General features: G+C 38.2%; 12 protein-coding genes across 16 annotated transcripts; 7 read left to right on the top strand and 5 right to left on the bottom strand.

The window, feature by feature from the left end:
* Positions 1–11700: 11700 nt before the first annotated feature.
* Positions 11701–25513, top strand: LOC306759882 (desmoglein-2.1-like; the record flags this gene model as incomplete). The annotated part of the gene is made up of 14 exons (XM_079245628.1): positions 11701–11778; positions 12506–12661; positions 12769–12907; positions 15171–15340; positions 15722–15856; positions 16797–16982; positions 17144–17796; positions 18929–19071; positions 19811–20032; positions 20752–20991; positions 21140–21273; positions 22035–22319; positions 22417–23419; positions 25494–25513. 14 exons carry the CDS (start codon positions 11701–11703, stop codon positions 25511–25513), a joined length of 3564 nt encoding a protein of 1187 aa, XP_079101754.1.
* A 1441-nt stretch (positions 25514–26954) lies between these two features.
* slc5a9 (solute carrier family 5 member 9) lies at positions 26955–37746 on the bottom strand (the record flags this gene model as incomplete). Its single annotated transcript, XM_079244848.1, has 13 exons — positions 37678–37746; positions 36247–36318; positions 35177–35281; positions 33812–33976; positions 33593–33698; positions 32494–32574; positions 31666–31871; positions 30797–30932; positions 30225–30332; positions 29182–29332; positions 28820–28988; positions 28100–28315; positions 26955–27257 (listed from the first exon to the last, which is right to left on the bottom strand). The coding sequence occupies exons 1-13, from the start codon at positions 37693–37695 to the stop codon at positions 26955–26957; spliced, it is 1836 nt and encodes a 611-aa protein (XP_079100974.1). The 5' UTR covers positions 37696–37746.
* A 4764-nt stretch (positions 37747–42510) lies between these two features.
* trappc8 (trafficking protein particle complex subunit 8) lies at positions 42511–63501 on the top strand. 3 transcript variants are annotated; one of them, XM_079245084.1, is made up of 29 exons: positions 42511–43016; positions 43795–44004; positions 44583–44672; positions 44918–45023; positions 45368–45521; positions 46167–46242; positions 46622–46890; positions 47032–47147; positions 47242–47392; positions 47825–47925; positions 48939–49044; positions 49129–49260; positions 50047–50271; positions 51090–51195; positions 52182–52376; positions 52490–52647; positions 52735–52809; positions 53592–53697; positions 53903–54090; positions 55030–55463; positions 56031–56187; positions 56300–56396; positions 58651–58719; positions 58798–58856; positions 59715–59903; positions 60505–60606; positions 60880–61019; positions 61485–61574; positions 62157–63501. In XM_079245084.1, the coding sequence occupies exons 1-29, from the start codon at positions 42860–42862 to the stop codon at positions 62389–62391; spliced, it is 4293 nt and encodes a 1430-aa protein (XP_079101210.1). In that variant the 5' UTR covers positions 42511–42859; the 3' UTR covers positions 62392–63501. The 3 variants fall into 3 exon arrangements, with proteins under 3 accessions (XP_079101210.1, XP_079101208.1, XP_079101209.1); XM_079245082.1 differs by having other exon boundaries at positions 44918–45092; positions 62157–63500; XM_079245083.1 differs by having other exon boundaries at positions 44918–45092; positions 53936–54090; positions 62157–63499.
* A 136-nt stretch (positions 63502–63637) lies between these two features.
* ctns (cystinosin, lysosomal cystine transporter) lies at positions 63638–72146 on the bottom strand. Of its 3 annotated transcripts, XM_079245085.1 has the most exons (12): positions 72031–72078; positions 70232–70367; positions 68771–68850; positions 68063–68141; positions 67806–67896; positions 67164–67267; positions 66867–67004; positions 66458–66557; positions 65968–66087; positions 65648–65818; positions 65049–65166; positions 63639–64495 (listed from the first exon to the last, which is right to left on the bottom strand). In XM_079245085.1, the coding sequence occupies exons 3-12, from the start codon at positions 68829–68831 to the stop codon at positions 64347–64349; spliced, it is 1131 nt and encodes a 376-aa protein (XP_079101211.1). In that variant the 5' UTR covers positions 68832–68850; positions 70232–70367; positions 72031–72078; the 3' UTR covers positions 63639–64346. The 3 variants fall into 3 exon arrangements, with proteins under 3 accessions (XP_079101213.1, XP_079101211.1, XP_079101212.1); XM_079245087.1 differs by lacking the exon at positions 70232–70367 and having other exon boundaries at positions 63638–64495; positions 72009–72123; XM_079245086.1 differs by lacking the exon at positions 70232–70367 and having other exon boundaries at positions 72031–72146.
* Positions 71010–73905, top strand: mrpl55 (mitochondrial ribosomal protein L55). Its single transcript, XM_079245088.1, has 3 exons — positions 71010–71788; positions 72019–72223; positions 73426–73905. Exons 1-3 carry the CDS (start codon positions 71736–71738, stop codon positions 73570–73572), a joined length of 405 nt encoding a protein of 134 aa, XP_079101214.1. The 5' UTR covers positions 71010–71735; the 3' UTR covers positions 73573–73905.
* A 506-nt stretch (positions 73906–74411) lies between these two features.
* Positions 74412–77383, top strand: ndufa11 (NADH:ubiquinone oxidoreductase subunit A11). The gene is made up of 4 exons (XM_079245557.1): positions 74412–74528; positions 75565–75657; positions 75844–75966; positions 77204–77383. The coding sequence occupies exons 1-4, from the start codon at positions 74450–74452 to the stop codon at positions 77314–77316; spliced, it is 408 nt and encodes a 135-aa protein (XP_079101683.1). The 5' UTR covers positions 74412–74449; the 3' UTR covers positions 77317–77383.
* Positions 77384–77751: 368 nt separating this feature from the next.
* commd2 (COMM domain containing 2) lies at positions 77752–80339 on the bottom strand. Its single transcript, XM_079245412.1, has 6 exons — positions 80213–80339; positions 79459–79536; positions 79207–79289; positions 78575–78649; positions 78395–78493; positions 77752–78121 (listed from the first exon to the last, which is right to left on the bottom strand). Exons 1-6 carry the CDS (start codon positions 80280–80282, stop codon positions 77927–77929), a joined length of 600 nt encoding a protein of 199 aa, XP_079101538.1. The 5' UTR covers positions 80283–80339; the 3' UTR covers positions 77752–77926.
* A 1017-nt stretch (positions 80340–81356) lies between these two features.
* On the bottom strand, positions 81357–91269 carry lmnb2 (lamin B2). The gene is made up of 13 exons (XM_079245485.1): positions 90870–91269; positions 88193–88329; positions 87893–88049; positions 87484–87609; positions 87278–87376; positions 86882–86953; positions 86681–86806; positions 86352–86572; positions 85630–85864; positions 84637–84744; positions 84425–84544; positions 84246–84320; positions 81357–83963 (listed from the first exon to the last, which is right to left on the bottom strand). Exons 1-13 carry the CDS (start codon positions 91086–91088, stop codon positions 83928–83930), a joined length of 1731 nt encoding a protein of 576 aa, XP_079101611.1. The 5' UTR covers positions 91089–91269; the 3' UTR covers positions 81357–83927.
* Positions 91270–95206: 3937 nt separating this feature from the next.
* Positions 95207–98322, top strand: rpl36 (ribosomal protein L36). The gene is made up of 4 exons (XM_079245221.1): positions 95207–95253; positions 96199–96293; positions 96504–96638; positions 98197–98322. Exons 2-4 carry the CDS (start codon positions 96201–96203, stop codon positions 98284–98286), a joined length of 318 nt encoding a protein of 105 aa, XP_079101347.1. The 5' UTR covers positions 95207–95253; positions 96199–96200; the 3' UTR covers positions 98287–98322.
* A 2758-nt stretch (positions 98323–101080) lies between these two features.
* pde6d (phosphodiesterase 6D, cGMP-specific, rod, delta) lies at positions 101081–112634 on the top strand. The gene is made up of 5 exons (XM_079245552.1): positions 101081–101296; positions 106211–106299; positions 107866–107991; positions 109768–109873; positions 110959–112634. The coding sequence occupies exons 1-5, from the start codon at positions 101247–101249 to the stop codon at positions 111038–111040; spliced, it is 453 nt and encodes a 150-aa protein (XP_079101678.1). The 5' UTR covers positions 101081–101246; the 3' UTR covers positions 111041–112634.
* Positions 112635–113804: 1170 nt separating this feature from the next.
* On the top strand, positions 113805–120897 carry LOC306759388 (prohibitin-2-like). The gene is made up of 10 exons (XM_079245023.1): positions 113805–113899; positions 115172–115304; positions 117039–117123; positions 117821–117900; positions 118193–118377; positions 118580–118709; positions 119040–119143; positions 119381–119458; positions 119614–119693; positions 119972–120897. Exons 1-10 carry the CDS (start codon positions 113879–113881, stop codon positions 119994–119996), a joined length of 921 nt encoding a protein of 306 aa, XP_079101149.1. The 5' UTR covers positions 113805–113878; the 3' UTR covers positions 119997–120897.
* Positions 120898–121098: 201 nt separating this feature from the next.
* On the bottom strand, positions 121099–139316 carry lrrc40 (leucine rich repeat containing 40). Its single transcript, XM_079245457.1, has 15 exons — positions 139151–139316; positions 136814–136995; positions 136179–136252; positions 134245–134374; positions 133111–133234; positions 128591–128730; positions 128260–128432; positions 127680–127770; positions 126826–126871; positions 126014–126116; positions 125695–125802; positions 125512–125622; positions 123150–123227; positions 122397–122582; positions 121099–122256 (listed from the first exon to the last, which is right to left on the bottom strand). The coding sequence occupies exons 1-15, from the start codon at positions 139293–139295 to the stop codon at positions 122151–122153; spliced, it is 1797 nt and encodes a 598-aa protein (XP_079101583.1). The 5' UTR covers positions 139296–139316; the 3' UTR covers positions 121099–122150.
* Positions 139317–141505: the final 2189 nt, after the last annotated feature.

Genomic DNA, 141505 nt, shown 5'->3' with positions numbered 1-141505 from the left:
TTGTTTATTTATATGTTTGTTTATTGTGCGTTTTTTTAAGGTGAGGTGTTTCTGTCTGAACAGCTCTTAAATCTGTTGTTTGTTAAGTAACTACTTCTTATTTAACTACTGTTGTGATGGTACAATGGTTAACCCATAACTAAAGATAAGACGAAGGTACCAAAATTTTGACTTTACTGCTTATGATATGGACACTTAATGATGATATAACTACCTTACAATGTGTGTAGTTTACATGATATGATTATCTCTGATTTTTGCACAAATATGGCGATAAGCATTTTAATGCTATAAGGCCACATAATTTACATATCAACATTGGCAAAAAATATCTTTGTTATTCTGGTACCATTTCTATTTAGTAATTCATTCATAATAAACTGGATAGCTCAACTGGTTGAGCTCCTCATGACAGCAGGCCCAGGCTTAGGTCATCTAGGAATGGCTTAGGGCCCGTGGGTCCATGGAGCATATTGTAATGATACAGAGCCAAATGGTTTTTGACCAGATCCAATCAGACGTCAAGACATGGCCAACTTGAAGAAGATATTTGTTTTCACTGAAAATGACTAGATGTTTAAAGTCTAGGACCTCTCCGCTCTGCCTGCACATTGAAGGACAGGAACCTGTTATATCATCACAGTCAATGCTGTCAATAAAGTTGCCAACTTATCACGCTGAAGAGGATTTTCTTGGACACAGTACAGTGCATGTAGGTGCAGCCTTTTCTTTCTCAAGGGACTGGAGGGAAGAAACATTTTCTTTTTTATCTGAGAAATTTATTCTATGGATGTGACTGGTTGTCTAGCAGGTAGATGGCACAATAACAGCAGTCCCATTTAGGAAGAGCACAGAGTTTCCATTTAAATCACCTCAAAGCAGCTGCACACAGAAGGTGGCGCACTCTAAGAAATTATGTTCAAACACAATGTGTGGATACAAGCCTTAGCCTGATTAGCCTGAATGGCAATTCTGGCAAGGTTGTAATAAAGCACACTAATGACAATAAGGATATATTCAGTGATAATGAGAAGAAAAAGCATCTATTTCAGTCATGAAGAGAGGGCCTGGATTTTGAGTAAAACTCAACAAAATGGGGCAAGTAAGCAAATAATCTAAAAAACTACATCAATCCGAGTAGAGTCTGATTTTGAATCTTGTCTCTCTTCCTTTAATTTCCTTGCCAAATAATGTTATCTTAGGTTTCTTTACTCAAACAGCCATGATGCATGTTTAAAGCAGCCAGTGTGTTTATATCCAGTTGCTGGAAAACAGAAGAAGCAAAACATGCTGAGTAGTGAACACAGCTGTCGTGTGTTGCTCTGAACTGGAGCACAATGTTGCAGAGTTCAGCCTCGGGACGCTGCAGGGCAATGATTGGTTTGTGATTTTACATAACAAATGTACTTAGCCATTAAAATGTACTCAGAGGAAACTAAAGAGTTTTAGGTTGAGAAATGCACTCTTGTTTTAAGACACAGTGGTAACCTGAACCCAGTCAAATGTAGTGCAGGGGAACAAAATCTCTGATTCTCAGAGGAAACATGCATCAGTTTTGCTACAGTATTTGCCACAACAGGACATGCAGTGTGTGGGAAATTTTCCACTTACTAGGTGTGTCTGTATGAGTCATGGTAATATTAAAAGAAGATCTCTTTGATGCCAGTAAGATTCTTTGAACTGTTGATGCCGCTGGCGGTTTCATGAAGAGGTTAGGCAGGGTAAAAAAATTTTTATATCCATGACGCTGGACAACACACTCAAAAATAGAGGTACCAGTTTGTACCTAAAAAGGTACAAATGCTTGTCGCTGGGGGTGTACTCTTTTGAGAGACATTTCTGTACCCTTCAGTTCTGGTCTATTTTTGTACCTTATCAAGTTATGTTTTTTATGTTTTTCACAGCATTAGGCCTGGTCCATTCCACTTAGCAATATTTTCTTATCTTTAATCTAGAAATAATCTTCAAAAACTCAAACTACTGACCAGACATATACTTAGTTTGCAGCATCTGACCTTCTTTGTCTAGTGTAGTAAATGACTGTTAAGTAGTACTACTGTCATCACTCAACTCTGCTCTAGTTTGTAACATTACAGCCATTAACATTACATTTTTCAATGCTGCAGGTACCCTTATGGTCAAAATGGTACAAATTTGTACTTTATGTCACTTTGAACCCTTTTTCGTACTCTGAAGGTGTGCTTCTGGTCTCTTAAAGACCAGTATTGTACTTTTGAGAGAACATTTCTTTAAAATCTATAGGTACAGAAATGTCCTTATCTTGTACCTCTATTTTTGAGAGTGAAGAATGAAATCACGAAGAAATAAACACAGAGACGAAAGAAAAATAACAGTCGAGACCAAATGTTATGACAGTCGAAACAACGTAAGACAGTTCATCCTGTCTGGGAAGTGTCTTGTTTAGAGATGAGGTTTCCATATGTGTTATCTTTTGGCAAAACCCTATGTTTTGAATCCTATAGAAAGTTCATTTCAGTTTACAAAACAAACAAATATTAACATTGGTTTTTGCTGGGGAATGTAAAATAAAGTTTAATGGCAACGACAAATCTTAGAAAGTTGGGATGGGGCAACAAAATGCTGGAAAATAAAATGGTGGTAAATAATATGGTAAGAGCCATGATGCAGCTAATCAGATTAATCAACAACAGATCAGGGGTATGATTGGGTGGAAACAAAGCACCTGATTGCCAAAGCATATTGCTCCTGAGCTACAAAAAAAAAAACAAAAAAAAAAAAACATCCATCTATTTTCTGCCGCTTATCTGGGGTCGGGTCGCGGGGGCAGCAGCCTAAGCAAGGAAGCCCAGACTTCCCTCTCCCCAGCCACATTTGCCAACTCTTCAGGATTGGATACCAAGGTGTTCCCAGGCCAACAGAGGGATATAATCCTCCAACATGTCCCAGGTCTTTCCCAGGGTCTCCTCTTGCAGTGACGTGCCTGAAACACCTCACCACAGAGGCGTCCAGGAGACATCCTAACCAGATGCCACCTCAACTGGCTCCTGTCGATGTGAAAGAACAGCGGCTCTAGTCCGAGTCCCTCTCGGATGATCGAGCTTCTCACCCTATCTCAAAAGGGAGAGCCTGGCCACCCTACAGAGGAAACTCATTTCAGCCGCCTGTATACGTGATCTCGTTCTTTCGGTCACAACCCACAGCTCATCACAGTAGGTGAGGGTAAGCGCATAGATCGACTGGTAAATCGAAAGCTTTGCCTTCTGGCTCAGCTCCTTCTTTAGTACAACAGACTGACACACAGGCCGCATCACTGCTAACGCATCACTGCTAACAATGATCAGCCTGCCGATCTCACTCTCCATATTTCCCTCAATAATGAACAACACCCCAATAATTGAACTCCTCCCTTTGGGACAGGATCTCTCTCCCGACTCGGAGAGGGCAGTCCACTCTATTCCAGCTGAGGACAATAGTCTCAAATTTGGAGGTGCTGATTCTCATCCAAGCCGCTTCACACTCGGCTGTGAAAAGAGCTGGAGATCACGGCCAGATGAAGCCAACATGACCACGTCATACACAAAAAGCAGAGACCAAATCCTAATGTCACCAAACCGGATTTCCTCAACACCTCAGCTGCACCTAGAAATTCTGTTCATGAAAGTTATGATAAAAAATAAATAATTAATTAATTTTTTTTTTTTTAAAAATAAAACATAAATTTTAATGCAAAATGTTAATTGTTAGAAGAGGAAATTCTTCATCTTTGAATGTTGTATTTTAATGTTTTAACATAATTTTTGTCTCACTATATTAATGTCTCACTAACATTTTATATTTAAAAAAAAGTTTTTCTTATTGATTGACTTGTTATAGTGTGATGATATACAGTATAATTAAAACTTGAAATATTTTATGTGATTGTAAGGTTTTGTAATGTGAAACATAAGACGGTAATGTGATTGTCACTGAATAATCAAGGCGTCTGAGGAAAGACGAACAAAGGAAGTGATTGATTCTAACATCTATTTTAGAATCAATAATCACAGTCATATGTATGGATATCACTGCGTGGGCCCAGGTACACTTCCCAGTATTGGTTTCTGTTCTCAGTGCTATTGACAAATGCAAGTTAAACCCTATCATGCAAATGAGAAAGTCACATGGCAAATCATCCTGCCTAATAACAGCTGTACATACTCTGCATTTCAACCTCGCACATTGACACTAAAGCCTGTTACATACTCCACGAGAAGCGAGAACTTTTTTCTTGTTCTCGAGGCTCCGAGAAGAAAATGACGTCATTTTGTTCTCGCGGACGCGTTTGAGGACAGTTCTTGACACACCGGGCTGGCAGAACTTTTTTCTTGCGGGGCTTGTTTTGATAAAACAGCTGATCGAGGTGGTGAGAAAGTACAAACATTTTTACATGTAGCATTAAAACACTCGGACCCAGCCGCGTGCACAACCCGCCCTGCCGCGGACGAAGCTGCTCGTTAAATTTGAAACTAGAAACTCGGAGAGCAGAAACCTCCACCAAGCACAATGTTTAAGAATCCTTTTTAAACATTCCTGGATCCAAACGGTGATCCTGATCACCACCAGAATTTAATCAGTTCTTCATTTTTACATTTGCAACAACTCTTGAAATATTTATAAAATCCCTCCGTAACCTTTTAAGTTATCTTAAGCAAAAAGACGCCGGGGAAAACAACCTCCTCGGCGGAGGTAACAACCGGGTTCATTGCACATAAAGCAGACATCTGCCCCCAGCAGCGATCCCTCCCCGCTGCAGACATGCTTCTCGTGGAGTATGTATGGACCTGCCGAACAAGACGTTTTTTCTTGTTCTTGCAGCCTCGAGAACAAGAACTCAATTCTTGCTTCTCGTGGAGTATGTAACAGGCATTAGATTCAGGGAAAGAAGGATAGATGAGAAGCTATCCAGGGTTTGTGTCACGTTCAAGTTTCACTCACATTCCTTGTGTTTGGAGGAGCAAACAGCTAAAAACCTCACAGGGTTTCAACACTGCATAGTTTGCCCAAAGTTGTATTACTCTGTATGAGCAGGTTCCATGCATTGTGTTGTCATATGAATGGTTGCCAGTGTTCTCTAAATAACTTACAAACTTCTAAACAACAATTGTATTCCAAGCCCGGAAATGTTTTGAGTTTCTTCTGTTCAGACAGCTGTATCTTTGTAGTCCTCTGATTCTAGTTGCAGATCTTTACTACAAACAATTTAACCTTTTACAACTGTGCACTTGTGAAAAGCTGAAGGTTGTCAGCTTTAAACGGGATTATTAAAAACTTGATATGATAAAGAGTTTTACTGCTCTTTATTTTTTTAAAATATTTTAACACTAAAGACAATGCCCTGCAGACTTTATGTCACATCAAAAACATCAGTCCTCTAGAAATAGTTCTAAAGAAGTTATTCATTTCTTTCAACTAATAAAGTATTTTAGACATTTACCTGAGATGCATTTAGACTCAGACTTCCGTGAAAGCTCTGACAGACATGAAAAAAATAAATAAACAAGCAAGCATAAACACATAACCATTGATTCTCCATAACAAGAGATAAACTAGGAAACTAAGTTAGGTGGAGACAGTGGAGTTAAACAAGGTGAATTCCTGAATAGACAAGAAACTAAATTTATTTCAAAGTTTCAGTTTTAACTTAAATATAGTTACAAACTCAGAGCAGCAAGACTGATGACTTGGAGGTGAATAGAAAGCAGAATAGGGCTCATAACTTTCACAGCACTCACAGACATGCAGAGACAAAAAGGAACCAAGAGGGGAAAAAAATGGGAAAATACTGACAGTAAAAGAAAACTATATGTTTTGCTTCCAAGAAATCGGGATTGTGCAATTAATTTGCTTGACCAAATAATTTTGCTTATTTGGCAGCAGAAACCAGTTCCCCTGGACCACACTCAGTGCAACCTACCAAGGCAGAAAACAACTGGAAATAAAACAATTGAACAATATTTTATTTGGCTTAACTATTTTGTACTTATTATTTTTTTACTTAATACAAAATATTTGTTCTCAATAAAAACTTAATATGCAAGCTTAGGAGAACAGAGACTGAGAGAAAAAGAAATATTCTCATCACCTTTTTTTTTTTAGATCTTTCTTTTTTAATGTAAACAGGTCTCTTTCTTTTTGTAATAATTTTCTGCAACAAGAGTGAGTTAAGCTGAACCATTGCTTTTTAAAAACATCTGGCACACTTAAGTGACATTGTCAACATGTCTTGTGGAATTATGTCTCATTTTCCATGTCTCACTTTTACCTTTAAAAATAACAACTGTCACCATTGCTTTACCTTTTATAGCATGTTTCATGTCTCACATTGAGAACAATATGGGTGTGTCACAAGCTCCTGTGTTACTCTTACAGCCAAAGTTGCTTGGGAATACAGTACACCTGTCAGTAAGTAAGTAAGTAAGTAAATCTTTCAAGTAAATTGCCCAATAAGATAAAAATCACAAAGCGCTTCACAATAAAACACAAAAACTTTGAAACAACATAAAACATTAATTAAAAAAACTAAATAATAAACAAATAAAACTAAGTCTTTATGTTTTGTTGTGAAGCACTTTTTGATTTTTATCTTAAATGGCAATTTACTTGAAAGATTTACTTATTTACTTACTTATTTACTTACTTACTGAGGTAAGTAAGTAAATACACACACACACATATATATATATATATATATATATACATATATATATATATATATATATATGTTTCTCCAGGTATCTGTTGGAGCCACGACTCCAGCGTGGGGGACATGGCCTCCAATTCTCTGACGACTATGGGTCCTATACTGTTATTGTCAGTGTAGACCACAGGTGTCAAACTCCAGTCCTGGAGGGCCGCTATCCTGCAGGTTTTTGTTGTCTCCATGCTTCGATCCACCTGACTGAAACTCAAAAATTGGTTGACAAGAAGCTGCTGGATCTATTTGATTTGAATCAGCTGTGTTGGTAAAGGGAAACAACAAAAACCTGCCGGATACCGGCCCTCCAGGACTGGAGTTTGACACCCCTTGTGTAGACCAGTGTTTCTCAATTCCAGTCCTCAGGGCCCCCCTGCCCTGCATGTTTTATAGGCGACCCTACCTTAACACACCTGGATGAAATAAAGGGCTCGTTAACAGGCTGCAAAAAACTTGATAAGGATGTTCAATAATCTGCCTCAGGTGCTTTGGAGGAGGAACGTGTCTAAAACATGCAGGGCAAGGAGGCCTGAGGATTGGATTTGAAAAACACTGGTGTAGACTGCAGGTTTCAAAATATCCATATCTAGCTCCGCTTACTTGGGTTACTAGCAAAGTAGCATTCCAACAGTGCCTTGTTCACATCTCAGTGCTGTAGAGTTTGTATCCCAGTAGCTCATTGGCGGTCACAGTACAATGTGACAGATGCTGTTTGACCAGGCAACATCTATATAGGTGGTAGCACCAAAGGGTCTTGCCCAACAGTCTATGGTCTTTCCCAAGGGCCCAACTGGAAGGTGTTGTTTGTGCTCGGAGGGTGTCTGACTGGTCTCTCACACAGTTAAGTGATAACCTAGTAATGTCACCGTGGTATAATGTTTGACATATATATTATTGGAGCTATGCAAATAATTGAACCATTGCACCTGCAGGATCCAAATTCGTTTTTCCCACAAGGGAAACAGGAACCATGTGTATATATGTATAAGGTGCTTTTTTTCAGCATGGAACAATAGTGTATCAACTTCCCTCACTGCAGAGGGACTGCCTTGCATGCTTACTCTGTAAACAACAATGCTGAGTGCAGGCCAGCCTCAACGTATGTCTAATAACAGTTCTAAAGAGGTGGAGCTTTAAGACCCTCTTCAATCAATAAAAGTTCATTTTTGGGATGATTTGGCTCACACACATGACATCACCGGGGCTTTCTCCACCGTTTTCGGGGTACAAGACAATGGTTTAAGTCAGGGGTTTCAAGCTACAGTCCTCAAGGCAGAACTTCATTCCCCTAATCGACATGCACCCAATCACAATCACACGAACACACACACACACACACACACACATAAGTATTTATCATGTGCCTTTTTCACAAACACACACAAAAAAACACGAAAACTAGTAGACATGGTTAAAATTTGTGAGATACTTTTCTCTACTCAGTTTGCCCTCATCTAGAGGACCAGTAAAGCAAGAGAAAAAAGAAGGTTATCATAAAGCACTATATCCCCTGTATGGACATATGACATCAAGAAGTCTTCAGATTGTATGTACAGTAATTAAACAGACATGAGAGGAACATAACAGCGAGGTCTGTAACAACAAGCCAGTAGCTGATGACACTGATGTCATTAAAAGTTGTTGAGCTTGAGGACTTGCGTATGGTTCGTTTTTCATTTTACACTCTAAAGAACATTTTTAGGACCTATACTTTTTCACTTTTACTTTAGTGAGAAAATTGAGACTGTTATTATTATCAATATATTTACAATATTAAATATTCTCTACTAGAATCAGCATAAACTTTTGCTGTTCCTTCAAAAATCATAGATCTTTCTTCCAAGCTACTATTACAGCCTGTCTGTCCTGCCGAGCTCCAGAAAACCCACATATGTTGCAAAAAGATAGAATAAATTCTTTATGAAAGTAGAATTTTCTCATAAAGTTTGAGTTTTTTTTATGTTGTGAGTTTTGTTTCACTGCCATTTTAAGCCTTGATGATTTTTCAAAACTTAGGCTTTTTGTAAAATTTTCATATGGCAAATCAGCCACACCTGTTACAAACACGCAGGTATGTGATAGCTGAAGCTGAAGCAAAGGGAGGAGGGGAGAGGGGGTTTCCACCTCCACAGTTACCTGTATAGAGAGGTGGGGGGAGCAACAGAGCAACAGAAGTGACACATGCTTTAGAAAAGGCTCATCAGAATCAATGTGAGAAGTTTCCACCTCAAGAAATCACAAGCTGGAATACACTGCATATGGTTATGGCTCGGTCTTTCTTTGCAGAAATTTTCCTGCTTCTCATGTTGGTGCTTTTCTTGGTGAGTACTGCTCTTTAAGCTACACATATTATTAAGCTTGACACATGAGGATTTACTGCAGTCCCTGAAAGAACATGTTACAGACAAAATTTGTTTTGTCTGTAACATAGGATTTTATCAAATGCAATTGAACATAGGAAACACCGTCTAGATTACTCTATGAAGATTAAAGATTGTCTGGTGATGGTTGCACAAAGCCACACAGTGCGTAAAATTCAAAACGAGGGTTTTAATGTTTTGAGGTGTTAAATTTGGGATTTGTTCGTAAAACGTGGCATAAGTGCTGTTTTGCTTTTGATTTTGCTTTGGGTTAAACTGATAAGTATTATAGTTTATTTAAGCTGTACACATTAAACAGTATCAATGTTTTTTATTGTTTTGGTTTTTTTTTTGTTTCGTTTGTTTTGTGTACACTCTGTTTCTGCCTGGACCAGCTTAACACGCCACTGGGATCATGCTGGAAAAAAGCAAGCAGGTTGATTGTGTGTAATGGCTCCTCCATAGGCCTTGTTTCTGGCACATTCTTCACCTACCCTGTGATAACCTCTGTCCAGTTTATCAGCTTCTTTTTTCATTTGATTCACACTGTTCATGCAAATTAGTGGTACAGTCCCACCCAAGTAGGCAGGACTGGTTTGGACTTGTTCCTCTACATATTTTGCACAGAGCAGACAGAGGGATTTTGCTTCTTTGAAACTTTCAGAGGCCAGATTGAAAGCAGAAATCGAGATCCATAGCATGGTTCATTTTGTGTCTAACAACAGATATGACACATCATATGACCTGTTGAAAAGGTTGAAAAGTTTCTTTTTAGCAAATCAGGCTTCAAACAACATTTAAGGTCAAAATTTCAAAGTACCAAATCTGGAAAGTTAAATCATGTAAAAATCACAGACAGATTAAGCAGTATCATCTTATTCATTTAAATTGTTTCCAGTGACTCAGCAGTTTGTTTAATTTCTTATTATTCTTATTATTCGATGTGAATAAAGAGATTTGCGCAAATGCATAGAGCTGTCACCCAGATAATAAAGAGGGACATTGTCACATTCAAATGTGATTAGTTTTATTATAAGAAGTAGAAACTTGTAGTACTGTGTGCAGATCTTGTTGCGACCTAGAAATATTGGAGCAAAATATGTTTAATGGAAATCATTCTCGTCCAGCAGAAACATTTCAGTTCGTTTTGTCACGGATTAATTGTTCTACTCTGATTTATTGTTGTACACACAGGAATGTGGGACAGTTACAAGCAACACACGTCACCTGCCTGCACACAGTGAGATGGTGTGTGTGTGTGTGTCTGGGTGTGTGTTGTTTTTGGTTAACATGTACCAGTAGTAATGCCTATGACCTTGCTGTCTCCTGAAAACGAAAATCAAAATTGACACTTCTGATGTACTGCATGCACAGTTTTCTCATTCAAAGACGAACATGGTTTATATGCCACATTTTTATCACAAAATGTATCATGTTGTAACATAATAAGTTTTAACTTTTTACAATGAGTGATATGTTTAATACTTTTACTATAAAACTATTACGTTATTATGTAGTAGGTTCCATTTTTTATTTGAGTGACATCTCTGCAACTTTGTAGAAATGACCTTCCAGCTTTGGGGAAATATTGATATCTGATGTGGTTTATAGAGGAATTTTGTTGGTGGTGGTGGTGGGCCCAGAAAACAGTTGAGGGGGTAGTCAGACTGAGACCATTACTCCCTTTGGGATGATACTGCAAGCTGAGCTTGCAGCAGAGGTTTTCTCTGTGACGTAGCTGTAAGATGTATACTTTATGTTTGTTCATTTATCCTTTTTTTGCCAGATTTGTTTCTTGAATATGCCAATATATTTTGTTTTAGTTTGACCTTTTTAAATTTTTATTTATTGTTGATTTTTTTTATTATTATTATTATTATTATTATTATTATTATTATTATTATTATTATTGATAATATTAATATTGATATTGTTGTTGTTGCTGCTTTTGTTGAGGTTTTTTTTTAATCCATTTAATTTTATCGTATGGTCTTTTCTATAGTTTCTCCAGAGTTAATGTATTTTCAAATTAATGACTGGTTTATGTGTTTATTTTATCTCTGTGTCACCTGTGTTTCTTATTTTAATCATGTTTAGCATATAATTTAGAATTTTGAAAATGAATCATTCAGAAAATTTTGGATTACTGGGTACTATTTCTTACAAAATAATACAAAATATTTAATAATCAGACACAGTAATAATGTATAGGCAAACTTTACTTATTGTTTCTGAGTACTGACTCATAGATAAAAATGTTAGTTTCATTATCCCCACTTTCATATCCTGTGTTGCTTTGTATCCATTAGTATTAAATAAAAAAAAGAAAAGTCGAACCAATAATATACTATTAAAAGGCAACAGAAATGAGTTTGGGCTCATTTCCATTCATAAATATAAACAAACAGACATTGAATGTTTTTTCTATAGCAGCCAGTCAACAAGGTGCCCATCATGGGCCACTGAAAGGTTCTACTTGTGGATGGACTGAAAACTGAGCCACAGATAATCATGGTTTGATGTGCATTCTGGTACTTGAGCCACTGCCTCTCACAATGGTGTCCTTCATTGTTTCAGATGAATAGTGCTGAGGCTGCTAAGAAGAGGACAAAAAATGTGAGGAGAATGAAAAGAGAGTGGATCCTACCCCCGACAAAGCTGAAGGAGAACACCGATTACAGCCATTTGGAATTTATTGCCAAGGTTTTTTGGTTTGATTTAAAAATATTTTTACCTTACATAAAAAATCATCCAAGTGTAAAAGTGACCTTTAAAACTTTATTTAAAAAAATTTTTTTTATGAAAAGCCAACTGGCTGGTCTCCCATTAACCTACAGTGAACAGACCTGTTTCAGCTCGAAACAGATTGTTGTCAGTTGAATTAGTCACACGGAGAATTTGTCCCCAGGCTCCAGATTGACACACACATCCAACCACATTTAGTTTTGAACGTTGTGTCTTTTTTCAACTACAAAAATCCATCTGATCTAAATAAGTCTCTGTACTCGGTACATATTGCATTACAGTTTAAAATCAGCATGAAAAGAAACTACTGTACCAATAACTCCACATAAGTCATGACAGAAAACTTGAGAACAAGAAAAAAAATAATGACAAAAATAATGAAGCAGTTATATTTGTGTTGTATTTATGAATATGTTGTGAAAACAGCTCCGTTTAGGTGTAAATATAAGGGCAATAAACAAAAAGGACATATAGAATTACATCAAACAAGGGCCACGGTAGCAAATAACTATGGCTTTTGCCTTAAAATCATCATACAATCAAATTTGTTATTGTGGATTAATAATTATTGTTATAACAACATTTTGTTTTTTTATTGTTAGAAATGTAAAACCTCATTTATGAGAAAGTGGGGGAACAAAATAATGACAAAGAATATTTTGTCAAACACCATTTTTTTAAACAGATTCGCTCTGATAAGGACAAAGAACAAAAGGTAGAGTATTACCTCACAGGACCAGGTGCTGACAGACCACCCTACAACCTTTTTGTGGTAGATCATAACACTGGATTTGTACGACTCACAGGCAAGCTAGACCGGGAAACACATCCCTCCTTCACTGTAAGCCATTTTTAAAATAGAGCTTTTTTCTTTGTTATTTTCTTTAAAATGTCAGTTGGTGTGATTTGTGATCTAACCATATTCTGTGTCCTCATGTAATCTTGCAGCTAATAGGCCTAGCTAAATACAAAAATGGATCCACAGCAGAGGAAGCAATTCCACTGACAATCACTGTCCTGGATGAGAATGACAACTCCCCTTACTTTGAAATGCACAGTGGGAACGTCACAGAGTCAAGCAAAAAAGGTAAGTTTAAACTCAGTTTAGAGTCAGACCTCTTTTAGACTCAGGTAAAGAAAATATGCCATAGTTTCTGCAAGCCAAAAAATGTTTAGTATAATTGCATCAAAAGGTAATGAGATTTGTGGCTTTTGTTATTGTTGTTTGTTTTCTTGTGTTTTACCAAACTTAGTTTAGTCACATATTGTATCACAACTTTGTTGTTGTAAAATCTTAATCACTTGATATCACGAAACATAAAGGTAAATAAAAATAGAATATTTATAAGAAGGTGCTTTATTAACATGAAACATTGTGAAAATATTTACATTTGAATTGCTGCAATTCAAACACCCAAATCAACAGAGTAACATAAGCTCACATTTATTTGTAAGCTGATGTTGACAGACAAAACATAACACATCAATCAGCAGCTATGAGAAAGGATGATCTCTGTCAAATAAGCATGCAGGATCAACTCTAAAGTAAATCTGGAATTTTGTCTGCTGAGTAACATGTTGAGACCTTATAAATAAGAGATTAAACTGAATAATTATCTAACACCAGCTCTCCTAGAGAGTCCTTTAACAGAACCTTTGACTTAATCAGATTGTTCTTCCTTTCCTGACACACTTTGTTAAATAACTGGGCCTTTAGCTGGTTACACCCCTCCCAGAATGTGTCTCTGCTGTGGAAAGTGTTCCTTCAATTCTTAGTTTGCAGCCCTACTCACTGACCACTGTGCATGGACAGTTATACACTGAAGTCTACACTTTTAGCTCACACACTTTTTCATCACAAAATGCAATTGCTCCTTTGCAGTTCCTTGTGTGGTTTGGTAAAAAGTCAGACAATATTTTCTGAACCTCGATCTGTTTTAGAGCAAATAATCGGAGGCTTTTCGGGCTAAAACCAGGAATAACACAAGCAGCTTTACCTTTATAGCACTTTATTGATATTTACTTTTAAAAATAGATATTAAATCAGACAGCTGGGGCTAAACATACTTGGCTTAACTTTTGTAATAGCTATATCTTAATCTTTCAATAGTACCAGTGGCAGTCCTTGTTGCTTCATGTCAGAAGTGGACTGACCATCTGGGCATCATGATTCAGCAAGCAATATGTTGACCATAAGCCTACGCTTTTATTATAACGCAGACCTTTAATGATCACTCACAACATCAGATTACAGTCTCTGGATCTGCACATGGCGTGTGATGTACATTGATGACTTCAGTCCAATATCTTATTTTTCTTCAATGACATCAGGACTAGATAATGATACTGGATAAGATATGTCCCAGTTAGTCAGTGCTGGGAAACGGATCTGATAATGAATCACTGGTAAGCCTTAGTAGCTGTGGCCAAAACTGTATTCAAACATAAACAAAACACACACAAAACACTGAGAGAACTACCACCTGCTGCAATTGATGCCCTTTCATAAACTTACAATTTTTTTTTTTTTTTTAAACCTGTCCTGTCCAACGTCACAGCATACAGTACAGCAATCTGTGTGCCATACTTTTGCCAGACAGATTTGCTCTGTCACAGGAGACATGTCATGAATACGGCTGCCCTTGATATTCTGAATACTTTTATAATTATTTTTATTGAAATCTTCTTTGGTTGTAATATGGCAGTGCTGGACCTGACAGGGGAAATGAAAAAGAGAAAAAAAGAAAAGAAAATTAAAGGAAAGAGAAAAGAAAAAGAGAGAAAAGAAAAGTGTGTCTAAGCTGCTAAAAACACAGTATTCGCAAAAACAATATAAACTACTACAGTATTACACTACAACAAAATATATAAAGTGGAGTAATAATTATGCAAAAGAAACTGAGAAAGAAAAATTACATTAGATAGGAAAAAAATTAATTTAAAAAAAAAACGCACATACACAACCGTTATCAAACATACCTGCAGAGAGACTTAAAAGAAACATCAGCAACCTTTAGTTGGAAGAAGGTGGAAAGATTAACACTTTTGTGGGCACGCACATAAACATACAATTAAAAAGACAGCATTTTTTCTTTATATATATTTCCTTTATATTACATATTTAATTTTAAAATCCACGTCTCACCAATGTAACAACTTCCTTGTGTTGTTCTTTGTTCAGTGTGAACTGAGTTGTTTTAAACCCAGAATATTGCAAAGAACAGACATTAATGCAACTCTCCTTTTCTTCTTTTCCATTTTTTTCCATTTGCACAATTTGAAATCATTCCCCCCCCCCCCCCCCCCCCCCCCCCCCCCCTCTACTGAGATCTTATCTTTTTGTGTTGCAGGAACCTATGTTATGCAGATTGAGGCTAAAGATGATGATGAGAATGGCACGATTAATGCAGAAATCTCCTACTCCATCATCAGTCAGGTGCCAGCAGGCACAGGTCACATGTTCAGGATTGATTCAAAGACTGGGAAACTATACGTTAAAGAGCCTACACTGGACAGAGAGGTAATGGCTTCTGCACACTCACTATGACATCATGCACACATGCTTCAGCCCTTTACTACAAAATTAGATGGAAAGATTTATAATGGTATACAAATGAATACAATTTTTAATTCACCCAGTTATTCAGTTTCATGGGGAACAGTCTTCTACAAAGTTTGAAGTGGTCTCATTAAAAAAAATATAAAAAGCTGACTAATTATTTATGGGGTGAAATTTTTAAAGACTAGCCACATTTTTTTTTTTACCCCTGCTTTCAGCCACATTTTCACACTGAGAAAATGACAGTTGAATTTGATTGACATTTAATCTTTTCATATTTTCTCACAAGAATTGGAATGAGGATGTGTTTTGATGCCTTTTTATCTACTGGTGTCCTAACAGACACATGAGAGCTACAAACTGGTTGTAAGGGGAACTGATATGGGAGGGGCACCAGGGGGACAAGCAGGGACAGGAACTGTAGAGATCAAGGTTCTGGACATCAATGACAACATCCCCACACTGGAAAAATCTGAGGTAAGATGTTTAACCAATAATTTTTGTATTTATCCACACAGTCCTACTTAGTAAATAAATTCAGTAGAAGTTGATGTTGGTGGATTGTCATACCAAAATAAAAAAAAGTAAAAAATAGTCCCTGATTAAATACACAATGTCAAACTTTATTGTCATGTCAACTATATATACAGGGAACAGTGAAATGAAACAGGATCAATATGCAACACACACACATTCACACAAAAAACAAACACACAATTCACAGACTACCACACACACTATGCAGGGTGCACAAGAAAAAAGTTCAAGTCTTGAAATGGACAACAATGCAACAGCGCACAACAACAACAGGAAATGTGACAGGTCGGTGTAGTTAACTAACTATACTAACTGTAAGCACAGTGGTAATATTAGGGTAGGAGGGTGGGGTAGTAAGGTGGAGTGCAAAAATGAAAAGTAGTACAAAAGATGCAGAGGTGTGCAAGAACAGTAGGGGGGAGTAGCAGTAGGCCAAAGTACATTAATAGAATAAAACGAATAAATCTCTGTAGGGTTTTTTCTTGGGATTGACAGACACAGGTGAGAGACAGTCCATAGAACGGTACAACCATGTGAAAAACACAGTCCAGTTCAGTTCACCTGTTAACCTGACACACGTTTTTGCACTGTCAGAGGAAGCTGAGGAACCTGAAAAAACGGACACATGTATGGGAAGACAAAGCAAATTCCAAATGACATAACCAATTCAAGCCTTTTTTGGAAAAAGACACGGCTGGCCAGCACACCACCCTGCAGCCTCAGAATAATTCATGTAAAATCATTCTTCACAATTAAATTAGTTTCTTTTAAGTTCATAATTCACATCACACATGAAAACAGATATGGAGATGGAGGTAAATTATATTCTGCATGATTTGGGATAATGTCAGACATAGATGTTTCTGTTTTATTTTTGCAGTATTCTGGCTCAGTGGATGAAAATGTTGCTGATGTAATCGTAATGAAAATTAAAGCTCTGGACAAAGACCTTACACACACGGACAACTGGCTTACAGTCTTTACAATTGCCAAAGGAAATGAAGATAATCTGTTTTCCATTGAGACAGACAAAAATACCAATGAGGGCATCTTAAAGCTGATCAAGGTAATCATTTCACATGAACATATGATAACAAACATTTATTTTGTTGAGCTTTTTGATAATTATTGTTGCTGTTGCTGCTGCTGCTTGAGTCTCATAGGTTTTAATCTTATACTTTAATGATTTCTGTTCATTTCCCTCTGTCGCCCATCTGGACCAAACAGCCGGTGGACTTTGAAGAATTACAGAACCTTGAACTTGGCCTGCTCATTGAGAATGTGGCACCTTTTGTAGAGGGGGAAGCTATAGCTATGGATGTGGATGTGAAGGTTGGGGAGGGTGGTGGTGGTGGTGGTGGTGGTGGTGGTGGTGGAGGTGGAGGTGGAGGTGGTGGTCTTGGGGTTGGTGTTGGAGCTGGTGTGGATGCTGGTGTGGATGCGGGAGTGGACTTGGGAGTAGATTTAGGTCTGGATGCAGGGCTGGATGCAGGGCTGGATGCTGATCTGGAAGGAGATGTTGATTTGGGGTTGAATGCAGGCCTTAAACCAGCAGGAGGGCTTAAACCGGCAGGAGGGCTTGGTCCTGGAATTGGGCTCAATCCTGGTGCTGGGCCTGGAGTGGGTGCTGGACTTCAGCCAGGCGTTAAACCAGGACCAGGACCACAGCTTAAGCCAAAGCCAAAACCAAAACCAAAGAAAAAACCAAAAAGCTATCCTATTAAGATAGCAGTAAACAATGTGCCAGAGGGTCCATCATTTGTGCCCAATACCAAGGATGTTCCTGTTTCTGAGGACCCATCTGAAATGCCTAAAGATGGCATTGTAGCTGTGTTCAACGCAATTGATCCAGATACAGGAAAACCAGCTGATGATGTCAGGTTAGTTAAGTTATAGTACAAGTATTGTATATTGCACTAGCAATTCTTGATGTTTGACATATTGTCATTTGTAATGTTCACCACATTCACCTTTTAGGCTTAACACACGGTCTTGCTAACATTTGTGAAAATTAAAGGACACCTGAGATCAATGGAAATGTCATTAATTGGTGAACATATAATATGTTACACCATCAATATGGTTTACAATATAAATTATGTCCCCCATCCCTATAGAAACAGTCTTTGGAAAAAGTTAGCACACCCCATGACAGCTGATGACTTCTTCAGTCCTTTAAACAGGCAAACAATCAAAGAAGTAGACTTTTAATGCAATAGCTTGCTCAACCGAGAATTCAACAGCTGTATAGTGAAAGCATAAAAAGTTTCTGTCACTATAAATCATTTATATCAGGATCAGTTCTAAATGTGTCCATCACAAGATTACTTAAGTGTGTCAAGAGATGATCCCACCAAGGGCACAGTGCACTTATTTAGTGCTAAGTTTAGATGGAAAATGATAAAAAATTATACAATCTGATATCAATTGCAGGCTCCTGACATTAACTGTATCAGAACTGTTTCATTGCAGAATTTGTGATTGTTAATCATTTAACTGACATTATTGCATTGTATCAAACTTGTAATTGAGAGCTTTTAGTAATTTCCTGTCAGGGCATGTGCAGCATTTCATCAAGTACAAATATCACCTAAAAAAGATGTACTAAGCCAAATGTAAATGTACATTTAAGCCCTTTATGTAATGAAATGGTTGTGCTTCAATGTGACCCAGAGAAAACATGGTAGGAGAAAACAGCTTAACTGAGTTTTATTAAAACCTTCAAACATTTGATGAAAGTGGGTACATGGTTTAAATATTCACTTGTTGTGAAAACACCGCCTTACTGTATTGTGAAAATATAATTGCAACCAAATCTTTCAACTAAATCAAAAACAAAGATCATGTCTCATATGGGATGAATAATTTCTGAGACCTGTTGCTAGCTTGGCTTTTTTAAATCAATTCTATTCTTAGTTTGATTCTTGCCTGGTGGGTAGCTTTTGCACTAAAATATTTTTTTTATATCAGCTAAACACAATGATATGGTGTTGACTGTTTTTATACCTTCAGTTATGCCAAGGCCTATGATCCAGACAACTGGTTTACTATTGATGAAGAAACAGCGGAGATTAAACTCAACAAGCAGCCAGACAGAGAGTCACCATTCCTAAAGAACGGGGTGTACTATGCTAAAATTCTGGCTATCACGAAAGGTAAATAACACTGTGAGCAATTCTGCTTCTTCTGTGTAGTATTCTCATGAGAGCCGGCCTGTGTCTTCTCCTCTGATGAGTTATGACCTGTCAGCTTATGAGTTGGATGAGGAATTCAGCAGAATACTTTGTAAAGAAACTTTATGACATGAAGCTCATAAATCATGACAGAACTTGTCAAACGTCTCTGTTATTCAAGCTTTATCAGCCCTTATGATGAGCTGATGCCCGGCGGCAAAACATTTGATATTATTTTCCCGTTTCAACAAATCTCTGTATGAGAAAAACAAGACTTTAGAATAATTATAATACAGTTAATAGCTGTTTTGGAATAAAAAAATAAATAAAAAATGCCAACTCTTTACTGTGATAATTTTAGCTTCGAGAGGTGCTGAGTCATTTGCATTAAGAATAAAATATTATTCAACATTTTAAGGTTCTTATTAAAATAACTTTTTTTTCATTTCTTAGGGACAATATGAAAGTGATTTTTATATGAAATTGTGAGACTGCACTTTTTAGATTAATAATAAAAACTTGAACTTATCATTACCTAAGATTCAATATAATACCTGAAAAGGTTTTTTTTTCAAATTTTAAAGAATGGCAGGTGATTAAATCTGTTCAGTAGGAAACAAAAGTTCAATACAAAATAAACCTCTGTGGTAAAAACAAGATCTTTTTTTTATGTGTTAATACTAAAGTTTGTAATGCCCTAACTGAGCTGTCATCCCCTCAGACGTGCCATTCAAGACCGCCACAGGAACAATAGCCATTCAAGTCACTGACTCCAATGACCACTGTCCAACTCTGACCACCAAGCACACCAGTCAGTGCTCCAATCAAAAAACTGTGTATATCACCGGCTTTGATGAAGATTCCAGTCCCAACGCAGAACCATACTCATTCAGAATCCTACCTGATGCTACACGAGGCAAATGGGATGTCGAGCTCATCAACGGTAAGAAAAATCAGTTTGAGGTCAGAAAATATACTTGAGAAATACTTTTCTTTTTACGTTATAAAACTCTTTGACTTTCCTCAATTTAGAGGCTGATGGGTCATTGGTACCAGCATTTCCAATTAAGTAAATATTATGAAGACCCAAAATAACGATAACATTTTATCTTGATATAGTGATGGTGACAAAGTTAGCTTTTTATCTCAGTTAATTTCTGTATCAACAGAACCAGGAAGCTGCTCTTTGAACATACTAACCAGTGATTTTTTATTAAGTCCTTGTTTGTCATATTTAAAAGCATTCAGTAAGATACTATCAGATACATATCTGCTTTTTAATGGGTTGAACAGCATTTGGTGCAAATTCAAAAGGTACTTACAAACCTCAGAGAGCTCAACCATGATAGAAAAGCACAGAATACCTTTAGTCAAATATGAGCATGACGATTATTGAGCCTTTAAATTAATTCCTTTTAAATGAATATGAATAGCTGCTTTATTTGTTCAAAGATTATCTACTGACAAGCATTAAACCACAATGAAGAGGACTTAATAGTGTTATATGAGAGGCTTGGCAATTTTTAGGCTTGCTGTAAACAAAAGTGAATCGAATTAATAGTAATTTTATCAGTAATATAACTGTTGAACTCATAAGACATCTAAAAAGGCAGCTAATTTTGACACAGTGTGTGTTTTACATCTATGTTTTGATGTCTCCAGATACTACTGCTGCTCTTCATTCGCATGAAGAACTGTGGCCTGGCTCGTATGAGCTGCATGTGGAGGTTTCTGATGCTCAGGGTCTGTCCTGCCCGTCCCATGAGGTTTTTACTGTGGATGTATGTACCTGTGAGGAAGCAGAGTCCTGCAGCTTAAGGACATCCAAACTTCTGACCACATCGTCTGACTTGTCAATGACACTCATTGGCCCAATCATAACGGCTATGTGTTTACTGCTGCGTGAGTTCATCATAATAATATAAAACAGTACAGTCAGCCTGACATTAATTAAGTGATTATTTATGAGTCATAAACCATCTCTTGCCGTAGTGTTTTAGGATTCAAAAGAAACTTTGGATTGAGGAGAATGCTTTCCTTCTCTTTGCAGTCATCCCTCTTCTCCTGCTAGTCTGCCAATGTGGAGGAGCTAACACTATTTTCCCCGACCAGTTCACTGATCTGCCGTTTGACGCCAAAGAACATCTGATGTCTTATCACACTGAAGGCATCGGTGAAGATAAGGTGGGTTGGCTTTTTTTCCTCTTATGGAAAGAAAATAGCAGTTCATGGTTGTTATTTTGGCACAATACATTAAATTGTAATCATGAATGAACCACTGTGCAGAACTTTATACGCTGTTGGTTCTATTAAGACGAACACAAATTGAGAACAGGTTCAACTTATTTGTTGCATTCATTTTTTATTCAACACTACCAGTCGAAGACACACAAGTGTGTCCAAATTTGACTGGTACTGTACTTTTTTTTTATTTTATTTGAACATTTTACCTCTCCTTTATATTTTCAATTTAGTGTACGTTAGTTATGCTTTAACAATACATTGTACTGGTATTTCCACATTTTAAAGCTTTTCTTTGTATATAATTCATTCGTTTTATGACATCTTCATCTCTGAATCAGTAACTTTCACTTCAAGTCTGTAACTTGCACTACTAAGATACAGAATATTCTTAACATGTCATTAAGCTTTTCCAGCACTTGGCCAAATTTTACACTGTTTAAACAAGTTCAGTCAAGATCATTCAACCAAGACTGCTGTTTTACAAAACAACATTCTGTAGTATACATGTCAGTGAGTTATTTACAATAACTTTTCTAATAAATCAAAACCATGCAAAATACTGTATGCATAATGCATATTTTCTCTCTCTCTCTCTTTCTTTTTCCCTCTCTCTCTCTCTCTCTCTTTCTCTATCTACCTATCTGTCTATCTATCTATCCATCTCTCAGGATGTTTTACTCCTAAGTCCTTCCATTATACAGGGTATCAAGTATAAACTGCAGACTGCAGCAGGATCACATTTTAACAGCATTTCCTCAGCCATCACAGAAACCAATCAGACCCAATTTTTTAATGAATCACAGCAGATGTTTCAGGACACCAACCAAAAATCAGTGACTGACGGCACCTACAGGTTTTCAGGGGAGTCATACAACGGTATTGATATGATGTCAGTGAGCAGGCACATGCAAAGTCTTGAACAAACAAACGCTCTTTATGAGAATATTGCTCTTCCGGATGCTTTCCTCAGTGATTACTACTCACAGGTAACATATTTGCAGGCACACTGTGCACATACGCATAATGAATTCTGTTAAGAAAATTTTCATTTTATTCTTACTTCTCTTTCTTTGCCCCAAACAGAAAGCAGCATTTGCTTTGCCAGCAGCAGATAGTCTGTTGGTATATGATTATGAGGGCCAGGGCTCATCTGCTGGCTCAGTGGACCTCTCCTACCTTCCGGAGTTTGACCATGACCTGGACTTCCTCAATGACCTTCAGCTAAAATTCAGGACTCTTGCTGAGGTCTGTTTGCCTTCACCACCAGTGGAAATCAAACCCCCCCAGATACCCAAACCAACAGAGGTTATCAAAGCTACAACTGATGTTGTTGAAACAGTTTTGAAGCCCAAGGTTCAGCAAGTTGTTGAGACAAAGCATACTGACGTGAAGACAGAGAAAGTTGTATCATCTTCTAACATATATTCATCATCATCATCATCATCTGTCAGTACAGTAAGCCCGACCTCACCACCCATGACTCTTCCTCAGTCCAGGTTCACCAATATTAGTCGTTCAACTAACATTAGTGATTCTGCTAAACTGACTTATCCAGCTCAGACAGTTGTATTACAACCACAGCCGATTTATTACACCACCACCCCTGTCCTGCAACCCCAGCACTATGTAGTTGCACCACATCTCCAGAGCACAGTTCTGGTAGAGGGTGGATCCCATGGAACCAGTTTTCCAGGCCTGTTTCTTATCAATGGTACCCAGGGTTCATCTGGACTCGTAATTAATGGAACCCAAAGCTCTCTTTCAGGGCTAGTTATCCAGGACACTGAAGCCTCTAAAGGTCTCAAAAGTCCTGTTAGCCCCACAAGTCCAGTCAGATCTACTGTGCTACTACCTAGTAGCCCAACTCTGGCGCAGGGCTCTGCCGCTATGGCAAGCTGGAACATAATGGGACCAAATCCCAATAGTAACTGTATGTTACTCATGGATAAGAGTGTTCTAGGTGAGGCAGAAGAGTCTAAAGCAGGTTCATCTCAAGGCATTTTGCTTAGAGATGGTATCCTGGTAAAGGGGGCTGCTCCCCCTCAGGGGGTAATAGGTTTGGCAGCCCAAGGGACTGTGTACACTAGTTTGTCCTGTCATGCTTTTGCTAAGCATGGGGGAATAGTTATATGGAAAATTCATTTAGAGAAGATAGTGCAAATAAGTTTAAAATCAATAACTGATTTGAAATTTCTTATAAGACAACCTGGTGTGTGGATGTCATCTGTGGCTATAGTGAGCTCGGAATGCAGACAGGCTAACATTTGGTCTGTTTGGATAAGTAAAGCTCATGCCGTGCAGGTTAGCATGAACTTCTTCCAAGAAAATTATTCATTACAGCAAAGTGACACTAGTTATACTCAAAAGGCATGGAAGCAAGACTTTCAAAAAGACCACAAGGTAGTTAAAACTTTAATAAAAAATAGAGATAAGAAAATATCTAAACCAAGAAACATTAAGATAAAATCTCTCTATTTAAGCTGGTATATCATAAAAAGCTTGTTAATAAGGTCCAAACATTGTGAAAAGTGCAAAGGGGGGTTTTGTACCACATTAAATATAGACATTTTTAACTTAATGGAGTGTTTTGGTTTAAAGATGTATCATTTTTCAACTTGTTTTAAAAGAACATTTTCCATTAATAGTAAAGAGCACCCATCCCCTGTTTTTTATTATCAACATTACTTCTTAACTATAATTCCAGTCTTTTTTAAATCAGAAATTTGTCAGCACCCCTAGTGTTTTGTTTTGTTTTTGCTTTTCAACACAATTTATCATTTTATTTTAATAAGTATGTTCTGTAATTTTGTGTGATGAGCCAAATTAAATCTGCTTTGGCCAGTTATGTACAGAAGATCCATAAATAGTTTACTGTTAAAGCTAAGAATATTGTATTCTCATTGCACCTATACCTTTTACAAAAGGCCAAAAAGTCTGCATTCTTGTAGAGTGTGCAGTATAAATAAAATCAAGGAGCCCGATCAATATGTCACGGAAAAGTGCAGATTTGGTGTTGGGCTATCAAAACTGTCAAAAACCCCTTAGTGTACCAAAAACCCATCAAATATGGTGACACAACACAGTTGCAGAGAAAAGGAAGACCACTGAAAAAGGTGGGTCTTTATTACAGCTTTAACTAAAGACCACAAATCACCTTGTACTAGATGAACTCTAGAAGGAACTCCACAATAATGACTAGAGTCTGTCCATAAGACCACTTTAAGACACAAAGTCTACATCAATATTGTCTGTGAAAAATGGCCTTTGCTTGAGGAAGAAGGCAAAAAAAAGTCTGTTTGGAGTTCACCAAAAGCTACTAGCCTCTGCAAACATGTGACACTGCTTTAAAAAAATCCCCATGTAGCACAAATCCATTGCCAGCTAAAAGGTGAAGGCTGAAGTTAGTTACATCATTCTGTGAGAATCTTTATCACTAGCTGAGACTAAAAAAAAGAAAATTGGTCAAAACTGAAAGAATGCTGTCTGGTCTAGTTGGACAGAATTATGTCATAATTCCATCAAGATGTATTGTTAAAGTGCCCTGAAAGTACTTTTATTTAATATCAGTACTGGATACCCTGTGATGGATTGATCCAGGGTGTACCCTGCTTCTCACCAGATGAATGCTGAGATAGGCTTCAGCTCCGGCTCTGTGCAACCCTCAACTGGACCAAGCGTTTAGGAAAATAGATAGATAGATAGATAGATAGATAGATAGATAGATAGATAGATAGATAGATAGACAGACAGACAGACAGACAGACAGACAGACAGACAGATAGATAGATAGATAGATAGATAGATAGATAGATAGATAGATAGATAGATAGATAGATAGATAGATAGATAGATAGATAGATAGATAGATAGATAGATAGATAGATAGATAGATTTGTTTGCTGAAAACTAAATTGAACACATTTATGGTAATGTGGCTAAAACTAAGCCACAGAAACTGTTGGAATTCATGAGTCTGGAGGCTGAATAAAAAATAATTAAGTAGTATAATGTCAGTTTAATGTTCTCAATATGGTTATAAAGCGGTAAGGGTTGGTTCCTATCATTTAACTATCATTCAGGAATGGCTTAGACAGGACTCCACCCACTCCACCCCCCCATAACCTACCATATATTCTCATGTACTCCTAATGTCTCATCAGGTTTAAGGGGTCAGGGCTGAAATCTCTACTTTTATCTAGCATTTTTTCTTTTTCTTTTTTTTTTTACAAAGCTGACATGAGGGAGTGGTAAGTGTAGAAGTAGATCTGAGGTTTTTCATGTGTCAATAAACTGTTTTACTTTCATTTTTACTCAGTTGCTTGTTTTTTTTATTAATTAGACACTCATTTTTTATGTAGCTTCATAGTCAGAGCCAAAAACATCATGTCTGCAGTGTGGAGCTTGTGTAAAAGGTAGGAAAGAAGCCATAAGACCTATATTTTTCGTTATTTGGAGTATCATTAACATCTGTTTCAAACTTTTAAATGAACTTGTATTTGTTGAACAATGAAATAATGCCAAACTGAACATTACTTATTTTTCTTTTGCACCTTTATTTCATTGTGAACATTTGTTCTTCTTCACTTTCTGGAGGGAAAAGTTTGTATATTGTCTCCTTATTATACAAAAAATTCAATAAAAACCTTTGAGTTTTGTGATTATTATTGTAAGAATTTCCCTGGGTTTGAATGCTTGTCTCTTGTCAACCATTAAATAACCAATAAAGGATCTATTAAATTGATCCCAGGTGCAGGGAGAGAACTTCTCTTCAGCGTACCTAAAGAGATGAGCGTATTATTTGTTGTTTTATGCAAACTCAGTAAACAAAGGAGGAGAGTTTTAGTTTGTCTATATCATTTACAAGGTGAGATCATAATTATTAACATCTCAGGCCATTAAGGCTAGTGGAGGAAATACCCAAAAAACTGCCTGCAGGATAGTTACAAAGGCTAATCAGACCCCCATATCACCACAAAGGACCTTGTGGAAGTTTTAGCTGACTGTAGTGGCCCACTATAAAGCGCACTTGTGCAAGAGCATTTAAACTTTAAGAAAGAATTTACTAATAAAAATCTTTCCTATGTCTTCACTTTAAGTTCTTAATTTATTAAATGTCATGAAAAAATTTCTTCCTCTTCAGTCTATTGGGGTAAGACTACAGCATTTTTGGTGTTTGGCAAAGATGTGTTCATTTTAATGGGTCGTGTAAACTTCATGGTGCCTTTCGAACAAATGAAATGTTCAAAATATTAAAGTAGACTTTTTGGGGGGGAGACAGGTGACACAGAATGTCTCACTTTTATCAAAGGAACAGAGTTGACAGGGTTTACATTATTAATGTGAAGAATAAGTTAAAAACATCTTGGCAATTTTTAAAAGCTAAATTTCCATTTGGTTTTCTAAAAAGAAATAGATCACATTAACTGAGAAATAATTTCTTATCATACATTTCTAAATCATATTTAAATAATTACTTATTTAAATAGGTACTTAAATGATATCTGATTATCATGTTTTTTACCACTTCTATTTTTTTCCCAAATAACTTAAAATTATTCTATCTGTCATATTCTGGCCGAAAGATAAAAATAACTTTTGAAAGTTTTCAAGAAATATCTACATTATGCAAAATATCCCCAAAGAAACACATTCACAGTCAGAAGTAACAGGGCGTTTACGTTGCAGATTTTTCTCCAAATGGGCTTCTCCTCCAGAAAGTTCATATTATTGTTCTCAGCCACTGGAGGTGCAGATTGAGTGGTCATCCCACTCAGACCACAAAGCCACAAAACAGCTCTCTTCCACCTGGGCTGTGACAAACTGTCAGTGTAAGAACCTAATGAGTTCACAGGCGGCATTTGGGAATCTGTGAGATCAATCCGTGGTTCAAGACTGTATCTGGACCACCAGGTCAGCCTGTACAGCTATACAAGGGAGATGGAAGAAACAGGAAAAGAAGTAAGTGCCATGGTTATCTTCTGATCAAGGGCACTGCACAGGTTTGAATTCTATTATTCTACACATTCAAGACTTTCATGCTATTGCTACTGATAGGGACTTCTCCAACAGATTATCTTAGACATTATTTAAACAAAGATGGGAATACAGTCCAATTTATTTAATGTGCTATTTCCCAAAGAATTTCAGTAAAGCAATAGAAAGCATAATTGTGTCCACTGATTGCCTATCAAACTGCACTTTTATCTGTCTTGTTGTTTTTTGTTTGTGTTTTCTGTAATATTTTGACAAACTATTTTCCAAATTTGATTTGTTTTGAAAATGGAAATGAATGATCACAATTAACCCTTTAACTTTCACACTTGCAAAAAGGCCAGAGAAAAATGTTTTCCATTTTTTTTCCTTTTGTTTTGGACAAGAATAAACAGAATAAATGTTTTTTTAGAAAATGATAGACCAGGACATTAAAGGGTTAATGTCATGTAATGGTATGTTTCTAAGAACATCACATACTGAATCGTGGAGCTATAATTAAAGGATGCTGTCAAATCTGATATCTTAACAGCATAGATTGGCATGCTGAAAACTTGTGGTGTTCGCAGTTTGTGTTGTGCTCAGATTATTGATGCATTTCTGAACACTAACTGAAGAAGAAGTTTCCTCTTTGCTTATGCATTACTTTGTAGGGTGGAGATACTGTAGCAGCCTCCAAATTCAGTTGAGTTGCATTGCTGGAAAAGTACTCCAGTGATTATCTTCTCCTTTTGAAGCTAATATGAGCAAGATAGATGTATGGTTTAGTCCTTACATGTTCTTTAGGTATAGGGGGAGTTGCCAAGCTGACAGCAGCAATTACAAGGCAGGTGAGGGCCATCAGTATGAGGGCAAAGTAAAGGTAGTGCACATCTTTCAGGACAGAGGGTCTGTGATCAGTCTGACCACAGGAAGGAGGAGTATGGGAGAACTCCAAAACCATGCGGATCACTCCCACCAACAGGCCAGTCATCAGACCCCAGAATGCACCCTAATACACACATACATGGACAAAAAAATCAGAGCAAAGAAAAGTAGCTTTTACATCAGCTGTCTCTGCCTTGCTCAAACTCATAATCTAGGAATTGCAACATAGTTGGAGATCATTTAATCGAATGAAGTGCAACTTAGCCTGGAAATTTTATGATAATATGCTTTGTATCAATGAAGAATAGAATAAAAGCCTTATTTTTCCAAAAGTTCTAACATACGATCATCTACAACTTTAGTTAAAGCATCACGGTAAAGCGTTAAGAGCGGTGCATCCAATGTTTTTTTCTCCAGTTTTAGTCAAAACCAAATAATGGTTTCTTATTTGGAGACAAAAATCTACTGACACAGACCAGTTCTTGGTAGTTCAGTTGGAACAGAAACATAACTTACTTGGGGTAAATGCAACACAAATGGATGGTGGAGATGTTCAGTTTGACCTTATGCACAAAATAACAGCTCAGAGTATGGGGCGCATGTGTGTGCGTGTCCATCTGAATCTCACCTTCTCATTGGCACGAGGCCAGAAGATTGCCATAAGGAATACAGCAGTAATGGGTGGTGCTAGAAAACTGGTCACAGATTGGATATATTCGAACAGCTGTCCACTATTGGCTGTCTGGATAACTGGAATCCACAACAGACTAATACACATCAAGACAAGGATGAAAATCCTGGAAAACAAGACAACAGGAACTATGGGCAGACTGCAGGTTTGGAAAAGCATCTAAGGAGACAGAAAATTACCACATACTCTTGTTTGCCTTTTTTCTGTATTTGCTCAGGATTTTAATTGGTTGTGTATTTTTGTAGGACAATTAATTATTTGCATTCCCAGTAAGCACTGGTTGATCTTTTCTCCCATACCTTCCAACAATCATAAGTTCCTTCTCGGAAGCTCTCGGCCTGGCTCTGTGATAGAGATCCATAGTGAACAGGGTGGAGCTGCTGTTAAAAATGGAGGTCAGAGATGACATCAGAGCAGCTAAAATCACAGCCAGCATTAGACCACGGAGACCTGTGAGGAAGAGTTCAAAGGTCACTGCATCATGGAAAATGTTAAGAAAAAATTTCTGTGATTCAGGTGTATTGGGATTGTTTTATTAATAAATAAAGCATTACATCTGGAAAAAAAATACTTATACTCCAACACCAAAGAGAAGATGTTGTTTTATTGACAAGTTTAACTAAATGTCCTTACATGAGCTCAGCGCAAACCATCAATCATTTGTCCTTCGGCTTATCTAGATTAGATTTAGGGCTTTGTTATGACTTTCAAAACGACAAAATCCAAGTCTCAAAATGCTATGTTGAATAAGAATTTCACCTTTCTTAAATCAAATCTTTACTTATTTGAATATATATTACCTCAATTTATATTGCAGCTTTGGGAGTGTTGACTTTACAGAGATAGCCATTTGGTGTTGTTTCAAAGAAGTGTCAACCACTTTGGAGGCTCCCATTCAAGAAAAGGGCTTGATGCTTTGGCTTGCAGGGCTCTACAAATCTGTTATTTCCTGGTCCAACACACCTAATTTAAATAAATGGATCCACAGCTTGATGATAAGCTCTTCATAATGAACCCTTAGTTTGAGTCAGGTGAGTTGAAGTAAGGAAACCTGCAGGACGGTGGTCCTGGAGGACATGATGTGAAGAGCCAAGGCATACAGCAAAGCTTGAGTGTCTCACTGCACTGCTCATTCTACAAAGGAGTGGCAACCTCTCCTGCAAGGTTTTTCTATTTAAAAATGGCATATTTTTTCTGTTTTTCTACAAGTTACAGAACTTGATCCTTGCCATGCAGAGTGTTGCTTCAGCGTGAACTATACTAGGACTATCAACTTGATTGTTTGTTGCTTGTTGGGTTTTTTTTTTTAACTTTAAAATGGATGTGTTTGTATTTGACATACCTACAGGCATAAGTTCCACCACTAGTTTAGGGTATGCAATATTAGAGCAGCCAACTGAGGCTCCACATATAATCTCACACAGCGATGGATTCACACAACCAACTTCATCTACAAACAAGATAAGCACAGAGAAGAGTGGGGAAAAACAAAGTTATTGAAGCGACAATTACTTCAGGATCAATTACATATTCTGACAAACAACATGCAGATTAAAACATAACTTCATTTGTTCAGATGATGCTTGTCATCTGTCTCATTTTCCTGATACAAACATTTGAAACTGCCTATAAACCTTTTTTTGCACCCACATTTACTCAAACTGCTGATAATTTGATAACTTTACAAACACAAACAAAAATTAATCCAAGTACATTTCTTAGCCTACATTGTCGTGTCGTGGATTGCATGATATGGTTCCCTTAAATTATCAGTTGTTATTAGATGAAGAAAAATTGAAAAAATCTGAGTCTATATTTCAATTCTAGTGAATTAAAGTCTGTTTTAATTAAAATGATTAAATGTGAGGACACATTTTAAAAGACAGTCCTATAGAGAGGAGTAACCAGGCTTACCTGGGAACAGTGCTCTGCTTATCATGCCAGGCATCACAATGAAGAACATGGGCAGCACTTTGAGGTAGGCTCCCAAAACACTGCCTGCTTTGGCATGAGACAAAGATTTGGCTGACAGAGACCTCTGGACTATAACCTATACATACAGACACACATCCACATAATTATCACACCGCTCCTTTCATGATCGATCCTTAGTATGATATGCTTGGCCATGTTTAATGTTTAGTGTATTTTATGTTGCAATTATTATGTTAAAAGATTAATGCTTAAATGAAAAAATAAGCCAGCATTTTACATGCACTCGCAACATAATGAACAACAACCAAACCTTTTCATTCACTATTTACATCTGACCGAATGACAAGTTACACAGACTGGTGAGCTGCTCAGTAAATCGTTATGACAGACAAAAGAGGGGGATTGAAGGCTTGGAGGTGGAAATGTGTATGTTTGATGATCTTCATCCATTGTTGTGTCGAATGTTAGGAAAAATGCCATCACTTTAATTCCATGGTTTGATCTGCAGCTTACACTATGAATGATAACGCTGGTAGGGTCACCGAGGAGAGTCAAGTCAGACTGTTTTGTTTCCAAGATGTCACAAAAAGTTTTAGCTCAGGATGCCAAGCAGTACAATATCAGATAAAATATGTACTTTTTAAAGATTATGTGTTCCTTCTGTTTTGCAAATTCTTGTTGATGTTCTGTTTTCTTGCATTTTACACCTTTTGTACATCATCATTTAGTATATTGCAGGATAACATAATAAAAGTGTTATTAGTCATGTAGTTTGCATTCCACCCAAACCTACACCAGGTCCAAAAACTCGATGGACAACCATGCTTGAATAATCTTGATAACGTTACCTGATCTGTGCACCAGCACCATGTAGCCAGTACAGTAAGTCCAAACACTAGACCTGGCCAGGGTAAATCTCCTGTCACAGGATCTCTGAACATGTGAAAAGCATCCTCCCGGGGAAAGTGGCACGTAGTGTTAGCAACTATCACAGAGGGAACGCTTGACATGTAACGATCCACAAGGCCCTCATACCAGCCAACCTTGGTAAATGCTGAAAAATATTAAAATACACACAGAAAAGATATGTATTATAACTCAATCTATTTTAATGATAGATAATATTTTACATGAAGTCTTACAGAAATTATGTTGTCCAATCACCTCTAAGTAGGTTTGGATATAAGTACGTGCTTGTTGATTTTAGTCAAATAACATTCTCATTGATTTAAACATATAAAATGCACATGTCCATGCAGCACTATGTAAAATGTTGAACAAGTTAGAGCCTCCCTTTCTTCAAATTTGTCTTCAAAGCAGACAGATTTTGTCACAATCTTTTAAAGTGGTATTGAACAGTAGTTCACCAGACTTTCGAGTCTGGAATGTTTTATCATTTATTTTCACTCCAGACCTTACTCTCAAACTGTAAAAACATCCAACTTGAGACTAAAAAGTCCCCTGCTATTGAATGTAATGGAAAACTAGAAAGTAAAGAACCATTTTTTCCTGGTAATCTTCAGAAATAATAGCAGCTTATGACTTTTGCATAGTACAGCAAAGTACATACTGTGCTTTTGCATAGTACAGCAAAGTACATACTGTGTGTGTGTGTAACAGAGAGAGAAAGAGAGTGGCAGAGAAGGTGGCAAAAAGAGAGAGGGAAAGCACCATACCTATAAACATTAATGAAAAGGCACCTCCAACCATGATCACAGTCTGCAGTGCATCAGTGTAGATGACGGCTGCCAAGCCACCTATGTGCACATAGATTTATATGACAGCCATTTTTAGACAAGTCATTTGCAAATGAAAATATTGTTATTTAGTGTTCTCCTGGCTTCATTCAGACATACCTGTTACAGAGAAAGTAAAGTGAGTAATATCAATAAAATCCTGAAAGAGACTTGGTTTACAATCCGTTTTTGGTGAATTGTTTGCAAATTGTGGAGTATTTTGGAACTATTCTATTCTATTCTGATCTCCGCTTCTATCCAAAGCGACTTACATATGAGAGTGAGAACAACACAAGCACAATATCAAACAGTAGAGGACATCATAGAAAGGTCCTAGTGGACTGTTGGAGTCCAGTTGGACACAGATCTTCACATGTAGTGCTACAGGCTTTTTTTTTTTTTTTTTTTAACTACAGCAGGCATTCATTGAAACTCCTCAATATCTACAAGTGCCTGGTAACAATCATGCATGGTTTCAATTACGGAAGAATAGACCAATTTTAGGTTTCCTTTAGTTTTAGTTTCCTTGTTTTAAAAAAGAAAAAAAACATTATTTATCTTTTTGTGTGTTTATTCATCTATTCAATTAAATTGATTAAATTTTCTGGACAACGCAGGTAATCGTTTACATTTATTTTAACACTGTTCATAACACATTGTTTGTTTGTTCTGTGCAGTGAGCTACACAAACAGCGACAACTTAATTTGCTGCGTTTTGCGTTTGTTAAACAAACTTATTATCCTTGTACAAACTGTTCCTGATTGTATTAGCAGCATACAGGGGTAGCAGAATGTTTTTGACAGTAGCTATGTTTTTGATCACACTACCGTGCACTGATATATATGTGCGTGCATGAGAGTTGCAGAGTTGGGATGCATTTATGAAAATAAGGTTCCTCAAAAAGCCTGTGTAATTCGAGTCCAGTTTCCGTGTGGTAACACACCACTGATGCAAAACTAAATTATGAAGCAGTAAACTGTGTCCCTTGGCATGTGTCTCTGTGTGTGTTTGTTAGTGTGTGTTTGCGTGTGTGTATACCCGCCACAGTGTAAGCAGCTGTAACCAAGAGCAGGATGCCTGTAGACAGATAGAGATTCCAACCAAATGACACCTGGATGAACAATGCACCTGAAAAGATATCTGTCTGCAAAACAAACCGACACACACATTTATGCATGCTGTAAAGTGATTTATTTGTGTATCGCTTCAGACGGAAGACTTGCCAAATGAGTATTGAAAGAATCGTATGCAGCTTACTGATATCTTTGTGAAGATGTAGAGTATAAGTGACAGGACAGACATGTATAAGCGGATCCTGCGGCCTCCAAACCGTTTGGCCAGATATTCGGGCATGGTTACCACACCAGCAGCAATATAAACAGGGATAAAAATCCAGCCCAGAGCCACCAGAACCCATGCTGCCTAAACAAACATACATGACAACATATTATTGTGTCTGCCTCCTTTTACATTATGGCGCTAAATTCAGTCAAGCGCGCTTAAAATAAATATTAGTCCAAGAATACATCCAAGCTATAAATCGCTGGTTTAAAAACTAAAAATGTAATGGTATGCAGCACAGCAATGAACAGGTCAGACTTAATTTGTTGTGTCTTGTTTGTTTGTTTGTTTGTTTATTCGTTCATTTGTTTATTTGTTCATTCGTTTACTTTACCACTTTGCCCAATTCAGGGTCACAGAGAAACTGGAGCCTATTACAGTGATTGGCAGGCGAAAAGCAAGCCAGGATGTATCTGTCTATTGCTGGGATCTTTTTAAATATTACAAAAAACTGCTATAAATTTTGAGCATCACATTTGTTTATCAGCTTCCACCTACAACCCTGGTTTCTTCATCAGTGTGAAGGTCTAGCTGTAGCCTCTTTTTTTATATTTTTTGTCTCCACTTCCACTTTTTCTTTACCTCCTGTGTGTTTTCCCGTCCTGCTGACCTCTTTGTACTGCTTTTAACAAAGATGAAATATTTGTTCCATTAAAGAACAGGCTTCCTCATTTTCACACTCAAGTATAGTATAAAACTCTACTTACACACCCAAAAAGTTCCTGCTTGCATACAAATATGTTGTGCTTCAATTAAAAACTCAGCTCATCTTCTCAGATTTAGTTTTGCCATGCAGAGATCCTGAACTTAAGCTTGAGATTGCCTCCATTCAGACTTCTCCTCTATAATCTCCTACATTTTGCGCGAACATTTTTCTGCAGTTCTTGGGTTGTTGTAAGAGGATCCTTCAAAACTGATCCAGACAACACAATTCCAGCTATTTAATGATCACTTATCTGCTTTTCTATATTTTATTTGATAATATTCTGATAAATGTGAAAAGTGGAGCTTTGAAAAGTGGAGTTGCATCTCCTGGAAAGTCTACAAGGGGACATTCTGATGTCCCTGCTGTAGATCCCAGTGGTGTAGATCAATGGGTTGATATCTCACTTGCTCTTAGCGCGTGTTGTGTGTGTATGTGTGCGTGAACCATTAACAATCATATGTTAAACGTATGTTGAATGTACCCAAATTTAAATTTTTTTGCTTGGACAGTTTTTCTTATTATCAACTTGTTGCCTGTTTTTCTTGCACATATACTATACAAATGGTGCTTCTTACATTCCACTCAAATCCCCCAACAGCAATACCTCCAGCTGCTCCTGTTCCTGCCAGACCAATAAACAAACCGCTTCCAACATTACTGGACATCAAAGAGGCCCCGATCTATAAGTAAATTCATAAAACAAACAAAAACAAAAGCAGTGTTTTATACTTGACACAATTATAAAGCATCAAATTATAGTTCAGAAATGTTACTTCAGTAAAGATATGGAGTGTCGAAGAAAGACTTACTGGGTCCTACAAGACGGGGATCCCCAACCCTGGTCCTCATGGACCGGTGTCCTGCAGGTTTTCCAAGTGTTTCTGCTGGGACACGCCTGACTCAGACTCAGACAAGCTCAGCATACGTCTGCTAAATACACATTGATTTGAATCATGTGTGGTGCAGCTGGGATGCTGGGAAAACCTGCAGGACACCGGTCCTCGAGGACTGGGATTGGGGATCCCTGCTATAAGAGACATCTGTCATAAATATAAACCATGTTTGAGAACAAGGATGCTTGCTGGAACATACTTAGGTAGCTAATTTTAGGAAATGAGTGTTATTCACATGAAGAATATCTCCTTCTCTGTACATTTGCAATATTTAATACATGATAATAATATACACAGTGAGTTTGAAATGCTTGCTTTACATTTCCAAATGACTCTGATCTTGAACAAAACTAAGTACAGATAAAACTTTGAATCACTCCCAAAATTTTGGGCAACTGCCTTACTGAAAAATTTTCAATCCAAAACTGACACTTCAGAGGAGATAGATTGAACATGCTGCTATCTTATTATTCAGCTAACGTGAAAATCTTGATCTTGTCTTTTCTAATTCTACAGCACAATATGTTCGTACTCATAGAATGTGACTATATCTTCATCAAGGCCAACAAAGGTGTGTGTATGTGTATTTGAGAAAGAAGCATCATGATTAAATATTTCTGATTACTGTCTGACCGTTATATTCACTTACCAAACACACTCAAAGCACTGCTCAAGTTTGGTAAGAGTTCATAAATGGTAACTTTTTTTTCTTTAAAATGAAAAATGCATCTACAGTAAAGTGTTGTACTTACAGGCCACCATGTCATTGAACGCCCTGCTAAGAAGTACCCCCCCACGGTGGTTCGATTGGCTCGCATTGAAGACTATGGAAGAGAAAAGTTTAAATAAGGTAACCTTTACATTTAAAGTACCAAAAATCCCTGTTTAAGATGTTCTTTAAGTTCCAAAGGCAGCAAAGTCTCAGCAGTGATCCCTTTCAACACATGCACATAGGACATACATTGAGCATCTATGGATTCACCCCCAAATTGAGCTAACTTGTCATGTGTCTTGTTTCATTAACCCATAAACTGAAATATATAGGGAAGAGTGAGAGGCTTGGGCTTACTATTCATTTTACCTGACTTGCCAACAACCTTGAACATGCCACATATTTGACACAAAAACAAATATCTGATTAATTCCCTGTCCTTCTTGCCTTCTCTGTGAGTTTTAGTAGATGGTGCTCAAAAGGCGAAATTGTTGCGGGAACACATTCCTTCTATTTTGACGTTTACCTTAATGGGATTTAAAAAAAAATTGATTTTTGCTATAACCAAACCAGATTTCTACTTCTCCACAACTTTGCTTCTGCCTCTTTTAATGAGCTTCATGGTTGATACTAACACCAACAATACCACCTGCTGGTGACACTGTGAAAAAAAGTACACAAAAACTTACCTAGTGTGAAAAAACCGAGCGAGGTCATTTAAGTAACTGTCAGTTTAAACTTTACAGCAGCTGATTAATACTGACAAATATGAACTAAATAATAAATTACATGTTTTTTCATTGTTGTGTTAACAGTAATTTACCAATGAAAACAATGTACATTTGTTAAGGAAGTTCATGACTGCCAATAGGATGCATGTTCATCCCTCTGGGTTGAACATGCTTCCTGTAATGTTTTCAATCAAGGAAGAATATACACACAGAAATAATTAGAGATAATAATAATAGATATATGGAAAAAGCTTTTGCCTTTAACAAAACTTTTAATCATTAAAGGATTTACATGAAAACTTCTAGATGTAGTTGGGGATTGTACTTGCCATACGTATGAGGAAAAACTTTAAATACACTAAATCTTTTTGTCTTTATCATCAAGCCACGGAAAAGTTAGGAAAACTGTAAGAAAAAAAAATCTAAAATTACATTTATCTTCTTATCATAACAGCAAATAACCTTAATAATGAGAGAGAAGATGTTGAAAATATATCAAAACCAAAATGAATCACTTTTCACTGTGTAAAGAATAGCGTTATGAGTCAGATTAAATTATAGAGTAATGTATGGGAAATGTGTATAATATTTATTTCTGTATAAAATATTGTATCGTTTAATTAATTAAAGTTGCGAACAATTTCTCAGCAATGTTAGGTCCCTTAAAAAAATGTGAAAATATGTCTGAGACTGTGTGAATATGATTGTTGTGTGTGTGGATAAGTTGTTCCACTTCTTACCCAGATTCCAATCACCATGACGATGATAAAGTAGGCAACAACCACAGCAATGTCTGCAATGTCCACACGGAGACTGGCACCAGTGGTTTTAGCCATACCCAACCCAGAGGAGCTCCCGTCTGTATCTTAAAAAGTTACAGGTTATTTTTTTTTCTTTGACAGACCTTCAGAATCACCTGTTGTGGGATTAGGAACTACTGTACCTCATTTTATTTTGACAAACAAGTTCAAACAAGAAAAATGTTGTACATCATTTCATCTTTCAAACAATTTGGAGGATTTTCAGTAAAGGCCAAAGAAGCATGTCTAAGCAGGACACCTTACTCACTGATCTCTCAAACAGCTTTGCACTATCAACTATCATCCACCAAAAAGAAGCAAAGGTGAAACAAACAGACAATAGCAGCTGCTTGGCTCTGTATATAATACCACCCATCTATACATATGTCCACTCATCTGTTGATTTTCTAGCACTTATCTGAGGCCTGGTCATGAAGGCAGCAGCTTGTGTATATATAGGTCTATAGCATATTCTTCATGAAAATTTGGCAACTAAGGTCACGGTAAAGATTTGGGGAGAAAAATCACAATTCCTTTCATTTAGGATTTTTCTCTTTTTTATCTTTTCTAAAATAAAGACAAATACATAAGCAAATCAGTCTGCAGACATTTAAATGCCATGATGGAGCTTCAGGTCTGTTTCTAACAAACCTGGACTGTGTGAAGTGTGTAATGAAAAAAGCTCTTACTAATGGGTTTTTGTTTTTGTAACTTTTTATTCATGTGTGTGTTATCCTGAGTAAAACAGGGAAGAGGCGGATTGGCAAAGTTACTCTCTCCCTTTTACTCCTCTCATATTTTTTATTTGGTATCTTTTTAGTTTCAGCTTGGATATATCTTACCATATCACCTCGGCACTACACTGATTCAACTACTTATTATACATATGCGTGAAAGGTCGCCATCATTTCTGAATGCTTCATTTCTTTGAGGAATTACACATCTTTTCAAGTTTTAAAAAAGAACTTGGAAAATCCAATCTGGGAAATAACTATTTACATTTATATTGATAATTTATCAGAGAATAAGCATGATGAAGATTCATTCTTGTTATTTATTTACTTATTTAATTCATTCTAGAGACTAATAAACAAGAACAAACAAAAAACAATTTTAAAAAAAAAGTAATTCTAGTTATTCAGTCAGGAGCTAAACAAGGAAGCCCATGAGACATTTCCTCCACTGTCTTCCATACACACATAGCATGGGGAAAATCCCCTCATAAACTTATAAACAATATACAAGGTCTCTACACAGCATTCTGGTTTAGATCATGTTTTCTTCCCAAATTACTAAAAAATAAACAAGGAATGCAATGTTTCTGCAGACAAAAGTAAAGAACAGATTTAAGGATAACAAACCAATGCAGTAGAAAGTTCTGGTAGGCTGTCTTACCATTTATGTTTTTTATTTATTTGTTTGTTTGTTTGTTTGATAGGGACAGAGCATATTAATGAGCATCTATAACAACAGATGTAAACATTCTGGATTAAAGCTAGAAAGCTCATTGCTAGGAAGGGACGAATGTACAATTTAATAAAACAATCAAATGTTTGTCCAATAGAAAATAATTTAATATAAATTCTGATGTTAAGATTTAAAAAATTTATCCATGCATTAAAAGTGATCCCAAAACTGATTTGTTTTTAGGCAGCCTTGAAGTTGTGTTTTATAGGCTGAAAATGTGGAACATTCTCTTATTGAGTGGTAGAACTTACACCCCTTCACAGAAAGTGGATTTTGACCAAAAGCGGCTCTCTCCTTCTAAGAGGAAGCCCTGCTCCTGCGTCCACTGTGAGTTCTCAGCCTAACAAAGTCTGACAAAAGAGGTGGAGCCAGCCCATTTCTGGTTAAAATAGCTGATTAAGCTATTCTTAAACTGTGTCATGACATATTTGCCACATTGTAATATTCATGTATACTTCAGTTTGTGGTTTCAATTTTTTATAGTATGAAAACCCAGAAATAAAATGGAAGCATCAAACCATGCAGTGCATATGTGCCAAAATTAACTTGAAAGGAAAGTAATCATACAAAAAACTTACAGATACAAAATGATAATGTAAGCATTCAGACCTTTTGTGAGACCGGCATCCATGATTAGTGCAATCTTCCAGATTGTGCCGCTTTTGTATATTTACTCTCCTTTAGGTCTTCTCTTGTGTTCACACTCTTCCCACCGTGTGAAACACAAAACTAATCTGCTGATAAACCTGGAAAAGCTATGTGCAACTAGTCAATGATTAATTAGTTTGTTATTGTGACAATTAAATGTCCCTGCCTGGTTATCTATTAACCAAAGCTACCATCCGTTTGTCACAGAATTTAACTGAAATGGTCATGATTTAATTGAAATCATAAAATCACAGTAATAAAGATTTTTAACAAGTGAAAATCATTCAAGATAGCTGCCAGTCTTCACAGGCGTGGCTGTCCTAGCAAGTTCAGCATGTTAGACTGAGCGCTGCTCAGAGAAACTGCAAGAAACCAAGAGTTGAATCTCACACTTGACAGGACAGTTAAAGTGTTATTATGTTTGATGTTCATGGCAAACTGTAACAAGTATAACTGGTTTGAAATGATTGCTAGAAATAGCCTCTTCTCTCTGAAAAAAACATAAATGCACTGCTGAAACCAAACTGCTTCACACAAAGGCTTAAAATTATTTAGATTAGATTAACGTTAACAAGAATAGTGTAGTAAGTGTTTGATAAATGTGTCACACATTAAGACATACTATCTCAAAAGAAAATTTAAGAAAGGATTTTATTGTACTGAAATACAGAGATTAGGCCAAAGCTGCAGATTTATTATAATTATCATTATTATAATGAGATCTCACATACAGGTGGCTAAAATGAGTTGTCTCCACAGGGTGGGTGGGCTCTCCCTGGCATCTGGTTAGAATGCCTCCTGGACGCCTCCCTGGTGAGGTGTTCGGGGAAGACCCAGGGCATGCTAGCGGGACTATATCTCTCGACTGGCCTGGGAACAACTTGGGATCCCCCTCGCAGAGTTGGCAAATGTGGCTGGGGAGAGGGAAGTCTGGGCTTCCCTGCTTAGGCTGCTGCCCCAAAACCTGACCCCGGATAAAGCGTCAGAAAATTCATGGATTGATGGACCTTCTCTCTTCCGTTCAGCCATTTCAGATGTGGAGAAATAATGAATATTAGTATTAAATCACTAGTTGAAAGAATTAATGTGATTTGAGAGATTGTTTTGAGTTGGCAGATAAAAGGCTTCAGACAACAATTAACACTAAAATTCTCTCCCAGTGGTCAACTCAGAATTACCAGTCAAACATAACGTACAGCTTTAAGACAAAGCCAGAATGCCTAAGAACCCACGTGTGCAAATAGGACATACAGATTCTACACATACAGAACCAGATCGGACTGAAAACAGCTCCTTCTGGCTGTGAGGTGCCAGCAAAAACAGCCGGATCCAGTTATATATGTGATGAGATTTTTTTGTTTAACATAAAAATATTATAATGTAATATGTTTTGTAGTGAAAACGTGGAATATAAACTGTATTTGTCTTTTAATGAGGAAACTGTGCATGCAGTAGATCAGAGAAATATCTAAATGAGATTATGGTTTATTTCATAAAAGAAATTGTGATGGTAAAATATGGAGGACACTGTAATAAACCAGATAGGACGTCTTCCTGGCCACAACTTTATTCTCCCAGTCCCAGCTGTGAATATAGCCTTTTTTATTTCAGACGACAGCAAGGCCATAGGCATACCACTGGTACATGTTAACCAAAAGCAACACACAGACCCAGATACACTCCTGCATCATCTTATTGCGCACCGGCAGATTAAATGTGTTGCTCATTTCTGATCAACATTCCTATTTGTCCACCAATTAATCCTTGACAAAAATGTTTGACAAGAATAATTTTCATAAAATGTATTTTATTTCCAGGTTGCAACAACATCTGGTTACAGTGTTTTATGTTCTTGCATAAAACTTGTGACATCATGGCATAATATATTTCACGTTTATACAATAAAACTATCATCCTCTAACATGATAAGGTCCCAGTTTTTGTTTTTATTATAGTGACAGCTCTACACTTCTGTAATCAAGGGTTTTATCCTTGCAAAAAAAAAATAAAGAATTTAGGAGAGTATAACCAAGACTGAAATAATTGTGAAAGAAATAGTTTTTCTGGGAAAAGCCAAATTGGTTACATTATTTACTTTGTATAGTCAAACATAATGAAGGATACTCTGTGTAACCAACAAGAAACAGATTGCAATGTTATGTGACAAATGAAACATAAAGATTAATTAATCAAAAATTATATTCAATATAAACCCTAACAAGAAGTCAAAATAGAGGCAAGGAAAGAATTTTAAATTTAATTAATTAATTAATTTAAGGGAAAATTAAATGTCATGGCATTAAATGGTATTCACAGAAGGAAATTTTAATGTTATATGTTATATTCAGTTTTGGTTTTCCTTTCAGGGAAAAATTGCATGTTCGCATTGTAGCAAATACAGCAAAGACATAAATCACTTTTTCCCATCATCTGGGAGGGGAAAAAAAGCATATTGACATACTGATCAGTATTTTATTTTATTTTATTTTATTTTATTTTATTTTATTTTATTTTATTTTATTTTATTTTATTTTATTTTAGGTTTTTTTGTTTGTTTGTTTGTTTGTTTTTTACTCCAGTCCAGAAGGTGGTGGTAAGCGCCATAAAACCTGGAGGAGGAGTGATGAAAGTTAAGGGGGCGAAGAAGAAACCTTCTAAAGGGCACTCCTTACAGTCCCCTAGTTCCTCTGGGAGGATCCGAGGAATTCAGACAAAATGTCTTGCCGATATTGATTTCCAGATCAGAAGCAGAAGGTTGTAGATTGAAAGGCGGCAGATATTGGACAAGCAACATGAATCATGAGCGGAGTAGGAGCGTGTAGGGACCGGACTGGAACTGTGCCATAACAGGGATCACCTGACACAGGAAGAGGATTGTTGGTTTCAACATGGCTGCTGCCTGGTGATGTCGATTAGTTTCTCAAAGCGATAAAATAAACAGACTAGCTTCAACTATCGAACAGCTGACCTAGTTTAGTGTGTTGGGGGGGTTTTACAGTTGTCCAAAATGGCTCAGTGTGTTCAGTCGGTGCAAGAGTTTATCCAGGACTCGTTTGTCCCGATGATAGCCGTCTTATGCAGTAAAGAAGCGGAGAGAGTCACTCGCAAGAATAACCTGAATTTTGCTGAGCTCCTGAGGCCTTTCTGTAGACTAACATCTGAAGGTAGGAGCAACTATTTGTGTTTTGCTAAGTTTCCCCAGCTGTTGCAGTAAGCTTTAGCCCGATAGCTAGCGTCTCTACGTTACTTGGTTACAACTGACTATAGCTGCTGGTAGACAGAGCTTAGGCTGGCTGGGTTGTCACTGCAAGACACTGCATACCTGACACCCAACCATTTACCTTAGAACTGGTTTCTAGTTTCACCTCTCAGTGGTCCAGTACACAATACTGTGCTTGACAGACAGCACAAGAAATATCCTGAGTTGTATGCAAGCTAATCCATATGTTGTTCGTTTTATTAGTTGACATTTACGTAAAGTGAAATGTTTTTATTTCACTTTACGTTAAAACTTTGCATTAAAACAGTTGATTACAAATAAAGTAGCAGTACATTAAATCAAATGCTCCAAAAACAAAATGGTTTCAACGAACGTAACAAAAACACAGCTGTGCAAAATGAAAAACAAAACAACGGTTATCTAAAACCAATCTACCCTGATGTACATAATATGCCCTCATTCAATATTGCATGTGAAAAAGTGCAATTGAAAATGTGCATATATTGCTCACCTCTTTCTAGGCCAATCATAATTGTTTTAGTTGGAATACGCACATTTGTCTTAATTCAGAGGAACTTGAAACAGTGAGACTTGAGCAGAGTGTTTATCATAAGTCACTGCAACCTTTTCCTTCCTGTTCTGAGACCCTGTGATTCTACTGCAGCACCATAATGTCTTTAATGACCAAACGAAAAATAAAGTTATGGTATACTTTCCTTCAGGTCACATTCGGGATCCCAACAATCAGTTACAAACTGTGAAAAACCTGCGTATCTGTGTAAACAATGTGGTGACGAGCCCATGTCCAACAACTGCTGCCCTCAGTCCTGCTCAGACCCGCCTGCTGAGTGAGGTGGTCTCATCCTGCCAGCCACAAGAGGGCGCTGCAGCCACTGCTATGAAGACGGGGGACTATAACCTCAACTTAAGTGGTAAGGACTAAAGTTAGTATTTCTTACACTTTTTTTTAGTAGGAATTACATAATGACATATACGAGATACAGAAAAGTCTTTTAGCAGTTCAGTACAGAACATGTCAACCTGCTTTCTCATTAGCAGTTCATAATTAATAATTAGATTACAGGCTTCCAGGTCTGATTAAGTGGAACCTCAGAGTGGATCTGATTGTTTTTTCAACATGTAAAAATTGCAGCCCAACTTCTTTCTTTCTTTCTTTCTTTCTTTCTTTCTTTCTTTCTTTCTTTCTCTCTCTCGCTCTCTCTCTCTCTCGCTCTCTCTCATTCACTTTCTACCCCCTTCCTCTCATCCTATTTGGGTTTTATCCAAAATGATTTCCAATGTGTCCATTTGGTAGACATGAAAAGTAAACTATACAAGACTGACTGGAGTCTCTAATGTGTTAATATCTAAAACACAAATAACAAGTTGAATTACATTTCTATTTTGACTTGGTAAAGGATTAATTGGATTAGTGTTTTGAATGCAGATGGTCACTGGCTTGCTGTTCTTTGTGTGAAATCATTTTCTTTTTTTTTTATTGTATTTCTAGTAACCACCCCATGGTTTGAAGCCTACAGGGAGAACTTCCTGCAGTCAATGCCTGCCGGTGACCATGAGTTCCTCAATCACTACCTCGCCTGTATCCTTCTTACAGATGAGCTGGTACTGATCCAGCTCTCTCACCCTCTTTCGCTTTAAGATTATTAGTTGCTTTTCTCTCATATTAGGAGGCGATTGGTAAAAATGTCATTTTAAAGCCTAAAATGTGAAGACTTCCCTTCCTGTTTTTCTTTGTGTTCTTTGTGCCCTACCATATGTCAGGTCATTGGGAGGAGATGCCATTTGTATTCTGTTGTTGTGTCCTTGACATTCTGGTTTTGACAGGCTTGCTGGTGGTGTCCTCCACGGAAGCAGTTCCAGTGGAACAGTTCCTCAAGCTTTCCCAAGAGCAGCACAGGATTCAGCACAGTGGAGAATACACTAATCCCAAGTGGTTTATCCCCAACACACTCAAGTACTATGTCTTACTGCATGACATGAGTGAGGGAGATGAGCAGAGGTATAGAGTAAATCTTTATGTACATTTACAGTCATTTCCGCATGAGAATAAAATGTAATGAGGGCATTAACATAATCTTTGTCAGCAGTTGACAAAAGATTAATGATCCATGTGAGTCATTGGACAAATGTTTGATGGTTTAACAATAGTTGTCTGGAAATGAATAAACTACATATTCAAATGTTCAAACAGCATAAATGAATAATGTGATACTTTGTGGGGCTGTTGTTAGATCTGGTATTTTGTAATTATTTGTTATGCTTCTATTTTTATAGGGCTGATTCTATATATGAAGACATGAAACAAAGGTATGGTCCACAGGGCTGTTATCTATTGAAAATGAACTCCCACACCTCCTCAGCAGAGGAGGATGAGCAGATTCCAGACCCCTGGAGTCAATACCTGCACAAGAATAACTTACGTAACCAGGTGAGCGTTATAGTTCATCAGTTAATTTAAGATTTATTTAAAAAAATAAAGCAATAAATTGATATTCACACACACTGCCGAGCCAGTCTTTCAGCAATGAACATCCTTGTAATTGCCAGTAAGTTTTGACTGGGCTCTTTGTTGTATTGTTCTCTATTGTGTTTACAACCTTGCAGGTTATATGTGTTTGTGAAAAAGTCAGAAGATCAGATGATCTTAGCCAATACTGCACACAGACAGTTGTCTCTGTACTCCAGGTGTAGGCAACTCCGGTCTTCGAGCGCCACAGTCCTGCAAATGTTAGGAGTTTCTCTGATGTGTCTGATGTGTGCCAGTTGCGACACAACTTGCACACATCAGACCTAATTATGAGGCTTGTACAGAGCTTGACATCTAACTGTACAAGTCTGCTAATTAGCCATTGATTTGATTCAGGTATGTTGCAGCAGGGAAACTCCTAACATTTGCAGGACCGGAGTTGTTTACCCCTACTGTACTCTAAAATCAGTCATGATGTGGTTTTTGTTGTGATCACATGGTTTGAGATTGTGACTAAAAATACATTCCGCTGTTGCATTATGACACATCTTTTGACCTGATATTGAAGTTGTTTTGTGTGAGTTAATGTAATGATCCATGTTACAGGAAATGTTTGATGTGACTCCGGCTGCTGCTGAGAACAGCGTTGGTGCAACTGAGGTGGACTCCGGTAACTCAGCAGGTAAATGTGACTTGGTTCAACAGGTACAGTTTTGCTATTACACACATTATAGTGTCACACTGTGCTGGGATTTATCGTAATATTAAAAAAAATGAAAAAGGGTTATGTTGAAATATACTTATCATGATTGGTGCACTTCTCCTGTTCATAGGATGCTTATTTCTCTTAGGAAGAAACTGCACTTCCATATGCAAATTACCTTAATTTGATCACTTATGTTGACTTATGTTAACATTCACTTTGAAAATGTTTTTATTTGGCGTCAAAATAGAAAACTCTCATTGGGTTTAATTTCTTGTCCCTTGGCAGTTTAATTTAGATATTTTGTGCTGTTTGTGGAGAAGGACTTCATGACATGCTAATGGACATGTCTTTATAGATGGACAGGGAGTGTCCAGTAGCCTGGAGACTCATCCCCTTCAGCTCGATGCTGACAGCAACTCAGCAAGTCTGCAGACTCTTGATGATGACATTGTGGACTTAAAGAAGGGTGGACGGGATTCTGACAGCCTGGGGTCTGGAGCCGGGGGCCATGGGGCCTGTCTGACCCTGAGTGACCATGACCACATCAGACAGTTTGTCCAAGAATTTACCTTTAGAGGCCTGTTGCCACACATTGAAAAGAACATCAGACAGCTGAATGACCAGGTACACCTTCAATTTGGGATCCACAACAAACTCTAGGTCATTTTTGAGACACATGACATCGGGGGGTGGGAGGGGTACATCCTGTTCTCACATCATCAATATCCTACCTACATTTGGCTTCATGATCTTCTCTGTCTACAGCTGATCTCCAGGAAGGGTCTGAGTCGGTCCCTGTTCACAGCAACCAAGAAGTGGTTCGGTGGAGGGAAAGCTCCAGAGAAGAGCATCAGTGAACCAAAGAGTACATGTGGCCTTCTGTAAGCTCCATTACTCCACATAATCTTCACACTGCACATCATGATTCAGCCAAGTTTACAGTGTTGATGTGACTCTACATACCTGTGATGTCAGGTATCCTCCTGAAGCCCCAGAGCTGCAGATCAGGAAGATGGCTGACCTGTGCTTCCTGGTGCAGCACTATGACCTGGCTTACAGCTGTTACCACACAGCAAAGAAAGACTTCCTTTCAGACCAGGCCATGTTGTATGCTGCAGGGGCGCTGGTAAGACTTCACACTCTAAACACGCCTTTCTTTGCTTCCTTATGAGGACCGTGTAGTTAAAAACATTAGTTTCTCCACCTAGATCTGTCTGTGTTGCTCCCATGCAGAGTGGAGTACTGATAGATAAAATTATTTAATATATATACACAAAGGAGAACTACATTGTAGCAGAGTTGTTACTCAGGGGAAATCAGGCATTATATGAAAGCCTTCAGTCATTTCAGTTTCACATTAATCCAAAAGCCACCATAAACCAGTGTTCATACCAGATATGAGATATGGGTTCTGACTGGTCCTGTTTTACTGTTATCATTCAGCTGTTTAATTGTAACCTGAAATGTTCTAATGTTTTTCCTCATATGTTACTCATTTTACATCCATAGTAAATCATGTTGGAATCTCAGTTCCTCTGTTTCATTTCCTCCCATGTAGGAGATGGCTGCAGTGTCAGCTTTTCTGCAGGTCGGCGCCCCCAGACCTTATCCAGCACACTACATGGATACAGCAATACAGACCTACAGAGATGTCTGCAAGTAGGGCTAACTGTCTAATTATGTTTTGTTTTTGTTTTGTTTTGTTTTGTATTAATCAGTTTTAGGGCATTTCACATTATCTGTTGATCTATTTACTGCAATCTGTGTCCAGAAACTTTGGGGTTATCAGATTGCATTGGTGCAGTTATTGTTAAAGAAACCATCTTAATTTCTTGATTACCACAATTATTATGCTTTAATTAATTTTTTTGGCACTATTAATGTGGAAAATCACAGAACACACAAGTCTATCCTATGATTCAAACATAGCTACATAATATAGAAACAAACTAAAGTAGTCAAGAATTCTGTTTCTAACTAAAACCCCTCTGCTCTGGAAGCAGTAAATACATGCTGCATATTAAGTCTGGATTCTCTCAGAGGAAACAAATAGAAAAGGCGACAGGACCTCTACTTGTACTTAAGAAAGCTCTTTTTCTAAACTTTTATGTAAAAAATGTTTGAGCATATCTTTTGAAATTGTTTTAGATGTCATCTCCCGAATTTCGAAATTCTTCAGCCAGCTTTGTCTTCCAACTGCACTTCAGCGGAAAAACATGAAACATAAATATTACTGGAACAGTATTTGTTTATGAAAAGATGGTAAATGGACTGTAATGTTTAGCAAACCTTATAAAGTGAACAAAATATCCATAATTAAATGATGTTTCTTCTACACCTCATGGCACACTAATGACTAAAAAGGCATCAACCTCACACAGAGACAACGCTCAGACATGAAACTGTTTTCATCCCATGCTCAAGTTGTGCTGATTTGCATTTGATCATTCAGACTTTGATTAAAAAAAAGTGATGCTATTGAAGGTTCTTTGAAATTATTTAATTGTGACTATAATACTGCACTCAATTGTGTAATTAAGTAATCAAAACATCCCTTGTTTGCTCTAAACTTCTGTCTGATGTCTGTGTTTGAGACTTTCCAGAGAAGTCTTTTGTTTTCCATTGTTTCAGTACGTTTATTTTAATACTTTTTCTCCCTTTTCTTTATACAGGAACATGGTGCTAGCTGAGCGCTGTGCTTTACTCAGTGCTGAGATTCTCAAGAGTCAAGTAAAGTATTCAGATGCTGCAACTGTTCTCATTAAGATGACTAGCGAGGTAAGAGGATGTACATCATTTTTGGTTCTGTGTTATGTAATGAAATCAAGTAGCTGCAGATGAAATCTCCTTGTAATTCTGCAGGACTCTGACCTGCGCAGTGCTCTGCTGTTGGAGCAGGCTGCCCATTGCTTCATTAATATGCGAAACCCCATGGTGCGCAAGTTTGCCTTCCACATGATCCTGGCTGGGCATCGTTTCAGCAAAGCGGGACAGGTGAGCTTTTTGAGCTGCCAGCATAGCATTAAGCAGCCTTCTCTGATCATGTGACTTGGACATATCACGGTCTGCACAGCTGTTGACAAGCGTAGGGATGAATGGCAGGAGGAAGACACGGCTACGTCTGTGCAGAGGGGAAAACCTTCTAACAGATGCCATGCTTGTGCATTTTAGGAGTATGTGATTCAAAGTATTTTTTTATTTAAAAGATTTTTTTTTTTTATCATAATGACAGCAACATCCTCCTTGTTTTGCACCATAAGTTCATAGATCAAGTGTCGGCCACATTCTACATAATAACCCCTCCGTTGACATCGTAATGTCAGAGCACTGTTTGATTTGTGTTTTAGCATCTGTGCCTTCAGCTGCTTTAATGATGCTCATAAGTGAATTCCTAGCTGAACAAAACAATGTTTTCTGGCTTTCTATCCTTCCCTCATTCTTCCATATTGGAAACCGCTTAGTCCATTTCCTGGTCGCAGGAAAGCTGGAGTTTATTCCAGCAATTAGCAGGCGAGGGCAGGGTACACCCTGGACAGATCACTGGTCCATCGCAGGACCGGCTTTCTATCTGTGATCAGCATTTCAGTCTCATCAGGTTCACTGCAGGATTTGTTGTTGTTGATTTACAGCAGCTGAAAGAATAGGTGTGTCGGAATACTATGACCAAGTCATTCTCGTCTCATTTTGTCCTCTAGTTATGACATTTTTCATTTAACTTATGTCTCACATATGTTAACCCTTCTCTCTCTTTTGCTCTCGCTTTGTCATTTGCTAATGAAGAGGAGGCATGCATTGCGGTGTTACTGCCAGGCCATGCAGGTATACAAGGAAAGAGGCTGGTCTTTGGCAGAAGATCACATCAATTTCACCATTGGTCGTCAGTCCTTCACTCTTGGCCAACCAGACAATGCTGTGATGGCCTTCAGACAGATCCTGACCAATGACAGCAGGCAGACGGCCACACAGCAGGCTGCCTTTCTCAGAGAGTACCTCTATGTTTACAAGGTAACATCCTGCCTTTCTTCTGTTTCGCCTGCTCAGATCTGTATTATGGGTATGGCCAAGACTAGGCCCCTCTTGTCAGCTAACATCAAAAAGTTTTAAAAGAGCTGAATTTTAACTTAACTTTCCCAAAGATTTTTCTCAGATAAAAGTATAATTACCATTAAAAATACCTCACAGCAACTTAAAGCTTTACAACAGTCAGACAGTTTGCTGATGAGTTCCTTTTTATGGATAAAAGTTAAGTTAGAGTTCAATGTGAACAAAATTTGTAGGTTTGAAACAACAATAGGCAATAAAAAAATTAATTAGCTTTTGTTTTGTTTTTACACAAAATTGTTTTAACTCCTTCATTTATTCATTTTCTTCAACTCTGCAAAACAGCATCAGATTTGAAGTAGATTTTTATATTGAGACACGTCTGTTGTCAGTTTATCGTTTCCTAAAAAAAAATAGTATAGATGCAAAAGAAGATGGTGAATGCGCCTAAATCTATGAAAGATTTTAGTTGTTTTTGAAAATGAGCACTTGAGATTTTCTGGAAAAGTTCTGTTTGGTTCAGTCTTTTTCTTCAGTTGCTGTTCCTGCATATAATGCACAGCAGGAGGCTTTCAGCTGGAGATGTAGGGAAGAGAAGATTTAGTAAGTTGAGCAGGGTATGGCTATCTGGAGCATGCAGGAAGAGTTTGCTGCAAGTGTAATTCAGTTTATTATTTGTCAGAGTGGTATAAAAAATACAGAGATCATTTTCATTATAGCAGTATGTATAAATGTGTAAAATGAAACAACTAAAACAAATAAACTTTGTGTATTTTTTTTAGAGTGTGATTGAAGGAAATGAAATAAGCCTTCCCCAGCTGCCGCTGCCCTGCATCCATAGCTCCACCACAAGGGTATACTTTGGACATGAACGCCGCCTCGCAGAAGGTAACACAGTACATAGTTTGCAATCTCTCTTGTATCTGAAGTGTGCTTGTTAAATTGTATCAGTGTCTTAGGCACACCGACAAGGTAGAGATCTTCCAAATTTGTTGCTGAGTTGCCTCTGCTTTTGGTTTTCCTAAATCACCTTCCCATAGTAACTGCATGCATTCCTCCATATTATCTATGGAGATAAATTATGTTAAATTTGTTACATACTCTGCGAAAAGCAAAAACTTTTTTCTTCCTCGAGGCACCATTTGTCATTGTGGGGCTTTGAGAAGTATTATGTGATTGGACAGACATTTGTTGGTGGGCGTGGTTAACACAGAAAAGCAGGAAGTGGAAAGTTGTTGCTTTCATATTTTTGCTGATGCAACAAATAGCTTTAATTAATAACTGAGTTCATGAGAAAGTCCAAAAATGTATTCAGCAGACGGGACATTTAAAGACACAGACACCGCTGCATGCACAACACTGCCCTCCTGCAGAGGAAGTTTCTCATTAAATATGAAATAACCAGGTCAATTGTTCATTGCCCATAAACATCGCCTGCACTAATCCCTGCCCCGTTGCAGAGGAAGCTTCTGATGCAGTATGAATTGATCAGACCAAAACTAACTTTTCTTGCTTTTGCAGCTTCGAGGAGCATTCAGGAAAATTGCAGAAGATTTTTTTGATTCCATCACTGCCTGCCTCTCTCTCTAAACATTTCAACAGTTTGTCTGCTGCTTCATAAGATGCTGAATTACTTTTATGTAAATATAAGAAATGCGTACAGCTCCTCTGCCCTCCCTCCTTTTCAAACAGCAGACCATAAATTGGTGTTGCTGTCTCATTGTTTTAAAAAGTTCATGTCTGAAAAGATAACTTTACTTGCTGCTGTTAAAGCAGATAAAAGGGCTTAGAAGGTATAAATGTATTAATATTCCTGCAAAGGAGTCCTTTACAATTTACTACCGGTAATAAATATTTTTGTCGTATTTGTGTAGGAGAAAAGCAAGCAGCTACACATGTGTCCTTGGATCAGGAGTATGACCAGGACTTATCTGCCATGTGGTGCCATCTGGAGGAGCAACTTGTTGCTTCTGCCAATCGGGGGAGTGTTCCAATAAATTTCCAGCCCACTCAGTGCTGCCTCAACAGCCAGACAGACAACCTCCGTCACCCCCTGGCCGTGGTGGAGGGTAAGACCTCCTGAACAGACAAAGAGAAAGTGGTTTTAAAATCCTATTTACACTTTAACTCTATTATTCAGTTATAAATCAAATTAAGTTTTTTATAACCTGTTTCTCCACAGAACCAATCATCGTGGAGGTGACATTCAGAAACCCTCTAAAGGTTCCTCTAGCTTTGTCCAACCTTTCACTCCTCTGGAGGTTTAGTGCTGATGTCCCATCAAAGAACGAAAAGCAGACAGGAGAGACCGTCACTAATGAGGACACCCCAGCCTCAGAGGTGAGTATTCTGACAAATTTACTGGAAATCTTGAGTTGGATATTTACATGCATAATTAAATACTTTCATCACTGCTTCATTTTGCAGCTAACACAGAAAGCAGACATTGTCACAGCGGAGGTAATCACAGAATTTCACATGGGTCCAGAGGAGACTAAAACGGTGAGATGCTCTCTGAGGAGGAACTACAAAACTAAACATTAGTGTCTGCAAGTATCCGAGAAAGTAATTCAGTGGTATTGAAGTGTGTGATCAACTGAAAAGCATCTGCTGTGTGATGCAGTCCTCTGGCCTCTAAATCGACCAATAATAATTAAGTACTTGTTGTCTGTTCCAACAAATGTTAAAAAGCCGAGACGGGACAGACTGTTAAACAGGACTCTGTAGCAGAGTTCTCTTGTTTTGCTGCTTTTTGTCCATTTCTATCATGTTTCCTTCCCTTGTTTTTGTGCAACTAATGCAGTTGCATTAGGTTCTGTGGTTTCAGTCAGAGGGCTCACCAATGAGTTGTATGCACCTACAATTCACTTTGACATGTCTACTCCCAACAAGAATGTTTAATGCCAAGAGATAGAGCTGCACTCTCTTTACATTCATTATTGTAAAAAGACCTTCATAAATTTCAAATTTACTTAAAATATGAATGTCTTTTATTGGTGTGTGTGTTGTAATGCATTCATGCACAGTACTGCAAAGAGATAGTTTGGATCTGTTTGGAAATAACATCTCAGTAGTCAGAAAGGTAAGCATGACTTAGATCAAGGGTAGAAGAACCACGTGAAGACCTGCTGTGCTCAGGTGCTTGTCCACTTTGATAAGTAAAATGTTAAACCAGTTTTCCAACCGTTAGTAAATGGGACTACGAGGTGCTTGTTATATTGAGACACAGAAACGGGAATAAAAATGTTGTTGTGTTGCTCTAACAGTCTTCACTTTGATCTCAGGCTCGACTGAAGCTGCTGCCTCACAGAACTGGTCAGCTGAATATTGTAGGAGTTATTTACAACCTGACTTCATCTTCTTCTGGGGAAACCACTCTAAATGCTCAAGGTGAGACTGATACTTTTTCACACACAATGTCCTTTAACATATATTAAATGCAGTTTACACACAGATTTGTCGACTTAGGATTCCTCACAAGCATTCAGTTGATACTAAAAATGTTTTAGTTTGTTTTGCATGCAGTTCATTTAGCAAGCCAAATATAAATCTCTGTGACGTGTAATTCATGATATTTTGTGTTGTGCTGCCAAAGAAACACAGATTGTGGATTTCTTCCCGCCTCCAGGGCAACAGATGATGGATTTGGTGGTTCGGGGCAGACAAGACCTGAAGATCCAGGGTCCTAGACTCAACTTGACCAAAGAGGACAAGATGTTGGTGCGACATGGAACTGATCGCCGTCTGGATCCCATCATAACACCCCCCATGCCCCTAATGGAGGTATTTTTTTTTTTTTTTTTTTCCTTTGGGGTGTGGGGGTTGTACTACATGGTTGCACTCATTTCAAACTTGGTCCTTCCTCCCTTCCACTGCATACAGCGCTTTAGAATCAGAAACAGTTTTATTGCCATTTTCCATTAGAGTTTTCACAAACTAGGGAATTTTCCTAGAGTAATGGTGCAACATGGAACATAGAAGTTAGTGGAAATAAAATAAATATTAAAACTTAAGATAAAGAACAGAGTCACAAAGAACAGAATGCCTCTTGTACAAATTTTACTTGCATCCACAGGAGTCTGTTGCATCTGGAAGTAAAGACCAAACACCTTTATTCTTCAACATAGCCTTGAACCCTCTTTACAGGAGTAATTCTCAGTGCTTTTTAAAAAAAAAAAAACACTGATAAATACTTAAAGATGTTTGCTGACTTTTTGTTCCTTCTCTGTCAAGATGATCCCACAATATTTTAATCCTGTTGGAGAGAGGATTTTATTCTACCTGGAAGTTGTTCTCTTTAAGTTTATTGACTTCAAGTTGCTTTTGTTGGTGGTTTGTGTCCCTAGTTCGTTTTCATTTGTGGTTGAGTCCATTTTTTTACTCACAATTTTAGTAGTGGTATGAAGGTAGTTGTTGGCTTGCTCTAGTTTGGACAAAGTTGTGCCTGATGTTGAATTAAGTTTAAATCTGTTGACTATTTCTCTAGGTCACTGGTGTAGATAAGAGGATTTACACTTTTTGAGCTCCATCGTTACTTGATTATTTTAACATGTTCAGCGCTCTCTTTTTATTTATGTGTGTGTGTGTGTGTGTGTGTGTGTGTGTGTGTGTGTGTGTGTGTGTGTGTGTGTGTGTGTGTGTGTGTGTGTGTGTGTGTGTGTGTGTGTGTGTGTGTGTGTGTGTGTGTGTGTGTGTGTGTGTGTGTGTCTCTCTCTCTCTCAGGTCTTTTTCCTGCAGTTTCCTACAGCTCTGCTGTGTGGTGAGATCAGAAAAGCCTACGTTGAGTTCTGCAATGTCAGCAGTGTTGCTTTGTGTGGCCTACGAGTGGCGTCCACGCACCCTCACTTCTTCACCTTCGGCAGCCAGGCCACCACACCCTTCACACCCCCCAGCCCGGCTTCAGCTGAGAGCTGCTCAGCCTACAAAACTTTCGCTACACCCCTCCAACCGGGCTCTGTGGCGTCTGAGGTGTTGGTGTCAGCAGAGGATTTCAGTCAGGCCTCTGGGGTGATGGAAATCCCAATAAGCGGCAGCACGCTGCAGCCAGGAGAGTCCACTCAGCTGCCTCTGTGGCTCAGAGGACCAGACCACGAGGGAGTCCATGAAATCAACTTTCTGTTCTACTATGAGAGCACAGAGAAAGGTCTCAAAATCAGGTAAAATTTGATGTGGGTGGATTCTATGACATTGTTTCTCAGTATCAAGCTGTAATCTCCATATGAATCCTGAATTACTAAAGTTCAAATAATGCCGTGTTAAGAGCATGTTTCAGAGGTATGTATCCATGACTTCATCTTTGTACAGAGTATATACACCCAATGTTGCTCCTGAAACTATTTTCTAAGTCTGTCCAGGCTTTTTTGTTCTCATTAGTCAATACTTAATTTTAGTATCTAATTAGAAGTTGAGTGACAGACACACAACACCTCCATCATGAACATAACAGAGACAAGCTGCAGTTGTATGACACTGACTGAATGTTTTGTTTTTTTTTAAATAAAGTGCTTCAGGTCGCTAACACTTAGGCTGACACATTTGGACCTTTTTTGAAGACATAATACAACTCAGCTCACCGCCACCAGAACTCAAAGAAATGAAAGTATTGCATGAAAGATTTCCGAGCTGAGAACAGACAAAGATAATGGGGCAGACTTTTAACATATTTACTCTCGCGATCATTGTGTATACACTGTGTTTTACTCCTTTTCTCTTTTTCTGTCAAGTCATCGGGTGCTGCGTCACACAGTCTTTATCTGCGCCAGTCGGTCTTTGAGCGTCCAGGCATCAGCTTGCCACAGCAGTGCTCCTCCTCATCACTCTTCAGATGACACAGGCAGTGGTGGAACACTCGTCTTCATTGATGTGGAAAATGTGAATACGGTGAGATGCAGCTGTACACTTTCCCTCGGGGTCTGCAGTGTTACCTTTTACTGTCAAACTGAAAGCTAGTCACTGCCTCACCTTTGTTAAATTTCCCTTTCTTTGTTTTCAGAGTGAAGGTGGCGTTCGCGAGTTTCACATCGTCCAGGTGTCCAGCAGCAGTCAACACTGGCGCCTCCACAAGTACATCAATCCAGACAAAGATAAAGGTGTGTCCGCAGCACTGGTTCCTCTTCCTTCTCATGGGTTATTTTAAATTTGTCCACATTCTCTAAATCAAAAGTTTCTGGAGCTTTGGACAACTCACAGTTTAGATTGTAGCCAAAATGTGAAAGCTATGATCAGAGTACATTTTAATCAGCAATGCTGACAGGAATCCAGAATACGTCAAATCAAAAACAATTTCATTTATAAAGCACTTTTCATGCACAAAGCAACCCAAAGTGCTTTACATTCTAGTATGTCGCAGCATTTTAAAAACACAAATCTCATTGTACTTTCTTTCCCACACAATCAGAAATGCGAACTCACACACACACACACATTGCACATTTACACTCCTTTCTCCCACCCCTACCCCATTCTGCACAAACATGAACTTCCATCCCTCATTATTAGCTCCTAACTGCATGTAGGTAAAAAATGTTAGAATGTACAGAACATCAGCAATGACCATCACAGAGCTGCTGCACATTTACTGTCTACATCACTGTTTTTCAACCTTTTTTGAACCAAGGCACACTTTTTTTCACTGAAAAATCACAAGGCACACCACAAACCAAAACGTTTTGGGTTTTTTTGTTTTTTAATTTAAAGTCCATATTATTAATATAAAGTCCATCTCATCAAAGCCTCTTGAACAGAAATCAGATAAACACAAGAAGAAGGAACTTTATTATCTTTCACTTGGGCCTGTTTGGATGAACACAGAGCTGCTTTTTTAGACCAGTGAGGTGAATTTAGGAAATTTCTCAGGGCACACCTGATAATCTCTCACGGCACAGTGGTTTATAAACACTGGTCTACATGATTCATCCCTTATGCTCAAACCAAAGTACTTCTACAGGTAATCTGACATGACTGTTATTTTTTCCTTAATGTCATGAAACAGGAAAAAACTGGGACTTTTCAAACTGAGTGTACAGCCTGAACCTCCAAAATGTGTCAACATTCATTTTAGATCAAGATCACCAGCTTTATCTGCAGCAAAACAGGGGTGAGAAAATCAAAACAAAGAATCGAATATCAGAATTTTTTGCTGCACAATTTTGAAATAGATTTTTTTGTTAAAAGGTTATTTTTTCCAAATAAATAAAAATAATCCATTATAATTTTTTATTGTTTTCATTGATCTTTTTACTTGTCTTTTTGGAAATTATAGCAGCAGAATGATGGTCTGGCTACTGTGTGATTTTTGTCCTAATTGAACTCAAGAGAAATGACGAGCAAAAAAAAAAAAAAATTTATTTTTTTTTGTTGTTTTTAATCTAGAAAAATCAGCAATATCGAAGAACTGTTAGAATGGCAATTTAAATCAAATCAGCACCCAAAAATTTGGAATCCAATCTAATCGGGACAAAAGCATTTCATCACAGCCCTACTCAAGCTGTTAGTGTGCCTCCCCTGCACTTCACAGTGGGGTCCTACAGGTTCAGACAAAAAATATAAACAGAATTCAAAGTTGTTAAACCTTAATAGGTTTGTTGCTGAGACTCAAGCAGCTCCTGAAGCCATCTCCAGAGTCTGCAACCGAGACATTTCAAACTGTGAAATCACTGTAAATAGCCAATTATACATTATGTAAAACTGTCTTTCATACAGTGTGTGGTTTAACATTGAAACCCATGTTGTTTTAAAGATCTGGTGTTCTAGGTTTCATTGCCACCACATATGTTTAATTATTTAAATTCATAAACTAAAGCGATTGTAGTCCTTAAAGTTTTTCAGGTGAATCCTTTTTTTTTTTTTTTTTTAATGTACTTTTTATACTCTGAATAAAAGAATACCCGTATTTAATGTAAATATCTGTTATCTTACTGAATACAATATATGAAAGCAGCACAACCACGATACACATTAAACAATAATGAAATTAAATGGATTCAAACTTAATAAGCCAAGTTTTTTGGGTTTTTTTTTTTTTTTAAAAACTCCAGCTGGTCATCCAGGATGGATTTTTGGATGTGATGCCGAGGCACTCACGTTCGCTGATAGTTTCATAAACTGTATTTGTGTGTGGGATTAAAACTATGACTTTGTGGTAAAAACCAATGTGTTATTTTAAAGTGTAAGTTTTAAACTAGTTTAGAGTCTCATATTGAAAAGTTTTGATCGTGTTCTGATAACACAGTGAAGGATTGGTACATGACCCCTTATAAACAGGTACAGTGTGGTATTTGCTCCAGTATGTATCCATTTGGTGTTGTATCAATCACAATTTTTGTTTTCCCTTGTCTCTTCCAGACTGTAAGCTTAGCAGCAGAGAAAGAGCCAAGCTTTGTTTTCGAGCCACACGATGCAAACCTCACAAAGGTACCAAGTCTGGATCATGTCAATCGAATCTGTCAATTTTCTCCAAGCACAAATTTGACTCTCTTCTTTTTTTTCCAGCTACCTCGAACACAGTAGAGAAATACACCTTCGCAGACCTGAATCTTGGAAATGAACTGGTAAATGTTTAAAAAGCTAACTGCATGGACAAATGTAGTGTTCATCAGGGGTCAGTGCTTGGTCCACATAAATTATTTATCAAGAGACTGAATTTTCATTAAAACCAGCAATTCAAGTGTACATTAGATAGGTATATTTATGTATAGATTGCTGTTATTGTTAATGACGTCAATCCAAGTAGTTTGCTGTAATTTGTCATGTTAATTTGAAAAGTTTTCTTTTATTTAATGTTTGTTTTCTTTTATTTAATTTAATAAATCTTCATTTTGATAATGTTAAACCAAATTCTTACATGATTCACTTCAGGATGTTTGACGTTAAAGGAGCAAAAAGCAAAACTGTTTCACTGCAAGGTTTTCTGTTGAGCACCGTGTGTAGACTAAAACCAAGCATGTCATGAGCCACACCTCCCAGTACCTCTTGCACCACTCACCTCATTTGCAAACAAACGTGCAAACTGCACACACGCAGATCAAAACAACATCACCACTTTGTGGATCATATCAAAGTAACTTGACCTCTTTACCTCTGGCAGCGCTCTCCACTTTAGAAATATAAAGCCATTGTTAATCCGCGTTCTGTCTCTGTTTATCTGACAACTTCTTTGGTGCCCGTAGGTGTTTTTTAGAGGTAATGTTGTATTTTTTTGTATAATACTTTAAATCCAGAAACGATGAACATCGGCTTATTGCTCATTTTAGTCAACAACAAAGAGAATCCAACAACTTGGTTGATTCCATAAATGCAGCATCCACTTTTTTATAAATGTCATTTTACCAGGTTTTTACAAAGAAGTGCTGCACATGTGGTCACATGAACCTTTTTCCTCCCATCACCTTTTCAAACTTTCTCTGCAGATCATCAGTTCTTCCACCCCCTGTGGAGACTTCTTCTTCCGCTGCACTCCAGAACTTCAGCAGGGAGATCTGGCATCACCCAGCAACAAAACTCAAGGCTCTGTGCTCAGTGACAACAGAGGCTCTGACATTACCAGTATTGCAAAGAAGTGTAATGAGCTGGATCTCAACATAATTGTCATTTGGAAGGCAAGTATCATTTAGCTGCGTGATGTTTAATCTCAGTGTAAGTGTGACAGAGTTTCACAGGACTGTTGATGCAGACACTGGTGAAAACCAGAGTTTTCATTGTTCAGGGAACAAATGAACATTATTGCACTTCATAAGACAATAACAAAACACTCAAAGGTACTGTGAGTTTTTTATTTTGATGTGAGGGATTTCTCCGTATTCACAATGTGTACGTGGCAGGAAATCTATATGGTATCAGGATTCAGGCAACTAGAAAAGTAGCAACATTTAATGTGCGTTTGTAAAGATCCTGTTTAAACCCGGTTCTTTGCTAAGTTGTCTGATATTTGCTGATACAGCACTGGTTCACTCCTGGGGTTTGGTGTCTTGTTTGTCTTGTTTACACTTTATTCAGAGATCAGTTTAAAGTGGCTTAACAATCAAATATCGTTACAATTGCTCAATACCTCTTTAAAGGGTTACTGCAAAGTCCACGCAAAATATAAATAAACGATGGATGAATCAACACATTTTGCATCGTAAAGTATTTTAGAAAACAATGAAATAGATCAAACCCTGAATGGGCAATAAGAGCTTGAGTTTGTCTTTGTCTGAACAGGCATATGTGGTAGAGGACAACAAACAGCTTATCCTGGAGGGTCAGCTTCATGTGGCTCTGCAGACCATCGGCAAAGAGGCCAGTTCTCTGACTCCTAAAGAGGTACAGCCAGCATACGCTGAGTTTTATTCTCTGAAAACCAAAATGGTTATCCACAGTATGATGACTTCTGCAGAATATTAATAATGCACTATTTTGTTTTTCATCAGCTTTAACTTCTTCACTGATTATGTGTGGACTTCAGAGATAATTTACTCAGATTGCTGCTGATGACATTTATAGCTGGACTTATGAAGTTGGATAATATTACCATCATAAAACAATGTTCCTGTTGAAGCTTTGAAGAGACCTCTTCTGTATGTTGTGTGTTTCTAGGAAGCTCAGGAGATGGTCCTGCTCAAATTTAAGTCAGAGCTGCCTCCTCCAGTCGTCATGCCCTTTCCAGAACTTTCCCAGCTCATCAAAACAAACCTGCACTACCCAGAAACCTTCACACATCCATTTGTCCAGGACAGGTCAGGCACCTTTTTAGTTTGATTTATTGTTTGAATCAACTAAACTGATGTCTCATTAAAATATTAGTCTGAAACGTTTTACTACACATGTGGTGTTTATTTTTCCCTGTTTAACTGCTTTGGACACAGATTACCATAAACATGTTGATAACTGAGGCTTTGTTAGACTTTTGTACTGAGATATGAAGCTTCTCAATGATGACTGAACCTCGTTCAATTAAATGTTAAAGCTATCATGTAATTTGACAAAAATTCAAAGCCCATCAGAAACATTAAGGCTGCAGTGAAAAACTTGCTAATAATTCATGAAAAATGTAAAGATAGTGACAACATTACAAGTCTATGGAAGACTTTTATCCTCCACAGACACTCAAGTCTGTTTTTGATGGTTTAGATTTTAAACAATGTTTGAATTTGGGCTTTAAAAAACAATTACCTTAAAGGTGGTTTTCTTTCTTTCCCTAGTCTCTGCTTGGTGCCGGTAACTCTGACTCTGTCCAACTGCTCTTTGGCTCAGATAGATGTCGTCATTGACTTGAGACACAGAAGTACCAGGTAAGATTCTCAGCAGGCGATTTGATCTATTCTTAATTTGACTCTTCTGAGAGATGGATAGAAAAGCCCAGACAGATTCTCCATTCTTTGCAACATGGATAAGGAGGAACATAGTATGTTGTTAAACAGCTATGAAGGGATGGAGCTTACTGGAAACGTAAAGCAGGATGAGATTTCAGGGCTTCATGAGTCAGATTGTCATTGTTCAGATCCACTACATCTCCACAGAGTTAAGGATGACTGTGATAACTTAACGGAGCTTAGTCTGTAAGAGGCAGAGCTTGTCATTTTCACAGGTACATTTTCCAAAGTCGTCAGACTTCTTCATTTTGTTGCTTCCCAAAATAAATCAGGAATTCAAGTTTTCTTGAACAAAAAGAAATCCTTTGCTGTAATGCACTGAAAAGTATCCTGCCTCTATCTGCAAACATCACAGTGAAGGAAGGCACCAGTATGAGTAAAGTCTTAAGTTATTTGATCTGAATGCATTTTATATTTACTAGCAAGTTTATTCAAGTGTTGTTTTCTGTTGGATGAAATGCTCATAATTTCAAGGTCCTGCTAAATCTGTGTGTTTTCCAGCTCAGACTCTGTGGAGGTCTACAGCTCATTTGCCTGGGTGGGTCAGTCCCAGTATAAGCTGAACCTGAGGCCTCAGGAGGTGCTGAGCCTGGATCTACGAGCCTGTTTCTTTCGGGCAGGAGTCTACAACCTGAACACACCACGAGTTTTTGCCAAACCAGCTGATCAGAGCGCTATGTGTGAGTCAAGTCAGCAGACTGCGAGTCCTGCTCTCATAATCATCAACAACGCCTGAGGACTCTGTGGACCCAGAGTCACTCAGCCCAACAGTTGCTACACCTGAACGTGGTGCTGCTGGTTCAAACTGGATGGCAAGAAACTTATTTTTTGTACCAATTAGTAAAATAAAGTTTATTTTAAAACCGTTTATTTAAAACAGAGACTAATGAGCTGATATTAAAGATGTATTTCATAAGACTTGTTTTAGCCATCGTCAGCTCTTGTAACATCCAACTGTGTTCGCTTCCTAACAAAGAGCCACATGGCTGACTCGTGTTGGACCAGGCTGCTGCTCTTCTCTTTAACAGGTGTGTCCACATGTAGGCCACTCTGAGCCAGACTGACCTTCCTGGAACTGGACTGAAACTGTCTTACTTCATTCTGCAGATTACTGGTCTCTGAGATCCAGTCAGAGCAGTTGTCATGGTGACATTTAAACAATGTTTACAACAGAATATTTGACCATTTTATTGTCTCTTTTCATTTTGAGTCTGCAGTTCTTATGGAAGCTGAAACTGAATCTCCATCTCGCTGCCTCATTACAGCATAATTCTTCGTGCATGCATTGGATTTTTTTTGTCCCAAAGACCTGTCAACCGGTGCACTTATTCTGACCATATTGTAATCTGTTTGCACGTGACGCCTTGTCAGGAAGTTCTTATTTATATTTGGCAAATTGTCTGTAAATAGAAAATAAAAATGTAACAAAGCTAACTGTTTAAACAGCTGACAACAAACTAAGACTCCTACATTCATCTTTTTATTGGAACCGTTAAGTTCCAGCATTCGTCATACAGAGCTGAATATTTACATGTAATGGGTATGACCAATATCTGTGTTCAGCCAATGGAAAAAGTTTTGTTTTCAACAGTGGAAGAAAAGTAAAACAGCATTTTTATCAAAAACTGAAAATTTTACTAAATTTATGACAGTAAGGATCTCTAAATAGCAATAAATGCTTAATTTAAAAGCCTGATAAGTTTATGTACACTACCAGTCAAATACATATACACACAAACACATAGTACCACTCAAAGGTATTGTGTGTATATATAATAAATTTTTTAGTCAAAGGTACACACATACACACACTCCATAGAAAAGCAGCAGCTTCTGATCATAAATCATGTTTGCATGCTGACCTTCAATCTTTTGGACATCTATGATAGAGGAAAAAAAGATGAGTCAGAATGTAGCAGATTGTGACATTTTCGTAAAACAATCTTTACTTAAACTTAATCTTTTGACATAAACAATATATATGAACATGTTTGCAAAGACACAAGGCACATAAATCTGACATTACAGGATATTGTACTATGAAATGAACAGCAGGTTCATCTAGTGACCCTGCTTTGTTTTTTTTCTTTTTTTTTTTTTTGTTAGGTCAGATAAGGCACTGCAGTGATGTGCAAAAAAGGCTTATTTTACACTCCTTTGGTTCAGGATCTTCAGCACAGGAAAATATTACAGCAGAAGAACAGGAATAACCCAGAAAAAGGAAAGACAGGATGGTTGTATTTCATGATGTGATTAGTTTAAAACAAGTGAAATTTCATCATGGTGCATCATGGGTTCTCATCCCACTTTAATTTTAGAAGTTTCTGGAGACCTCTGATTACTTTTCTGCTTTTCCCATCATGGTTAAATATCCTGATTTAGTTACAGGTTAAATAGACCAAAGCTGTCAGGAAAACATTCTAATAAATAAAAACTTACTGGTGATCAAAAATACTATCAATGTGATTCAATAAAGTGCTTTCATTCCATTTTTCACTTTTTTAGGGGGAGGGGGGGAGCTCCAACCAAAACAGTCTAGAAAAGTGCTTTTCTTGACTAACTAGGGAGGTTATACTAGAATCCAAATCAGACATGCCAACATCGTTTTCTGTTATATCCTGACAGAACAGTCTCTAGAAAAGTCACATGCTGGTGGATCAGATATGCTCCATTTCTCGGTTTAGGTCAGCATCAGTCATCCTGTTGCTCTGATACTGCTTGGTAGTGGGTTGGCTTTCTGTAGAGACAGTAGTGCTGAGCCATGAAGAGGATGTCAAACACCACAGAGAACAGACCCAATCCAAACTTAGTCGGATCACCAAAGATCAGCCCCCACTCATCTGACGAAGGGAACACAACAGTTATGACATTACATTAGGACGATACCTGACCAGAAAGAACATCCCTATATTGATTACATAAATAAATCAACTAAATTAGAATCCGGTTCCTTTTACCCTACTGATCATGTGGCGTTGCAGTATTATCCTATTTCAGCAGCAATAAGAACCTTGTGAGGAGGAAACAGAACTATCTCACTTCTGCAATGCAGAACGCTATGCGCTCTTGTTGCATCAACATTTAAAAAACACCTCTCCAGAAATCAGCACGATATAAGAAAAAAAAAAAATTTCACACATCAATCATTTGGCCAATTAGCATTGTCCTTAACAATGCAGCTACTCCTGCATTTTCTGTGACTATTCACAAACATGTAAAAAGCCCTCTTAAGTAAGATTGGCATCAGAACAACCTTGGCTACTTCTACTGTTAAGCAATTATCCTAAAGCGAGCAGCACCAAAGGCAGCTCTCAACCAGACCCTGCAAAGCAAAAAAAAATGCCTTTCCGGTCAGACTAGAAACCAAAATATAAACCAAGCTACAATATTTACCATTGTTGTATGACTGAATAATCATCTGTAGAATACTGAGGGTTCCACCAGTGAAGTCCAGCAGCACGTTCCCAATACTCCATCCTTCTGTACTTTTTCTCCTGAAATTCATGTAGGCCTGGAAGCATCCAATAATCCACAAAACAGTCAGCAACAACTAGCAGACATTTCCCATAAAATCCATCAAACTAAACTTGATTTCCTGAATAGCCTCATTTAAACAAACTCATTTACTATAATGATAATACATTCAGTTAAACTGTATCAGTTTAAGGAAACAAAACCCTGTCAAATATTAAGATGTGTCAATCATAAATCACAGAATTAAAATGGATATTTCACAGGAGACATTTTAATACAACCCCAATTTCCAAACAAGTTGGGGCACATAAAACCTAAATTCAAACAGAATTCAATGATTTACAAATCTCAAACACATATTTAAAAAAAAAAAAAAAAAAAAAAAAAAGGCTGGAAAAGTAAGTGGATTTACAAAGAAACAACTGGAGGAAGATGTTGCAGCTAACCACGTAAAGTACCAAGTTTAAAGTTTAGTGTCAAACTTTTTTGAACTGGGGTTATCCACATGTCCAGCTTACCTGTGGGATATATTTGATGAGGGTGACAGCTAGTTTAATGTAAGAGAAATAGTAGAGGTAATCCAACCAGGTGATTTGTTTGGCCACACCAAGAAATAAACTGATCAAAGCAAATCCCCAGCCAATGAGCAACAGAAACAGGGCTATCCATGAGACTTTCTGACCACCTCTCTGGAACCGAAAGAACACAGAAGATTAGTCATTCACCATAACCATCCAACAATGTCTTGTTCAAACAGTAAGATTTCCTCACTCCAAGTTCCTCCAGATGCCTCCACTCTCCTCATTTTTGTCAAAATCCGCACACTAGGGAAACATACCTCGTAGACAGCAGCCTGGATGATGTAGATGATGCAGAGCAGGATGGCATGAAGGCTAAAGAAAACATCATTGGCATTGACGGGATTAATTCCATTAGGGTTCCTCTTCAGAAACTCTTCCTACAGGGGAAAAAACAAAAACAGCAGCTTAACAAGCAGCAGGCGATGAAATCTACATAAGCATCACTCAAACCTGCTGTAGCTTTAATCACAAACAAAGTGAGCGAGATTTTAGCCATCAAGTCAACTAATTTATACACACACACACGAAAAAGTACTGAACAGTATTCGGTCGTATTATGAGCAGCTTTCACAATAGGTGTGGGTAACGTGCAGGTTCAAATCAGATGTCAGGCTCCTCTGCTGAGAATTCACTCCCTTCAATTCAGAGGCAAAAATTAACATCAATAAACTTTTCCGAAAACAAAAACCCTCTTCTATTCGTGGTCTGTTCTGCCGAAGGTGTGTACACCAAGCTAGACTAATTTACCTTTATATAAGGCACCCAGAACAAGCCTATGTTGAAGACACTGTAAGCGATGAAGCCTGTGAGGTTAAGGGCCAGGAAGTCAAAGTTCAGACCTACAACACTGAAGACAAACAGTTTCACTCAACATTTTCCTTCAACTTAGCTGTATCCACTCTCACATCTGGCCTCAAGAGACACAATGGTGGAAGATGAAGGTACACCAGGTACCTCCTGAATGCCAGGTCACAAAGACACAGTTAATTCAGAGGCCATTTCTAAGTAATTAGAACTGATTAAAATCATAAACTATGGGACAAAGTTTAGTTTTAACTTTGACCTCATCTATTTACATATATGGAATATATCTGGGTATTTAGATATCCTATTTAACAATAAAGTGAAAACGCTGCATGACATTTTTCATCTCTACCTTTTTCTCCTCCAGTTCTCATAGGCTTGTGGATAGAAAGACACAGACCAGGCCAGAAAGTAAATCCAGCCAATCACCTGACTTATGATTGATAGGATGTTGCTGTGGATCACCATGAAGCGAATCCTAACAGACAAACTAAAGAAAGAAGCAGAATTACATTCAACACCACACAGTGTGAATATCCTGGGTTTGGTCCTTCTCAGTAACTTCATCGTGCTGGTTTGTTGATGTGCCTACACAAATCTGGATTTATCGTGCATTTACGTTGTCAGCCAATGTTGCTTCTGAACTCACCTGTTGAGATCTGTGTTGTTGCTAATCAGGTATGTGGTTACTTGTCCAACATAATGAGCCATCACAGTGAAATTAACAGATCCCAACTTCACTGGCAGCAACACCTGATGAAGCACACAAATTACTAGTAAATAAACAAACTAAAAGAGCTTTAAGCAGAAATCTCCAGCCTGTTACAGAATGACTAATTCCTGCTTTTTATATCCATCCTTTGACTCATTAAAAACAGACTTCATACGTTATATATTTGGGCTAATAGAGGCAGAAAACAGAATCATTTATCTTAATTGTTCTTAAAGAGAAAGTGATAACGTCCTTAAATGCACATTCATGGACACATTTTGATTGACATGAAGCAGTTCGTGAGATTTACATTCATGAACTGCTTAAAAAAGTTTATAGTGTACACCATGGATAATAAAAATGTGCTGAAGACAAAAGGATCATCAACTTGAGATGGATTCAGATTAGGTTTGAGTGTCACAAAATCAAGTCACAAAATCAACAAGTTACAAAGCAGAAGGTCAAGGACAGGACAGCTGTTGAGTGAAGTCCATTAATAAATCATCCACAGAAAAATCCTTTAGCCCGTGATCATACCTAGGATGACTGAACATCAAGTCATGTTTGATTTCAAATTACCTGGTCAGGTAGTGTTATTATAGAGGAGTAGTTCTTCTTGGAGCTGTAGGTTACATTTATATGAAACACTACTGACTGGTTGACAGCTGCACTAGAGAAACAGATACACACACAAATTAGTATCCAAACACTGATCCGGACATAGGATATAACCCAAAACATAAATAATAATAAAATTAAATATAATATTAAAAAAATACAATAAAAAAATAATAATTGTTGTTTTTTCTGATGTGTTCAGGTGTTCCTGTAAATACCTGGAAGTCAGACTAATGTTGATATTTGAGTTTTCCTGAAGTGTGACAGCATCAGGTGCAAGAAGAGACACAGTGGACTCTGAGGATGAAGGAAAATGGCTTTATCAATACCACATTATCAATATTAAAATGCTTTCAAATATTTGATTTGTTATTGGTACACACAGATAAATAAGAGATAATGTTGTAGGAAAAAATAAATAAATAAAAAGAAAAAAGCTGAGCTGTCCTTGTCAGGTTAACTTCTCTGCACCTCCTCCTTCATATCTGCAGAAGGAAGCCTCCTGCTGCAATGTGCCTAAAGGAAAAACTTCATTTTGAAGTGTCCAGATTTTATGCTGAACATATCTGATGTGTGAAAAAACTCAAAATAGATGGAGAAAGACTGATTGTACCAATGCTAACTGGATTTAGCATCTCTGCTCCTCAGTCTACCCACATCCACAAGAGTAATGAACACGAATGAACACTGTTCAGTGTCCTTGCTTGTATCCAGGAGAATTTTTGTTTAGTTTTTGCTTAAACTTGAAAAGTTTTTTTTTTAAATAAATCGAAAAATAAATAGGCACAGTGTCATGAGCAAATCACTTCACACATGTCCAACAGGAGTTAGTTGTTGGAGATCTCCCCCTGGGCATTCAAATATTAAGTATTTGTTGAATTTACTACAAAGCCCAAGTAAAATGTCAAAATAAACTGAATAGTCACCAGAGATGTTGGTCAGCAACCACAAGGCCAGCAGTTGAGCAGGCAGACACTTGAATGCCATCTCTGCAGAATGAGATCACCTGAAACCAAAGAAAAGAAATGAAGCGCGTTAGCATGAGAGCATTCTCATTTACATGAACGTAGACCAGTATTCTGCAAACAGAGAGAAAACCTTAATTTCTTCATTTATTGCCAGGGAAAACAAACAGTCCAATTTATCAAAACCAATATAGATGGAAATACAGTATACATTTCCTAACAAGACTAAACACTGTGTGCAGCTCATTAGAAGTGGCACTAATGTGTTGACCAAATCATTTCCATGTCATCATATATTTAATTTGTTATTATGAAACCACAGAATATGTCATTAGTTCAATTGGGTCCTTTTCACTCCATCACAAGCAGCAGGAGCTTAAAGACTTTATTATTGCTTGCAAACCTTGTTTTCAAGTGTTTTCAAGAAGGACGGGATGGAGACAGTGAAGTTCTGCAGTTTTTTTAACCAAACCCCATTAACTGAGGACCTCCAAATTCAGACTTCATTTAGGCTCTTAAACATGAAGCAACAGACAATACACTTTCATCAGATGAAAAGCTATGGCACTGTTTTTCTCCATGGAGTTATTTATGTGTGCAGTTGCGTGGTAGAATAGCAAAAACTCTCTGTGGCCATAACCCAGTGGACTGGAGACATATGACTACAACACATTTGGCCATGAAACTAGGCTGTTTTATGAGCTACCAGATCCTCCAAACAGTCAGAAACCTGATCAGATGCTGACAAGTCAAGTTTCAGATAGTAACATCATGCCAGAATGTAGTTCCCCCCCAAAATCTTAATAAAATCCCTCTTAGGAGCAGTACCTCTAACATTAGGTGTGGAAACCAAAACCTGACCCATTTTCAGGTTCTGAAATAAACTTTTCTTTCTGAAATTTTAAATTTCAGTCAGAAAATGAATAAGTGGAGATTCCCTTCCTCCTGTGAGTTGTTTTGGTCCTATAATTAGAACTGTGCTGAACAACATTGAAAATGTAGAGAAATGCACAACGCTGAGCTGAGTGGTTACTGAGAGATAAACGAGGCGATTGAATGTCCAAAGCTGACAAAAAGAGATAAGTTTAACATCAGAAGAGGAAGAAGAATTTTTAAAAGGATAAGGAGAAAAATCATTACCTATATCAGATGTTACAACATGTTACGAGGAAACAAAACAAGCATGTCGTTTCTGGCTGCTAGTTTTTAGTGTGTGTACCGTCTATAATTATATGAAACGTAGGAAAAATAAAGCTGAAACAGCTGTTGTCAAACTGCAGGTAGTCACTGTTTCAATTAAATACACTGATTCAGAGCCGGAGCAAAAACACGACGAGCCGATGACACAGCTGAACAAAGAAAGTCGATAACAGGCCGATCATCTGCTGAGAGATTTGGGTCAAAAAAGCGAGTTTGATTTACCTTAATGTGTGACTTCAGCTACAAGTCACGAGATGATTTCTTTTTATCCTCTTCCTTGTCTCTTCCTCTTGTAGTACTTCTTCCTCTTTATTGAGTTTAAGTGCAGTTGGCATCCTCAGAGTGACATTAGCGCCACCTTGTGGATGTAACTCCAAATGAATAGTTCATAAACTTTCATTTACAGGAACTCCAAATCTGGATTTTTCAAAACTCTTTACTTTACAACACACAACCCATTTTGTCCTTTTCTTTTTTAAAGAAATGTTAAACAACTATGTACACACTATATAGATATTTGTCTGTCATTTAACATAAGAAAAGTAAATAATACAGTTATCCACCGAAATACGACTATTCAGATTGAATATACTCCACTGTTTAAAAGAACTTATCAACTTACCACAATATTAGCAAAATTTCTGCTTTTTCAATTATTTTCACCTTTGAATATCAATTGGTATTTATTTATTTATTCATTTATGGCCAATTATTGTATTTCTAAGTTAGAAGCTCTAATGGAAGCTCTAATTAAATATTCCCATCTCCTCACAGTAAATAATCATATTTATATTACTTAATATATTATTTACATATTGATATTCATCAAAATCCATCCATACTTTTTTTTTTTTTTTTAGTTATGTTGCTAACAGACAGACAAACTAACACCACCAGTTACACGACCTCCAGTTTGGCAGAGATTGTAATATGTCCTTGCACTTTTTTGAGAACTCGTCAATAGTGCGCATTCAAAACAGTCAGTGTACTAATATTCATGGGTGATAGAAACCAGATTATTGCTGGAAAAATGTATAATAAATGTATTGCAAAGCAGAGGTTTACAGCTACGACATAACTTCATTTCCGTCTGCTATAAAATTATTAAAAGGCTGAATCTTTATCTATTTTTCTTTTCCTTTTGGGGGCATTAAGGGTGATAATACATTGTTTTACCACTGTAAATAACACAGAATACGCAGGAGAGATTTAATGGACCTTCAAAAGAAAGTCATTTCAATTTATAAAAACTAATGCAGTCCTGTGATCATCCATATCTCTTAACTTTAATCACAATAATTTATTAATATGGATACACCAGCAGATCAGTTCCATGGCAAGATACAAATGCCTAATTTTATATACTCCAAACGGCTTTTTTATTATCATTGAACAGTTTCATTATTAAGTTATTATTAATAATAAACATTAAAAACGGACCGCTTCAGACATGGCGGAACCAGTTTGAGCTTTTTCTGTTTCAGTACGACCTCCATTTATGAACGCCCTCGTCGACCTTGTTTTTTAATTTAACTTCTTCTGTCAGTATGCATAGCTAATGGTCCTCGGTGTGACCAAGCCGGTCTACCTCATCTGAATATCTCGGCAGCAATCAGATCAGATAATTCTCCTCTTTTTCTCCTTTAGTCCAGGCTCGCACGGACCACTTTAACGTAGCGCATTTAGCAGCACGAAGCTCTAAGTTACAGCTAGCTGTCAGGCCACGATGGCCAGCATACTTATGAAGAAGTTGTATATTCCTAGTAGTGTAATCACACGGTAAGATTTGTCGTTTTATGCTTAAAAATTCCCAAGCTCAGTTCTAGCGACTTCTACAGAGATTTGAGGGCTGAAAAGAAGCTTTACTTTATTAGCAGGTAGCAAATGTTAGCAAGCTGTGGTGCCCTGAAGGCAAATGTGCTCGTTATTGTCTCGCTTTAGTTTGAATGAACTATTGTGCATTCAACAAATTAAAACATTTTTGTGTGTCTGTGTTTACATGTGAACAGATGTAAACGCACAGGTTTCCAGTCAATGTCACCACTCGGCCAGGTTTCCCTCTTCCACTCTCAACCCGCCCAGTTCAACTCCAACAGGACGTCGGTGGTCCGCTGTGGTCGGCAGAAATATGAGAGGCTGTACCCCGTCATGCTCGTCCGTCCTGATGGTTCCACGATTAACATCAGATATAAGGAGCCGAGGTGCATCCTCCTGGTTAGTACACCGTTCACAGGTTGTAGGCTGTTAATCTGTACAGCTCTCTCATGTTGCGATAAACTACAGCTTCTTAGTAAATATGAGAATTTTATCATCTAAGCAAACGTCTTCAATCACGTTACCACATCTTTGCTATGATCTGACATGATATTGGGTAAATACAGTGTTTATATAGCTTGACCTGTGTCAGAGTAACCGTGCTGACATTTAGCAACACAATCATCCTTTTCTAGGATTTACTGGCATTAACAAACTTTAATTTGCAAATAAATTCATACACAGTTTGCATGGGATTATCTGTCTGTGGTGCATAAAGTTTGTAAGAACTACTCATGTGGAAATCACTTTGCAAGCTCAGAACAGACTTGGATACATTATCATCAATACTGTAATGGAGAACATTCCCAGTTACAGGAAGTAAAAGCAGCAAAAAAGTTGTCAGAAAGAAGCATTAAAGAGTAACTCTTATCATCATGCTCACTCACACACAGGGAGTAAAAGCGCCAGAAAAGGTGTGTCCGAAGTCTGCCCTTGAGGATTGCTATACTGCCCTGTTTTTGATGTATCCCTTTTCCAGCATATCTGACTTCCATTAAATGGTTCCAGCAGCCAAGAAGTTCTGCACAATGGCTGATTAATTTGTCAGTGAGAGCAGGGGTACATGGAGAACTGATAGGATTGTGGCCCTCAAGGATCAGAGCTGGACACACCCGCTCCAGAAAATTTACTGCTGTGTTCGTAAATTATCTCTCCCTGATCTGGAGTATATCACTGGGCTGAGTGAAAAATGTATGCAAGAAATCAAAGTAAATGCTGCAGACATTTCCATGTGTAGATGCCACCGTTCTCTAACATCTCCAGAACATTTTATGTCTCTAGTGGATTTGTACGAGTTGCATATCAGTAGAGAGGAGCATCAAATCTTCCAAGCTGGAATAAAAAAAAAAAAATTTAAAAAGTATATCATTGAATTTGTTGTTTTGGTCCTCTTGCTCTCATCTATGGTTTTATGCTTCATTTGATTAAAAAGCTGAATCAGAACAGCAGGTTGTCCACCTGTCCAGTGGAAAAAAACTAGTCAAAGCTCTAAAATTAAGTTGCAAGATCTAAAAACCAGTCCTGACTCAATATACACCATTACGATTAGTCTCTAATTCCATGTTTTAATCTGACGTTTGTGGCTTTGTGTGTTTTAACAGATGCCAGTAATCTTGTCCTCTTTATCTGAAGAGGAACGACGAATTCGACAAAAGAAGAGAGAAGTGAAGAAAATTAAAAAGGAGACTACAGACCACCATGAGGATGATTTCAAAGTGGACAGCTACAGTCACTTATGGAAGAAATAACTTATTTGTATGTGAATGTCAAATGTTAGATATAAACATTGGTATCAACACCAAACTTAAACCTCTATGTCAACATATAGTATGGTAAAAAAAAAAAAAAAAAAAAAATCTAAATATGTGTACAATTAAAAGCTTTAAAAATGGACATCTTTGTAATGTGGATACCAGATTGCCATCTAAAACAGGTTAATTTTTACACTGAAGTTACTTTCCTGGCAATATAAAACTATTAAACTATTTTTACCACTTTAAGTTTTGGATGTGTTTATGAAAAAACTGTGGTGCCTTAAAGTTGTCAGGTGAATTTACTCTGCATGTGTTTTGGTCATTAAACCGAGCTGGAAAGCTAAAATTCTGTTGTATAATTTTTATTCTGTTGGGCCACTACCTTTGTTAATAAGGCTTTGAATAATTGTGTGTCTGATGTACCAAAAGGAGTTGTTCAACTCCTCCTGATTTGACATGAAAAATGTAAACATTTTGCTTTACCATAGATACACAGATAACTGCTTATCTACCTGTTGAGCCACTGAAAATGAAAGTTATACATCACTGCTGATGTAAATACAAGCATACTGGTTGGAGAAGCATGATTTAATGTTAAAGAAAAGGCTTATGCACGCCTCAAATGTTGAATGCAGACTAAGCACAACAGAGCTCAAATTATTGAATGCCCCTTTCAGTAAGTGATTAAAAGAGGAAAAATTGCGTAATGAACTGTGAAAGAAAAAAAACCTTGATAAAATTCATTAAACCTTTTCACTCTAATTTTCCTCACACTCCTGACCAGCAGGTGGCGGTGATGCGGTGCTGACGAAGCGAAGAGATGCAACTATATTCTCGCGAGATATTCAGTGGTGACCTTGCACTGATCAAAATGGGGTATTGGGATTCACCCGAGGGTACAAATTGTGTTGAGAAAACATGGATTACCACCAAACTGGCCACGGCATTAGGTAAATATGACTAGAAGGAAAATGTAAGGGAGTAAAGTTAACTGTTGGATGGATGCGGGACTATTAAAGCCAACTAGCTACGCTAGCGTGAGTATTGTACCAGACGCTAATGGGTTTCTCTGTAGACTGGCCCCGGAGGAATGTTTTAATATTTACACAATGAAAGAAAAGATAACAAAGTTAAAATGAATTGGTTTTTATTTCTTTCAAGGCTCGAGGTATCATTTGAGTGTTTTTCAAGTCACACGCATCCAGTGTTTATTATTTTCAGTCGCTGCAGAGATCAGCAACATGCTACTTAGATATTTTCAGGCTTCTTTTAGACTTTTAAGAAGCTCAAGTGAATTCTTCTTTAAGCTGTAGAAAATAACATAGATGGACATGTTTTTGTATTATCATGCCCAGATCATTTCAAAGAGGAGGCAAGTTACTTTGATTATGCACTGATGACTGCATGTCTACAGCTATATGTCTACACATATGAATGAGTAGACCCGCGAAACTGTAAAAATCACTACAAGTTTCCTGAAATAGCTGCTGAGATCCGGACCAGTAGTTGCTTACCCAAACTGTTTTATTGTGAATTAAACTTAATAATAAAGGATTTTTTTCATAGCCTTTTAGGGTTTGTACAGCATCATTTTGAATCTCAGGCAGCGGTACAAAAACAACGAGAAAACTTCACCTACTGCGTAAAAGAGTGATAAAATCTGTTAACATGACGAATTAAAAGGCAGATGACTGCATGTCTTGACAATATGTTTATGCCTTAGTGTTTGATTAAAGGGAGATTTTGCCAAATCAGCCAACAATGAAAAATAAATAAAAATGATCATGTATTAACTCCACCAATAACAAATAACTTTAAAACATTTTGTTTAGACTTTTGTTGCAATAAGGTGATAAATACTAATTTACACAATGATAAATTCATTTCATTGTAGCGTTCATTTTACAAATTGTTGCCACACTGTTTTTGCCCTTTTTTTTTTTGTTGTCTTTTTTGGTTGTTAGGAACATTGTCTCTGTGTTTCAGGCCTGGTTGGTTCAGCCTATCAGATAGTTGCATTCCAGCCTGAATCTGCTTTGGAAGCACTACAGAAGGCTACTGGTGCAACTGTGGCAATGGGTAAATATACTTTCACTGAAACATGCAGACATCCACATATACATGAATGTATGACTTTTTTTTTTTCCTGCTAGAACACTGAATAAAGTCACAGTTTGTATTTCAGTCAAATGATGCAACACATGCGTAATGTGAATGTGTGAAATTGGGAGATTATTTTAAAAAAAGTTTTCTTTGTCTTGGCAGCCTCAATGGGAGCAATTTTTGGGATGGTAACATGTCTCAGTGCTCAGGTTAGAGAAGCCCCAGATGAGCCGCTGAATTATTTCATCGGGGGCTGCGCATCAGGGATCTTCCTGGGAGCCAGAAGTAAGTATCAGTCCCTGGCTGTGCTGAACACTGTACAGAGAGTTGGATAGTCTAACCCAAGGGTGTAAGAAGTCAGTCCTAAAGGGACATTGCCTACAGGTTATTAATGTGTCCCTTTTCTAACACATCTGACTTGCATGATCCAACAGATTAATTTGAGTCAGGTGTGTTCAAGCAGAGGTGAATGGAAAATGTGCAGGATTGTGGCCCTCGAGGACTGGAGTTGGGCACTGCTGGTCTAATTACTGGTTGGATTGGATTAGCTCAGGGGTGTCCAGCTCTCGAGGGCCACAATCCAGCAGATTTTCCATGTATCACTGCTCCAGTACACCTGACTTGAAAGAATCAGTCATTGTTAATGGAAGCCATTTGTGCTGGAACGAGGATACACGGAAAACCTGAAGGACAGCGGCCCTCGAGGCCCGACTTTGGACACCTCAGGCTTAACTGGAAGCTTGACAGTGAACTTTTGGGACAGTCCAATATTAAGGAATAGCAGTAATTAAGAAATAAATACATTTACTCCCTCAGAAACAGTGTTCCTCATTTTAGCAAAATGAATGAAGAAAGGTTGTCCTGGAAGCCTGGTTTCCTGTGTGAATTACAGGACAATTACTGCTCCAGTATGACTCCACAGTTGCTCACTGTATTACTGGGAGCTAAATTAATCAAATTAATTTTTATTTATAAAGCAGTTTAAATTTTTTAAGTACATAAAAATACTTTTGACACATTAAAAACTAGTCTGATATTAAGTGCAGACGAGATCCAACAGGACAAATAGAGGCAAGAGTTTTTCAGAGGTTGTGTGGAGATCATTGATAACCTTTGCTAGTGCGGTTTCTATGCTATGATGTGCTCTCAACCCAGACTAAAACTTGTTCAGTTATTTCAGTGTAAAGAAAAATCAATTGCTACACACACACACACACATACACACATATATATATATATATATATATATATATATATATATATATATATATACATACATACATACATACATACACACACACACACACACACACACACACACACACACACACACACACACACATAACCATGTGACAAAGCTGATGCCAGTAAGATTTACAGATTAGAAACAATCTGTGACAAGCAGCATGTTTGTCTAAAAAAAAAGAAATTGGCAGAAACCTTGATCATTGTGTATTAGAGCATTTTCACTCTCTGCTAAAGTAAAACCATGTTCTGTCTTTGTGTGCGTTTGTATTCCTAGATCACAGTGTCATGACTGGTACATCGGCATGCCTCGGCCTGGGAACGCTGGCTTTTCTCACAAAAGTAGGCAAAATGGATGGATGGAAGATAACTGGTCCTCCTAAACTATAGGAGGGAGACTGTAAGATTGAATTGATATTGTAAAAAGGCTTAATGTAATAAATTTCCCATGAGAAAAAAAGAATAAAGTCTGGTCTGTTTTACTGCAAGGGAAGAAACTTAATCTTTGCACCTACATCAGATCACTATTACCTCGTTGCGCGTTTCACTGGAGAAGTTGCTTGTCTCAGATCTTAAACAGCATACAGGTTGGGCTTTCTTATAAAGCTTAATGTGAACATGTATTGATACTTAAACATTCATACTGGCCTGTAGGTGTTTTATTCCCAAACTGCACCAAATTGATGCTTTTAAATATAAAATGTCCAAAACTTTCTTTGGGGAGAGCATGCCCCCCTGGCAGGGTTGTATCCACCCCTCGCCCTTTATCTTGTCTGTCCTTTGCATGGCTTTATAAAACCATGAAGATGCAATTTCATCTGTTCAACCCTCTTTAATACAATGTCAGCAGCACAGTACAAATATGTTAAAACACAATTTTATATTTTGAAACATACTGATTTAAAGGTTAAAAAAAAAAAAAAAACCTTCTGCATGTATTAATGGGGTGCCGTGGAGGCAGCTGCAGGCACATGTGACACAGGAAGTATTCCAGGAGGAATTATTTAATGTTTCGTAAAATACGCCGAGCATGGCTGGTTTTCAAGGCGGCCAGAGCGGCCTCCAGAGTGGAGATCAGGTGCAGGAGGGTGCTGGGATCTGTTTGGAGAACCCTCCTGATATCTGAGTTTCCTGTCAAGTGCAGACGCATTGTCACCATTGGAATGATCTGCTGTCGGATTGAACGACTGGCCAGCTAGCAAGAGGAAGAGTGGAAAGAAGCAAAACAGATGAGATATAGTCACACTGAGAAATGTATCCTTTGTAGGCTGAAGTACCAAAAACGGCTCATTCATATGAACTGCTCTGACGTTTGTGTGTATTTTCTACGTCCTCTCACATCATAGTCTATATTCTAATATGATGTAAATTCAGAAGCTTCATATTACAAATAAAATCCACAACATAATCCATCCGATCTCCTCACAGTGATAATGGATTTGAAATGGCTCAAACAATGTCACCTCACCTGAATGTCCAATCTCCATTCCAGATTGTGGTAAGTGGGCTGAGTGGGGAGCAGCTGGTTTAGGGTGCTGCGGATCTGATTGTGATGCTGCACGTAGAGCTGCAGTAGAAATGGGAGATGAAACCTCCAGCACAACAGATTTATACTGTCTCATCTAAATGTAAGAACAATAAAAATCACCTGCAACAGGATCTTATTAAGCTCCTCACTGAAACCCAAAACTAACACAGAGTCCAGGAAGTCCACTTCAGAGATCTAAGCACAAACACACACAGATGAAACAAGACTTGCTTATAGTTGCTAAACTACATTTATTTAATACAAACTTAACTGAATATCATTAACTATTAGAAATTAAATAACTACCACAGATGATGTGTCAGTCTGATTTGGATATTAGCTCTTTTTTTTTTTTTTTTTTAAACTGAGACTCTGCTGCTGTGGATGTTTAAGGCAGGGGTGTCCAGCTCCCGTCCCTGAGGGCCACAATCCTGCAGGTTTTCCATGTATCCCTGCTCCGACAGCTGACTCAAAGTAATCAGTCATTGTGCAGAACTTCATAGGCTGCAGGATCCATTTAATTTATGTCAGATGTGTTAGATCAGGGAACAAGGGAAAACCAGCAGGACAGAGTCGATACAGGACTGACTTTGGACATCCCTGCTTTGAGGCCTTCTTTTTCCTCCATGTCCCACATCTTTGTGAAACAACAGCTGCATGTGCATCTTGAAAATGGCAGAGACATGTTGGACAAATCCTCATTATTAACGTGAGTCATTTGAAAGAGTGAGAATTATCAGTGCTGTGCTCACCATGTGTTTGGAGCTCTCCGTCATGAGGAACATTAGGCCTTCCACCCCATGTTGCACCATTTCTACAGGAACACATAGCTTCCCTACAACCAGCAATCTTTAATTAATTCATGAACAAATAAGCCTCACAATACATATCCATCTAGCTATCTGGAGAGATGTTAAATGCGTATCTCCAGGCTGATGTTCCAACGTGATGTTTGGAATCAGGAACGACAATTTACAGCTTGAAAAGATGTGTCTGAGTCTTACTGGCTGCACCCTCATAGATCTTCGGACTTGTTCCTTTCCTCAAGAATTCCAGCGCTATCCGACCAAACTCTCCAACCACTGAGGGGGAAAAAAACCTTTTTAGTGTGTTCATCTAGTCAATACATGGATAACAGATTTTCTTTCCACACTAAATTTAACATAAAACAAGGGAAGGCCCCTCAAACCAAGAGGAAGCACAAAATGAAGAATTTAATTTAAGGACAAACCAAATACCAAAACAGACTGAGAAAGTTAGTCAACAGAACTGAGCCAACAGGTTGCATGCTGAAGAATGCATCACTCCTGACTGAGATCAAATCAACCTCTGAGCATTTGTTCATATTATTTTCATAAAAAATGTGGAACAACACGTTTTTTAGTAAACAGTTGGGGATTAAAAATGCGTCCTGTAGAGCTCGTGCTATGTCTGGATTATATGCATCATGTATCATAAAAACCCTTTAATAAACTGTCACTTAAACAAAGAAAACAATATTTTATGTTGAAATATAAAGAACACACAAGCTCACATCTGTTTTTCAATGCAGTGACAGAGATCTTTGTTATTTTTTACGCCTATCAAACTAAAGTACTAAACGATCCTCGTATAATAACCAAAACATAGCTGACATGATGATCCAGCAGCGACAAAGTGAATTAAGTCACGTGCTTTACTTTTCTTCAACAGCTGTTTATCAGCTGACAGTCATGGACTGGGAGGACTGGGAGCCTCTCAGACTAACAGGTTACCCACCGGACGCATCAACCTTGGACAAGAAGGAAAGGTGTTCTTTATGGTCTTCCGACAAAACCAGCAGCATCATGAACAGCAAACATTCAGGACGTCCAGAGTGTTCAGTCAAGTAGCGGCATCCATTAAACCCGGAACAGCAGCCGCGGTTTTCTTCCTCGGTGGTATCGGCTTTGATTTCAAAGTAACTCCGTACTGCCCTCTTGTGGACAGCTGTCTTCATGCATACCGGACTCAAAGCATTTTTTCTTATCAATTAAGAATATTTGTACTACAAAAAAATACTATTAGCCCTTTTTAAGAAAAAAATGTAGCTTTACTATTTGTATCATCATAAAGAGGCAGCATCGAGGGGTTCGACTGCAAAAACAAAAAACTACCAGAAAGGATTACTTTTCCCAAATGTAAATAAGTTTAGATTTAGGTTAAATACGTTTTTCTCATTTGCTGTTCTTTAGACTCATTTATATTGTTCCTTGTCGTTAATACTGTAATGCCAATGTTACTTTATTTTTGCATGCTCCTGAATGTCATAATCCCTTCATATCTTATGTAAAGTACAGTGAATTGCTTTTATGAATAAAATGCTCAATGTGAAAAAACTTGCCCCGCAATTAAATAGCCCCATTTAATTGTAATAGCCAGTTTATCAATTGGGGAATGTGCTCCCCTTTTCCTGGTCCGTTTTGCATTTGAAGTTTTAAGAAAGTAGTTAGAACAAAAGGTGAACATTTAACATTAGATTTGCCGATCTTTAAAATGGTTTGATTACATTCCAGGCTTACGTTACAGACTGATAGTATGATCTGCAGCCACATTATTACAGCATCAATCCCCTTAATGCCATACAATTAGTTTTACAGTTGCCAACGGGGATTAGTTCTGAACTTGACATTATTATACATTTACAGTGGTAAAATTTTCCTGAGACCTTATAAAATCCCTTTCAACCTCATCCAAAGACCTTTACAGTGGAATTTTGATCTACTTAACTTTCGTTCGTTTCTCATTTATATGCAGCCTGTTTCCTTTTATAATCATGTTTTGTTTTGTTTTTTTAATCAACATTATAGCACCAGGATCACAACTACCAGGTCATTTCTTGCTTTATTTGAACAAACAAAACAATACCAAATATTTATATGAAATATGTTTATTTAAGTGTACAAAATGTAGTATGACAGGTAATCATGAATGAAAAAAATGACTGTCAGGCCATGTCCCTAAGGTGAATACATGGTCTCAGATTATTAAAATTTGGGAATAAAAAGTTCTTAAAAGAACTGATCACATGTTGTAGAAGAACAAGTTCAACCAGGACCTGAAGCACCACATTCTTAATTATGGTTACTGACAAGTTGCTGTTGCTTTCTTTTCCCCATGAACTTCAAACTGTTCACACATCCTTCACTCACAAAATGAGACTCAGTTGAAAAGCTCCAAGGATTTTGTCAACGACTGGCATGTAACCCGGAAACTACATTTAATCCTGCAAATGTTTCCTGCTCTTTAGGTCCCAAGCTCCCTACCTTAACACCACCAGATAATCTAAAAGACAAATTTATAAACGTTTCTTGTTAACAAACTGGTTACATAGTCAAGAGTTTAAAAAAAAAAAAAAAAAAAAAGTCAAGCAACTTAAACCACAGCAAAACATGAAAAACTAAATTTTCAAAGAATTCACATCAAAGTGAGTCAGTGAACTACAGTAAAGAATGGATCAGCTCAGTCTCTGCAAGTGTTGCTTTCCCAAAGATACCGGATCAAGTCCTTGTCACAGCAGACACAGGTCTGTGTTTTTGTGTTGGGAGCCAAATGCTCATGTTATTAGTGTCTCTTAAGGTCAACATGTCTGAAAATTCTAATGGGTATGACCAAGCAGATGTCTATGTATGAAGAAATGTTTTATTCTGCCTGTAAAATGTAAACTAGGGCTGCCTTTGAAGCCTGATTGAGGGGATTAAGTTAAATAGTCCACAGAACCTGGAAAGTCCTGCCTAAAAACAGTCCTGTGCAGGGGCCAAAGGGTCAATCAGCTTCATATCCATTTTAACTTCTCTGAGGTAATTTGTTCTGAATATTCATGGAAGACACCACCAGAATGACTAGCGGCAAAGAGGTCTGCATTTATCTCTATTCTCACATCTGAGAGGAGGTAAAGAACAAGGATGGAACAGAATGGAACCTATCAAAGGCCTCCGCTGTGGAAACGGCATGCATGTACTTCGGTCTAAAGACGGCCTGTTAGATGCTGGAGGTGAAGGAGGTTGTCAGGTTCTAGAAGAAAAAGCAATGTTGCAGCAACTCTGAAAGCTGAAGCAACTTGTGGAGTCAGAAACATTTATGGATTATATTAATGCACTCCTGAAAACCTGGGACTTGTTCTCTGAATGCAGGTCGTGTAACCTGGGAGTTGCAGTTGTCTGCCAGCTCCCTATGTGGAGCTGGAGCCATTGAGGTTATCCCAAAACTCCACTGCATGTTCTGCATGCAGACAAGATCTGCACAGGTTTACATTAAGCCCTTTAAGTTCCCAGGCTGGCTGACATAAATCCTTGTATGGACCTCAAGCACAGTGCCTCATGACAGGCCTAATTAGTGGGTGGTCCCAACTTTTGATGACAAGATGGCACTTCCCATTTAAGATTTTTTATAATCCTCAGTCTCTTGTATATTCTATGCTAAAGCTTTTCAAAGAAAACCTGTCTTCAAGGGATTCAAGGGACCTTTCTTCTTTATTCAAGGGAGTTTGTTAATCCAGTGTATTTATATTAAGTTGACTTGGATAAGGCTCATAAGGAGTGCTTTTGGGAATAACCAGGATGTCAGACAGCTTCTGCATGCTGTTAGATACCTACATTTGGAGAAATATGTCTTATGTATACTATGCATTAAGGCTCTTTAAAAAACACACACACAGACACTTCCTGATGTAAACTGAACCCCTTCTTGCGCCCCCCCCCCTCCTTTATCCTATCTACTATTTGAAGTAATAAAGAGAAGAAATTATGTGAAAAACTATCAGTATACCATCAGGATTTGCCTCAGGAATATGATCAGGATTCTGACAGCCATGTCCCTCATGTCTGCAGGTCATCAATGATGCTCTAAACCCTGACAACTGGACTGCACCTGGACTAAATTATTTAACAGGCAATTGAACATAACTGCCTTCATTATTTCTACAGCTGTTTTACTACAATTGCATTATTATGCAGTTTGAAAGAATATGTAAATGAAAAAAAATAAAATAAAAAATATGTAACAGGTGAAATTCACCCAGTTTACCACACCAAGAAATATCATATATAAGAAACACATTCAGAGTAGCCTTGATTTTGGAGAGAAAGCTAAGCTGCATTTACTTAACACCACCTCAGCTTAAGAGATGAAACTGAATTGCTTGCTAGCAAAGAGTTACGGTAAAAGACAATCATTTATACCAATTCTTCACATGTACATTAGATATTTGTCAGTACTGGAACACCACCTTTTAGATCCATAATTTTGTGCCATTATTGATGATGGGACTCTTGTCAATATTCAAGAAAACCAGAACGCTATTATTTAACGATTCAGAAACTGTCTGGAGTAAAAAATAAAAACACGAAATGAGTACTTGATAGGATCCTGTCGGTGGCTTTTATGACCCCCCAAAAAACAAAACCAAATACTATAGATATGAGGAGATCAAAGGCATGAAATCAAGAGCAGGACTTCACATGATGGCACACTCCCTGGTTGACACTTTGCCCTGTTAGAAGGGAGGAAATTGATTAATATTTGTGAGCAGGTAGAATGAAAATAATGGATGATGTTTGATTTTACAGTAAAAAAATATTTTCTCTATATAGTGAAAGGTGGAGTTTCTTGTAATTATCAAATTCTATATTGTGGTCAATATAAAAACGTTGTTTGGATACATTTACCCGGAGTCAACGTAATGGTAAAAAGGAGAATCTATTATTTTGGGGAAACAAAATGTTTTTTTGGGGTTTTGACATGCAAATTTGACAGGAAACAGAAGGACATTCACCGTTTGCACCACCTCCTCTTCCTCGCCATTTTCTACCTCCACCTGAGTCTTTGTTACGCTCCTTTTGGCCACTTCCTGCAGGTCAGTCCACCCCAAAGAGACACAAAACAATTAACGATCAAAGTGGTATGACTCCTGCAAGGAAATAATTACAGATACTTGTGTATAAATGAGTTTACCTCGCCGTCAGAGTTAGTCAAAGAGGTAACGATATAGCTTCCTGTTCCCCAGGAAGCCTGGCTCTTCCACAGCAAGTCAGAAGGTGGACTGTGGGCCACACCAGCATCAGCAGACCACACCTGTAAACAAAATTCAGATGAAGACATTAAAGTGAAAACTGGCTGATGTCGGTGCAATAAATGTAAAGGTTGTTTGTAGTATTGTCTCTCACCGTGACAGACTGTCCGGCCTTGAGGACAAACTTTGGTGAAAACTTGTAAACAACCTCCTCCCCATCATCCACTTGTCTTTTCAATCTCCAGTTGCCCAGAGGTTGGTCCTGCAAAACAAGTTGAAAAAGAAACAGGAAAATCAGAAACTCCTGGTTGACTGGGTTGCAGGAAACGTTTATTAGTTATTAAATATTGCTCAAACCACACATCACTGCTACAACTGGCACCGAAAGGAATAATCCTGCAGTCACCAAAGCATTTTTTTGTGATCAACTTCGTTGCCTTCCAAAACATTGCACTATAAAAACATAACTTTAACAAACAACAGTTTTTAAAAACTGCATCCTTGTAATTAAATTTTATTTACTGGCAACTTTATGATTAAAATACATTAGAGTCAAACTAGCATTACTGACTGGTATTTTATGCCCAATATTGACACTGCAGATGTGTATGGAGCTTGGTGGCACAACAATAACAAAACACCCCGTGATGCCTCTTCCAGGCTTTAAGTCTTTTAACCAAACAAAAATTAAATTGTTCGTAGATCCTCCAAGGAACACAATGACTGATAAACACCTGAGTGGGCTCACACAGTTGAACATTCATTATGACACTGAGAATGAGGCAGATGCTATGTGATGCCACAAGGAGACAGAATGAAATTTCAAGAAGAATTCTTTTTCTCTCTCTCTCGCTTTTTTTTTTTTTAAATAAAGCAATTTCTTGTGGCTCCAACTTAGTTTAATTATCTGACCAACTGTTAACAGTCATTCATTGTGCATTTAATGACATGTTTCGAGGAATTGCCACAACTGACACCTAACAGTTTCCTGTTGACTTTATTTTTTACATTAAGATTTTTTTTTTTGTGATTTGGCTGCAGCTAGCGGAGACTGTTCATTTAGAAACATGTATGCGTGATGTATGTAACTTGTTTTAACAGCTATAAGCAGCTGCTAACATCTCTGGACTCCCTGAATCTTACAAACCTGCTCAGTTTCATTAGTTAGTGTCACTGCGTTTCCATCCATGTCAGTTGGTGATATATTCACTGCTCCACTAGCTGTGGCCTCCTCCGACACCAGCAGCTGCTCTTCTCCTCTTCCCATCTCCAACACATCCTGTTCCGCCACTTCCACTCTCTTCCTCTTAGTACGTGATGAGGAAGATCCAGTTACCCTGGAAACGGTCACTCGAGAGGATGGACTGGGAGATAATTTCAGTCTGAAAGGAGGACATGAGTTCAACAGTTGACTTGGTGCAGCTGCAGACAGCATAAATAGTAAACTTTTAACAGTGTTGTATTTCATGTCATTCATAACCCGGCCTAAACTTTTCTCAGAACAGTTCTACACGCGCACCCTAGTTAAAACTAACGTAATACAAACTCAATAACATATATATAGCAAATATCTGGTGAAAAGTGTGACCCTCTCCCACATGCCTAAAAGAAGACACTGTATTTTATTGGTGTCCTTCATTTCCAGAAGCAATAAGACATGAATAAGACATGCTGTGCTGGTTCACTGCTTTAAAATTGAAATTTGAAATTTTACCCATTTGTTCTAAAACATATGCATCAAAAGCAACCAGAAAAAAATCTTACTAATGGTGCTCTGAGAAGTTCACTCCCATCTGGCATCCAGTTCCATGTACAACAATATTTAGTATTGTTAAAAAGTCTATACAATAGTACATAATCTGTTTGTACCTGTGTTCCTCGCCCTCCAGCAGTTTTCTGTATGCATTGATCTCCATATCTAGAGCGAGCTTCACATCCAACAGCTCTTGGTATTCACTGAGCTGTGCATTCATCCTTTCTCTCAGTTCAGCCATCTCTTGCTCTTTTCCTTCAATGGTACGGCGATGCTTGTCTCGCTCTGCTGACAGAATTTCCTCCAGTTCTCTAATACGGTCCTCTGAGGCAGCCACCTGTCATAAATAATGGTTAACAGAATCAAATACCAGTATACTTCATAGGGATGAACGCGATGATGTAGAATAGGTCAACATCTTTGCGTATAGGTCACAAAGTAGTACCTGTTTCTGCAGGGCACTCAGTTGATATCCAAGACTCTCTATTCTCATACGAGATTCCTGCAGCTCCTCTCTTGCTGCACCCATCGCCTTGTCATTAATCTCTGATGACACCTTGGCATTATCCAACTAGACAAAGATCAAGACTGCATGTGAGAATCAGAGTACCAAAAAAATAAGCAAAATATATGGTTCATCTCTTACCTTGGCCTGAAATGTTTGTTCCAGTTCCTCTTTATAAAGAGAAACTTGCTCATCATGTTGTCTCCTCAGGTCCTGGTGGAATAACACAAACCCAATCAACCAAATTTGAGGCTACACTTAATAAAATCAACAGTTAAAAAATGTCTGCTTCCTTTTTCAGAACTAGTTGGACATGGTCCACCCCCTATTCTCTGCAATTTTAAACTCCCAGATTACTCCTCATGGCAGACTCGCAGGCAGCACTGAATTAGAAATTCAGGAAGACTTCCTGAAATCACTGTCTAAGACATAATCCACAAATGCAGGTTAAAGCTCTATAAACAAAAGAAAAGGTCCACATAAACCTTACGTGAGTGCTTATTGTGCAGTTAATGCCGCCTCAACATCCAAACGTACCTGTAAAGCTTGACCCAGTTTGAGTTCATAGTCCTGCCTGACTCCAGAATCCACCTCCACTATTCTCTGCTCCTGTCGATGCCGACTCTCGCGCATCTCCTGAAGGCAAGGAGAATTTATAATATTTTAGATAACTGGTTAGAAAAAGTAGAGTAGGTGACTCATAAAATTAAATCTTTGTGCCAGTCCGACAAGCGCCCACATACCTCCTCAAACATGTTCTTCCGGAACTCCAGCTCTTCACTCAGCGACTGACAGCGGTTCTCCAGATCTACACGCATCAGCGTTTCTGCCTCCAGCTGGCGCTTGGCAACAGCATGGCTATCCTCTGCCTACATACAACATTAAAATAAATTGAAAAATAATTTTAGCACAGACAACTGAAAGACTCAGCTGCTGGCATCTGCAAAGCAACTTTTAGGTGGAATAGAAATCACACTGGCAAAGAAGGTATATCAGTAAAAGAAGCTCTACATTTCTAATAGTTTTCAAAATGAAAAATAATGTGTTACACTTTCAAGTATAAATTCTGAAAAGGAAATAGTCAAATTTCTCTCTCACCAGTTGAATTTTTCTTCAGTTTTGTTGAAAAAGAGAGAAGTCTCCAGTACTCACCTTGGCCAGAAGACTCTTAACATCAGCTAGCTCTGAAGTCAGTGCAGCATTCTGACTTAAAGCTGTAGCGAGAGACGCTTCACTCTTATTTAGTTGGCCCTCCAATCCATTGGCCCTGGACACAGCTGCAGCAAGATCACCATCCTTCTTCTTGACACTTGAAAAACAAAGGAGGGAGAAAGCGGGTATTATCTGAAACCGACTAATTACTTGCTAACACCTGATACCAAACGTTTCATCTGTTTTTAATATACTTTATCTTAAAGCAAGTAGTATGAGAATAAAATGGACTGCATTTACCTGCGCGTTGCTTCTTCAAGATCAGCTTGAGCCTTTCCAAGGTCAATCTGGAGTCTGGCTCTGTCTTTAGCAGTATCATCCAAAACTCGCCGAGCATCAGCTAACTCTGCCTCATACAAGGCCTTCAAGCCTGTTACCTAAAGGGTTAACGAGAATTATAAAATAAAATCATTAAAAAGGCACAGTGGTACTAAATGTAGCTTGCAGAAGTTGCTGTGCTGACACACAAAGCTAAATCAAGCTGAATATGGTCATTAAATTAGCCATAGTCTTTATGACAGTACACGCCCATGAGGAGGTAACAATGTAATTGTCTAAAGGGTGTATGACCCCACATTGCTGTGAACAGTGCTCGAAAATGTTAAAGACACTGTGCATCTTTTAACGTTGTCCATGAGAGATCATTGTACCTGTAAGTAAAGCTGAAATCAATGTACCAATTTTGTCTTGAAGTTTCTTGAATGTTTAAGCTTCATTCAAGAAACTTCAATCACTCCCAGAGCAACAGGTTGGGAATACTTTCACTGACTGCAAGTTGACACAAAGTTTTAAGTTGCTGTCTTCCTTCACTTTCTAGCAAAAAATAAATAAATAAGATGGCTTTATTGGGAATTAATCACCAGGAGTAATACACGTAAACCTCACAGTTTTTAAAATGAAATAAATAGACATATCTCTGGAACATGTGCAGAGCACTAAGAAACACCCAAAACTTGATCGACAAAGTTCTGATCGCACACCTCATGTATGTCAGAAACATACTTTCCTTGTTTTTAAAAAGAAACAAGAGATATTGAACACATTGCTGGTCAAACAAACAGTTAAACAATGTCTGGTGATTTGAGGGAGCCTTTATACAGTCAGTCACAGACATCTAATTTGCAGAAACTTCCGGGAAGAAAAACTATAGTTAAATTCTGCAAAACGTGTAATTAATTTATTTTTTTTTAAATTTAGGGTTCTAACATTGCCATCTTGGCAGGGGCGCGTCGTCTCGCCCGGAAAATACAAATATGGGCAAAGATGTAGAGCTGAGAGGGGGGCTGTGACCGTCATGGTGGATGATTGACAACGAGCAAACTCCGAGCTGCTTATAACTAAGAGCTTACCGAGCTAACCTGGAGATAACAGGAGCTAACCAGCTAACGGAGGTAAGCGGGCTAATGCTAAGTCATGTTGTTAACCGGCTAAAACCGCCACTGTTTTACATTCTTCTTACTTGAAGCGGGAGGTTGAGTCCCTGTCAATCAAAAAGTTCTGCCCCTAAATATGCCAAATTTTGACATTAAATTACTTTTAAACGGGTGAGTTAGAAAAAAATTCACTTCCCCCACAGTTGTCATACACGTAAACCTGACCTATTAAATGGAAAATGGATTTTTATACCAGGCTGTAAATCTGTTTATTTCTGCTGTGAAGTTGACCTTTTTAACGTGGGAATCTATGGAGATTTGCTCGGTTTCGGAGCCAGCCCCTAGCGGATGATGGGGGAACTGCAGTTTCATGCACTTCTGCATAGGCTTCACTTTTAACCGCCTGAGGTTGCCGCTTGGTACATATATAATTGCAAAGAAAACGCTGACATTCCTGCTTCTCATAATAAATGTTTGTCTAGCTCCAACTCAAGAATCTGAAGTGACTTATTGTGCGAAATAATCTGCTTTTCTTGCAACACTATTTTTTTTCTTGATTTAGCAAATAACTGTGTGTCAGCCATAATGTCATTTGTCAAACTAAAATTATGACCTTGTAAATAAGCAAATCATGATGAGTGAATTAATGAAATCCTGATTGTATCACACAAGTTAGATTCAAATTAAGTGTCAAGAAACAGAAAAAATGCTCATTGAACCCTGAATGTAAAGAATCAACTTTAAGATCTTAATTTAATAGCCCCCCCTTAATGAGCTTAAAGTGAGGGATTTAGTGTGGAAGCATATGTTTGAACAGAAGTCTACTGGAAAAGTGGAATATGTCTCTATTGTTGTGAGTGGAAAACGTTGTTGTTGTTGTTTTTTTAAGCAATTGGCTGCTTTATCTGCTAATGGAAAAAAAAAGTTATATTTTTTAATTAAATGTTTGTTAATTAAATGTTCACAACTGGGTACAATGAATAAATCAGAAAACGCGCAAAAAACAAATCAGATTATTTGATTTTAGCTTTATTATCTTTCAGATGACTAAATAAAAACAAATTATGAACATAAAAGAAAGAATTAAATTAAAAAAAAAAAAAAAAACAAAAAAAAAAAACCCCAAGACAAAATCCTTTTGTATCCTAACAGCAAATGTATGGGACCCAGCCCTTTCAATGGTAAATCAATCATCACAACAGCCGCAGTGCAAAAGTAAACATCACAAACGAAACCATAACAGGATTCAGTTTTAACTTAACTTTTACTTTAAGTTGTTTGACTCGTTGTTTTTTCCTAAATAACTTAATATAATACTTATCACTCGGTTAAGATTAAACAAAAAAAATTTTTTTTAAGAGTGGCGCGAAATAACACTCGTCAGTCTTCCCAGTCCCGCTAACTTTTAATCCATAATAACATGCAATACAGTTTTATAACACTATAATTATTACTGATAAAGGGTTTACAGTCATCACGTGCTTATAAAACTAAACTAAAATTACACGTGCATGAGTAAGGGGCAAGTATTTTATTATACTCACTTCTCTGGTAGTCACCTCCTCCTTCTCAGAAACTTTGACCATCAGTCGGTCGTTCTCCAACTCAAGTGCCCGGACTCGGTCGATGTAGACGGCCAGCCTGTCATTTAGCTGCTGCAAGTCTTGCTTCTCCTGCAGACGAGATATCCGGGTCGGGGAGAGAGGGGTCGAGGCCGCCGACCGGCCAGCTTCTCGGCTTGGAGTCACGCTAGCTGTCGCCATTACTGCTCTTTCAACTATCCAGAGTTTACTTCGCCGCTAAACAGATAACAGAAAACAAACCAATCTCGGTTTCTTTGGATGCAAAACAGTTTGCTCTCTTAATCAACCAAAATGATCAATCAATGAATTGTACTGCCGCGCGACATAGAAACGAGCCAAACTCAGTAGTGTGATTCCAAGATGGCCGACACGCCTGTTAAGACCGCGCCAAAAGCACGGACCGCTTCCTGTGTAGCGAGGGCTTCTGGGAGGGCGGGGCGATGCAGGGATGACGTCTGTTTACGTTTAAATCAGTCCTTTAAGTTCCGGCACTTTTAAATTCTACCCCTTTGCATACCGGGACTATTTTTAATGTCCATGCAATGAGGCTTGAAGTTCATGAAAGTGTCTCCATGGCACTTTGAATTTGGCAAATGTTTATTTGATTTAGAACTTGCTGAATTTGCTGACCACTTGTTTTTTTCCACTTAAAGCACTAGTTTAAGTCATTCACTGATTTAAATTGATAAATATAACAGAATAATAATTACAATATAGACATGATCTTCCTGTGGCTCGTTTCATTTCTATTTTAATCTATTCAAACCATCTAATTTTTCTCTATATAAATATCTGAGTTCATTTGTAAGTAATACAGATTTCGTCAATTAGTGATAAAAACTTTTTCAGTTGGGCTGTATAATAATGTCAATTTCAACAGACCTACTGAGAAAGTTATTCATCACTTCATTATTTATGAAAGGTATTGGAAACAGACAAGTGGTTTTTGTAAGAGAAGATACTTTTGGACATTAAATATGACAACATGTAGAAAAGAAAAAGAGGTCATTATCAGTAATTTAAATTCAAATATTGAATTCAAATTAAAAGTAAATTATCTAAATGATCAGGAGTTACTATTCATTCATTCATTCATTTTCTTGACCGCTTAATCCAATTCAGGGTTGCGGAATCAGGAATTACTGAATCTATTCATTCATTCATTCATTTTCTGAACCGCTTAATCCAATTCAGGGTCGCGGGGAAGCTGGAGCCTATCCCAGCTGGCTTTGGGCGACAGGCAGGGTACACCCTGGACAGCTCGCCAGTCCATCGCAGGGCCACACAGAGAGACAAACAACCACTCACACTCATTCCTAGGGGCAATTTAGAGTAACCAATTAACCTAACATGCATGTCTCCCCATGTATGCGTGGGTTCTCTCCGGGTACTCCGGCTTCCTCCCACCGTCCAAAGACATACTGAATCTATATAACTCACAAATATACTTAAATTACATTTATACAGGAAAAATTAGAAGCTTTGATGGGATCAGCTTGACAGTATTTTCTCTGGTTGAACTAGGGTTTTGGTTGAGCTGCCTGTATTATTCACTCATCAACTTGTTGTCAACCTGCCTGCTTTCCTGCTCACTTCTCTGGCAACCCACCTGTTCACTAGCCTACAGCTGCTTCAGTCACTGGTTCCTGCCCCCGAAGATTGAAGAGGAAGTACTCTCAAGTCAGAAAATCCTAATTTATTGATCTGACAAGTTTAATGGGAGTAACAGCTGACAAATCACCTTCAAGCATTTTCGTTTTCCAGAATGCTTTTTGGGTTTTGAAGTCTTGCACCCAGTTTTTGTTGTATTTTGTTTTATGATGTGTTTTTTTCACAAAAAAGATACAAGTTGAGAAAAATGAAAGTAAGTGTCTTTTAAATATCTATCTATCTATCTATCTATCTATAGAGAGAGAGAGAGAGAGAGAGAGAAAGAGAGAGAGAGAGAGAGAGACATGGCTTAAATCTTGACCTCCAAAATCAGAATAAATAGATGGATGGATCAGTTCATGTCTTGTTGTTGGTTATTATCCTGACACAGAGAACAGTATAATAATGGTTTGTTTTTTTTTGTTGTTGTTGTTTTTTCATAGATATTTAATAGGAAAAAACGTTTGTTTGTGTTTTTTAAATACCCAAGCAGGAATGCTTTTTGTGCATATTTGTTCAATGCTATTGGTGGCTTCTTCTTTTTCTTTTTTTTTAATGTAAATTTTTTTCATTGGAAAAATCACAATCCAAAATATTTCATTAGACAAAAATAACAGTTTTAACCTAGAAGTTAAATTATAAACATAACATACATTTAAGTAGATGTATCATTAGGTGTATGATTGCCAAGCCCTGCATTTGAAGCCGTTGATGACTTCTAAACAGCAGTGGCTGATATCTTCGAATAATTTTTCTTTTACAAAGGAAAGCACTGTTCAGACATTTTTATACACAGTTATAACATCAAATCTGTTGTAAAAATCTAAAGAAAACGAATTACCTCAGAAACTGGGACATGGAGATTGCATTTCCATCACATCAAAGTTCACACTCTGCCAGTTGGAACAATTGTAGGATTTGGGTCACAACGAGGTCAAACCAGACCGATCCTTTATCATTTAGCCTAAAGTGATGACAGCTTATGTGTGGAACGGTTATTGTTGTAAAAGACATATGAGTTAAATTCTTTTTATTACCTCTGCCAAGGAAGTATTTATTTGCTGACGTTTATCTGTTTGTCTGTCTGTCTGTCTGTTTGTGTTCAAGATAATTCAAAAAGTTATGGACGGATTTCATTAAATTTTGCAGGATTTGTTGTAAATGTGAAAAGGAAGAACTCGTTCAATTTTGGTGATGATCCAGATCACCATTTGGATCCAGGATTTTCTAAAAGGATTCGTTAACATTGTGCTTGGCGGAAGTTTGCGCCCTCCGAGTACTTTTCTAGTTGTATTTATTTTCTGCTTTAAAGTATTTAGTCAATGTTTGACAAATTTTCATCTTGATGTGAGCAAAACATTTTCAAAAAGTTGTGACAGAATCAGAAAAGACATCACAATAGTAAGAATAAGAAAACCTTTATTATTCTCCTCAGTAGAGAAATGGTCTTGTTGCAACATAACAGGAAAAAATAAAATAAACATAAAATAAAAAAAATAACACACAAATAAATTATATGTAAAGTATGTACAGTTTATGGTCTGGTCAGTATATAGTATGTAAATATGTACATAAACATGTATGTAGATATATAAATATAGTTTACAAGTGTTTAGTGTGAAGTTTGACAGCTTCAGGGAGGAAAGACTTGTGGGATCTCTCCTTTGCACAACAAGGATTGATCAGTCAGTCACTGACATAAATATTATTATAACATAGTTGTTGTAGTGTCACAAAATATTCCCCTTTTAGACTGAAAAATGACATAAGGATGCCATGATTTGTAAAATGGAACATCCATAGAAAACATAGTCTTTCCAAGCAAGAATGAGCCATGGCTCACAACTCTGTGCCAATTTCTGTGAGAGAATAATCAATAAATTAAGGGCAAAAAAGCCTAATGCAATATTTTGTAGAATTTTAGTTTACAGAGCAAAACACTGTAAAAAGATTTAGGGAGTTTTGGGAACCTAGCCCTTTAATGGGAACGGGAGCCTCTAAACATATAGGGAAAGTGAGCCTTTTTGGCATCTACTACATTGTAAACAATTTGTTGCATAGTGAAGGACTGCTCCGACAAAAAACATGCTGAAATGAAATATGTTTGGGGATATTAATCAATAAGAACCTTACAAAGTTATTATTTCCACTAGGCTCATTAAGAACTGAGGTTGACTGCAAATGTGGCTTTGGATCACCAGTTTATACAAAATTGGTAAAAATGTGTGGCTAAAAGGTTTCTATATGCACCACATAAATGTTGACCTGTTATGTCAGTAGAATGACTTATAAGATAAGTTTTCTCACCTTTAAGCTTTTATTTATTTATTTATTTGCATTGTTTACTATCTAGATATAAACATTAGACATTTTGGTGATTTGATGTATAGCAGTATATTCACGGAAGAATTATCACTGGTTACTCTAAGCAGACCTAATAGCTACTCAGTTCATTCATACTAAGGTACGCAGATGGTTCTCTGTGCACCTAAAAGCATTACAATCATGCACACAGTTAGTTCAATGAAATGGGTGGTGAAAACATAAACCCAATTTAATTGTAGTATCTCTTCCAGTCCACAGTGGCGCTGGCGGGCATCAGTACCATACAGAGGTGACTTCCGGGTCAAGTCTTTCAGTACCCGCCTCTTCCAGCCAACAGTCCTTCCGGCTTGATCGCCACCATCGACACCAGGTAGGATTTTAATGTCGACTACAATGCGATAGAATCCATCACAGATCTTTGCCATCAATTGACTTTAGGTCTAGATGTTTACATTTAAGATATTCACTAATTTAATTGTACATCTCCTATTAGTATTGTGATATAGTTTGCTCCGGAACTGTCGAAAAATGGTAACAAGCCACAGATTTGATGTATTTGACTAACAACACACCGCAGCAGACAATTAGTCCCAATAGTTGTGGATTATAATTTCAGCGGCGTTTAAATAACATCCCAAGCTTTATAGTAACAAGCAGAGAAGCCGTCATTATTAAACACTTATGTCTACCGAATAAATTGACACACGTTCCTACTACCCTCCATGTTTCAGTGTGTCAACGATATAGAAGCAGTAGCTTGATGAAACCCACATATTGCATGAAACATGTCATTTGAATGTGCATTTGTTGTTTTAAAAAAACTGACTGAATGCCTCGGACAACACTTATGAATGTGGAACGAGTGATGTTGATCAATTCTGAATCTTGGAGCTGGCCACATATTTGCAAACCCTGGACAGCATATCAATTTACGTGAAAACAGGCAAAAAGATGTAGTATTCACATGTTAGGTTACAGGCTGTTGTCCTAGTCCTTGCATAGTGAGTTTTGTATGGACATATTCACCATCCTGTTGTTTTTATTCTGCAGTTAACGAAATTATTCACTTCCATTACTGGTTGTTTAACATTTAATTTAATTTATGCAATGCGTCCACTGGTCTGGTAATTTCTGAAATGACCTAATAGTGTCTTGTAGACTAAATTTAACACTTCGTAAATGGGGAAAAAACGTTCTCTCAATAAATATTTGTTTTAATCAAGCCTTCTTCAAGTAAAGAAGTTTAATTTGTGAAATGTGGCTTTTTCTTCTTTTTAAGGAAATATACACTCAACCTTGTGTTTTTGTTTTGCAGACATGGCTATACGCTACCCTATGGCTGTTGGCCTTAACAAAGGTCATCCTGTCACCAAAAATGTAACTGCCCCGAAACACAGCCGCAGACGTGGAGTAAGTATCTGCTGATATGAGTTGAACCAGAGCTCATTTTTAGTTTTATTCCTTTCTTAGGGAGGTCAACTCCTGTCATTGTTGTCATTCTTGTTCTTATAGGTGTGATATCATGTCACACGTTTTTGTCATTTGTTCGTTGACCATTAATTGCTTCCAGTTGTTCATAAAATATAAAGTACTGATTTTTTTTTTATTGTTTCTGTGCAGCGTTTGACCAAACACAGCAAATTTGTTCGGGACATGATCCGTGAAGTTTGTGGTTTTGCTCCATATGAGAGACGAGCCATGGAGTTGCTGAAGGTGTCTAAGGACAAGAGGGCCCTCAAGTTTATCAAGAAGAGGGTGAGCATCATAACTTAACGCGACTCCTACCTGCTTCTAGTGCTGCCTGAAAACCTTGTGAGACACACCAATGTGTCCTTTTATTAATTTCATTTGTTGACTAGAATTAGACTGGTTAACAATCCTTGACAACATCTAACAAATGTCCTATTTGCTGAACAAATGGGTTTTGATTGTTACATTGGGGAAAAAAAGTGTTAAATAGCACAGCAAAACGTTGGAATTATTGCCACAACTGTAATAAAAAAAACATTTTTTTTTTTTTTTATTCTTATTTGACTTTGGATTGGATGTACATTCACAGTTGCCGGAGGAGCTGGTTTTCCCATATCTGATGGAGTTACTCTTAAGCGAAATTAGTACAAATAAGCTTTTTGCATTAGCTGACCCAAGAAAACTGCATTCTGTGATGATTGTACCATTATAAAACTGAACATCTTCATATAACTCGGGCTTTCTTTTTCTGGAAGACTTCATTCTAAAGGGTTTTGCAAACTGCGCAGTCAGTAATTTTTTATCTTTTCTGGGTGGCAAAAACAAAATTTATTGTTGTTTTTTTTTAAGTTCTGATTTGGGGATTCAGTTTATTCAGTTGATCAGTTTATTTTGGCCAGTCATCAAGGCAAAATAATTTTCCTATTTGGTATCCAACTGTCATGTGATTGGTTTAATTCGGTCAATTAAGTCATTGTGCACAATGTGATGGCCATAATATTTAGTTTGAGGTTTGTAGAAACAGGGAAATATCTTAAACCAGCAGGACAGTGGCTCTCAAGGGATCAAATAAAAAAGGCCAGCTATAGATTGTTTGGAGCAGCTGCACCTTATTGGTTGTTCTCATCGTTTTTTTATTCAAGAAGGTTCAACAGATGCCATTGAAAATGCAACTTTTTCCCATTTGATTTGTTACTTTTACCCCCCCCCCCCCCCCCCCCCCCTCATGTTGATGGGCATTATAACCCTTTATAGATCTTTTTTTTTTTTTTTTTTTTTTTTTTTTTTTTTTTTTTATTAGCTCAGGAGGAAGAGCAGTTGTCCTTCAACTGGTAAGTTGGGGGATCGATTCCAGGCTTCCCCTGAAATGCCGAAGTGTCCTAGGGCAAGACACTGCCCCCCGATGTGCCTATCGGGGTATGAGTGTGTTGAGTGAGTGTGTGTGTGAATGGGTGAATGTGACAAGTAGTGTAAAGCGCTTTGAGTGGTCTGTATGACTAGAAAAGCGCTATAGAAGTACAAGTCCATTACCATTTACCATTATACTGCATTGCATATTGAATAAAATGTATAGCTGTGGAACTCATCATTTGAGAGCTACAGTACCCAAATTTCTTTCTTCCATCAAATATGGTCAGATTATACACATTATATTGGAATTCAATACCATATTAATCAATTGTGGGAACTTAAAACGTCAAAAATAGTCTAAGAAATCAACCAAGAAGCCTGGAAGTTGTGGAAAGTATGGAATTTAGTAAAGTATTGAAATGGCAATTGTATCAATTAAAATCTGTTCATATTAAATCCCTTTGTAATGTCGGCAATTGTGTTTTTTCTTCAGATTGGCACTCACATTCGGGCCAAGAGAAAGAGAGAGGAGCTGAGCAACGTGCTGGCTGCCATGAGAAAGGCTGCAGCAAAGAAGGACTAAATGGTCACTTAATAAAAGTTCTGTTTAAATACAAAATTCTTGTCCTGTGCCTCACTGTTTTGGTTTCGATGATGAGCAGCAGGTCCTCCTTTCTAAAAACAAAATAATTTATGTTGATTCAACTATGCTTTAAGCCAGGTGTGCCCTATTCTGGTCTTTGTGATTTACTAGCCTGTAACTTTTCGATGCGTCCCTTGTCCAACACACAGACAAATGGGTTATCTCCAACATCCTTGTGTTATTCAGCTCTAAATTAAGGTTTGTTGGAGAAGGTTTGCTTGTTAAATTCACAGGATAGTTATATTAATATTTATTTATGAAATGAAAAATACTTTATTAATCCCCAAAGGGAAATTTAATACTGTAGTATATAATTCATTTGAGGAGGTGTTCCAGAGGCTGCTGGTTCTGCAGGGGCGACCACAGACCACTTAGCAGTTCCGATGCTTTTTGGCTGATGATGTTTTGGTCACTTTTAAATGCTGGTGGTGTTTACACTCTAGTGGTAGCATGTGATGGAGTCTACAACCCACACAAGTGGCCCAGGTAGTGCAGCTCATCCAGGATGGCACATCAATGCAAGCTGTGCCAAGAAAGTTTGCTGTCTCAGTGTAGTGTCCAGAGCATCGACACACTATCAGGAGACAGGCCAGTACATCAGGAGACGTGGAGGAGCCGTGGGAGGTCAATAACCCAGCAGCAGGACCACTACCACCTCCTTTGTGCAAGGAGGAACAGGAGGAGCACTGCCAGAGCCCTGCAAAATTAGCTCCAACAGGCTACAAATAAGCATGTGTCTACTCAAAAAGTCAGATCCATGAGGTTGGTATGAGGGCCCGACGTCCACAGGTGGGGGTTGTGCTTACAGCCCAACACCGTACAGGATGTTTGGCATTTGCCATAGAACACCAAGATTGGCAAAATTGCCACTGGCGCCCTGTGCTCTTCACAGATGAAAGAAGGTTCACATTGAGCAGATGTGACAGTCTGGAGACGCCGTGGAGAACGTTCTGCTGCCTGCAACATCCTCCAGCATGAAAGCAGTGGGTGAGTAATGGTGTGGGGTGGCATTTCTTTGGAGAGCCGCAAAGTCCTCCATGTGCTTGCCAGAGGTAGCCTGACTGCCATTAGGTACCGAGATGAGATCCTCAGACCCTCTGTGTGACCGTTTGCTGGTGCTGTTGGCCCTGGGTTCCTCCTAATGCAAGACAATGCTAGAAGACTACATGTGGCTGGAGGGTGTCAGTAGTTCCTGCAATACGAAGGCATTGATGTTATGGACTGGCCCGCCCGTTCCCCAGACCTGAATCCAATTGAGCACATCTGGGACATCATGTCTTGCTCCATCCACCAACGCCAAGTTGCATCACAGACTGTCCAGGAGTTGGCGGATGCTTTAGTCCAGGTCTGGGAGGAGATCCCTCAGGAGAACATCTGCCGCAGATCTCCAACGTCTTACTTTAGTGTTCCCTTTAATTTTTGAGCAGTGAATATATAGATAGATTAGATAGATAGATAGATACTTTATTCATGCCCAGGGGGGAAATTCAGGGTGTTGCAACAGTTCCTTTAAAAAAAAAAAGAAGATAAATAGATTAAATTAAAGATTAATATTAAACAGTCTAATTGCATTTGGAATGAAGGACGTTCTGAACCTCTCAGTCCTGCTCCCACTGCAGCTGCTCCTCTGTCCTGCCAGGGTATTATGGAGGGGATGTTTTTTATTATCCGAAATACCATGAAGTTTTCTTCTCATCCTCTGCTCATCCACAGCTCTGACAGGGTCCAGACTTCTGCCTAGGACAGAACTAGCCTTCCAGACCACTTTGTCCAGACGTTTGCAGTCCTTGTTTGTAATGCTGCTCCCCCAGCAGACACCAGCGTAAAACATCATACTTGCGATGACAGTGTGATAAAACATCTGCAGCAGGTCACTGCAGACATCAAAGGACCTGAAAAGGCGACTCTTTACCTTCCTGTACGCTGTGTTTGTGTTGGCTGACCATTCCACCCTTTGGTCCAGAACCACCCCAAGGTACCTGTGGGTCTTCACATTCTCTCTTTCCTCTCCATCACTACAGACTGACTTTCTGTGTGATGTAGATCTCTGGTCTTGGAAGTGTTCAGGAGAAGACAGTTCTTGTTAGAAGAATGACAGTATATATATATATATATATATATATATATATATATATATATATATATATATATATATATATATATATATATATATATATATATATATGTGTGTGTGTGTGTGTGTGTGTGTGTGTGTGTGTGTGTACTGTATGTATGTATGTATGTACACTCACACATACAAACACGTTAACAGCAGAAACTAATGAGTAGAAACTTATGCTAAGCATAAAATGTTTCGTTTGATGAACAGTTCTAATATTAAACGGGTATTAGACCTAATAATTAGAGATTAAAGAGTGTAATTTTTTTCCTCTATATTTCTTTCGGTAGAAATTACTTAAAACGCACAAGTACGATTTAAATAATTTCAACCAAGTCAGCTGAAGAAAAACATTAGTCTTTTGGCGCTATCGTGGTTTTGTTGTTAAGTTTGAAAATTTCGAGTTTCCATTTTCAATCGAATGCAGCATTAATACATTTGTATTGTGCGTAGCGTTGCTACTGGTGACGCGTCTCTATCAGCCGTAATCCCGCCCATACTTCTTATTCTCCCTGTGATTGGCTCCTGGGAGTTACCCTTGCCATTGTGTGGCTGTTGTAACTGTCTGTTTGCGAGCGAGGTATATTTAGCTGATTGCATTATTGGAATCGGATTTAGCCTGGAGTCCAGCTATACTGGGCTAATTGCATATTGCATGCGCTATTCCAAGCGAATAATAAGTGTGCAGTTATTTAGCAGGCTAAGCTAAAGTTAGAAGCAGTTTTGTTATTTCAGCAAGTTCTGGATCGTCGCTCGGATTCGAAAACAAACGATTCCTGAAATGTCTTCAGACGAAGACAGGGCCAAGGAAATTTTGAAAGGCTTTAAACTGTATCCTTTTCTTCTGTTTGTTAGTGCTTTTCTTTGGAGGTTGGACATGGTGTATTATGAGAACTGTGTTTATTACTAGTTAGTAAGATAACATCATCTTCCAGCAGGACCACAGTTGTAGCATCTTGTGACGGTCCTGCTAGCTACTGTAGCTAATGAGTCACTGGACATCCGCTACGTTGCGGCTACCGGTGATTATTTGATGTTATGAAACAAAGATAATACTGTATATAGGGGGTTGCGATTCGCCAGATAAAAAAAAAGAGAGACTCTACCTTGTGGCGTTTTTTCCCATGTAAAAGTAGAACAAAAATAAACTTGTTATGGGAGCTACGATAAGAAGAGGCGTTCTGATATCCGATGAGGATAATGTCATTGAATCATCTGGTTCATGTTTGTAGTTGGTCAGTCTCACCTTTACCTCCTGTCTCATTGATTTTGTTTACACTGAGAGTTGTGAATTTTAGATGAAGTTTGATGGTGTTATAATTTCCAAAAAAAAAAGGCTTTCCAATAACACTGTCAGAATATCAGTGTTCTGTTGAGAAATCAAACTAATGCTTCTGTTGAGATTTGTGATAATACCTAGGGTATTGGGAAACTAGGAACAAAGCCTGGAATGGTTTTACTAGCGTCTTTAATTTGTTGATCCCGAATTTAAGGAGAGTTAATCTGTTTAAGAGGTGGGTTACAATAATATTTTTGGCTGATCTTATGAACATAAGGCTTTCTCTTTGTCGAATCACATGTTAATAAAGTTGTTGTACTCATAACAGGGAATAGCAGAGACAGTTATGAGGAAATATATTTTTTGTCAATTCAGCCCATGTGTTTTAAAATAAAGAAATAAACATGATTATAACAATTAAGCAACCATGATAAAGAGTTATTTCAAATAATCATGATTGCACAATTTTATTGTTATATTGTTCATTTAAGTCCATAAAACTTCAATCAGGTGTGCAGATTAGGTGCCAGTATTGTAATCAGGAGTATACATTAGAGGTACTCTACTTATCTTACTCCAAACTTTTAGATAAATTCAATTATTGTCTTTACTCTTAAAGTGTGTTGTGCAGTTATACTAAGATGTAAAGATTGTAATGTGCTGCTAATCCTGCATGTTTATGTTCTGATAGATTTTGTTCTTGTTTGGGTACATGTTAGTCTAGGATTCAGATGATCGCCAGTGTACTGCTAGTGGAGTTATATTGTAAAAAGTATCATGTACAAATGGTGTATCTTTTAACTGACTACTAGTTTGACCAAAATTTCCATTTTCATCCGATGCAGCACTGGATCAGTTGCTGGTATGATATTGCGAATGTCTGCACTCACGGTAAAGTTGAGATATTTGTGTAAGCAGCATGTTATAGAAAAAAGTGGTGGTAAAGCTGTGGTGTGAAGGATGAAGTGGCACCTAACAGCACAAACGGCAACTTGAAACCAGCATAGTATCCCCTACCCAATTCTGAACTATGGTGGCTGTGGAAGATGCTGGAGCCCATTGATGTTGTGTTTGTGCTAGTGTTTCGTTTGTCCCTTTAGGGCATCTGTAGAGACATTTGGAAAGGTGAGCAGGGCAACCTCCCAAGTTTATGAGTGACTTATTCTCAGACAATATGCATACTAGTGATTTTTTTCCTTTTTTGTAATATACATTTCTTAGCAAATGTATCACCCTGAATGTTCAACACTGGAAAATTAGAAACTAAATCAGTAAAGAGTGTTTTTACTGCTTCACATGGTGTTGGACAATCATGTCCAGCTTGGTACCAAAATGAATGCAGTTATTTGTAGTACATCACATTTAGGAATAAGCAGAATTAAATTAGAATTTAATTTTTCTAAATTGGTACACCGACGTCTGATAATGAAGCTTGGAATAAAAAAAAATTTTTATTCCTAAACTGATTGAACTGAAAATTGTCCTTTGTTTTTTTTTACTGTTGGGTTGGAGGACTTTGTTTACTTTGATTAATTAAGACATAAGTGTAGACCAGTGACAGCAGCTATTAACAGAGAGACCCTAATGTTAATATGTTCTGATAGAGTTCTCTAGACATCCTACTACTTTACATACTTAACCTGCTTATATTATCAGGTGTGAACAGAGTGATGGTTTTTACCTGTCAATGAATTGGCTAACCTGGTGCATAAACATTAATGAGAAAATGCAACTGCGCAGCCAGGATTATTGTGGAAGGTTTGATGGATAATGAATTTGATGAAGGAGATTAGATTTAGTTACACTTGAGGAGATTAAAGAAACCTTTCAACTCAGCACACTACCAGGAGGCCAAAGGATGAGGTGGGGGATGGTGCTGGTGTTACATCCTGCTGTCAGTGGGATCTAACCCACAAGGCTTTCTGAAGGCAGGTGCAGTCACAGCAGATGTGGATTACGACAAGTAATGTTAGTTGAGTTCTTAATAGTTCTGTGGCTTGTTTGTTCTGAGTTGGTTGATGGTGGTAGTGAAGTTGAATAAGGGGCTTCACAAATGATGTAACATTTTATGTTACTAAAGTTATTTTTTCATATGAACCCAGAGATTTTTAGAATAACGTATAGCACATATGAATGAATGAATGAAGCCATAATATTAGCCAAAAGAGCATGAAGCAATTCATACAAAATGCAATAAATACTTTGGAAGATTTACTGCTGCATTGAGTTATTGCCTTAAATGAGCATGTGAAGATTTTACTCATGAGCTGGTTGAGAGATCTCCACAAGTCCGGATTAAATGCTGCGGACATTTGGATTTTCACACGTCGCCCTATCTGGAACTTGTCCTGAAAACGTTTCAGCTGTGTGAAACTTTCATTTTAAGCCAGTTTATGACCTGATATATGTTCAGCTTCATCTCTGATGGCTATGCACTGTTAACTTTTTGAAGGACCATTGTCAAGACCACCTGGGTTTGTTAAATACCCACTGTTCCTTCACTTTTTATTGGTGAGAGCAGTGCAGGCAGATATACTTGCATCACCATGAATCACACATTGAGTAGTATCTAGATGTGACACACATCCAGTGAATAATCTTCTAATGAAGCGGCTGTGGTTTAGCGAGTCTGATATTTTGATAAGAGGTTGTGTAAAGTACTTATGAGTAATCAGTGCCTTTCCTGCACTGAACTGACAGAAAAGCTAAGCCAACAGCAGCTCAAAACAATGGCAGCAGCAGAGTGGATTTTTGTCATCTAAAATATCTCAGAACTCAAAGTAACAAATATTCTGGCAAATTTTGTATTCTGTCTTCACACTGGTTTGACATAAAACAGTTATCTGTATTAGGCTGGTAACTTTTTGGTAAATAAAATGTAGTACCAAAGAAAACAGACATCTTTTTTAAAGTGTAGTCTGAAAAACATCTGGTCTTATTTATAGAGATACGACGGATATTTCGTCTTTCTCAAAACTCAAGCTGGTTTCACACAAGAACACTCAAAATGTTTAAGTGGAATATTCAGACAGTTTGGTTGAGTATTATGGCTGGGCTCGCTTAAAGACAGAGCTAGGCATATATTTGAGCATATTCACAATAGCAAGTAGAAAGTGGAAGTAAGCAAACAGGTCAGCAGAAAAAGAAATCGGCTGCAGCTCTCACCTGCAGCCACTGTCACTCAACCAACAGTAGCAGCAAATGCTCTAGAAGAATTTTTGTTGGACCACCTTCTGATGTTCCACTGATTTTACCAAAGGGCTAGATGGAAAATCACACAAAAAGTTCCATGGAAATGCTAGAAGATTTCAGGGGTCTACTGCATGTGTGACTTGACTTCAGATAGTATTAATGAGCAATGTGGTCTCCACAGTGTCTTTATAGGAAAGTTTTCTTCCTCCACACAACTTGTGTTGGATTCTTACTAAGATTAAGTATATCATCACACAGCTGTTAAATTTCGGAACATCATTAAAAAAAATATCACGAGGACTGGATACGGCAGCTAATCTGTACCTGTCAACCTTAAAGCCTGAGTTTCAATGTTAAAATAATTTTTAAAAATGAAAAACAGCAGAGTTTATATTAGAGCGGAGAAGTCATAGTGACAGTTGTTCAGCTGCAAAATAACAAATAAAAGGTAAATTGATTTATGAATTTCTGTCTTTATTTTTTTTACACAGCAATAATTTTTCTAGATATAGAAAATAGTCTTAAACGGTTATATACTGTCACAGGCTTTGATATTTGTCCACACCACACACAGTTAGTTCAACTGGATAAACATAATTCAGCATTACTTTGAAAGCTGCAGCTGCAAGCTGAAGGTGGGACAGAATGATGTCCTTTCTTTGATAAAGGATGCTCCAGTGTTTCTTATTCTAAAGAAAAACTCTGGGGTTCTGGCCTTTACTTCACCACTGACATCTGAATATTAAATGTCTGTCTGATGTTTGAAATCAAACAACGTTTTTCTGAATTAAAACAAGATATATACTTAGTACAGATTTTTTCTGCTGTCATGAAAAAAAATATACTAGATGATGAAACAGGGAAGCTTTCCATATAATAATGTACTCACTCATATTAGAATACAACTACTGATTGTACACAACCATAACAGTATTTTTGTTTTTCTGACTTAACCATTTATTAATTCTGTTGTTGCCTGTTATTCTTTTTTGTAAGTAGCATAAAAGAATAATTGTAGCATTATCTCTGGTGTCATATTGGTTACTAAAAGAATCTTTAGTCTTTTGTTCCTTAAAAAATGTGTATTAGTCTCAAAACAGAGTTATCTCAGAGCAGCAGGTGGGAACATTAGATACATTAGGTACATTAGTACATTAGATTAGTCACAAATAGCACTTACATTTGAGGCAGAGGGGAGTTAGTATACAAGGGGATTCTTTACGTTATGATGTTTTTGTTTTCTTTTTTGTTATTACTTAACATTGCCTTGGTAGAAACTGGATGAATCTTCGAGATGCCGAGACGGGTAAAGTTCTGTGGCAGGGAACAGAGGACCTCTCTGTACCAGGAGTAGAACATGAAGGTACCTTTGCACACCAAACTCCAAATTAAACACAACAAATCTGATCAGTTTTCTTAATTTTATAAAAACACAATTAATTGCAGGCTTTAATTATTTAATTTTTTATAACAATACCTTTTTTAAATTTGTATTTGATTCAACAAATCTTTCTCGTTCATCTGTAATCTACTGTTGTTACCGTGGGGCTGTAGATAATGCATGTTGGGGTTTAAGCAGAGTCAAGGAATGTAAAGAATTAAGTAATATGAAATAAAAGCAATCTGCTGATTTTATATGTTTTATCTTAAAGTTATTTAAATTATATAAAGATACTGACTTTCAAAATTCCCTGTAACTGTTTAATATTATTTGCTTTCAGACAGTAAGATTTACTGGATTGACAGGAACAGCTTTACAATCAGATGGACTGATGTAGTTTTTATGTTGTGATGCTAATGCACTCATATCTTTGTGCTGTGAAGGCGATATACAGTTACTTAGCTTTAGAACAGAATAAAGAATTATTCTTAATTTGAGATGAATTAAAAAGTTTTTAAGGGAATATTTGCACAGGCTGTAGGAATCATAGAGGACAGTCTTTGTTGATAAACACAAATTGTGCATTAAATTTTGAGGCGTAAACCCTGTTTGGAGTGGTCAGGCTGAGTTTTTCCAAGTAAATGGTTTCGATAGTCATTAGGGCTGGGTGATATGACCTCAAATCAATACCATGAATTTTTAAACAGGTTACTCTGATTGCGATTTGTGAGCAATTATTTCAGTTTCTTGTTTTTTTTTTCCCCTTATAGCTAACTAAAATTCATTTGTTGCTATTATTGTCAAAATAAAAAAGGATATATTGATAATAAAATAAAAGAAACAAACAATTTTAAAATATATATGGTAATTTAATTAATATTTTTTAATATATTTAAGGCAAATTTAAACTTCCAAACAATTTTAATAATTGACATGAGCAAAATTATGTGGATTATTGATTCTTAATGTTGGTTTTAATACATTTTTTTATGTATTGCCAAGCCCCAACAGTCATGTTGCAGTCTGGATTATTGTCTGTGTGGATATATTTGGAGCTTTACAGAAGAATAGGTAGAACAAATTTACCATTATAATATTTGTAACTGTGAGATGTAGAATATTTGGATAATTCTTAAAAATAAAAGTTTGCAGATTTTTCTGGTTATTTCAGACATGACTGTAAAAAAGTGAAAATTTTATTCTTCCATTCATTGTCCTAAACGCTTGGTCCGATGAAGGGTCACGGGGAAGCCAGATCCTATCCCAGCAGTTTTTTGAGCAAAAGGCAGGGTACACCCTGGACAGCTCGCCACTCCATCGCAGGGCGTGAACATTTTAAATGGGTCTAAATAGTGGGGTGTATTTGGCAGATTGAGGTCATTTCAGAAGGGAGCTTTCAAAGGTGAAAGGGCCAAACTAAACCTAAAAACACTCCAGGCGGCTTTGATTTTTGATTGAATAACCAGCTCCACATCTGGAATCAAAGCTGTGCTAAAACTAACCCAGTCATGTCATAAAATTAATTGTGATTTATCCCTGTTTCCTCAGCTCGTGTCCCAAAGAAGATACTCAAATGTAAAGCTGTGTCCAGAGAACTGAACTTTTCTTCCTCTGAGAAATTGGAGAAGTTCAGGTTGGAGCAGAAAGTTTACTTCAAAGGACAGTGTCTAGAAGGTAATCAACAAGAAATACTTACAAATGCCTAAAACGGCATTAAAACCTGAAATGTAATTCGACTGCACTTCGATGATGTCACACTAGATCACTTGTCGCTACTTTTAATTATCCTCATTAAATAGATTAATAGATTTATAACTGATTGATAGGATTGATAGATTTTTTAAAATATATGTCAGAACGTTTTACAGCGCTGCTAGAAAGCCTTAACTGCATGCCCAATATCCTGTTGTTTTAATGGCAGTATACATGCAACTGTTAGAGATCGTGGAATGATCTATTGCATCGTGGTGCTGAAACATGAGGCCAAAAATGGAGTAAAAACACCTGACTTCTTGCCAAAATGATTTGAAATCCCCATTCCAAAAAAACTTAATGGGAGGCACACTGGCTTGTTCTTTTGGAGTTTGCAAGCTCTTGGTGTGGGTTTTCTCCAGGTTTTTCTGCTTCTTCCAACAGTCCTAACCTAGGTTATTTAGAGATGCCAAAGTAGTTGTGTGTTGCTGTTTGTATCGCAGTTGATCCTGTGATGCCAATCCAGGGTGTGCCCCACCCATCATCTGATGACAGGTGGGAAAGGCTCTGCCCCTTTGCAATGCTGATCATAAACAAAATGAAAAATATAAGAAAGGATGGATTCTTCTTTTTTTCTTAAACATTCCTAAACAAGTCTCGATTGAGCTCTGGACTGCTTTCTGGTCCTACCATTGAGTTGGTACATTATTCTTTACAAAAAAACAAAACAAAAAACAGTTTAAATACTTTTCTTATGACATCATTATCATCCTAAAAAATCAGCTCATCTTTATCAAACTTTCTTTTGATTGCTAAACTAAATAATTTCAGTGCCTGCCTGTGTGTTTACTGTAGATGTAATAGCTACCATCCCCACTGGTGCTTTATCTGACATCAGCCCCATATTGCTGGTGATGGTGGAAATGTGCTCATTTTCTTCATACAGTCATCTTTCGATGATTTACCTTCACCAAACCAAAGTTCCATCATCATCTCTTTGTCCAATACAGATTGATGATTCAACACTGACAACACATCCACAATCTCTAACTTCTTCTCGTAACCCCTCCATAACATTGTTTTCCTTTGTTTACACAAGGCTTTTCTATATGGACATTCATTTAATTTCAGCTGCTTTTTTAAGTTTTGCTCATAAACAATTTTTGGTTTTTCCAATTTCTCTTAACATATGTTTTCTCGTTCCTGAAGCTTTGACACCTTCCTTGACCTGTATGTTTCCCTTTTACAACCTTCTTATTTTTGATAATTACATATGAACTGAAAATTATGTCCAATAATATATGGTTTGAAGTCAGTGTACTGGTCATGGTGTATGCTAGGAAATTCAGCAGTCAGAGTACAGAGCAGGAAATTTCTCCTGACATTCTGCACAAATAGAACATTGTAAACCTGTAAACTTCTTTGACCACTTTTTATGTACTGTAGTAGTTTAAGTCCTAAATGAAGAATATGAGGAGAGAGGGTATCTTCTTCAGAAAGCTCAGTGGATTTTTGTGCGTGTTTTTTCCATCCATGTTTTATTGTGTTTGCATCACCGTCCTCAGGGTCCTCCTGGAAAGGGTATACAGGTGGTCCCTGGGGTGGGGACACAGTCCACGTCATGACAACTTGTTTATGTTGCAGGTTTCCAGTAGACATGGGAGAAGCCTGTGAAACACTGTTTCAGTTGTAATGTGCACAACCCAGGAGTGATTGCAGTTATGTTGCTGAGCTCTTTGCATGTGTTTCTCTGTCCAGAATGGTTCTTTGAGTTTGGTTTTGTCATCCCCAACTCCACCAACACATGGCAGTCTCTGATAGAAGCAGCTCCAGAGTCCCAGATGATGCCAGCCAATGTTTTAACGTGAGTCTCTCAAAGACTGTTCTTATTTTTCTCCCTAATCAGCGACTTTTCCATGTAGTCATACCAGGAACTGCATTTAGTAAAGCTGCAATGCTATGCAAATATTGTTTTTATAACCTTAAACAACATGATAAATACAACCTTGATTTCTGATAATTTGGAGCACTGTGAAATATGTAAATAAAAACACAATGCAATGATTTACAAATCCCATGAACCTATATTTTGTCCCCAGTGGAACATGAACAATGTCAGATGTTACTGACACATTTTACCATTTGATGGAAAATACTAGAAAAGCACTCATAGAGTGCAGACCTCCGCCAAGCAGCTCATTTCCATCCGTATTGTGATTTCCACCCTATGTTCTAGTCCTAGACTCATGTTATATGTAAAGTCGTTCTCAAATGTATTCATACCCTTTCATTCAAGAAAAGGCTGACTTTACAACAGTCACTCAAATACCTGGAGACTGAAAAAGGAACAATAACTATAAATTTGCTAAATTATAATTTAGTTATATAAGACACTGTTTTTGTTTGTTTTTTTCATTTAACTGAGTTGAAGAAACAAACAAACAAATAAATCAGTCCGGGATAAATCAGAGTATTAGAGTATTAGTCTGATGAGAAGTTGGACTAAATACCTGTTAACAAGGGCAGAATTCTGATTAGGAAGTACAGAGAACACCTGACTGTAGTGGAAACATCAGAGGATTGTTCAACAAAATAATAGTTTATGAGTGATGTAACATATTATTTTATCATATTTGTTTGCTTTTGTTGCTAGTTCCATTGGAACTGAAATATGGGTTCATGAAATTTGCAAATTATTGCATTGTTTTTATTTACATTTTACACAGCGTCCCAACTTTATTTTTTCTAATTTGCTATGAAGATTTGCATTATGGGAAAAAAATTGTACAATCAATAAATGAATAACTTTGATTTGTGAGCACATATTTGTCTTTTTTCCATGTTTAATCCCATCAGTTTGATCATGTTCATTATATTAATATCTGCAATCTTGGAGCATGACCAAGAAGAATATGACATGTGATCTGATATGTATTTTTGTTTTTCCAGTGGTAATGTGATCATAGAGACCAAGTTCTATGACGATGACCTCCATGTAAGTACTTCTAGGGTGCGGCTTTTCTACGTTTGACCTCTGACCCCTGACCTCTGACTCTAACCTTCCAAAAAATGCTGACATCCTGCCAAGGTCAAAAACCCACCAAGGTTAGTTACATTTGCAGCAGTCGACTTCCTGCTGATGTGGGATCAGCATGTTTGGCTTCAACCCTTCTGTGGTGCCACCGTCAGTGAAATGAGCTTTGTGTTTGGTACCCTGGTGGAAAACCTGGGAGAAGAGGAATTAGGCACAGAGAGTATTCTGTTCTTTCCTGTTCCAGGGTCATATTTCTACTGATGATTTCAAGTCACCCCATGAAATGTTTTTTTTTCTTTCTTTTTTTTTTTCTAAATTCTTCTAATTGTTAAACTCTGCATTGGGAGCATTAACTCAGGAAAAGAACATCGGAGGTGTAGCCTTATATGATAGGATCTTCTTTATTTGTGAGACTTCACTCTCAATGTGTCTATTTTAAGAAGAGCTGAAGGAAACTGAATCATAAAATGTTCCCAATCATAACATAAAAACTTTTGTTGTCCTTGTGAACCACTTGTCAAACGTTTGGACACACCTGTCCTTTCATTTAGAATAAGGGACGAAGAGTTTTGCCCAAACTTATGACTGGTTCTGGAAGTAGTTCAAGTGAATTATTCAGAACTACCGTAATATTTCCATGCATTATAGCACCATACACATCTAATAGTTTTAATAAAACTGTAGATATCTGTTTTTTTCTTAATAGGTGAGTCACATTTTAAAAATTTCCTCCAGTAAATTTCTAAAAGAGCCTTTTGTACACATTTGAAAAACAGAATCAGCTCACTGTGTTCTCTTCTTCCTCCGCCATCTCCCCAGATCCTTTACACTGCTCAGTCCTATTTGTAAAATACCGGTAATAAAAAAACTGTTCTTGTTTTAAGAGGATGAAGTGAAGATTAACAGATTTATGTAGACAAACATTTATCTTTAGTGGAGGACTGCCTGAATGTCTTGTTAATGGTGGTCTCTGTGAGGCCAAGAACTGGGGCTGCTGAAGTATCTGCAGTCTTCTAAAGGACAGAGCTTTCATAGCAGCCCCGGAAGTGGGACACATTTCAGTGACAAAACCCCTGGAAAACTGTAAATCAGTCAGTGGAACAAATGCATTATCCCAACCAGATCTTTGTTATCTTCATTATCCAGAAATAGTGTAGAACAGTGATTTGCGGTGTAGAATAACAGAGAGCCAAGAGCCTGTATAACTGACAGCCAGCATGCTGTGTGTTCATGATGATTCTTTTGAAAAGTAGTTTGTGGGACATTCACCAGCAGCCAGAATGAGGTTTTACTATGTGTATTTATGCTTTGTTACATGACTGTCAGAGGTTAGCTTCAATCCCTTGTTAAACTGAACCAAGTCAGATGTAGATGAAAACATGCACCATGTATCCATAGATCACCTAATTCCAGTTTTTTCTCAACAAGATGTTAATCCTGCAGTTTTGCTCTGTACATTCTGACTAGATCTGGACATTACATCCATTTCACTGTGTTCATGTCATTTGTTTTTCTTAGCTGCTAACTGAACTATGTAAAATAGATGTGTTTTAATATGACAAGAGTTATGGATTAAAGTGATACAACATTGTAATAACATGATGTGTGTATTGTCGTTTTTTTAATCTCTTCTTTTCAACTCTTCTGTTGGACTAAAAAATTGTATAATTGAAAGTCTTTGTCATGAAAAAAAACCCCTCTGAGCTGGTCAAATAAAACGAAAGATGACCTTCATCTTCTACGGTATTTTTCCTAATCCACAATGTAAAACAATGAAAGGCAGTACTGAAGGAAAGATAATCTGATTGTTTTTATTTCTTAAAACTACTGTTTTAAAGTAATATTCTGCAGAAAAAGCTTTAGATGTTTAATATAATCTGATTATATTAGTATCATATATAATATATTTAAAGGCTTAGAAAATAATAAGGTAAACGAACATGGACTAAATCGGGATATTTTTGTCACAGACTGCTGACGCACATCCTGTCCATGTGTCCATATTATGATCATAGACATCATATATGTCTATGATTACAATGACCAGCTAAGATTTTTGGAGATGTAATTCCCACACGCCACCGCGCGACCACACACACACACACACACACACACACACACACACACACACACACACACACACACACACACACACACACACACACACACATATTGCCCCATCCCACATCCACAGAAAAACCATCCTTCGTGCCGACACAAGCATGAACAAAATCATCAGAACATCGGAACCATTAAAATACTGACGACAACTGGATTAACATAATTCAGATTAATTCTGATTAGCTACAGTCGCAATGAATTGTGGGACAGAATCATGTCCTTTAATAAAGGACATGTTTCCTAAAGCAGATAATAAAAGACATGTTGGAGCTTCTTAGTGTTAAGGACACCTATAATATCCCTGCTGCTAAGATATTTCCATCACTTCATGGCGCAACATCAGAATCTCGCTGCACAGCAGGGGATTTTCTGATATCACCTTTAACCCCACGACGTCAATGAAGTCCAGAAAAACTATTTTAACTTACTGGCGGCCAAAAACATCACGATGTCTGGCAGCCAATGAGTTAAGAGTAGACCTTACGATGGTAAATTACGCCCCAAACCTTTCACGTCCTCATCTCAAATTATTATGGGAATATAACAGTGATGCTTAACACCAACAGAGAGCGTCAATGTGTTAAACCTGCACTAGATCTGCCAAGTAGACCAACAAACTACATGTCCCAGCAGGCTGTGCGGTCCACGAGGAGTAGGACCAGAGCACTGTCGGACTGCCTGACTGTCTGTCGACCTTGAGTTTTGTTGAGCAACATGTCGAGCAAGGAACCGAATGTAAGTTTTGTGAATTAAAATGATTTACAGAGTTGTCCAACGTGTTGCTGTTCTACCGTTAACGTAACCGTGCGCTGTTAATGAGTTAAGGGTTGCTTCATTAACCAGTCAAACGTTAGCATAGAGGTTAGCATGTTACATCAACCGCTTTGGTGATAGCCCTCTTCTTTACTGAGTTAAACTTCTCTATCGGTGGTACTTAGTAGTTGTGGTCGTGAAGTTAGCAGCCGTATAAAGCAATGCCTGCTCATCGTGACCTCTGGTATTACCTGTTGTATTTTTTTAAGCAATCACCTTGACTGCTGTGCACGCGAGAGCTTACACATGGACTATCCTGTAAATGTGGGAGGGTTTCTAATCATTGACAGACGCATTTGAAAAGAGATTATTATTAGTACTGTTATTATAAATGCAGTAAGAATAAAGTCAGCAGTATAGTTAAAGAAATAACCCAACACAGTCTTTATATTTAAATGAGGGAGTCTTTGGTCTGGAGGATCACTTGTTCTCAGTCGCAGAGCATATTAACATATATACATTATGTCCTGCAGTGGTGGGTTAGGATCATAGACCGTTTACAGTCTATGGTTAGGATACAGAAGAAATGCACAATTTAAGAATTTATTATGAGGTGTATTTGTATGTTTATGATAAAATTAATAGGTTTGAAATGACCCAAGGGATTATTCATGGAAACTATTTAGGGCTGTCCTTTTTTCAAGGCTGAGACTGCAATTCCCATCTTGTTTTCCCCATGACAAGATTAGAGGTGAACCAGACTGTCATCCCAACAGATCAGGCCACTATAATAATGTCAACAATAAGAATCCTACTTAAAAAACAATGGTTTCACAAGCCAAACCACAAGGAGAGAGTGGAAGGGGCTAGTAAAGGTTGCCACATGGCTTATTAGTATTCAATAGTGTACTCAGGCTTTCCCTAATGCTGAAAAGCTTTTGAAGCTTCAAGCAACAGGAACTATTTCTATTCTTTAAAAAGCCACGTCATTTCAAATGTACGCACCTACCTTACTCCAGGACATGGATTTGGATAAAATAAAGTTGGCTGCAAAGCAAGAGGACAAATAAACAAAGTTGTATATAAAGGCTATTGTTGTGTTTGTGGGGGGAAAAGGTAAATGAGTGGAAAAATCAGATGTTCTGGGGGTTGCCAGTCAGGGCTAGGTGTGAATCAATTTACTGACTTTTGGTTACTCTTAGTCATTAATGCTACAATTTCACTGTTACACTCTTTTCACCTTAAATTTTTCAGCGCTTCCTTCAACACCTGAGGGATCTGACTAGTCGGATGTCTTCATCTGGTGGCAAAGGGGCAGGACTAGGGTTGAAACTCCTGCTTGGAGCTGGAGCTTTGGTGTATGGCCTCAAAGAAGCCATGTATACAGGTAAACACTTGTTTATATATACACGATGTTTATAAATGCTTCGATACATACTTTCAGTTGTAGCACCTTCAGCATTTTTAGACACATACAAAGAAGATAGGATCCTGGTAGGATGTTGTGAAACCTTAACAGACCAACGTGACATTAAGAACTAAGAGTGACAAAATGCTAAAAAGTTGTTAAATAAATCAACAAAATTACATGCCGTCAGGGCTTTTAGTTTAAACCCACAGAAGTCAATACAACTTTCCAGTGCAAGAGGGATTTGCTGGCATCTTGTGCCATTAAAATAAAAACGTAATCAAATCAGGTTTTGGTTGTTTCACTGGATTCACATAAACCCTGTTTGGATGCAGACTGAATTGAATGTGTTTTTTTGTAATACAATGCAAAGAAAACTTGTGTATTTTGAATGTAGCATCTGTGTAAGCAAAGCAAATGTGAAAATAAAAGGTAATGCACTTGTATGAGCTGATGTTCAGTTTAAAGTGGAACTATTATGTGCATTTCAGGCTAATTTATTTTTATTTCTGAGACCAGAAGGGCTGGGATTGATTGAGTTATTGTCACAAATCGCTTTATTTACTTCAGACCGACCCTCTCCGTAGGCTGTCAGATCAGCCTGCGGGCAAAATGAGTGGATTGAGACTCTTCCGCATTAAGCCCCGCCTCCCGCCACTGCACTGCATCTGGAGCGCGCGCCGCACCTGCTTTTGCCGTCATTGTAACATCTCATAAACAGAAGGATTAGACTAATATGAACTCAATGGAAAAAAAACAAAATACAATGTCAACACATAGCATACAGCCCTACATGTTGGAACCTGAATCAGACCCTGAAAACGAAGTGGAAAACAGCAACCCACAGCAACGAATGCAGCAGGATGTCTCTCTTTGGTAAACTCACCAGCCATCATTCGAAATAACTTTATCCAACGTTTTCCACCCGCCTGATGTATTTGTACATGCCCTTGTTAACCAGTAGAAGGTAACCAATCACCGAACCTTATCCCCTGGGACGTCACAAGGATTTTGAAGTAGAAAAAACTCTAAAACGACGCGTTTTTTGTCGCTATGGAAACCGAACGGAGAGCGTGCTGGAACTCAAACTCAAACATGCATTTAGGTGTTAAAAAACGGTGCCGTTCACATGTCTGATGAGGATTCAACACTGTAACACTGTAGAAAGCTCAGAAACCTCCAAATACCATAATAACACCCCTTTAAAGAAATGGTTAAAATGTTAATATTATTTAACAGTAGAAAAATTCTCAGGTTGTTCTCATTGAGGACCCTGACAGAATGTAGCTGCTGCTGAGACTTCTTGTACTCTGTCCAGGAGATGTTCACAGACTTAGATATATACACGTAGATGCTGCCTCAGATGCTGCTGTCCATTGGAATGATGCATCAACACGGTTGCCATCTTGTGCAGAAGTTGTGTCTACTTACTGCATTTGTCAACAAAGGCACAGGTTCATCGACAATTAAAATCACCATACCTCACTAAATTTTCAAACCTTTATTCTACAAATACAGAAATAATAGCACCCCTTTAAGTAGCAGAGACGCTATGTTAAATGTTCATATGAGTGCAGAAACTATTAGGTTTATTAGGTCATGATGGTGTTATTCTGACTTTTAGAAAAGTTTCCATGAACATAAATCAGTTACATCTTCAAATATTAACAAAAATTATATATGAGCTTGTACTTTGTGTCTGTGTTTGAGCAGTGGAGGGTGGCCATAGAGCCATTATCTTCAACAGAGTTGGAGGGATGCAGATGGACACTATTTTGGCTGAGGGGCTTCATTTCAGGTAGATTCAGCAGACTCATTTATTCACTCAATAGTTTTTTTTTTCTTGTGATACCTCAATATAGTTTGTAGCCTGCTACTTTGTACATCTACAGTAAACCATTATTTAGGATTGAGTTTATTATTAAAACCAGAAAACGTTGCAGATCCCTGCAACATACAATGAGCAGCAGGACTTGTGACCTTCCTGCAAACCACATTGAGGAGAATTTATGTACACCTTGACAGACTATGAAGCTAATTTATTTATTTAGCTAGTTATTTAACTGGGACCATGCACAGCAGCAATGATTAGAAAGGAAAATACGATTTGTACCAGGTTGTAGCTCTCTGAACAAATTTCCATTTGCAGTCCCGAATACACGTCTGTACAGATGTGTGTACTTATACACATACACGCATGCACTCATCCACACTTGATCCATTTGATTATTTAAGCCTGTAGAAACACCTAAAGGTTTAGGCACTAACACTGCAAGACCAGTGATGATGTAGAGAAGCATAACAATTTATGGTTATAAAATCATGTAACTTTCTACTATTGATTATTTACTTTGCACATGATTAATACATTTAGTATTTGCTACTATTTATTACTAAAAGCCTCTTCGACAGTGCTGTAGACTGTCATGCATTTGAGGTTTTCTTGTGTAACCAAGCTTGACTGTTTGTCTTGAAATTTGGGTTCTGTGTTTTAGGATACCATGGTTTCAGTACCCTATCATCTATGACATCAGAGCTAAACCCAGGAAAATTTCATCTTTGACTGGCAGCAAAGGTAATAAAAACACAAAAATGCAATACTTTTTGATGCCTTTTGTATTTTTGGGTTATTTGTGACCTCAACACCTGTGAGGAGGTGGTCACAGATTAAACTTAACAAGGATGCTTTGATGCCTCAAGGAGACAAGTGACCAGTCGGATGAAAGAATGGACAAAGCTAATGAGTGGGACGTGTTTTTCCAGAAGGTTCAGAAAATAGATAACACAGCCTCACAGAGATATCCCCCCCTAATTCTTTTTATTTTAACTGAGACAAAAAAAAGAATAAATAAAATGTTTGTGTGCAGATCTGCAGATGGTGAACATAGCTGTGCGGGTACTGTCCCGACCCATGGCATCCAGCTTGCCGATCATGTACCAGCAGCTGGGGAAGGACTACGATGAGAGAGTGCTGCCTTCTATTGTCAACGAGGTTCTGAAGTCTGTGGTGGCAAAGTTTAACGCCTCCCAGCTCATCACGCAGAGGGCACAGGTGCTTCTGCCACTGTTTTATCTATATATTCTGCTGGATTGATTATGCTATATGCATAACTTTGGTAATTATTAAAACAGCTGTTTTTACTCTACATAAAAGAGCTCCACTAAATCATAAACCATGACCTGTACTGTTAGCTCAGTATGGGCTAACAATAATTTCCATAACAGTGTGAATATTGCTGCTCCATATTGTGAAGGTGTCCCTGCTGGTGCGCCGGGACCTTTTTGAGAGAGCCAAAGACTTCAACATTATTCTGGATGATGTGGCCATCACTGAGTTGAGCTTCAGCAGCCAGTATACTGCTGCTGTGGAGTCCAAGCAAGTCGGTAAGCACTAAAACCACAGTCAGTACAACCGCACCATGTTATCTTGTAGTATTTTATATTGAGCTAAAAACATAAAGGAATGTGGTTGACGCTGAGCCTTACTAGCCTAATAAACCAAAGGTTTCTTTGTATACAGTGCACATGGATGTTCATAAATATCTCAATCACTTTCATTCTATTTTGGTTACAAATGTGATTAAAGTTCTGGTCAATCTGAGCTTTCTGGTTAACTTTGCTTTGTTTCATCCCACTTTACCATTTGCAAAAATGATCAATGGAATAACACACACAATGCATCCAATAACAGTATGTAATGTATGTGTGTTTTAGCCCAGCAGGAGGCCCAGAGAGCCCAGTTCTATGTGGAGAAAGCCAAACAGGATCAGAGACAGAAGATCATCCAGGCAGAGGGAGAGGCTGAAGCTGCTAAAATGGTAACTGACTGGGAAGGAAATGGATGTACCGCAGAATTAAATTTTTGGGTCAATGAGATAAGATATTGAAGCCAGGCTGAATTAAAATGCTTAGTAGCACACCCCTATAAAGACGCAACATGATGACTTTGCATATCTAAACAGAACTGTAAATGGTACTAATTCATGACCACGTATTACATTTTTACTTAATGTGAAGAGAAACATGTTGACTAAACAAAACTGTTTGCATGTCAGCTGGGTCAAGCTGTGACAAAGAATCCTGGCTACCTGAAGCTGAGGAGAATCAGAGCAGCACAAAACATTGCCAAGACGGTCAGTACTGCTCTTTCTGCAATGAGTTTTTTTGTGTTTGAACTTGTATTCAGTCAGTACTTCTGTGTGTGTGCCATCACACATTGGGTTCTCTAAATGATCATCTAACATCAGTGTTGATGATGATTAATGCTGATGAAAGTTTCTGCTTCCAGGTGGCATCGTCTCAGAACAAGGTTTATCTTAATGCTGACAGTCTGGTCCTAAATCTACAAGATCAGACATTTTTCAACAAGTAGGTTTACACACATAATCTCTGTAATAATGTTCAGCTTTACTATCATCTAAAATCCCTCCAGCTCCGACACTGAGTCTGGGAAATATGGTCCTTCCTAAAATAAACTTTGTGGTGAATTACTGAAAACTTGAAATGCTTTAGTAAATCTAAGTGGTTTACTTCTTGGTGACAGTGAAAAGATTAAAACTAAAGACCATCTACTAAATTTCATGTTGCAGTTTAAACTTTAAACTAATAAAGTACTTTTTTTTTGTGTGTGTGTTTGTTTTTTCCAGTTTATCCGCCATGCAGAAGAAATGAAGAAAACAACAGAGACTGTCATCTGCTTTAAAAAAAGGTTTTTGTTTGGCTTGTGGCACAGAAATGTCAGTTTACATGACTGTGGACTTTGGGGACTGGACTGTGAACAAGAAAGCAATGTCTTTTAATTTTTTTTTAGGATTTTTTTTCTTTCTGAGATGTAACAATGGATTTTATCGCCGAATGATGTCAATCAGCTGGAATTGAGGAATGAATCAAGTGACCAGAATGTAAAAACAATGGTTTCAGCTCCACATCCCAGAAATCAGTAACATATTTGCCTAATTGAAAGTACAACATTAACATAATGTGAGAATTTTATGTATTTTCGATAATTTTCCATCAGGATGGATTTATGTTTATTAAATAGTACTGTTGTATTCACCTTTTAGTTCATTCAGCTGCCTTTAGTCCTCCCAAAGATTTTTCCATCTTCATCAAGCTGATGCAACAGCTGTTTAATTTTCGGTCTGAATTACACAATAAACATAAATTATGCAGCAACCATTGTTGCCATGCTGAGTTATTAGAACTTGGGTTGCCAGATAATAATCTTAACACATATAAACTTTTTTTTATCGTTGTTGATTTGATTAAAAAAAAAAAAATGTAAGTACCTCAGAGTCTACATTCATTTAATATTTTTACATGCAAAAGATTTTTGAGGAATTGCAGGTTAAGGTGGTCAACATAATTAGTCTGCTAGTGTCTCCATGGTGACAATAGATGACAGTTCAATTCTGAATATTTAGATCATGTCTGTATTTTTCATGAATGTGATTATTGCCTGAATTAAGGACCTAAAGGGTCAATTGTCATATTATTGGAGGAACCATGGAAGTTTATTTTCAAAGAAGATGTAGTGTTCATAGTCATTAAAACACCTAAATATTACTTTTGCCACCGAAATATTGTGTTGGACCTTGAATACACCCATGATCCTGAGAGTTTGGCTGTCAGGTGTGAGAGCTCCTGGTGAGGTCGCTAAAAGCAAAATAGTCCCTGGGGGAAATCAAAACTTAAGGGTTTAAAGAAATCAGAAACTTAAAATCACATAATCACTTAGATGTAACTCCCATACTTGTTCCCACGTGGAGCACTATCCTTTCAAGTTCTATGCAACGTCGAAGGATACATGCCAAGCTGTGTCTTGGATTATGCTCTTCTGGATGGAGATCTGATAAAATTTCCTGGGATCTATTAGAGTCACTCTTCTAGTTTGGAGATCACAGCTTACAACTACTGACCACTCCTCAGAACCTTTCAACTTCCTCCTTCAGCCTTTGGTACTTCTCGAGTTTACCTTCCGTCTTGGTGATATTGCTCGTTCAGGATCACTACATCTTTCACTGCTGCCTCCTTATGTTATTGTTTAGCTATCACCATTCTATCAGTCTGGAGGTAAATGGAGGTCTTATGGGATCTTGTGTTATTTACCACCTTTGGTGGTATCTCCCACTTTGACTTCAAACTTGAAAGTTTATTGTACACTGTTCCAGTCACTTAGTTACAGCACACCATGAGTGCCATACCTATCTGCATCTCATCCCTGCTACTGTGTGCTGGACTGTTTGAGTGGTTTCTATGCATAGCTTACACCTAGGGTCCTGTCCAGGGTAGACCTTAGCCTCCATTCCTCCAGGACCCAATTCCTCTTCTTGTGCTATTCAGACTTGTTTTTCCAACCACAAATAGGTTTTCTGGTGATCGACCGCTGCTTTAATCTGTGCTACATGCCATGTGGAGGTTTATTCTTCCATGTCTCCACTTCCTCTTCCATGCTGGGTTTCAACTGCCTAACAGTTCATTGTTAATGGCAATCTTTCTGGTAAATTTCTGGATCTTTTGTTTTGGACATTGTTTGGAGCACCCTAGCCATGGTATTAGTGTCTTCAATTTCCTCCTTTGGTCAGACTTAATGATTACTAAAAAGCTTTACAAGATGCACTTTCCCATCAGCTGGTTTCAGGTACAGCTGTAGACATCAGGTAAAACAGGAGAACCAAGAATATTGCTTAAAAAAAAAAAAGTAAATCAAGTCAACATCACAAAAGAAAAGACAACATTTTATAACATCAGATTTATTGAAATGTAATCTCATTAAAAAGCAACAGAAAATGTAAAGATGATGAAACTCTCATATGCATTCAGGGGTCATGTAGGTATGCGACTGCGCAGGTACTCCAACACTGCATCAGTTCCTTTGGCCACAATGGCTGCTCTTGGTGTGCGGAAAGGATTCCCCTCTAGACTGAGACACCTGAGGGCCAACAGAAGAATAATCCGATTTTGTTTTAAAAGCAAACAGTTCGACAATAGAAAAAATACATTCACACGACAGTGATATGAATCAGTCCTCACTGCACACAAACTCAGCTGACTGATTACTGAGTTCTTTACCTGAGGCTGGTACACAGGCCAAGCTCAGGGGGAATGTTCAGCAGGTCGTTGTTTGACAGATCCAGTGTTGACAGATGAACCAGTTTCATTAGTCGACCAGGATCCACCCCACACACTTGATTGTTACCAAGCAGAACTGTCTCCAGGGAGAGGATGTCATAGAGGACTTCAGGGAAAATTTTGAATCTGTGAAAAGGAAAAAAAAAAAAAAAAAGACAAAATAGGTCAAAGAATTGCCACATTTCCAAGATTTAACACCAGAAAACCAGTTCTTAAGTCAAGCATCCTTTGAGGAATATTGTTCTTCAATTGGTAAAGGATACAGACACAAGATGGACAGTGGGTGCTCAAACAGGTATCAACATTTGTTTTCCTTCACAGTATTTGCCGAAATAGTAACACTGTTAGCATCAGCGTGAGATTTATAAATGGACAAAAACGTAGCAGGCTGCAGACATTAGCTGTTTGTCAGCCATGACAGTTCTTCAACTAGTGTGTGCTTGACATCAGGACTTGCTATAGCTGTACCCGTCTTTTAGGGTATTTCTATTTTTTTGTTTTTGTTTTTTGTGAAAACCTATAAGTTAAAATGATCATTTAAATTAGGGAATTTAAAACATATTCATCAAAGTGCCACAAGCTGAAGAAATATGAAAGGAAATCACTGTTTTTAAAATAATTATCAGCATAAAATATGCCAGTTCCCGTGAAGATGAAGAGTTTATGTGGAAAGACTTTAAAGTAATGCATTACCTGTTGTACTTGAGGACAATTGAGTGCAGTTTAGTTAAGTTTTTCATCTCAGAAGGTAAATCACTCAACTGGTTATTCCTACAAAAAAACAAAAACAAAACAATGGTTAATGGTTTCCTGGAGATAAAAATACAAATATCCACACAAACTGGTGTTTGTATCAGAATAATGTGCACACCTCACATGTTCTTTAGACCATGCACACGTTTTCACAACAGTGATCCTCACAAGAGGCTTGAATGAAAAAAAGTCCACATCACTGAACATAAAATAATTAGTTTCTCAGTACAACTCAAGATTTCCTGCATTTCCTCATAGTTAATTTTCCTATAAACAGTAATTTCTGAAGCTGTAAAAAGAGCCCATTGACAAAAAAACCAAACATACCAACAATCAGGTTCATGACTGTATAGATGTTGAAAGTCTGTGGGAAATTCATCTGTTCTGTTTATATGTACCTATATATTAAAAATTATGCACTAAATGTTTAAAAGAAAATGGTTATCAACCCCATGCATCCAGTTTTCATCAACAAAGCTGCAACAGAACATAAAGTCCCATGTAATTTAAGTGATAAATGACCCGTCATAGTTGTCTTAGTCCTCATCACATTCTACAGGGGGCGCCATAGAGACCGCTTACCAGCAGCATCTCTCTGGTATGAAAACTCAAAAACCTACGACAGAAAGAAGGAAGTGTACGTCTATTGTTGGCTAAAATGTCAGTGGAAATCTGTTTTGTGCATGTGTATAGTTTCATGACTGTGTATCATAAAAAGAAACTATAAATACACACAGTCCGCATGGATATACAGTTCTACTCCTGAATCTGCATAGATTTGTGCATCTAGCCCCCAGAATGTGAAACGAATTTTTGGTGCAGCTGAGACAGGTTTGCAGAGCAAGCATGGCCAACAAACAGTGAACTTACTGAATGCAGCACTGACTCAAGAAAGTGAGCTGTTGACATGCATATGGACCTCTTCCCTGTTTGTGACAGCTTGTGTGCTGAACAACACAACTTGGGAGTGTTATTTGTTGTATAAATCTTTTAGAGCTTAGAGGAGTGATCTCACTATTTATGAAGGTTCACTTTGTATGTGCTAAATTTGGGGTATTCAAATTAACTATGCAACATGTTTTGTAGTTGACATAACTGCAGTAGCTGCTGTGACGAGGAAGCACTACTATGAATAGACAGCGTGATAAAAAAAAGAAGATAATTTCCTTGACTGGTGTGAATTATTTAAAAAAAACAACAACATAATCACAAACTATTTGTGAATGCATGTTTTCTTCATTTATGATAAGAAATCTCCAACAACCCTGGAATCTTGTACTCTTATTGTTCAGTCTTTCACAAAAAAAAAGTAAAACTTGGTAGAAGCTGAAAATCAATCATGTAGCATACTTGGTGCAGCTCTTTTCAACATACCATGGAGGCAACAGTAGCAAGGACTTCACTGTCCTTATTTGCAACAACTTTGTCTCCAATCCTAATGCCATGAATAGTAACAGGTCACAGAGATCAACATTCACACAGGACCTGGAATGGTCATCTTGGCTCAAAGAACTAACTGCCTTTATAGATAAAATGGGAGGCGAGTGCCAGTTACTTTATTTTACAACTCGTTAGGCTTAAAGTTTTCAATAATTCACTTACTCGTCTTTTTTCCATGACCTGGAATTATGATAATTGATGGTGGAGATCAGTCAAAAGTAATCACCCTCTGCAACATATGGCTGGAAGTCTAATGATATAATTACAAAAAAAAAAGCCATTGACCTTTGGACTAAGATGGTCTGGTACCCACCTCCCTCCCCTTGGGACACCATCCAAGAAGATCAGAACTGTTATTTTTATTTAACATATACACAAACTGCAGTCAAGAGTTTTCTTTAAGGCAAGCCACATAAAGACAGCCTTCTTATTTACAAGAAAGAACTCAACATCAAGGTGTTCAGCTAAGGATCCCCACACCCATCCAAAACTTCCACCCTCTGGAAACTCTGGAGTATGAGAAAATCCAGCTCTTCCCCAGGAGTTTTGTTCCAGAGCTGATTCTGTGTGTAGAAATGAGACTATTACATCTAGTTGGTAGTTGTACTGCTCCACCCTTTAAACTACCTGCATAGGTACCTAGACAATATGGAAGCTGATCACCTCCCCTTACCTCCCCTGCCCTTTTGCAGAAATGCACAAAGAACACACAATAAGCAGATTTATGGAAAAATGGAGGAGTCTACAAATGGGACCATACTGTAAAAAATAAACTGTTGTAAATAAAATGTTTTCCCTGATGGAACTTCCCAAAGGGATTAATGAAGTTGTCTGAAGCTTAAATATGCCCCCCCCCATGTACCTTAAATCGACGTGTGTCAGCTGCAGTAACTTGCACATGTCAAGAGAGAAGCAGGTCAGTCTGTTGAAACCCAGGTTGATATCTGAGAGCGAAGATTGAAGCTCCAGCAGTCTGCATACAGTTCAGTATGGTTAGTGTTTATGCACGATAATTTGTGGTAATGCAATAAGCGACTTTATTTACCTGGAAGGTATGGACTTCAGCTGGTTCTTGCTGAAGTCAACGGTAACAATGCCTTTATCTGCCGAAGCATCGAACACTTCATCTGGAATACTATCTACCTGCTTGTCACTGAACACACACAAAAAAAATCCACTGCAGTTACTCTTTAAGTAATTTTGAGCAGAAGTCTTAAAATAAACTCAGTGCAGTTTTTATTACCAAGAACAAATAACCTGGGAATAAACAGCTGCTATATTGTTCATGAAAAAACCCATGGTGTAGATTTATCATTTATTCCTTCTTGCTTCGAGACGTCCAAGCAGAAATCAGGATTACTAACCTGTATCCGAGTGTCTTGAGAGTTTTAATGTTATGCAGATTGACTGTAGCCTGGGAGGGTAATGTCATAGCTGTTTGTCTTTCATCTGGTTTCTCAGGCTCCTCTATAAATACAACAAAAAAGCATGAAGATTTAGAATTATTCAGCAGAAGATATTAAATGGGTTCACTTTATACAGAGAGATGTCCAGGCTTGATACGTTTCAAAACTTTAAAATTAAATGGGTAACTAACAAAAGTGAATTTATTTAAATGGCCAGGGGGATCCTCGTCTTCAGTTTAATTCACACCTTGATACAGATAAACCACCACCAACTAACTGTAATTTATTTTCTGCTAAAAACAGATACAGTTCTGCTACTTTTTGCAAAAGTTGTTAAATAAGCTGATGAATCATGAGGTGGAGCTGACATGAAAAGCAGATGATTATTTGAGATGTTTTGATATTTAAACATTGGGAACTGAAACAAAGTGTACTTATTGGTCTACTGTAATGGGCAATATCAGACTTCAAGTTTTACTGGGCCATTTCTCCTTTTTCTACTTTAATCATATCTTTTTATTACAGTACACAGGCCTGACAAATGCATCACAATGTCAAGAATTTGATTTGTGCTAAAAATGTGGTTAAGTAATGGAGGTGGGATAGTTCAATATGTGGTACTTCTGTTTTTTACCTGGACTTTATGTGGTAAGAGAAGTTTATGGTGGCTTACAGAGTCAATCTATCTGAACAGGTGAGTTCAGGCCCTTTTTTTTATTTTTTTTAAACAATATTGTTTTTTTCCCAGTCATCACAAAAACAAAAGTTACCTTTAATTCTTCCGTTGAGATATTTCAAAAGTTCAGTGGTTCCTTTCTGTGATGGAGAAAACATGGGGGGGTTAGTGAGTAGTTAATGAAATACCACTAAAAACTAATTTTAAAAAAATCTGTAGGTTAACATGAGCTACTGATTTAGGCTTTTAGATGGAAACATGTTACGTCCCTCAACCACTTCATGGAAATTTGACTGTCTGATCCCATCTCGACCATTGGCTAGCTGCATTATCTCCTTCCTGAGACTGGCTGCACCGCTCTGTTCCTGTGGTTGGCTGGCTGTACCATCCCCTGTCCAGGATTGGCTGACTTTTCATCCTCTCCAGCTGGGCCTAGTTTGGCAGCCCTATTTAAGGAGCAGGCTAGCAGACAATCATGGCAGCTGAATGTTGATTGCTCAGTTTGCCTCACTCTGCCTTGGTTGTTAGCCTGGAAAGTGGTTTTGTGGCATTGTACAGATAAGTACTTTGTATCTTTGTGTTTGTGAGCCTAATTGGGGTCGTTTGAGTATACCCTGCCTCTTGCCTGCTAATTAACTGTATAGGCTCCATCTTCCCAGTGAGCCTAAAATGGATTAAGTGGTATAAAAAAAGGATGGATGGATGGATGCAACAAAAACAAAACTGCTTTCCTATGACTTTGTTTTGGAGAAACTCCCAGGACACAAGTCCTCAAATCAAAATAAATAAAACTGTTAGATGGATTTTCTTGTAGTTTTGTTATGGGAGATGATAACATCTATAGAGGTTTTAACATTTATATCATGTAACATAAAACATTTTGGCATGAGGACTATGAGTTAATCTGTTCTCCACAGTTTGTGTTTGTGGCTTCAGTGTGTCACCTACAGTGAGAAGGTCTCTCCTGATTCCACGTAAAGGGTTTTCCTCCAACAGCAACACCTTCAGGTTGGGCAGCAGACTGAGACAAGCTGGAAGACTAACACATAAACATCATAATTTACTAGGAAGCATCACAGTGCTTGATAACATTTCAGCTGCAAGAATATAGTGTTAGTTCAAGCTAAAAGTGGACATAGTTTGGAGCCGCTCCTTATTTCTATATATATTTCCAGGAAATGTGCAAACATAAATTCAAATACAGCACATGAGGCATTAACAGTTTCTCTAAATTGAGGGGGCTTAAAAGAAATACTGAGTAGTTTTATTCTTCAACACAGCTTGAATCCTGTTAAAAATTGTTTTATTGCAATTTCTTCTATTAGAATAGTTCTCTGTGCATCTATAAGAACACTCTAAAGCTCTTCTTTTAATAATGGCTCCTTTTTGTTCCGTTCTCTGTCAACATGATCAAACACTGCTTCAGTAATGCTGAGATCTGAACTCGGGGGAGATTCACAAATACTGGTAATTTGTATAAAGCGTTAACTCCTTTGACAGGAATGATGTCTTGATGCTGAAGACCTACGTGCCAATGTCATTGTTTGTGAGGTCGAGCCGTGTCAGCGTTTTCAGGAGAGTGACTTCTTCAGGAAGGACTTTAATCTTGTTGTCTCTCAGCTCAAGAAGAGAAATGGCTCTCAGGCAGGTCAGCTGCTCCGTCTCCAACAGCTCAATTTGGTTGTTCCCCACATATAACTCCTACATATACAAAGAAAAACACAACTAAAATAATACTTTGACACTCAATTACATAAAAAAAAGCTAGTCTTCAGATTATTCCCTGTGAAATATATCTCAGTAAATAATGTCCTAACATGTTATACTATTAGCATCACACAAATCACAAAGGAGCTCACCTTGAGCGCAGGCGCCGGAAGTTCTGGGAGTCGACTGAGTTTGTTGTGTCTGAGATAAAGCTGCTCCAGAGACAGCATGCCTGACAGGCTGGCAGGAATGTCAGTCAGCTGGTTGTTGCTGCAGTCCAACATTTTAACATCTGCCGGATCATCAGCAAAGGACAGTCAAAGAATTGTATGTTGGGAAGCTGCCTGTATAACTCTTCCTCAGTTACTTTATTTGGCAAAACCTTTAACCCAACACCGCTTCTGTGCTCATACGTGTGTGTGAGAAAGAAAACGCAAATAATTTCTCTGCTAACAGCACCAACACATGCAGTAGAGATGAAAAGAACTGAGCAAAATGAAGCAATCAAAAACTAAATTTCAGGCTCTGCTTCAGATGATTTGCCAATAAATAATTTTTTTTCCTTCAGCTAAAACCCCAAGAGAACTTTTTGTTTTGTAACTGACTTAATGACACATTAAAACTCAGTTTTAAAATCTTCTGTATGACCTGTATACTTTCATACAGAAGCGTAGAGCTGTCATTCTCAAGTTTTTATAAAAACATATAACGACTTGAATGCTGGAGGGATTATATCTCTCGGCTGGCCTGGGAACACCTTGGGATCCCCCCGAAGAATTGGCAAATGAGGCTGGGGAGAGGGAAGTCTGGGCTTCCCTGCTTAGGCTGCTGCCCCCGCGACCCAAGCCTGGATAAGCGGTAGAAGAGGGATGGATGGATGGCACTTGAATGCAGCTAAGATAATGTATTCATAGCAATTCTCGTGCTGCGCAAGTTTCAAGAACTATCAAGTTCTGTAAATGAGCCATTTGTGATCTCCTATCCACCCCGCACACAATTTCCTCATCTAAAGTCGAGAATGAGCAAGTTCACATTTTCAGATACATGATACGTTTCACGTTTTTACAATAAAACTACCATGTTATAATGTAATAAGGCCCAAACTTTAAAAAAAATTTTTTTTAATAGGATGACAGCTCTACGCTTCCGTACTTTCACCTTCTAACATTTGATTTATTTTTCTTGTTTTTAAATGAGGGATAAAAAAATAATTACTTAAAATAGTTTTAAACAACTCCTTCATTGTCAAGCTAGCATTTTTCACTTAAATGGTTATGATGATGGTGATCCCGTGGGCTCACCATCTGCGGGAGGAGCTGTAGGGGTCGGGTGCAATGTGAGCTGGGCGGCAGCAAGGGGCGGGGACCCTGGCGGTCCGATCCCCGGCTGCAGAAGCTGGCTCTAGGGACGTGGAACGTCACCTCTCTGGTGGGGAAGCAGCCTGAGCTTGTGCGCGAGGTTGAGCGGTTCCGACTAGATATAGTTGGACTCACCTCGACGCATGACTTGGGCTCTGGAACCAGTACCCTCGAGAGGGGCTGGACCTTCTTCCACTCTGGAGTTGCTCATGGTGAGAGGCGCCGAGCAGGTGTGGGCATTCTCATCAGCCCCCAGCTTGGTGCCTGCACGTTGGGGTTTACCCCGGTGGATGAAAGGGTAGTTTCCCTCCGCCTCCGGGTGGGGGGACGGGTCCTGACTGTTGTCTGTGCTTATGCACCGAACAGCAGTTCAGAGTACCCACCCTTTCTGGGGTCCTTGGAGGGAGTGCTGGAGGGTGCTCCTTCTGGGGACTCCATTGTTCTGCTGGGGGACTTCAATGCTCACGTGGGCAATGACAGTGAGACCTGGAGGGGAGTGATTGGGAGGCATGGTCCCCCCCCCTCTGAACCCAAATGGTGTTTTGTTATTGGACTTCTGTGCTCGTCATGGATTGTCTATAACGAACACCATGTTCCAGCATAAGAGTGTCCATATGTACACCTGGCATCAGGATTCCCTGGGTCGCAGTTCAATGATCGACTTTGTAGTCGTATCGTCGGACCTGCGGCCACATGCCTTGGACACTCGGGTGAAGAGGGGGGCGGAGATGTCAACTGACCACCACCTGGTGGTGAGTTGGCTCAGATGGTGGGGGAGGAAGCCGGTCAGAGCTGGCAGGCCCAAACGTGTTGTGAGGGTCTGCTGGGAACATCTGGCTGAGTCCCCTGTCAGAGCGAGCTTCAACTCCCACCTTCAGCAGAGCTTCGAACATGTCCCGAGTGAGGCGGGGGACATTGAGTCCGAATGGGCTGTGTTCCGTGCCTCTATTGCTGAGGCGGCCAGCCGGAGCTGTGGCTGTAAGGTAGTTGGTGCCTGTCGTGGCGGTAATCCCAGGACTCGTTGGTGGACACCAGCAGTGAGGGATGCCGTCAAGCTGAAGAAGGAGTCCTATCGGGCCTTCTTGGCCTGTGGGACTCTGGAGGCAGCTGATGGGTACCGACGGGCTAAGCGGCATGCGGCTTCGGCCGTTGCCAAGGCAAAAACTCGGGCATGGGAGGAGTTCGGCGAGGCCATGGAGAAAGACTTCCGGACGGCTTCGAGGAGATTCTGGTCCACCATCCGGCGGCTCAGGGGGGGGGAAGCAGTGCTCCATCAATACTGTGTACAGTGGAGATGGGGTGCTGCTGACCTCAACTCGGGACGTTGTGGGTCGGTGGAGGGAATACTTCGAAGACCTCCTCAATCCTACCAACACGTCTTCCCATGAGGGAGCAGAGCTGGTGGACTCAGGGGTGGACTCTCCTATCTCTGGGGCTGAAGTCGCTGAGGTGGTCAAAAAGCTCCTTGGCGGCAAGGCCCCGGGGGTGGATGAGATCCGCCCGGAGTTCCTTAAGGCTCTGGATGCTGTGGGGCTGTCCTGGCTGACACGCCTCTGCAGCATCGCGTGGACATCGGGGGCAGTACCGCTGTATTGGCAGACTGGGATGGTGGTCCCCCTTTTTAAGAAGGGGGACCGGAGGGTGTGTTCCAGTTACAGGGGAATCACACTCCTCAGCCTCCCTGGTAAGGTCTATTCAGGGGTCCTGGAGAGGAGGGTCCGCCGGATAGTCGAATCCCGGATTGAGGAGGAGCAGTGTGGTTTTCGTCCTGGTCGCAGAACAGTGGACCAGCTCTATACCCTCTCTGGGGTCCTGGAGGGGGCATGGGAGTTTGCCCAACCAGTCTACATGTGCTTTGTGGACCTGGAGAAGGCATTCGACCGTGTCCCCCGGGGGCTCCTGTGGGGGGTACTCCGGGAGTATGGGGTACCGGACCCCCTTGTACGAGCTGTCCGGTCCCTGTACGACAGGTGTCAGAGCTTGGTCCACATTGCCGGTAGTAAGTCGGATTCGTTTCCGGTGAGGGTTGGACTCCGCCAAGGCTGCTCTTTAATCACTGATTCTGTTCATAACTTATATGGACAGAATTTCTAGGCGCAGCCGAGGGGTTGAGGGGATCCGACTTGGTGGCCTCAGGATTGGGTCCCTGCTTTTTGCGGATGACGTGGTCCTGTTGGCTTCATCTGGTGTTGATCTCCAGCTCTCACTTGAGCGATTCGCGGCCGAGTGTGAAGCAGCTGGGATGAGAATCAGCACCTCCAAATCTGAGACCATGGTCCTCAGCCGGAATAGGGTGGATTGCCCTCTCCGGGTCGGGAGTCAGGTCCTGCCTCAAGTGGAGGAGTTTAAATATCTCGGGGTCTTGTTCACGAGTGAGGGAAGGATGGAGCGTGAGATCGACAGACGGATCGGTGCGGCGTCTGCAGTAATGCGGGCTCTGCGCTGGTCTGTCGTGGTGAAGAAGGAGCTGAGCCAGAAGGCGAAGCTCTCGATTTATCAGTTGATCTACGTTCCTACCCTCACCTATGGTCATGAGCTGTGGGTCGTGACCGAAAGAACGAGATCTCGTATACAGGCGGCTGAAATGAGTTTCCTCCGCAGGGTGGCCGGTCTCTCCCTTAGAGATAGGGTGAGGAGCTCAGTCATCCGGGAGGGGCTCAGAGTAGAGCCGCTGCTCCTGCGCATCGAGAGGAACCAGTTGAGGTGGCTCGGACATCTGGTCAGGGTGCCTCCTGGACGCCTCCCTGGTGAGGTGTTCCAGGCACGTCCCTCGGGGAGGAGACCCCGGGGAAGACCCAGGACACGCTGGAGGGATTACATCTCTCGGCTGGCCTGGGAACGCCTCGGGATCCCCCCCGCAGAGTTGGCAAATGTGGCTGGGGAGAGGGAAGTCTGGGCTTCCCTGCTTAGGCTGCTGCCCCCGCGACCCGACTCCGGATAAGCGGCAGAAGATGGATGGATGGATGGATGGTTATGATAAACCAAGTCCTTGATTACTGTTTGAGTTAAAAGTTGAAATGTGATTTCTTACTAGTGAATTCTATAGTTTTTTTTTTTTATTATTCTATAGTTTTTTGTTTTATTTTATTTGGTTTTTTTTTTTTTTTTTTTTACAGTGAAATGGCAAGTTGTGCCTTCTAACTTTAGTTACAATTGATAATGTGCTACTCAATGTCTTTTTCCCAATGCTACATTTATACAAGCACTCATTATTTGACACAAAGAGTTTCACTCTGATCAGCATCAGGGTCAGTGTAGGTCTCTAGGTTTCTGGATTTAAACTGTTTTTAATACTTGTACAGCGTTGTTCTTACTTGTGAGCTGGGACAAGCTGTCAGGCAGACAGTTAAGCTTGTTGTGACACAGGCTGACTTTCTGCAGATTGATGAGACAGCCGAGGCTGGAGGGCAAACACTTCAGACGATTGTTGGAAAGATCCTTTGAATATTCATGAGACAGGACACTTTCATCAGCCAATCGCAGAGCAGAAAGAACCTCATAAAACCAAAATGCATCAAAATGCAAAACTCAGCACTAATGTAGCAGCTAAAGATAGCTTAAAGTTTAGCTGTGATGAAAATGTTTTTCTTAAATTATTTTTTGCTAAATGGCCCACATGTTACATTCACCCAATATTCAGCTGGTTCATTTTGATCATATTTCATCAAAATAAGGCCATTTTTATGGCCTCATTTTGTCCATCTCGAGTGTCAGCACAGACTCTTAAAGCTGGGGTAGGTAATGTTGGCGAGCTAGCAAGATATGAAAGTGGAACCCTGTCTTGGCTCCTCCCCCTCAAATTTACAGTAAACTGAGGGGTCTAAATATATTTCTTATTGTTCATGATTTTAAATTGTCCAGACTACTATCAGGATAAGAACCCTCTTCACCTGGAGTAAAAAAAGAAAAAAAAAAATGTCTAAACAAGATTACCTACCCCAGCTTTAACTTTGCACAAGCTCCCCAAACTGTGCCTAAGTTGCTTAAGCAGTGGACAATGCATGTTGTATAAACTAGCAGTGCAGACTCACACATTTCCATCACAGCCAAGAATGATTAAATGTGGCAGTCATCCAGCTCAGAAAGGGGATGTTGTTAAGTTTCACCTATTGATCAACAGCATTATTCAGTTCTAGAGAACTGTGGGTTTCTCCAGCTGAAGACTTTGACGTCATAGTGTGATCAGGCTATTCTAATAACAAACTTTGCTTTAGAGAAATAACTGTCTGCACTCTGTAGCCAATCTAAGGCCAAGGCCAAGTTGGTGGAGAAGCCACTGCCTGGGATCCATGAACACCTATGACAACACCTGTACACACTATGTATGTACACTACTGGGGTGGGTCACTCAGATACCAGTACAGGATGCAGCTTTTTACTTTAAGTACAGCTGTCTGATTTTAAAGGTCAGTAACAATGTGTATCGCCATACATTATGGGTCACTTACCAGTTCTGTCAGATTCTGCAGCTGACCCAGTTCCTCCGGCAGGTTCTCCAGCAGGTTCTGCTGCAGAGTGACGCTGCGAAGGTTCGTCAGAGTGCACACCTCAACCGGCAGTGTTGACAGCTGATTATGACTAGTCATAAACACACAGAAGATTTTTGTTTATAATAAGATTATAAATGTACACTGTCAAGAAATGAAGCCAGCACCTGGAATAAACACAGACTGAAATTATCTGAGGTGATTTCAGTTAGCCAAATCCAGGTTCAATGTACCCAAAACATTATGTCAGCATAATTATTTTGAATGTGCTGGTTTGGTCTTCAGATTTTTCTTCAGTGATGGCATAGACAGATCTTATTTCCTCTGGTTTGGTTTTCAAAGATTATGAAAGAGGGCCTCAGGGAGCAGCAGACATTTGCATACACGTCTTGGCCACCACATACTCCAGACATTAAAAGCTCTGAGTATATGTAGGATGTTATAGAGATTAATTTTCCCAGGAGTCTCAATTTCATCATCTTCAGTGACAATGAACAGCGCCGCTTTGAGTGTAATGTCACACTGGGAGTAATTATTTAGGGACAAATGTCTACAGTTGAGAAATGCAAACTTCGGCTTGTAAAATCTGCTATTTCATCTCACTTGTAAGATTGGAGGAATGGAATAATGACACACAGGGTATGTATGTTTTATCTTTTTTGTTAAAAGCAGAACATCGTTCAGGCTAAGCTGTAGTGTCCATTGTGATGACCTACTGGTGGATATGCAGAGAAACGAAAGAAAACAAGAAAAGTTCAAATTTTACAAAGACATGAAGCAGTGGTTCCCCCTACTCTGACTCAGCATTGACTGTCACCACTACATTGTTAGCGTCACACCTTCAAAGAATTAAATAGTTTTGATGGACAACATTAAAACCTCCTAACAGAACTTGCATTGCTGCCTCCAGAAGCACGGCAGCGGTAGTCTACTCTGTTATAAGACATCTGCTCTGGACGTGAACACAGCATGGAAATTGCAGTGACGCGGAGAGAGGTGGGGCCTAATTAAACTTTACTGGTGAAGAGCGGTGGCAAGGTAAACTTTGAGAGCATCACGCAAGCTTATGATGTGTGGAGTCTGGAGAGAGGAAAGGTAGCAGGTGATAGGTTGCTTTAGATTTGACAGTAAGAACAGACATTCCAATAACGATATTGATGATGAACAGCAAACGTGATGCTATGTTAAGTAATGTTAAAGAACTGATCCTAGCACTTCCATGGGCTTATAAAGTTGACACCAGTAGGCTTAAAAAAAACAAAACATATGTGATTACACCACATACCAACATTTTTATGGGTGTCCTTGCAGTTGTTGGTGTTTACAACCCCTTATTAATGTTCTTATATATTGCCCACTGCAGCTGACTGTGTTGCAGCTAACAAGTGGACAAAGAAATATATCTGAACACATCTAATATCAGATGAAGATTATTAAGACCGTTAGTGATGAGGTCATGTTTGTAAATAAGAACCGGTTCATCAAAAATAAAAGTCCAAATGAACAAAACATTTAAAGCAGTCCACTTGTGACCAGACTGGCCAGGACTCATATTAGCAGCAGAAGTAGTCACAACAACTCAAACATCAGAGGTGTGACATGTTGATACTTCACATTCAATCTCACTTCATATCATTGTCATATATATTATAGTTTCACAAACATAGTTTATTGATATTCAATATAAATTTACAAATATTTTACAGACTCCTCATCCATAAATAATTGTTTTAATCCACTGGGATCTGCTTTGTTGATATCATTGATATCATTGGGATGTTAATATGGTTAAATTAAAAAAAAAAACAAAGAAAATTTATTTTTTATTTGATCATGTTGGCTTAGGTAGTGAGAAAAAAAACCCTTTAATGGCATGTGCATGTATAAATATGTACCTGAGTCTCAGTTGCTGGAGTTCCTGTAGTTCTCCAAGTGCACCCGGTAAACTAGTCAGCTGATTGTCATGAAGCTGCCAGAACAAAATTTAGATTTTATTTATCAGCACTTTGGTTATTACAATGTATGTTAATTGACCTAATTCCCACAAAATATACAAATTAAAAATCTTTAACCTATAACCAATGGATAAGACTACAAAGACAAGATATTTAAGGTTCACACTGCAACAGATTCCTAAAAGATGGGATAGGGTCACGTTTGCCACTGTGCTTGGTCTACATTACTGGGACTCAAGGTCAATTAATATTAAACAATTCTTAATGACTTCTTAATGACCATTTCATGCTGAGCTTTTAGCTCAAAATAACTGTTGACAAAACAGCTACTTTGTTCTGGATTGAGCAACTTTTCAATTGAAATAACTACAGACATGGACAATATATGGACATAATCTAAGATTAATATGCATTTCCATAAATCACTATTATTCACATTTTCAACCTGAGATCTAAGACCTGAAGGGTGACTGCAAAGTGAGATTCTTCAAAGGTCACATTGGGTACTTGAACTGATCTAAAATCTCACATTTTTTTTAACAAGGTTTCATGCTGACAAGGTCAGGGGTACTTACATCCAGAGTGGTCAGTCCAGGTAAAAGCCGAATGTCATCAGATAATTGTGTCAGCTGATTGGATGACAGCAACAGTTTTGTGAGGTCGACCTGTTCCCACCAACGATCCGTTGCTCCGAAGGTCACGTTCTGCTGGGCCTCCTCTGGTGTGTCAATGTTCAGACGGTATACATGCTGGGGGACTGAGCCACATATCAATAAGGTTAGTCATGTAACACTGCACTTACTAACACTGCTCTAGGACTTGCCCTGACCACAGCTATCATTTGTCTCATCCTGACATTAAACTAAACATTTCTCCTAAGTTGGTCTGTAAAGGAAACATGTCACATTCACAGTTGCATGTGCGCGTACAAAATTTAAAAATAAGTTTATTCTCAGCCTTAAAACACTTACCCAGTCATATTCCTGATTCTTCTAATATACAGATAATTACAATAAGTCTGAGGCTGTGCTCTTATCAACCTGCTTTATTTTTCACTTACTGAAAAGTTTAGACTGTATGGATCTCCAAGAGACAAAAAATATGCTGTAGATTCTGTCGAGAACTGGTAAAGCTGCCCTCAGTGAACATTTTAACACATCAAAAAAAAAAAAAACAAAACTTAGGGAAGTTTCAAACTCTCCTAACTCTGTAGAATAAAACAAATTAATATTTCATTAACAAAATATGTATAAAAAAGTTCTTCCCAAAAGAATTGGTATAGATATAGATATTTTGTACCATTTAGTCTGAGATAAAAATGGTATGTGGTAATATCCAATTTTCTTTTAAAATTACTATGATCATAGATGGAGTCCAGGAAAGATGTGACATTATATATAGCTTCAAATGTAAGTCCACTGCAGATTTCAGCTGAGTGACATTGATGTGGTATACATCCTTATGAGGTAAATTTAGCCGGAATAAGATTTGAACAACTATCACCAGATAAACCTCAAACAAAAAGTAAATTTGTTTCTGGTGGTTTATTTCTTAGTTACAATGTTTCTTGGCAATAAATTTAACTTTTAATTCACTTTTAAATTATACCACATTTGTAAGGAAAATGCCTTTGTGTGAAGAGCACTGGAGTTGAGTATGCAGGATGTGCCAAATTAAAACTTGCCAAATCTTATTCCACTACTGACTCTTGCTTAATGTTGTCAACTGGATAGGATGAATGATGTTTAAGGAAATACAACATATTAGCAATGTGACATTTTATAATTTAGGAGCATGTGGAAGAACAATGCACAACCAGTACAGCCTGTCATCTTCTCTTCATGCTGATCACTGACTTAGTCACACACTGCTGTGGGATACCATTATGTTCTTCTACCAACATTTATCTCATGTCAACCACATTGATGCGTCTGTAAAGTGCCCTGAAAATGACATTGTAGTTAAGTGGCGCTATACATTCAAAGTAGAACTGAATTGGCATAAACATCATCGCTAGGTGAACCCACAAGTGTTAGTGGGTTTAAGTTCAGAACTGCAGGCAGGCAACTCCTTCCCTCTACTTCCAACTTTTTATGGAAAGATTCGAGTTTAATACCAGACTGCTGGTGGTTGTAGAATCTCACCATGAGGCCTTAAGATTGCCTTGAATGAGTCTCCTTATTCCAGTGAGAGTCGAGGCTTCACACCATCACACTACCTCTACCAAAACCTGTTTACCCAATCAGAAATCAGTGCTCTAAGCATCTTTTACCAACTGATTACTGTCGTAGGGCATGCTCACAAGACTCCTGATTACTTCTGGGTACCAAAGAGCTCAAAACAAGAGTCAATAGCGGCTGTTTGCGGTTGGGTATTGGTTAAAATTATATATATATATATATATATATATATATATATATATATATATATATATATATATATATATATATATATATATATATATATATATATGTGAAGTGTATATATACATTTTTCCATGGACTCCATCTACTCAACTGTTTCTCCCACACATTTACTTAAACATGTTTACTCGTCTCAGATTATTGTAATTCCTGAGAAATAAGCGCTTGAATAAGTTTTGTTCTGAAAGGAACACAGCAGTTTCCGGTACGACGCTTCACGCAACAGATGCGGTGAAGCCTGGCGGGATAAACCGTCCTGCCTGAAGTTATGGCTCTCATGATCTCAGTTTATTCTGTGGTGGCCACTCAAGTACACACGCTTGCCACGTGCTTATAGATTGTAAACACAGAGTACAAAGTGCGCTAAATGTAGTTAAACGATGCCTTCATCTATTACGTCACTTGATGACTCCCTACAAGTCAACCCCGGAGCTTTGCCAGAAATCCTCGAGCTACAATCCTGAATTCATCCACTAAAGTAAGAAATACCTTCTGTCAGTCCTCGGCCTGACAGGTTGAGCTGGCCGCTTTTCCTGGCTGCCTTGAGCAGACCGTAAGGAATAGCTGGTTCTGCGGTCTTTGTCCGGAATCCTGCCAGCGAGTCTACATTATTATTTTTCTTAAACCTAGACATTTTGGATCCAGCAGTGAAAGTCCAGTGGGTTACGGCAGCACCGCAGTAAATGTTTCTACATCCACGCCCACCCTGTCCGTTTTCCCAGCGCCACAAGCTTCACTTCCGTTCAGGCTCCTTCATAATAAGAGTTGATTAGACCCAGCTCGTGTTACCGTCATCTCAGAAGTAATGTGGACTAATTTTGCTGAGTGATTCTGATTTATCACGCTCTTATATTCAATTACATCACACCTTAGTGGCTAAAGAACCACATTATCTGACAGCCACAGTACAGCATCAGGCAGGGGATCACTTTAGTTTTTTTTATATCCTGACAAAATCTAAAGTTTAGCTGTCAAACTGTTTCATGACCCTTGAACGTGTACAGGGAAAGTGGCCAGATCATTAAGTGCCAAATGACAACACTGAACATGAAATGTTCAGTAACGCAACATTCCTGTATCCAAATTATTACTAGGCACGCAAAATTAACTGGAAGTGTCTCGGTAACAGGGTAATTTAACTTAATGGCAGGAACATAGAAAGTGACAACACTAAACACATCAATGTATAGTCAAACATGACAGCAAAGATTTGCCAAATTATTCAAGATAAATAAAAACTAGTTTAACTTATACCTGCTGCCTTTAAGAATTTTGTAAATTTACCTCAAAGTCACTTTTATACCATTGTCCCCCCCCCCCTGGATTTTTCCTAGCATGAACTACTAACAAGCAGGGATGTAACACATAACAACATTATACCGATTTTATTTTACGCTGGGCAAAAACAAAAGCTTAAGTTGCAGTGACTGACTTTCTTAGTTATTACACCATGACTTATAACAGATATGTCCAAATTTCAGTCCTTAGAAGTCACTGTTCTACAGTTCTGTTTTCACGCATCTGACTGAAAATAAGGAATTGTTCACAGGCTTGTGCAGAACTTGACAAGCTGTTGAGATCCTTTTTATGCAGGAAAATAATCCTTGATGACAACTGTACAATCCCAATTTAAACAAATATATTTTTGGAACATAAGAGTACGTGATAAAATGAAAAGCTGACACGTCAGTATCTTTTTTTCCCCTTTTCCCGAGCATGCAAGTTCCCTATTATCAAAATCCATAGTTTGTACAGAACAATACATTGTTTTTTCAAAAGGGAATCTCCTGAATCTCAAATAAAGCTTTTCACTTGTGTGTGATTCACACAATGCAATAAGTCATTTTAGAAGGTCTGCCAGACATACTGAGCACAACTGTTTTATCACTGGAGGGAGGGAGTTTTATGATGAGATGGAGAGCTTAGCACAAGCAGGAATGTTTGTTGGAGAATAGATGGCAATCCAATGGTAAGAGAAATACCATAACTGGGAAAAGCAAACTTATTTGGAAATAAATAGAATTTAAGACACAATTACTGTTTATTAGTAATCTTCCATAAGTTCTACAAAGTGTTTTACAATGTCCTTATCTCACTGACACTACTTCATAAAGTACTTCTGTTCTATAAATGTCACATTTCTTTTCTATGGTGTATGCTTGCAAGTGCACTGTGGTCCTCTATTTTTTATGCTCTTTGCAAGGTACTTTAATGCACCTAGCTGTTACATTGTGCTGTATAATTAAAATTGCTTTGCCTTTCCCATCAAGTGCTACACATACCAAGAACTGTGTCTGAAGCTGCTCTGCATCGGCCTGCACCATTTTACCATGGCATCACAAAGATTGGATATAGATTTAGAAATGGAGAGACCAAGAACTTCCTCCTGTACATAGATGACATTAAACTACCAAAAGTAAGCAAAACTCACTCTTTGATTCACTTAACCAGAATTCAGTCTGGTTTATTTGGGCAGAGTATATGTTTGTGTTTATTAAAAAAAACCCCCAATAACATTATAGATACAGCAATGATTGATTTACAGGTAACTAGTTCAGAATTGTGTAAATATGTACCGTCATTTTATACAGACTTGCTTAAGTGTTTTTTTTTGTAAAAGGTTAAATTTAAAATATTCTCTTAGAAAATAGAAACTGATAAAAGTAATATTAAAATCAAAAGAGCTAAATTAGTAAAAAGGAACACTACTTTTGAACCGCGGATTAAAATAAAAGAAAACTGTCCCAGGTAATTTAGAGTACTTTGCTGTTTCTCCAGACCGCGTCATCTAATGGCACGGTCCGGAGTAACATGATTTTTTTCCCTTGATCCCCCCCTATGATC

Source organism: Telmatherina bonti (genome assembly GCF_933228915.1).
Source record: "Telmatherina bonti genome assembly, chromosome: 8".
Taxonomy (NCBI): Eukaryota; Metazoa; Chordata; class Actinopteri; order Atheriniformes; family Telmatherinidae; genus Telmatherina; species Telmatherina bonti.
This window is presented reverse-complemented; position numbering and strand designations above follow the sequence as displayed.

Excerpts from the sequence above, each read along its gene's own strand:
- LOC306759388 (XM_079245023.1), top strand. The coding sequence starts at position 113,879 with ATGTCGAGCAAGGAACCGAAT. Across the intron at positions 117,901-118,192 it reads ATCTTTGACTGGCAGCAAAG|ATCTGCAGATGGTGAACATA; the intron begins GTAATAAAAACA and ends GTTTGTGTGCAG. Across the intron at positions 118,378-118,579 it reads TCATCACGCAGAGGGCACAG|GTGTCCCTGCTGGTGCGCCG; the intron begins GTGCTTCTGCCA and ends CATATTGTGAAG.
- pde6d (XM_079245552.1), top strand. The coding sequence starts at position 101,247 with ATGTCTTCAGACGAAGACAGGGCCAAGGAAATTTTGAAAGGCTTTAAA. Across the intron at positions 101,297-106,210 it reads ATTTTGAAAGGCTTTAAACT|AAACTGGATGAATCTTCGAG; the intron begins GTATCCTTTTCT and ends TTGCCTTGGTAG. Across the intron at positions 107,992-109,767 it reads CAAAGGACAGTGTCTAGAAG|AATGGTTCTTTGAGTTTGGT; the intron begins GTAATCAACAAG and ends TTCTCTGTCCAG.
- commd2 (XM_079245412.1), bottom strand. The coding sequence starts at position 80,282 with ATGATGCTGCTGGTTTTGTCGGAAGACCATAAAGAACACCTTTCCTTC. Across the intron at positions 79,537-80,212 it reads GTCCAAGGTTGATGCGTCCG|TGGTTGGAGAGTTTGGTCGG; the intron begins GTGGGTAACCTG and ends TTTCCCCCTCAG. Across the intron at positions 78,122-78,394 it reads AATGGAGATTGGACATTCAG|CTGGCCAGTCGTTCAATCCG; the intron begins GTGAGGTGACAT and ends TCCTCTTGCTAG.
- trappc8 (XM_079245082.1), top strand. The coding sequence starts at position 42,860 with ATGGCTCAGTGTGTTCAGTCGGTGCAAGAGTTTATCCAGGACTCGTTT. Across the intron at positions 52,810-53,591 it reads GTCCAGAGGAGACTAAAACG|GCTCGACTGAAGCTGCTGCC; the intron begins GTGAGATGCTCT and ends CTTTGATCTCAG. Across the intron at positions 54,091-55,029 it reads CCCCCATGCCCCTAATGGAG|GTCTTTTTCCTGCAGTTTCC; the intron begins GTATTTTTTTTT and ends TCTCTCTCTCAG.
- lmnb2 (XM_079245485.1), bottom strand. The coding sequence starts at position 91,088 with ATGGCGACAGCTAGCGTGACTCCAAGCCGAGAAGCTGGCCGGTCGGCG. Across the intron at positions 87,377-87,483 it reads GGAAGAACATGTTTGAGGAG|GAGATGCGCGAGAGTCGGCA; the intron begins GTATGTGGGCGC and ends CCTTGCCTTCAG. Across the intron at positions 86,573-86,680 it reads TGAGTGCCCTGCAGAAACAG|GTGGCTGCCTCAGAGGACCG; the intron begins GTACTACTTTGT and ends TATTTATGACAG.
- mrpl55 (XM_079245088.1), top strand. The coding sequence starts at position 71,736 with ATGGCCAGCATACTTATGAAGAAGTTGTATATTCCTAGTAGTGTAATC. Across the intron at positions 71,789-72,018 it reads CCTAGTAGTGTAATCACACG|ATGTAAACGCACAGGTTTCC; the intron begins GTAAGATTTGTC and ends ACATGTGAACAG. Across the intron at positions 72,224-73,425 it reads AGCCGAGGTGCATCCTCCTG|ATGCCAGTAATCTTGTCCTC; the intron begins GTTAGTACACCG and ends GTGTTTTAACAG.
- ctns (XM_079245086.1), bottom strand. The coding sequence starts at position 68,831 with ATGGCATTCAAGTGTCTGCCTGCTCAACTGCTGGCCTTGTGGTTGCTG. Across the intron at positions 67,897-68,062 it reads AACATTAGTCTGACTTCCAG|TGCAGCTGTCAACCAGTCAG; the intron begins GTATTTACAGGA and ends CTGTTTCTCTAG. Across the intron at positions 65,819-65,967 it reads TCCAGGCTGCTGTCTACGAG|AGAGGTGGTCAGAAAGTCTC; the intron begins GTATGTTTCCCT and ends TTTCGGTTCCAG.
- lrrc40 (XM_079245457.1), bottom strand. The coding sequence starts at position 139,295 with ATGTCTAGGTTTAAGAAAAATAATAATGTAGACTCGCTGGCAGGATTC. Across the intron at positions 136,996-139,150 it reads AGGCCGAGGACTGACAGAAG|TCCCCCAGCATGTATACCGT; the intron begins GTATTTCTTACT and ends TATGTGGCTCAG. Across the intron at positions 128,731-133,110 it reads CAGCTTGTCCCAGCTCACAA|ATGTTAAAATGTTGGACTGC; the intron begins GTAAGAACAACG and ends ATGATCCGGCAG.
- ndufa11 (XM_079245557.1), top strand. The coding sequence starts at position 74,450 with ATGGGGTATTGGGATTCACCCGAGGGTACAAATTGTGTTGAGAAAACA. Across the intron at positions 74,529-75,564 it reads CAAACTGGCCACGGCATTAG|GCCTGGTTGGTTCAGCCTAT; the intron begins GTAAATATGACT and ends TCTGTGTTTCAG. Across the intron at positions 75,658-75,843 it reads TGGTGCAACTGTGGCAATGG|CCTCAATGGGAGCAATTTTT; the intron begins GTAAATATACTT and ends TTGTCTTGGCAG.
- rpl36 (XM_079245221.1), top strand. The coding sequence starts at position 96,201 with ATGGCTATACGCTACCCTATGGCTGTTGGCCTTAACAAAGGTCATCCT. Across the intron at positions 96,294-96,503 it reads AACACAGCCGCAGACGTGGA|CGTTTGACCAAACACAGCAA; the intron begins GTAAGTATCTGC and ends GTTTCTGTGCAG. Across the intron at positions 96,639-98,196 it reads TCAAGTTTATCAAGAAGAGG|ATTGGCACTCACATTCGGGC; the intron begins GTGAGCATCATA and ends TTTTTTCTTCAG.